General features: G+C 38.1%; 2 protein-coding genes across 8 annotated transcripts in view; both read right to left on the bottom strand.

Moving 5' to 3' along the window:
• Positions 1-16,824, bottom strand: part of LOC121877977 (enoyl-CoA delta isomerase 2-like) — a 28,666-nt gene extending 11,842 nt beyond the window's left edge. The window contains 4 exon segments of the mRNA XM_042383939.1: positions 2,765-2,866; positions 2,868-2,959; positions 4,080-4,222; positions 16,549-16,824. Of these exon segments, the coding sequence (XP_042239873.1) occupies positions 2,765-2,866; positions 2,868-2,959; positions 4,080-4,222; positions 16,549-16,592 (381 nt within the window). The 5' untranslated portion in view covers positions 16,593-16,824.
• Positions 16,825-24,965: 8,141 nt separating this feature from the next.
• On the bottom strand, positions 24,966-84,930 carry LOC121877978 (probable nuclear transport factor 2). Of its 7 annotated transcripts, none has more exons than XR_006091070.1 (5): positions 84,686-84,930; positions 74,139-74,210; positions 63,246-63,344; positions 42,975-43,166; positions 24,966-26,549 (listed from the first exon to the last, which is right to left on the bottom strand). XR_006091070.1 is itself a non-coding variant. In XM_042383940.1 (5 exons), exons 1-4 carry the CDS (start codon positions 84,794-84,796, stop codon positions 32,114-32,116), a joined length of 393 nt encoding a protein of 130 aa, XP_042239874.1. In that variant the 5' UTR covers positions 84,797-84,930; the 3' UTR covers positions 24,966-26,549; positions 32,100-32,113. The 7 variants fall into 7 exon arrangements, 3 of the variants coding, with proteins under 3 accessions (XP_042239874.1, XP_042239876.1, XP_042239875.1); XR_006091071.1 differs by having other exon boundaries at positions 42,980-43,166; XM_042383940.1 differs by lacking the exon at positions 42,975-43,166 and adding an exon at positions 32,100-32,224.
• Positions 84,931-107,650: the final 22,720 nt, after the last annotated feature.

Genomic DNA, 107,650 nt, shown 5'->3' with positions numbered 1-107,650 from the left:
GGACACAAATCCAGGGAGTTCTACTATCAAGTAGTTCAAGGCTAGCTCAGGGTGGTTTAAGCTGTTTAAGGTGAGAGTGAATCTTCATAATTTAAGCCTGACGGGTGAAGCAGCCAGTGATGACGAGGTGAGTGCTCAGGCCTTCCCAAAACTCCTTAAGGCAATGATCGAGGCAAAAGGATACACCCTCAGCAAGTCCTCAACTTTGATGAAACAAGGCTGTTCTGGAAGAAAATGCCTTCCAGAACATTTGTTGCCAAGGAGGAAAATAGGGCATCAGGGTTCAAGACAATCAAGGACCGTCTGACACTACTGGTGTGAGGCAATATGGGGGGTGATCTGAAGCTCAAGCTGACGCTTGTCTACCATGCAGAGAACCCCAGAACGCTGAAGGGTTACATTAAGAATCATCTTCCAGTCATTTGGCGCTCTAACTTCAAGGCATGGGTGACCACTGTGCTGTGCCAGGGCTAAGTGGTTGGCAGCCTCTCCAACCAGCTCAAGGAGTATGCCTACAGTAAAAACATCTCCCCAAAATTTCTGCTAATCCTGGATAATGTGCCTTTGCACCCTGTCAGCATGGAGGGTTGGGCTAACAACATTGAGGTGATGTTTCTCCAGCCTAACACCACCTCACTCATCCAACCCATGGATCAGGGTGACATCACCACCTTCAAGATATTATCTGCAATGTGTTATCAAGGAGATCGACAACATCAGTGCACTGTGGAGCGAGGTGAAAGCGTCAAAACTGAATGGTGTGTGGCATAAAATTTGGCCTGAGTGTGTGCATGGCTTCACTGGGTTCAAGAGGGTGGAGAGAATGTTCAGCACAACATTGTGGCCCTACCAAACCAGGCCGGGTTTGATGAGGTCAACCAGGATAACATGACTGAACTTCTCAACAGTCACACCGAGGAGCTTAGCCAAAAGGACTTCATGAACCTGGAACAGCAGCGAGCGATGGAAGAGGAGGAAGTTGAGTTAGAAGAACCTGTCAAGTTCCTCATTATGGACATTGTTATGTAGCACCAAATATATATTGAATTACCGGTTCAGAGGTAATTACCCTAATTGTTCAGTAGGTAGGGCTATATTCTATATTACTTTGTTCCAGTATGCAATAATTGTTTAATATGTTAAATATATTGATCTATAATATGTATGTATTAAATAAATCAGCCTATGTCTTAGTTAGGCAAAATATGTAATAGATAGGGAAAATAGTTTGATTATTGGCGATGTGATATCAGCACTGTGTTGGTTAACAGGTCCCTAGCTCAGCCGGTGAGTGGGAAGCGGCAGACGGGCCTAGTTGGTGTTAGAGTTTGGTCAAAATCTGGCACATTTGGTTTGGACTCAGGATATATGTACAGTATATGGAGATAAGTGGTTTATTCTTTTGTACTGTTCAAGAATATGGTAAGGCTGAGTTTAGAATTTAGGTTAATTTAGGCAGTGGTTTGTATTTAAATTGTTCTTTTACTTGTCTTTGTAAATACGTTCCCAATTTTATTATATTAAGAAATTTTGCAGTGTATGATTCCTCCTCAATATGAGTTAATCTGAGGCTTATTAAGAACCTGGCAGATATAATATTAATTATAGTGTTTACCCTGCTTGCTGTTGTGACCACTAGTGGCAGGGGTTTGTTTCTTTATGCTTTCATGATCAAGCTCTCTTATTTGACTAGTGGCAAATTCACGATAAAGAGGAATGATGGCATAACAATATGTTGTAGCTAAACCTTTCCCATATTGATGGAGCACCTACTAGTTTCTCTGAACATGATCCATACCCGAACTGGAGTCCGGAGGTGAAACATTTGGTGGAGAAAGATATCAAGTGCTACAGAGACCTCTACATAGAAAAGCAACAGACGACATGTCAGGTGCCCATCACCAAGTTGTTCAAGCCAAACCAAAACCCAACAATGCCACAGCACCTTCATCTTCACTCACTCCAAGCCAAAAGCTCTCACCCTGCCCCCACCTGTGACAGTGCTGACTCTCTAGCCTCACTTTCCGACCCTTAGAGTTTGTGTCGGCCCTAGCACAGTAGACCTCCAGCCTCGGGGAGGACACATGATGACTTTGCTTCTAATGTGGACTTGATGAGTGTTACTTTACTGTAGTGTACCATAGTTTATTATTATAGCAAATTATACATCTTTTCCCTCATTTCATCCATTTGGCCTCTTTTCAGTCCCCACAGGACATGAGACAGCAAACAGCTGGGAGATCCCCAGGCAGCTCCTCACGCCCCTTCTCACCGACTAACTGTGGACAACTAAGAACTGTTTATTCCATTTATGTTTTTGACATTAAGATAATTATTTTTATTATTTTGTTTGCACAACCTGCATGAACGATTGTGTGTGCATGTAATAGAGTAAAAAAAAAATAAGAAAATTACATATATCTACCTGAACTTACGAGTTAAAATATTACAGCTCACAGCCTGGCCTCACCCACTCTGAGTGCTACTGGGTGGCGAGTCAGTCAGTTGGTGACTCAGCTGCACAATTACGTCCATGGATAATATTCCACGTTACTCCTTGTTTAAGATATTATTTCTCATTTCTGTTGACTTAGCAATCAATTCACTTAGCGATCTTTTTTCAGGAGTGCATCCTGATCACTACACGATGGATACCTGTACCCTGCACTATACAGGTATATGAATAAAGTCTCATAACCCTATACATTCATCATACTAGCAAATTTCCCAAAATTGTGCACTTAATGTACAATACAGCTCATACCTCTTCTCCCACAAGAGAATGAACTAGCTCAATGTAGGCATTTTGAGCATCTTCTTGGCTCATCTTGCCAAGTGTATTCCAAGCATCCCACTTTGCACCAACCCACAAAGTCCATCATCCCTGGACGCTTAGTTGTTACTGCTCCAGATGTTGACTGCTTGAATAATGCATAGATCTTCAATTTAACATCATTACCTGCAAAGACAATATTTTGTAGAATAATAAATAATAACTAGTAAAAATAAAAAAAAAATCAAGCAACGTTAATATTTAACTGCTTTACATTTGTTATGCAAGTGTTTGCATTCAAACTATGGCCAGGGTAATAGTACTTTTCAGGCCCCCTTGGAAACAGCCAAGGAGGACCAGCACTCCACTTGCCAAATTTGAAAAACGCAGCTCACAGCTGCAGAAGTTTATTGTTGGACAAATAGACTACCCCAACGGAGATGTTTATACATATTATGGTGTAGATGTGAAAACAATAAAATAATGCTAACCTAATGATACCCTAAGGGTATAATGCACTATCAAATACAGGTACAGCATGCCCTTAAAATTCGCGGGGATTAAGTTCTCAAAATGGCCGCGAATAGCCAAATCTGCGAATAACATTTGCTGACCGAGGAGAGGTGGGTACATTTTTACCCGTGTGTAAAGAAGTGTATATTCCCTTTATGTGTTTGCCCTTATGACAAATATTTCTTTTACCCTACAGTATTGTATATATATATGTGTGTGTGTGTGTGTGTGTATGTGTGTGTGTGTGTAGACACACACACACAAAACACAAACAAAATAATAATGGAAAAGTCCTTTCACAGATAATCAGAAACAAGACAAAAATTTTTGAAAAAATTTTCGAGTCTACCCTCAAGTTAACACCGTACTTTGTTATTAAAGTTAACTTTAATAAAATAGCACGGAGTTGACTTGAGGGTGGATTCTCACATTTTTTCTACACTTTGTTGTCTTGTTTCTGATTAATTGTGAAAGGATTTTCCCATTATTATTTTTCTGTGTGTGTCTACACACACACAATACTGGCAAAAGAAATTACTGCCTCTAGAACGAATGGCTACCTGTTCCGTCCGCGAAAATGCCAGCAACTTTAAAACTACCCTTAGACATTCTTGGGTCCATCCAAGGTGTCATCCGCGAATACCGGTAATCGAGGTCCACGAATTAAAAATCCGCAAATTATCAGGGAATGCTGTACTGCATAAGAGAATCCTTCACAATACCAGTGTACAGTACCATGTATCAGAAGTTTTGTATAAATTCAACAAAGGAAAGAATGTTTTTCTGCACTTACCAGGATCTTCCTTCAGTGATCCAAGCTTAGCTTTAGCCTCTTCAAACTGTGGGCTCAAGACACTCATGAGTCGAACCTGAGTTATCCCTGTCCATGTTGGGATGTGCTGGCTTGTTGTTCCCATGAGAGTACGAATACCATGTCTGAGAAAGAATTACAACATTAAAAATTGCTTTCCTATACAGTACTGTACTTAGTAATATTATATCAGATGTGCATTAAATTCCTGTTCATCTCACTTTACCTTTAAATTATTCTTTAATTAAAATAAAATGTAAAAATGCATCAATTACAAACCAAAATTTTCATTCAACTAATTTTGACAACTGGATACTGATGTGAACTCATTTATCTTTATACAAACCTGGAGAACATAAAAATTACTGGCTGTCTGAATTTATAAACATTGTTTCAAGACAGTTGATTTCATGTTGTACAGTAACAGTAAAAAAGCCTAAATGTTGCCATCAATGCAGTACAGTCACCATCCACTTAAAGTATATCCGCAGATACATTTTATAATGGTACATCTGAAGATTTTTACATTTGGGTACTTTTCCAACTCTTACAGTCAGCGTTGTCAATCCGTGAGCTGTGAACTCCGAGTATCGACTCGTGAATCCGAAGCATTCACGAGTGAAGGGGAAAGGTGGTCCGGGGGATTACGGAGGTCGGTGTGTGAGCAGGTGGCGGGTTATGGGGATTAAAGAGGGTATTCAAGGCTAAAGAGATGGGAAAGGTTTAAGGGGTTACTTGTGCATTTACAACGTAGTATGTAGTAAGCAAGGTTATAAATATGTAGGGCAAGACACAAATTATGCTTAAAATGTTTTACTGCACAGTAGGATGGTATTCCCAGCTTGTGCTATAGGTCTGAGCAATATATGGATATCTATTTATTACATCTCCTCCCCGACTTACGACCCGCCTCAGTCGTACCAAAATTTGGTCAAATTACGTATTTTTGAGTCCCAAAGTCAGTACACAGACAAAATTTTCGTTTGAAATTCACTTTAAAATGGCTGGCAAGCTTAAAAGTGAGTGTTTTGTGGTGCTGAGAAGAAAAAGAAACCCATTTTAGATTTTCTATGTATTATTTAAGCATTTCCGACTTACAACCTGGATTTGGGTCCCTAACCCTGTCGTAATTCAGGGAGGAGCTGTATTTATTTGTCTATTTATTTATATATTAATTTATTTTCTTTTATACAACTCTCACATAATCTAGTGGTGATAGGGGGACGGGTTGGAGTCTCAATATGGTGTCCTTTTATGACAGGGAGACTTTAATGACCAAATACGTAACAGGTATACAGTATATTTGATTCAAATTACATTAGCATCAAATTATTAATATTTTGTAATTTGAAATAAAACATACCAAAGAATTTGGCAAACTACAGGTACTCCTCGACTTACGACAACCCGGACATACAACCGCCGTGGTCGTATAAAATATTTTTCAAATTACGTATTTTCTAGTACCGACGTTAATGATTGAGCTGTGTACTGACAAAATTTTTGTTTGTATTTCCCTTTAAAATGGCTGGCAAACGTAACAGTGAGAGTTCTCGTGGTGCTGAGATGCAAAAGAGACGCCCATTTTAGAATTTCTATGTATTATTTTTGCCTTTTCGACTTACGACCAATTCGACTTATGACCTGGTCATCGGGACGGAACCCCGTCATAAGTCGAGTGTCATGGGTTGCGTTAGGCTTACCCACGCAACCAACTCCAAAGTTTGTTTTACCAGAGATAAGACGCCCGGCGAGGCATAACTGGGACATGTATTTTTCAATTAGTATATGTTAGCCAGCCTTTAGGGGGGTGGGCAGTGAAACAGTGTTGTACTGTTCATCGCTTCACACCCAAAAAACCTCATTTTAAGTAGTATCCCCTGAGCCATGGGTTAGTTAAGACGTCGTCTCCATCCTCTCCCTCCTGAAAGGGGGCGGGACACGACACCACACCACACCACACAGAGTCCTCCACCGCCACTCCGTCCTGTGAACCGTCGTCGACACGAGACTAAGCGTGTTAACCTAGGTTGTTGTCCCCGTGGAAATATCACGTGTGGATGCCTGGTTGCGACAAGAGCAATCCAGGCTGGCCTATCAAACCTACAGTAAATGGTTAATCAATTCACGCTTACAGAGTTCTCCTGCACGACACCCGTCTACAGTGACCGTGATCGACATGAGACTAAGTGTGTTAAACTAGGTTTGTTATCCCCGTGGAAATATCACGTGTGGAAGCCTGGTTGCGACAAAAGCAATCCAGGCTGGTCTATTGCACCTAAATGGTTAATTCAAGTCACGCTTACCAGTTCTCCTTGCCGCGATAACCGTCTACAGTGACTGTCAGTGAAGCGAGACTATGTGTGGTAACCCAAGAGTACTTTTTGTTGTTATGGCCGTGGAAAGAAGTTCTTGTGATGAAGCCTGGTTGTAACAAAAGCAATCCAGGCTGGCAGTAAATGTATCAATTGAAGAATTAGGGCTCTGTTAAGTCATACCTACAGTAGAGTAATCACACGTGTTCCCAAGTTGATAATTACCTCTTTTAGAAGATTAATTTTAGTACAGCGTGAACGTGAGTGACTCATATATCCATGCAAATTGTAAATCATTGTATGGAAGCTTGACAAATACATGTAAGTGCAATTATCTGCCCGTATCTGTGATCCTATCTTATTATTACTAAAGGTAATGACTGATTGGTTATGACAAAGTATAACCAATAACTTAGATGGATGTTGAAAATTAAATGAATTCATTAAATCATCATTTATCAAGTATAAATCATGGAATGTCGAGTGGTGGAGTGAACTTCTACGTAGATACGCCATAATCTCCTGTAAGTAACCAGTGTGAAGGTATCGAACTCTACGGTAAGAAATAAGAAATACGACATATTATTATCTTTATATAATATAATCCACTCATACTTACCACCGATCCATACGAAAACCATGACATCGAGGAGAGACTATGTTTATTATAAATAATATTAATGTATTGAATAACAATGGTAAGTCAGTTGGCAGCAGTTCCACCTGTTGCAAGCATTTCCTGTGTGGTTATAGTTTTTTAATACAGTCATGCCATTTATTCATTGAGTGTTTACGCTTGTTCTCATTTACAGGTTGATCAGTAGTCATAGCCTCGCACAGGTCCCTCCCTTATTAGGGTTGTGTGCAGGTTAACGCTTAGCAAGGCATCATATAGATGTACTTTATCTTTATTCAACATAACCTCCCCAGAATGTTAGAGGTATTACATAAATACATATACAGTTTTGTTTTAAAGTAACTGTATTTTGAGACCTCTGCATCTCACTAAAACATGTTGGTAATTGTAGGGAGTAGCCTTCACAACTCATTAGAACTTCACCTCTCTCCCCAGGCTGTGGTAGTTGGGAAATTTTTATTCAATAATGTAGTACAATGCTCCCTCGCCCAACACGGGTTTGTCCAAATCACTTTTGAATATATGCGTTTCAATATATGTGACCAAATAATTAGCCCAACATGGAAAATTTGAATATAAGCAGGTTAACAAGGCACCGCTTCCGCCCTCCTCCCTCCGCTCCACCAGTTGGAGATGCCCGTCAAGCAGCAGCCACTCATCTTTCAGTCTTGCTTACATGCTTGCACCGCCAACATTGTAATAAAGCGGTTCCAGACTTTGTGTGTTTGCCTTTGCAAATGGCCCCCAAATGCAGAAGTGATGCTAGTGATGGGAGCATACCCAAGAAAAGTAGGAAAGTGATGACACTAGTCGAGAAAATAAAGATTTTAGATCAGCTACGTGATGGAGCGCGTGTAACAACGCTTACTAGTGAGAACTCTATAAATGAATCCACCATACGCACAATTCGTAGTTGTGAGAACATACGTTAAGTGTGATAGCATCTGCATCTCTTAGTGCTAAGGTGGCTCAAATATCAAGGAGGAATCAGTACGTAAAAAAAATTAAAACTAATAAATATTTTGATAAGTGGACAAATGAATAGGAAAGGATCTGTTGCCAACAGCGTAGCAATACGTGAGAAATCACATAGCTTGTATGCTCATGTTGTGAAAACTGAGGGGGCAGGGAGTGATGGTGTGACTGTGACTGATTTCCAAGCAAGCAAAGGTTGGTTTGAAAATATTAAACTCTGCTTTCCTTTACATATTGTGAAGCTTCAGGGAGAGGCTGTATCAGCGGATAAAGAGGCTGCCGAGCACTTCTAGTCCATGCTGCTTGAATTGATCAAGGACAAAGGATATGTCCCAGAGCAAGTGTTTAACACTGATGAGACTGGCCTCTTTTCTAAATGTATGGGTAACTGAACCTACATTACAAAGAACTCAAAAGTTGCTGCAGGGTTTAAAGCTTTTAAAGACAGGCTGACACTGTTATTTGTAGTAATGCAGCTGGTGAATTTAAGTGCAAACCCATGCTTGTGTATCGTTCGGCAAATCCCCGGGCGTTAAAAGGTAAAATAAGCTTCATTTGCCTGTTGTTTGGAAGTCTAATATAAAGGCCTGGGTGACTAGGGTGCTCTTTAATGATTGGTTGCAGCATCATTCTGTGCATTACGCCAAGGAATATCTCATGAAGAAGAATTTTGACTCAAAGGTGTTACTATTGTTGGATAATGCCCCAGACGATGGTGCAGAAACACTTCAGTCCATGCATCCCAATGTGGAAGTTATGTTCTTTCCACCCAATACCACTTAAATTTTGCAACCAAGAATGTTTTACTGCAATTAAGACATTTAAGTCAAATTACACGAAGAATGTCCATAACCAAGCAACTGAAGCAATACAGTTGTGTATTTATCATCACTTAATAGATACTATTACAGTGTATTTATCACCACTTAACCCTCTAAGCCTCAGAGTCTGAGACACATACTATACGTGCATGAAAACTTACGCTCAGCCTCGGAGGTTGTTGCCAAAAAAAATTTGAAAAATATACAGTATATATTTTTTAGGGTTAATTTCACTGCCATGTAATTGTTTTACTAATTGCATTGGGGTCTCTTCTGGTGTAAAATTGTGTGAAAAATCGTATGAAGCCATAAAATATGGAAAATTCTGGAAATTAAAGCCACTGTTTTTCAAGTATAAGTTGAAAAAGTAGGAAAATGTTTAGTAATATCTTGATTTCCATTCAAATTTTCCTTGTATTATGGTGTTCATTGATACGTACTATATACCAAAGCATGTAGAACATCGTGGTACAAATATAAGGAAAAATATGTATAACACAAAAACTCATGGAATAATTAAAGGGCCAAACAGCGCACCCTCCTCTCGTTCTAATGGCCAGAGCAACACTGGCTTCATGCTGTGCTGCCACGCACACAATGACCAAGACCATCTCGGGGAAGGTGATAAGGCCCACACAAAGAAAACAACGTCTGTCAAATGGCGTCCAAAGTTCAGTCAGTTTCACTGAAAAGTTTTGAGTTATTTGAAAATATAGCCCATTAGACACCACGTTGGCGTCACGAGGTTGAGCGTAAGTTTTTCGCCTTTTATGTTCGACACCACAATGGCATCGTGCGAGGCTGAGGGGGTTAATAAATACTATTGTAGTGTATTTATCATCACTTAATAAATACTATTGCAGTGTATTTATCACCACTTAATAAATACTATTGTAGTGTATTTATCATCACTTAAAAAGTAATATTGTAGTGTAAAGTATTATGTATCTGCATATACAGGTACTCCTCGACTTACAACCTACTCGACATACGACAACCTGGACATACGACCGCCTCAGTCGTACCAAAGTTTTTTCAAATTACATATGTATTTTCCAGTACCGAAACGTTTCCGTCCCGTACGAGAGCGTGGCGTGGGCTGGGCCACCTCGTGGTGTACAGCGCCCACGCCATAGCTCGCTTAGTTAGTGTTTGGCCGTCGTTGTTGTCGGGAGTGATCGCACTGTGCACTGACAATATTTTCGGTTCCAATTCCCTTTAAAATGACTGGCAAGCATAAAAGTGAGAGTTCTGGTGGTGCTCAGAAGAAACAAATGGCGGAGGCATTTGCTACTATTAATAGGGGGATGCAAATGTTTGACGAAATGGATCAAAATGTTGAGCGTTTTGTAAAAGTTGACAGAATGATCCAAGATGCACTTGCTTGCTACAGGGAGATTTACAATGAAAAGAAAAGGCAAACTGTGCCATCTAAATTGGACATATATTTTAAGAAGTCCCCCACTGTTGCCTCCTCACGCCCCACCAGGGCTGCCTCTTTACTCCCTAAAGATGATCCAATACCTTCAACAAGCAAGTATGTTAGCCTGTCTGAAGAAAGCGACATTGATGACCTACCCAGCCGTGTCTCCTCCTCTGCTTCATCCAATTAAAAAATTATTGGGGTCCCATGTGCATTCAGCTGACAACATTAAAGGTAAGTGCACAGTAACACTTTATTCCTATGTATTATGTTTTGCATTTTCGACTTACGACCTGGATTTGGGTGCCTAACCCAATCGTAAGTCGGGGACTGCCTGTACCCTGGTTTATTCATTAATCATTTGTCTAAGTGTACAAGTAGCCAAACTGGGTCATTATATAACACTCAAAGGTAGTAATTAACATTTTTAAGAAGGTATCTTCATATTAAATACTATACAGCGTTATAGTGACCCCGTGGTAAGCTGGTCTACTGAAAGCTGACACGAACACATTTTGAGTAAACAACCTTCCGATACAGCTTTTCCTTTTATTTTCAAGTCATATTACAAATTACATACCGCATTTTTTTTTTTACTTTGTATGTACTTTTCTGTGAGCTGGAACCAATTACCCATATCCCATTGAAACAATGGATTGGTTAACGAAATTTTTGGTTAACAAACGACTCTGTGGAACGATTTGTGCTTGTTAACCGAGGGACCATTGTATACTGTACAGGTACTGTGATAAATTTGGTTTTGCGGCTTGTTCATATTTAGAGGAACTAAAAATTTTTATATATTTCTCTGACACTTGCAAACTATTTAAGCACAGTACTTTGAAGCCTTTAAAAATGTGTACATTTATTATTTCACGCAAAATATTAAACTGTTTGAATTATATAATTTTACATGCCAGTGTAATCCCTTTTTAATTTTGTTATAATTGAAATATTGTTTCAAGTTATACTGTGATAATGTTTGGAGGAAATAAAATGTGTTATTTAAAGCCCCCCTTTTTTTTTAATAACCTTGATTATAAAATCTAGTATCTAAAACAATTATTTTACCAAACCAATAATGCTTCCATTTACCCTTACACTTGCTCTACTTTCAAACAAACTACTGTACATTATACAAATCAAAACCATGTATCAGTTACACCCCTTTCTACTCGAAGTAGTTCAGCTGTGTTCCCTCCCTGGCTTCCAATAGAGATATGAAACCCATCAATGCGGCCAAATACACCAGACATCCCTGCAATGGTGTGAAATTCATCTACAAGATTTTGTATGTTGTCTGATTCTAGAATGTGGATGTAATCTTTTGCCGTAAGGGTTAAAATAGTTGCAAAGCATCCGACAAATTTGCAAACTGATGAGACAGAAATCTTTAAGTAGACTGTCATACTAATTTGGAAGCTGCCACTGCTAAAAATCACCATACAGTTATGAGGACAGGTGTGCAGAATACTGCATCCTGTAGGTAGAATTTTTTATTATTTACTGTTTTCTCTAACATTGCTTATTCTGGTTACGGTAAACAACAGGGCTCCTATGATGATATATACTACTGTGTTACATTTTAAGTTCTTCAAAGAATCTCACTCTATAAGGTGCAACATACATGTGGTATCCCCGTTAGCCGGAATAATTGGTGCAGATCTCTTGCAGGGATGAGAGACTTTCAGATAACAAGAAGATTCTCAAACCATGAAAAATCCCACAACCCTAGAATTTTTCCTGTTCCATGTAAAAGTTCCGAGTTTAAACATTCGTTCATTTTCGGAGACCCGGGAAAAAACTTGGAGTTTCAGGAAGTTTTCATAAAAATTTCCAGAAAATGTGCCTGATATTTAAGCTTGGAATTTGCTCCAAGGCCTGGAACCGAATTGTTTTAGAGATTTTTTTAAATTATAAAAAAAAAGCTATACATATATATGTACAGTATATATAAATAGATATATTCACATACTCTCTTTTAGTGAAGACGAGCCCAGGAGGGCGCAGCGACATTCACTGAGTGACTTAAAGGCAAAGGACAGTCACAACGATCTAAACGACTCACAAAGAAAATGTGTTTTGGTCGCCATGCTGACCAAAGGTCGTATAAGAAAATGTCCCAAATACAATAAATGAGAGACATAACAAAATAAAAGTTACTCTACTTCATCACTGTGCTATTAAGTACAAATACCGTATATAATATCCTTGCGGAGGTGAGTATTTCAACAATTAGAACACAAATTCGCAGAGCTTCCCTTTGTGTGCATTATAGCTGAAGCGCCATTTGCTGACGTCGCATTCAGAGCTTGAACAAAAAAAACAACAACGGTTTTTCAACCTTGAAAACTCACTCACAAACCCGGAATGTTGAAAATTTTCCCGGAAAAACTCCAAGCCAATTTCAATTCTGAGTACGTATTGGCTAACTCTGAGTAATGAAGTTATTACTGCACTGCAATTATGGGCTGGTGGTATTATTGCATATGGGAGATTGGTTTAGGGGTTTTCATGGATGCCGAGCACTGCATATGTACAGTGATGATGTCCCTCCCCCCTTTTATGCATCACTGCATAACATTGAATAAATACCCAATACACTTCTAAACAAAGACCAAATCCAAGAGTTAGAGTTTCGGTCTACAAAGATAAATTTAGTCTAACCTAACCTAACTTTACCTAACCTAACCTGACTTTACCTAACCTAACCTGACCTAAGCTAATTTAATCCAATTATGTTGTAGACTGCACACTATAGTAACACCAGAATTTCTTGCCTTATTCTTCTTGAATTCTTGACATATGTGGTTCAATTTGTTCAAGAAGTTCATGGATGCATTCCTTGGACAGCCTATACCTCTTGATGAACTCTTCCTCAGAGATATAAGCAAAAGGATTTTGATGGTCCCTAATAACAATACCAGAATGCTATAATGCCAACCCGAAAAAATAAAACAAAATCTAATATCTATTATAACTTTTGATAATAGTTTACAAGCATGTTGCATTTCTTTAAGAAATTTGTCCAAAGTATATTTAACTTTTGTTTATTGTTGTTCCAGTGATGTAAGATAGGACCGACACTATTTAAATAGATTGATTGAAAACATCATTAATCAATTTTAGCACTTTTTTCAAACCCCGAGTTCGAACATTTCATCTAAAAAAAATATTTTACGTAACCTAATCGAAACTTACAAATATTGGTAGTACCTAAACACAACCGGAACAATAACCCAAACAATGAAATATAGCAGGAAATTTGTTTTCATTGGTAATTATCAGCGTGGGTCACAGATGACACTTGTAAACTATTACATGAGCAACCTACCTAGTATATTTGGCTCATCTTATATCTTCCCTATATATGTAACATATTGGCGAATTGGAAATGACATTACATATATCACAAAATAAGGTGCATTTTTTAACATACTTGAAGCTATAAGAGGATGATTGTAGGAATGCAATGCTTGATAAAATTGGAGAAGGGCAATGGGGAGATGAAAAATCTTTCGGAGTTGAAGGTAAAACATCACAGGGGTACACGGCGGTCTCTTAAAAATATATACATTTCCATTGGACCCGGTTATTAAGACATTTAAATATTTTTTTTGCTTTATTATCTCATCTTAACTTACATTTATTGTATTTCAGAGATGTTTTCTATTCATATATAACTAGTTTGAACATTCGGGATAAGTCTTTCGGGTGCCTACACCACACCCGAGGACTTATCCCGAACTTTCCAATAATATTGTCAGACTACCAAATGGTAACCCGACAAAATTATATTTAAAAAAATGGATTACAGCTCGGAGGGCGCTTTTGGGATATTAATACCTTTACTTTATACTTTTATCCTCTTCACCACTGATCGGCTCGTTATCCGCTTGGGCGATCGGTCACGTCTCTGTTACACACTGTTGGCAAGTACTGGGCATGCACCGGCTCCTGAATGTACCTGAACCCGCTCCAGTGTTGGTCAAGTCTTGTCTTGAAAGAGCTCACACTCGAATGTTTAAAAAAAATGGCAGTATAAATTGACCCTAGAAAGTTGTCATTTCTTTTAATACAGTGACCCCTCACTTAACGAACACCTTGGTTAACGTAATTTCGATTAACGAACTGCCTTCCATAAGGATCTTCAATTCGGTTAACGAAAAAAAATTCGGTTAACGAAGTTCTTACGAACCGACCTCAACATGTTTTCGCTTGCACTGACCGGGCAACCAGCTTTAGTATCAGTCCGCCAATACATTAATCGGTTCTAGGGCTTAAATTCCTTACAATTTTAGTAAATATCAAGAAGTTTATACTATTCAATAATTTTAAAAGTTTAATATTCAATTTTTTAGTCATTTTAACAATTATTGAACATAATTGAAGGTAAAGTGACTAGTTTAATGCGCGGCATCCAGCCTCTTAACACAGCAAACAGGCGTTAGTCTCTCTGTTTTCACTGGAGGTAACATCTTGCTTGAGACTCTCTTCAACTAAATGCTTTTTTTTCTGTTTCCAAGCAAATTATTGGTCATTTTGAAATATATTTTACATATTGACAATATATAATGCAGTGCAGTGTTGATTTAAAGAAAATAATCTTGAATTACACCAGAGCTAAAATTTTATGGGTGAAATGGCGCCATGGGGTGACTTCTCTTCCACCCCAATGCCTTCTCTTCTTCCTTCTCCTCCACCCCCATTCTAAATCCCATCATCATCATCCAGGAGCCTTCTACATACACACCTCAAAGTAAGTGAACTTTTCTACCATTTTTGTTGAATTTAGGAAATTTTCGGTGAGCTGGAACCAATTACCCAAAAACCCATTGAAACAATGGTTTTGGTTAACGAAAACCTTCTGGAAGGATTGAGTTCGTTAACCCAGGGTCACTGTATATGTGTGTGTGTATATATATATATATATATATATATATATACGTATATATAAATATACCGTACACAGTAAATAGTATCTTTGCATTTACACACCACACATTCCTACCATTAATCTATTATCATATTCGAATAAGACGTCTAATTATAAGATAATTTTCATCTATTACATTACCGGCGGAAATGTATAATAACGGGGAAAGCGTATAAAATTTTTTCTCTATTTTCTTCCATAATCTTGCGCCATTATCGCCTACCTCACCTCCCACACCGCGGGTCTTCTTCGCAAATCATCACGCACATGCGTTCCCATGCACATCACGCGGCCAATCAAAAGCGTTTTTGTAACCAATTAAAATTATTTTGGTTTTAATTCGCAGTATTGTTGGCCCAATCAAATTCGCGTTTTACTTTGGGTCTCTCTTTCGAAATTCAAATTCAGTTCCGACCATGGAAGTCTGCGATGGGTGTCACTTCAATTGTATGGAGCTGATTGCGAGTTTTGGGGAAAAAAACGAAGAAATTATAGCATTTTTTCGATCGCATGGTGTTCTTCCAACCTCAGTAAAGTGTACTAAGAGTGTACTGAATGTAAATACTGTATCGCAAAGACCAACATATGTGGCGTTGTGTAAGAATCTCAGAATCCAACGACGAACAAGAACCAGGACAATAAGGTAAGAAATAGGTGATTCCATCATATGGTGAGAGTCAGTTAGGTTAGGTTAGGTTTGGTCTTTGTTTCTCTGGTGTTTTTTGGTGTATTTTGCCATGATATTTTTTTTCGGAAAACGTCCAAAAAAAAAAAAATTCGATAAAAAACCGGGCTAATTTCCGTCAGAAATGAAGGTCACAATTGGTCTAAACACACAAATACACTAGAAAAATATATTTTTTACTTTCTAACAGTGTGGTGTGAGTGCGAATTTACTTTTTTTTTATGGGAATTAGCCCACCCAGGCACAGGTCACTGACCCACATCAGGGCCTAGGGGGCGAAAATATTATAATAATTATAATAATAATAATAATAATAATAATAATAATAATAATAAAAAATACAAAATGAAAAAAATCAAGTGAGAAACAATATATGTATGTTGTGTTGTCAATAGTAAGAGAAACAATTGAGACCCTGCAGGTGTGTGTAAATGAGGCAGGAAGTCAGATCAGCAACCTGGGACTTGGTCACAATTTTCGTGATGCCATATGGCAGCAGGGTCTACCATTAGACAACACATTATGCTTCCACTATCTTCCCAGGCGGTAGTACCTCCCTGTTTGGTAGCTGCCTAATACCTACTACTATATTTATATATGCAACCAGAAAGTTATTAGGTTTTCCCTACATCCATCATTCTCACACATATATCACTAACCTGTAAGCCCCGGCATAGTTACTGAAAGAACGTAAACCTGCCATTGTCTCCTTCTAGCAGGCTCAAAGGGTAATTGTTGATACAAAGGAAGATTACGTAGTCGGACGTGGCACAATTCGTGAATTTAGTGTGCTGTGCTGTGCTGTGCTGTACCCGGCTTATGGACCGTTATCGTGTGTTGACGAGCTATAACCAAAGACTATATATTCAAGATAGGCAAGCGGACCAAACTGTTGTGCTCGTTGGGTCCTACAGAGAGCTGAGCCAGAGCAATAGATGACGCCAGTGTCGTCTGCAAGGACTATAGTTTGATTATGTCATGCGACCGCGAAATTCATTTACTGTCAAAATGGCAGCAAAAGGACACCCGTGCGTGTTATTTTGCATAACCAAGAAAGATCACCCCTGTGAGAGGTTTGAATAATAGACCAGGTTTTTTGCAGACTTTACTATACCAGCGTCAGATGGTGACTGGCAACCGAGCGCTGCCACAGACAAGCTCCTGTGGTTTTATGAGATATTGGTTCACACTCAGGATGGGATGGAGAAAGGAAACTCACAATGTGCTCACTGTATACATATTGTATTGGATGTACAATGCAGCTTGTTGCTGGGTAGGTAACATGGTAATAAGCGTTGAGTAGAGAGAGCTGGGTGGTGAGGGTGCCCAGAATGAGGGCACCAGCTTCAGGGACTCCGAGGTCGCCGGCGGGAGCAGGAGCCGCCAGGCTGGCGCGGAGGAGGAGGTGTTGCTTGCTGGTGGCACTGGATAGAAAGAGGCTGGTCACAGCGGTGTCAAGCCTTATAAGGCGGGGGTAGATAGTTGACCCCCGCTCCGTGGGCGGCGCTGGAGGCGTAGGCTGGAGAATTCAAGAAGGTTCGGTGCTTGTAGGGGAGGAATCCACTACAATACTCCCCTTCCCCTCCGGGCGTGGCGGGAAGCTGGAGATTGGCAGGGTTGCGTGCCACATTGTGAGGCAGAACGGGCGGTGCATGCCACATGTGAGACATAACGGCGAGGGCGTGGATGAGCCGGCCGCTAGGGGGGCAACTCTGTCTAGCTACACGAGATCTGTGGGAGAAAAGAGGGAGAAGGAGGGTTGTGGGGGCGATGAATGTTGTGCTTCCCTCGCGACAGGTACAGAGTCCTCAGATGCGCCTGCTGGGGTGTGTGGGCTGCGTTAGGAAGAGTGTCCATGACAGCAGCAGGGTGCATGACAGTAGCAGGGTCCACGACAGCAGCAGGGTACAGGACAGTAGCAGGGGGTACCTGAGGGAGAAAAGAGGGGTGTGTGGGTCCGCGTCAGGAGCAGGGGCCGTGTCAGTAGGAGCAGCAGGGGGTACTGCTGGGCCGGGGGCGGCGTCTGAGGCAGGACGGGTGTGTTTGGGTCGGTAGGACGTGGTGCTTGGGGCAGGAAAAGGAGCTGGTGTCTGCTTAGAGTAGCAGAGCTGCTCTAGGGTGTCTAACCTGCGGTGTAGAGACAGTAGCTGTAGAGCCGAGGAGAGCTGCCTCTGGGTGGATAAGCCAGTCTTCCATGTTGCTTGAAGACTGGGAGAGAGATCGGATTCTCCTCCATCCTGTATGAGTGCGAATCTCTGGGGGTCACCATTTGTGGGGTTATGTGATGTTTGGGTTCACACTCAGGATGGGATGGAGAAAGGAAACTCACAATGTGCTCTCTGTATACATATTTTATTGGATGTACAATGCAGCTTGGTGCTGGGAGGAGGCAGCGTGGTTACAAGCGTGATGTAGAGAGAGCTGGTTGGTGAGGATGCTCAGAGGAGGACAAGCTTGTGGGTCGCCATGCTCGCCGGCGGGAGCGAGGGCCGCCAGGCAGAAGCGGAGGAGGAGGTGTTGCTTGCTGGTTAGTGTAGGTAGAAAGAGAGTGGTCACCACGAGGTCAGGTCTTATATAGCGGAGGTAGGCGTGGCTTAATAGTTGACCTTCGTCATGTAAGGCGGCGCTGGTTGACCTAGACCACGAGGCATACACTGGGGAATTCGCGGGGTCGGCTACTCAGCGACAAACAGCGTTTGTAGGGGAGGTATCCACTACAGTACTCCCCCCTTCCCTCCAGGCGGTGTAGGAGGCTTGTTGTCTGCAGAGTTGCATGGCACATGTGAGGCAGAACGGGCGGTGGATGCCACATGTGAGACATAACGGCGATGGCGTGGATGAGCCGGCCGCTGGGGGCAACTCTGTCTAGATACACGAGATCTGTGGGAGAAGAGAGAGAGAAAAAGGGTGTGTGGGGGCGATGAATATTGTGCTTCCCTCTCGGCAGGTACAGAGTCCTCAGGTGCGCCTGCTGGGGTATGTGGGCCTGGGTCAGGAGCAGGGGCTGCGTCAGCAGAAGCGGATGAGGGCTCGTGACAGCAGCTGGGTCCACGACAGCAGCAGGGTCTGATTCCCCAGTCCTTCACTATTCGGCTGTCAATCTCCGGACACCTACTCCAGCTACTACCGCGGCTGCCACGTCATCACTTCCTCCACGACCTAACCACCGTCCGTGACCTGGCGTCTCTCCTGTGTGGCAAGACATCGCCCACCCGGCGCCAAGTGAGGAAGCTGCCCTGGACCTTCCCCCGAGAGTGGACCACCGCGTCAACAGAACATTCCACTGGGTTGCTGCTGTAGGAAATATCTATTAAGTGTTTGACTCCCGTAATTGTTTGACTCCCGTAATTGTTGACTCCCGTAATTGTTTGACTCCTTTAATTGTTTGACTCCATTAATTGTTTGACTCCCGTAATTGTTTATTTGATATTTGTGTGAGCGGTGTCAATTACAGGGTATTGTGATTATTTTCGTAGTAAAGAGATGTCAATCTCTAACGGTTGCTTGTTACCCCTTGGAAACCCATGGTTCTTGACTTTCCTTTTATAAGATCCTGATTAGGCTGGCAAGGGATTTACATCCCAAAGTCCAAGCCTTTACAGCTGTTTAATTCTGAGTTGCAATGCTTCCCAGTCTGACCTACATAATTTCCATTACAGTTGCTACATGGAATACAGTAAACACTTCCATTTACATTCAAGGTTGGGCTATTCTTAATTAATATACAGTATTAGTAATAGTTGAGTCATACTTAAAAACAACATGGGTAATTGTCGTTCTGCTCCATTAGCATGTATTTATATGAAGTTTTTTGAGGCTAGATTATTACCCAACATTGGTGACTTTATTCCTCCATGGTATAGATATGCAGATGATGTGCTTTGTCTATGGCCTAGAAACAGTGACTCAATGGAATTTTTAGACAAGCTTAATTATCTTGTCTCCAGTATTACCTTCAAAATTGAAAGAGATCTTTTTTTTACTTTTACTTTTATCCTCTTCACCACTGATCGGCTCGTTAGCCGCTTGGGCGATTGGTCACGTCTCTGATTACTTTTCCTTTTCTTTTATCCTCTTCACCAAAAGATCGGCTCGTTAGCCGCTTGGGCGATCGGTCACGTCTCTTGTTACGCACTGTTGGCAAGTACTGGGCATGCACCGGCTCCTGAATGTACCTGAACCTGCTCCAGTGTTGGTCAAGTCTTGTCTTGAACGAGCTCACACTCTGTGCCATCACAACACTTTCTGGTAGATTGTTCCAAGAGTTCACAACTCTCACTCCAGAAGTTTGCCCTCACAGTTTTCTGGACTTGTGGCTTCTTCAATCTTGAGCTGTGACCCCTTGTGGGGCGAGCATCCACCAGCTCCAAGTAAGGACACTCGACTGAGTAGTGCCCCATGAGATGCTTATACACCTCAATTACGTCACCCCTTGCCCGTCTGTAGTATAAGCTAGGCAAGTTCAGGAGCTTCAATCTCTCAGGGTAGCTGAGGTGCCGAAGTGCAGGCACCAGTCTGGTGGCCCTCCTTTGAACATTTTCAATCAACTGACAGTCCCTAGCATATCTCGGGGACCAGACGGGGTGACAGTACTCCAGATGGGGAAGCACTTCACTCTTGAAGATCGTTACGAGGGACGGACCATCTAGATATCTGAACGACCTTCTTATAAGATCCGATAATTTATTTGCCTGATTTACCTTCTTCTCGCAATGGCCCGAGAACTTCAGCTCATTGTCAACATACACACCTAGATCCTTCTCACATTGTCTCAAATAGAGCAGTTTCTTCATCCCATTGGGACAAATGATACGCCTCCTTACCGTTGGTATGCCCCAGGTGCATCCTCTTACGCTACGTGACATTGAATCTCAGCAGCCATTTCTTCGACCATTCTTGGAGCCCACAGAGGTCCTTCTGCAGCTCTTCACAGTCCGCTTGGTTCTTGATTTCCCGAAGTAACTTGGCGTCATGGATCCCTTCCAGTTCTCGATATGCTTTATCATGAGAAATGGAACTATAAATTTAAGGTGTACAGAAAGCCTTCACACATTTTTTATCGAGTCACCATGAGTCTACTAAAATGTCGGTTTTTTCCGCTATATTTTTTTGGATGTTTGCGTATTTGTGACCCTGAAGAACTGCAACACATTCAGTCCATTGCACAAAAACTTGGGTACCCTTCATTGTTTGTTGATCGTTGTTTTAAAAGGGCTAAACAATCCTTTTATTCTACTCAAGCTAGGCAAGTTCCTACATTTAAGAATATTTTGACTTTACCTTATTGCAATGAATTTATCCCGTAGTTCAGCCCCTTAAATTATTAAACATTAATGTTGTTTTTAACATAATACGTTTTATAGTTGTCTTGAACTTATCAAGACGCTCCTCACTCCTACACCGGCCAATATTATTGCCTCCTGCACTTAGGCAGATTATGGGTTTGTTCCCATTACCAGACAAGATATTGTCCATCCTGTCAACTATATCCCCCACCCCAGCTCCTGGTAAACACACCCTCATCCTATTTTTATTTCTACCACAAAAAGCTCTATCCAGGTACCGTACCTGGGAATTACCACCAATTAAGGTTTTCGTACCTTCCCTCTCAGCCCTGTCCCTCACTATGGTAACGTCCAATTCGTCTATCAAAGGACTAAAAGAGTTTTTACACTTGGCTGTTGTCGTTTCCTTGGTGTATTTTCTCACTACCATTTTGGTCGTTCTTCTCCTTACAACCTTCCATTCGCCTGAGTTTTCGTTAGACACTGGCTTTCCTTGTATCGTGTCTTCTTCCTTCATCCTCAGTATCACTTCCTTTAATTTCAAGTTTTTTCTTTGACCTTCTCTAACTCAGCCCTCAGAAGGGCGCAGCCCTGTTCATAAGTAGCACTAGCCATTACCGACAATTTATCTCTGGGAGCTAAGTCTGCCGTGACCTTTCCTCTAGCGAGGCATATCTCGTTCTGATGAGCAGCGCCTAAATGTAGCTAGAATCATAGTAGAATGCTCTAGGCTTCTGACTAGACATGTGTAAGCAGCAGCGAGCTGCATACCGGTAGGGGAAATCAGTCGACTGTTTCTGTTCAGAATGTGAAGTACAAGACTAGTGACAGCTAAAGATATGTGTTAATTAACCAACTATCCTCCATAGAAACCGCACACATTAGAAGAACGTAACACCAAACTAACTGGTAGACAATTCCAACCTTATGACCATGGCCCACAACATTCAAAATAATATGCTTTGAAGCGACATGCTCTAAAGTTGGCTACAGCTTGGCCACACACATACACACACATCCGGAATCTTATTGACAACAGGTCTAACACTTTGCGGCTTATATTTGAAGTGATTGGTATATGTAGGAGACGAGATAAATGTGTTTAGATAAGATGTGATAAAAAATACGGTGGAACATATTTTCATCGTATTACTTTATGCGGGAAATCTGAATTGAGAGTGAGGGGCTTCAACAGGGAGGTGGTGAGAGTGAAGGATGACAGGGAGAATATCATAGTAGTATTAGTGAGAGAGGGGGGAGAAAGAGCAAGGAGATATAGGTGAGATATGGATCAGGGTAGTGGAAGGTGATGGAGTGAGGACAGTGGCGTAGCTAGAGTGTGTGCCGCCCGGGGCGGCCCTTGAGTTTGCCGCCCCTCCCCCTCCCGTGCCCCCACAAAAATTACATATTGCACAGTGACTCACTCTTATATATATATATATATATATATATATATATATATATATTAAATAGTTTGTGTACCATTATAATATTACTGTACTTTCACATACTCAAATATAGTATGCTTTAAATACACCCCAAACATACTTAAACATTATAAGTAACAGTTAAACAAAAAGCAAAAACGACATATAGGATAGGGAAAAAAGTAAAAAAAAGTTTAAAAAATTAGGACCATCTTTATTTCTGAAATGAAAACTACAACTTTCTACAAAGTAACTTTTCTTGTTTTTTTGTTGGCAAATTCTTCAATGACATTGTCAAAAACTATTTCATCTGCCAATTGTCGCTCTATAGACAGTATGGCAAGATTTCTCAACCGCAAGGTGCTCATAGTAGATCTTATGTAATTCTTGATCAGTTTTAGTTTCGAAAAACTCCTCTCACAGGTAGCAACACTAACAGCAATTGTGAGGAAAATCCTCAGCATTATTACTATATTTGGAACCGAGTTCCCAAGGTTATACTTTTGAATAAACTGCAAACGTTCAAGGGGGCCTTCTTTCCAAGTCTGTATTCTGTCTTTAATAGTTATAGCAGCAACAGCAACAAAATGCTGAAGTCTTTTTCTCTCAACGATGAACTCATCTTTATCAATGTCGTCGTGATCGTGATCTATTTGACACTCATATTTATCATCCAAAAGATTCAATGGGGTAAGGAAGGCATATTTCTCAGCAAGTTCATGAAGCTGTTGAAATCTCAAAGTTATTTCTTGGATCACTCTGTCCAGCGAAGAAAACATTTTGTCGGGTGGGCTTTTGTCTGTACCCCAGTGAGGATAGTGTCTTAGTATAAAATCGCAATGCTGTGAAACAAAATCTTAATATTTAATCTCAGTACCGTAGCAAAAGTCACATCAATATTTTTTAACCAATACTTTAATATTTCTTACCTTATAGTATTATGTCTTCCAACGAAGTAAATAACTGGATCGAAAACACAAGAGAACTTAAAAGTCGTCTAGCCTCCCCTCGTCTTGTCACGATGGAGACTTGTGCAGAACTGAAGTGAATTGCTTGTAACTGGTGGATTGGTCGGCTGTACATGAACTGATATGACCCGAGACTGCATGGTTTTGCAGCTACTGGAGACGTTAATCCTTCCCTTTGTATTGGCGGCAAGTTAATCCTCGTCGTGTCTGACCTAACACCTGACCCACACCACATGAACTCACTGGCGTACTTGTTTGAAGTTGTTTCCTTAATTATCAACAGGTTACAGGTTGTGTGTGTGGCGGGCGCATAGCAAGGGTGTAGCTCATGACGTGGCCGTGATGATGTGGGTCAGGTGTTAGGTCAGACACGACAAGGATTAACTTGCCGCCGATACAAAGGGATGGATTAACGTCTCCAGTAGCTGCAGATATGGGTGATGAGCAGACCCAAAAGTGCCGCCCGGGGCGGACCGCCCCCCCCCCTAGCTACGCTAGTGAGTGAGGAGTAGATAGAGAGGGGGTTGAAAATTCAAACAGCATAGAAAATTGGTGGTTTATTTTCTACCCATTCAATTCCCTTTTTTTTTAATACCAATCATTTCCTTCACAACAAAACCGATAAGCACAACAAACAGAAGAGAGGTCAGAACAATCTTCTGCAATACAATACTGTACTGTACACCATTCTTAACATGAAATTCATGTGAGAATTGACCATCAACATTAACACATACAATGTCATCCTGTATTTCACCCAAGGTATTGTACACTCACGCGCCATAGTTTCGATGCACCCTCTACTCGACTCGATGGAAGTCGTAGCCTTGGCTTCATACCGAACGCTGTCCCCCCATCGTTCAGTGGTGCAATGTGGTAGCTCGAAGCTTCGCTGGATTGTACAAATAGCAGCTCATGATGTAATATTTGAGAGCATATATGCACAATACAGGTTTTTTTTTAGTGACTTCTCAACACTTTATTTACCATCACTATACCAGAGGGACCATTCGGTTTTGCAGCCCTGACTACATCCCTCGGGCCAAGAGTAGGGGCAGAGGGTGCATTGAAACTATGGCACGTGAGTGTACATAGGATAAGTACAGTAGTGTAATATTGGTTCGGTGAAAAGCCCAGTTGGCAACTTTTTTTATTTGGCTGCACCCCTTTGTCCATCTGGCGTCCAGCTTGCATAAACATTATTACATAATTTTTTTTATCCAAATTTACATGAAGAAATGTAATATATATTTATGAGTAATTTATTTAAGATTACTAAATCAATGATATTATTCAACACTTGTCTGCAGTCTCACCTTCATTAAGTTTTTGCAATAGTTTGCAACTGTACTGTACTAAAATACTGAGCTAATAATTAGGTTAAATGAAAGGCAGCTTATGTAAGAATATTTTTTAATAAAACAAACAAATGATCATGTAAGGGTGATTTCACATTAGGGGAAGAAGTGAATATTACCCAGAATGCCCCTGATAAAAAGAAAAATTAAAGGAATGAAGTTGGTACCTCAAATGCCCAACAGATGCTGTGCCCAAACTCTCATGAACTGCTCAAATTATACTGTAGATACAACTGAGTACTGTTTACGAAATCAAATCAAATTAACTATATACATGCAAAGAGTATATTCCACTGCTTAGAACTTAAGTGCACTCCAAATTTTCCATTTGTCCTTCTTGAGGAGTTAATTCTGGTATCTATAGAGAACCACACCTTCATACAGTACATATAAGTTAGCACAGTAGCTTCATCAGAGCTTTATACTGATCTAGAATTTGTGAATGACTACTTTAATTAAACCAAAATTACAGTGTTTATGACCAATCATGGGCACCCCTGTACATGTGTGAATGCATTTGCAATATCACAAATACAATTTTTTTATATCTACTGTACTGTAAACACAAACATATATACAGAATTTAAATTTTACCCATCTTTGTTTTTAATAATGTTGCATAATGTGCTGATGTGTCTCAAATGTATGTGTGTGTGTGTGTGTGTGTGTGTGTGATCCATGACAAGTGGATATTCTGCTTGAACATCTAGGATCTATTCATAACCATCCTAGTGTTTCCCCATTAATCTTATATACCTATACAACTAACATTTCTTGTACAGTGCAGTATATGAATTTAGTGGGGATATTGAAGAGAAATAAGAGGCTGTGCGGCATCTTTAAAACATTACTCATAAAAAGCAAAAGTAAGACTTCCTTGTCTGTCCCCCTATAGTCTAACAAAATGACAGTGAAAGTATTTGTATGGAATTTTATTAGAGTAGAAAATGTTGTAATATAGCTTTTATAAGCTTATGAGTTGCTGGGGAGTACAGTACTTTAGATGTTGGTGTGGCATCAGTCTTCCTGTAACATCTTCCTTAAGGGCATGTAGGATAGGTATGCAGTGAGAATTCCTGGAAGAAGAATTTGTATATATAATAGTTCATTAAAAAAAAATAGCTACCCTCAGGGATTGCTGATAAAATTTTAGAATAAAGCACTAATAGTGGGGTCAGAAACACCATAGTTTGTTACACTGTTTGTGACGTGAGTTTTCAAAGTAATCCTTAGATTTTGACCCAAGGAACCCAAATCCGAAGGCACCCCCAAAATTTTACCCCAAATAAGATCACCAATTGGACTTTTAGAGATCATTCAAGACGATGTCATAAACAAAACAACGGAAGGTACTACAGAGGCCGCACAGTATTGGTATCAAATGAAAGCCGTTTTCATGATAAATCACTTTTATTTTGAGGTATAAAGTGGTGGGGTCTACCCTGTGACATTCAAGTCATTTAAGATCAACCAGGGATTAAAAAAAAATAATAATAATAAAATATATGCAGGGATTTGGAATTTCAATTTCAGTTTTGTTTGACAGGGTCCAGGAGAGAGAAACGATTGGTGACTCTAGTGGAGTCCTGGTTGAGAATTCCATCTCAATTACCCACACAGACCTGGAATATTTTTTTTTCATTAATACTGTACCAAGCTACTGATGGTTTTAAAAAATGTGTGAATACATGATGTAATGTAGTAACTCTGCTCATTTTTAGTTTATTTTGATTTCTGAACTATAATCACATGTACTGTACAGGGCACATGGTTGACCCCACAACTTTAATCCCTGAAATAAAAGTACTTTAACTTGAAAAGAGCTTTCATTTGACACCAATACTGTATTGTACGGCCTCTGTAGCACAGTCCGTTGTTGTCTGTGACATATGACATTGAATGACCAATAATGGTCCAACTGGTGACCTTATATGGGGCACCTTCATGTTCAGGTGCCTTGGATCAAAACATATTGAATCACATTGAAAAATTCCTTTTAACAAACAATGTATCAAACTATAAATTTTTACTAAGTGAACTTGTCTCCACTATAAGCATTGTAAGGATGAAAAGGGGGAATAAGGTAAATAAGATTGATAAAAGTGAGAGGTACAGGTAAACCTCGATAAACGATGTCCCATTCAGCGATATTTTCTTTTACGATGGTTATGAATTAAGACCATCTCACTAAATACCAGCAATTTTCAACCAATGTGCCGTGTCACATCAGTGTGCAGCGAAGCATCCGTAGGTGTGCCGCGGGAGTTTAAATAGCATTTGGATACGTTTTGACATAACTGGTCAATGATGCAATAAATAAACAAATGTGTTGTTCATTAAAAGCCCAAATGGCAGTTCTCTCCTTAATTCCGTAATGTAGATCCGCCGATCAAATCTATCCTTAAATACTGATGATGTGCCTCGACCATTTTAGTGCCTGGCTCACTGTGCCGCGAGATGAAAAAGGTTAAAAACCACTGCTCTATACGATCAAAAAAGTCACTTTAATGATATCCATCGGTTTGATTTTTTCTTTACCGGGTATCTCTTGTGCCAACTGTGGATTGTATATACTTTACTCAAATTAATCGTTGTCTTACAAGGATTCTAGTAATGCAAAGTATTTTTTCTGTCAAGTCAGTGACGTTTTATAAGAAAACAATATTAAACCCTATGCACCACCATCGGCTGCACTTATCAGCCACGGCAATATCCACCCGCGTGCCCCCACATGGCTAACCTACGCTTGGTTCTTTATTGATCGCATTTGTCTGTCATTGAGTAGTTCCATGATCATCGGTCAGTATCGTTGGCGATATGTATACTCAGTGTGTGTGTGTGTGTATATATATATACAGTCTGTATGTGATCTACTAAAGAATTCTTTTAGATCTCGTGACTTTACAAGTAAGAAAGCGTCATTTGCTTACCCTAGCATTTTTCTCACGACACGCCACTGATATATATATATATATATATATATATATATATATATATATATATATATATATATATATATATATATATATATATATATATATATATATATATATATATATATATATATATATATATATATATATATATATATATAAACTATACTGTACAAGTGGGGTCCGATGATTTTCCAACTGAACATTTCCGTTGTCTCGTGAAGGTTGGTAGGCCTGAATGCGAGACATTTCGTACTTAATTTGGTAGGCCGAAATTAGCTATTTCATTGACAATATTGAATTACTTTGTTACAATATGACTGGGGATTGTCAGTATATCTAGATAAGTTAAACTATGTTATATTAAATGTTTCACACACTGCAGACTACAGTAACCATGGAAGTGGATGAGTTGCCATATAGGAATGCATTATATGTTTGGCAGAATTAGTGGATATAGTAAAGGTGCAAGATTATTTTGCAACCGAATTTCGAATCTGTAATTGTATTGCTACTTCACTTTGGGCTAATGCCACATTATGTCATTCTTTATTCGCATTGGAAAATATACCATGCTGTTCCAAAACATCTGAATAGCTCCAAAGTTCATAAAAAATACACATTTTTTACGTAAGATATCAGGAAACGTTGGTAGTACTAATTACGTTATCACAACATTAGGCTGCTACAACACCGCTCACAATGTGTATTCGACACGGAGAAATGAGGCATAGAGTTCCGATCAAGTTTCAAATTGTGTTTGTGTGGCAGCACCATTAATCCGACTCGTTTCAGAGTACCGATCACTTGTGGCCGAACCCATACACGCGCAGGGCTACCAATGCGAGGAATGCCTCATGGGCAATTTTGAAACACTTCGTTTGTAATGTCAGTTAGTTTGTTTCGCGCATGAATTGTAGCGGTAGTTTTTTACCGAGTGTACATAGTACTTATCATCAGTGTTTTTTTTTCTTATAGTGAGAAGACAGCACTAGCATGTAGAGTAAACAGTTACAGTGACTGTGAAGTGATATTTTCTTTATTATTTTTTTGGGTGACTGTAAAGTGCTTTGCCTCTGTTTTTGTGAACAGGTGATCTGTGTCAGCCACTACCATTATGTTGTCATCACTTTTTTTCTTACAATTAAATGCTTTTGCTCTGTAAAGTGAAACAGAGTACACTGCAGGTAATAATATTTTCACTCTGTATTTTTGTCTGTTAAGCAAGACATACAGGTTAATAATACCTGGCGGGGGAGGTGTCAGAGTAACATCTCCACTCCACCTACAAGTCCCCTTAGCCTCGAAGGGGACATGTGATGACCAGGCTTGTTCTTCATGATGTGGCGAGTGTTGTTTAATTGTTTTCTGTTGATTTTATGAGTGTAGGAATTATTTGGTCGGTTACACATGTGTTTGGAGCCTGGCTGGAAACATATCCCATTGAACCCCATGTTATAATGATCTTGATCTATGATATTTCACTTAGCGATAGGGTTTTCAGGAACCTAATCCCATGTTTATCGAGAATTACTTGTACATATCTGTTCCCAACTCAGATAAGGCTCCAATCCTGAGGAAATACAGGCATCCCTTGCAATATGGAAACCCAGATTACAGAAATTAGAGGTAACAGAATTTTGAAAGTGGCCCCAAAAATTCACAATAAGGACAAAAACTCGCCTGTATGGAATTTTGGGTAATTTCTTCTTAATCTTCAAACATAAAAATTGCGATATAGAACAAAAAAGGTCACCGAAATTATACAATTTATTATGCGTGGATTTTGGTAGTAGCCAGCAGCCAGCTCAACAACAATGGCACTGCTCAGTTTGAATTCGTTCTCTAGCTTGCGTTCAGTTTTGCGTCAGTGTTACTGTGTACCTTATTCAAGATTAATGAGTGGAAAAACCATCAAGTTCAAGTGAAAGCAATGGCCCTAAAATATTCCATAAAGGAATTAAGTTGGACATTAAACACGATGTTTTAAGGAGATAACTTCCAGTAACTCAAATTGCACCACCTCACCTCATTCACCACTCAACATCATTTCTGGTTAATTAAATTCATGTTACATCATGAGTGAATCACACTCGGCCATTTTTTTTTAAACATCTAGGGCAGTAAGTTCGCAGAGGAATCCCGAACATCAGGTCAGTTTAAAGTGACCCAAGAAATGGATTCATCAAAGCTGTTACACTACAATATTTGAGGATTCCCCTTCGGACTTGCTGCACTGAATGTTTAAAAAAATGGGCCAGTATGTGCTTAAAACTGTTATTTTCATTCATATATGTGCTTGCATTACATTTTTGCCCCCCGCCCCAAATATATATAAAATAAAATAAAATAAAATAAAATAAAATAAAACACACACACACACATACATAATATATATATATATATATATATATATATATATATATATATATATATATATATATATATATATATATATATATATATATATATATATATATATATATATATATATATATATATATATATAATGCAAAACCATTTTTCCCATTGACTCCAATTAAAAAAGCTGAGATGCGTCACAATGATTCAAGAGACCAAACAGTCTTCATATTTGTTCTCGTCTTGTTAACTGATTACAGGTGTGGTTACCAACCCCAAGCCTTTGGACTAGGAAGAGGTTACATTTCTTATCACAAACTCAGAGACAAAAATATATTATTGAAGCAATAAATAAAATCTGCACTATGTTACACAAAAGGATAAATAAGAGTGCACCTTACTGGTACAGCAACAAATTATATGAACCTGCTTCATTTTGATGCACACACACAAAAATCTATCAAATCAATGGAAATGTATTCTCAAGAGCTGTTGTTAATGAACCAACACAAATGAAGTTAACAACAACATCCAAATCTACAGCCATCAATTCATGTTCATGTGACCACCTACCCACCCTCAGGATGACCTGGATGCATCATAATAGCAGTTTTGTCTCACATGTACATAGGAGCTAAAACACTACCCTTACATTTACAAACATTTTATGGTTTTAGCCAATTAGTAAACCGAATCACAAGTTATAACCAAGAGGCTATTCCTTAATAAAAAAAAATTATAATAAATAAAATAAAGGTGATCAACCCAATTCATATTAATTATTAACATGTGTAGCACTGCTGAAGCATTAAACCTTAAAAGTTTGATAAAACTGGCAAATGAGCAATCTGTGGGGCAGCAGTGGTACCAATTAACTGTAACATACATCCAAGGCCAAAAATTTATGTATGTAACATCTATCACGGAAAAGGACAAGCTCAAAACAATGTTTATAATCACTTTAGAGTAATAACATCCCAGCTATTCATTAGCCTGATGGACTTATCTATTACTATCAACAAGGCAAATAGGTTGTGTTGAGACATTAGTACTGATGAGATTAGCCACCTTGAACCTGTAACCATAACCATTCAGAGGTTCATACTTTTCTCTCCAACAAGAATCTGGGTACAGTACAACCTTTTCAAGTGTGGCATTTAAAAAAAAAAAAAAAAAAAAAAAAAAAAAAAAAAATCAACAATGGCAATCCTTAGCCTAGAGTGGCATTATCCCTAGTGTTACAAATTTTATGAGAACTTAGAAGCAGCATATCAAGCCAAACTAACATTATCACTGAAACAACTAAGAATATGCCACCAATATGTATCTTGGTCAGCTGTTCCCAACTTACATCTGCACCATATAACAAAAGCAATAAGTTCCCCTCTGTGGGACATTATTTAAGCGTATAAGTTCATAGTTATAATATCCACGATGTGATTTCCTTGTAGTTACTTCTTGCAACACCAGCAGCTAACCTTTGACAACAATTCATAGATCAAATACGGCTTTCGTTATTTTCCTTCATTCAATGAAAATATTGCCACATATCAACGATATTTCTCAAGTTAGCTGAGACAACAGTTACTTGAAAGTCAATTTCACACTTAAAATGCATAATTCCCTACCTCTTTCCTTATGAATACATTGAATCTTCCTCAATGTACATTCTTAAGTTTACATTGCACACCCTTAAGAGTCTTAGAGTGTGTTTTGTACATGCTAAATTATCTCATCACAAAGTAGGATCCTACACACTATAATTCTGACTCGTACTTGTGTGTCACAGATGCAGACATTGCTATAACTTAATTTGATTGAGTGGCTGTAGTTGGGGAGGATGATTCATACGCTGACACTGATGGTCGTGTGACTTACAAACAAGCAATGGTCTAGTGATTATGAATGACAAGACGGAAAGAGTCGTGTTGGATGAAGAAGGAATCACTCATGGGCTTGAGAACAAACGTCTGAGAGAATCCATGCACTGGGTCCTCATCCATCTGTAAAAATCAGATTAGGGGGAAACAATGAGACACAAATGAATGAAAATTTACTTCTGATTCACAAAAACATTTTCTCACACTTATCAATGTATACTAACTACTATTATACAAATAAAAACAAATTATGAAACTTAAGATATTTAAGTACTGAATACCCTGTATAAAACATTAGTTATCTGAAGATGACATACAGTATTCCCCTTACTATGGCTTACTGAACAGTTAATGAGGATGGGGAGAGGCACAAGAAGCACAGATAATATATGGACCAAGTAGAAACACACCTCTCAATAAAACTCAAGTACAATACACTTTAAATTTTCAAATGCACAATTTGGACCAAATCTAGGGAAGGGGAAAGAGGGTTGTGTGTGCGTGATATATACTGGAAGGTGGAATGGCAAGAGAAAGAGGTTAGTAAAGGAAAAATATGAAACAGACAGGAGCTCATTACTGAAGTAGGATCACAGCTCCAAAAAACAGAGTGAAGACGTTATATTTTTTCAAAGCAAAACACACTTCTTTACAATGAGATTATTTTTTTTTCAATTAGCAAGATAATCTAATTAGCTTTGACTTAATCTCAGGAAAAGATGTCCATCCATTTTGTAACTTGCTCTTCTTATAATGTAAATATTATTTAAAGAATAGAATCTCTTTACTATTTTTTCTCAACGTTATGATGGACTTATGGAGATACTACTTGTACAGGGCAGCCCTCTCTTATCCAACAACCTTATGATGATGATAATTATATATTGTTGGTACATTAGCCTAAGCTACACATAGCCTAATGCCCCATAATGTTAGGGAATTTTTTTTATACAAATTTGAAACATAGCATAGTGAAGAACAGTAATGTGATATTAATATTTAACAAATATATTACATGTATGAAATAATAAAAAAATAAATGAAAAACATGTAGAATTCACGCATCCTAAACCATGCTCAATCATCGTTGGTACAGTAACTTGGAATCAGAAAACTCATGATGTCCACAAATGGTTTCAATTTCATCTTAATCTAGGAACCATGCAAAAGAAAAAAGTATGTACAGTACTGTACAAAGGAAAGATGTATGCATAATCGCCATCTCAGCCAATTATCAACTGGCCTCCCACTATCACTCTGCATCAGCAAGCCAGCACATCCATCTACACCCATTATTATTACCACTCAACAATGTTATAAGCAATTAATAATGGTAAGAGTGAAAAAATAATTACCCTGTATATAAGATGTGGTAATGAACGATTTAATGACGAGCTCGCATATCGTATTCTCTCTATCATGGTTGATCCTCAACTGTTGTTCCTTAATCACTCCGTTGTTTAATAATGTCTAATTTCAACACTAAAATGACACACCTTCAATGTTTCTTGATAAACAGTGTGCGCGTTGATGCACTAGGAGGTCATTTTTGTACTCATGAACAATTCAGGGTGATTTCTAAAAAACTAATTACATACATATGTAAACAACTCTTGCTACAATTGTGTCATGTATCTAGAAGGTTCTAGCTGCATGAGTGAAACTTCAAATTTTACCTTATGTATTTTAAAATATGAAATATATTTATATTTCTTAAGGAACTTTCAATATTTCACTAAACAACCATAAAATATGGAGAAAATTTTATGCATGAAAATCGAGAAGTTTCCCTTTCTGCCTTTTCAAGTCTTTTATTGTATTTGAACCATTTCATACATTTCACATACCTATATTACATTATATGCAATGTGTTTCTTCATCTTGGGAGAACTACTCAGGATTTAATGATCACTTATAAGTTGTATTAGCCCCTGTCTTATAGGCAGAAGTATTTTTATAAATGAGTTAATTATATTAGACTTATATACTCTACCACCCCCTGTAACTTTCCACTACCGTAGCTATGAGGTAGCATGTTCAGAGCATGTGATAAGGCGTGCCCACAGGAAGTTACGTCACTTGGTGCCGAGTTAAGCATTAAGTAGTCAGCTCTCTGGCCACCTATTGCGGGCAGTAGTTTGATATCTGTGACTAGAGGAAGACATTATTGAGAGCCATCGTGGATGGTTCCGTCTTCCCTCGAGGGAGGAAGTCGGACATATTTCCATTCTTCCCTCGATGAGTGAGGTGAGTAGGGACCCAACTATCTCATCAACAAGATGTACTTAGCAGAGCTCTTTAACGTAGCCTCCGTCTTTATTTAACTCTCAATAGTTACATTGAGTAATTTACGGTAAAACCCTTTTTGAAAGTGCATACAGTAGGTATAAGAAATATTTCTATAATAAACGAAGAAGTTACATACAGCTTATCTACGGACCCATATACGAACATATATATAAAATAACAATCACAGATATTGTTTTGTGACATTTTTTTCCCAGAAGTTTATATTTTTTTTTTCAAAGTGGACGTGGATATATACCGTCGTGAGAAGTTTTCTGTTGAGTGATACTTTCTTTTATCAATAGCCATTACTGAGTTATTGATAAGTTTTACATATTGTGGCAACACCCCTGTTCACCGTCCGGGATGTGACAGGACGCAAGTCAACATTCTTTCATAAGGCTTGAGTAACCCCCAGTTACCAGCACCCCCCTTAGTGATGACACATCTCTCCGACCACGAAGGTTTTTGAGTTTTGTGTCATCATTATGCTGTACTCAGGATTTTCGTGGACATTGACCCAGTCACCGGGATCTTCGCATCAGCTGTGTCTCCTGTGAGCGACACACGCAAGTCTACGGGATATGCGGCAACATTTTCACATTTTCAAGACATTCCAGAAAGGATTCTTCGTGTCAAGCCTACAAGGAATTGGTACTTTACAGACATACACTATATTTATAAACACAAATATATATTTCTACACCATACCATCACACGTTAGCCATAGTGGTAGGTTATTTTTATTTTAAAGGTCTTACTTGTTTTAATACAGGGGCTCCCCTACTTACGAACTGGTTAGGTTCCTGAGGTCTGTTCGTAAGTCCAACTTTACTCTTGTCAATACTGAATACTGTATACAGCATTGTAAAATAAGGTTGTACAGACAGCTCAGCTATACCCCAATAATACTCGACAGTATTTCTTACCAGCCTTAAACGGTATTTTAATGTATAAATAGCATGTATAGTAATTATAGCATGTACAGTATAGTAATAATAAATAAAGGTATTTATAAGGTTACTGTACTTACTTTATTCCTGTTTAGCCTTTAAGTCTTCAAAGAGACTTATGTCATTCCACTGAATTAAGTTAAGGCTTATAAGCATGCATGCTGATGCTGGTCTTCCAGCCACACACTCAAAAGTTTTTCCATCTCTGCGATCACCGAGCCTCTTTTCTTACTGATGATCGTGGAATGCATTGGCACAAAACCTTTCACATGTTACATAATGCGCTCTTTGTCTTTCAAAATTGTTCCAACAGTCGAACGATTCATCCCAAGAGCATTTGCTATGCTTATCATTTTCTCACTTCTTTCACAATGGTTTATAATGTCCACCTCAGTTTTCAAAGTAATAGTGTGACGCTTCTTACTACCACCATCACCACTGGCATCACTCTTACGCTTCTGAGACATGTTGGGGTCAATAATATTTATCAAAACCACAAATAACACCGTGAGGCAGCAGAGAAACACAACAACAACAATGGCGCTAGGGATACAGGGTGACGCCGAACAGCCAACGCCATCTATCGCGCGGCGGTTGAACTTACGGCCTGGCGCGGTTTTCAAACAGGCAATTGGACATACAGACAGGGTTGTTCTTATCTCTGAAAGTTTGTAACTTGAATGTTCGTAAGTAGGAGAGCTCCTGTAATTGATTTTTGAAGTTGGTGGGCAGGCATTTTTCCAAGTCATGCTCCTAGCCATTCTCTCTCTACATTTTGTTTATGTATATAATCATATTTTTATTAAGTATGCTTATTTTCAGTTATATATACATGTACAGGGGTATATGAATTTGTAAATAAATTTATAAGTACTGTACCTTTTATATTATATAAACATACTGTATAGGCCAATAAACCATCAACAGTACACTGTATATGGCAACAAGCTGCTTGCCATTCTTGTTATTTTCCAATTTGTTTCCTTGCAACCATCACTTTCATTATCACTTTCATTGTAACTGCTTGATAATCCTTTGAGGTAGGAAGCAGTTTCCTCGTTTCCCAGATAATTCCCATGATAATGAACCTTGTGAGGCATGTTTTGCTATCACTGTATTTGGATGAACTTGAAATTATCAAATATTTTCTGTGAACAACAAAAACATATTACAGACACTTGTAAAACTATTTCACTATAAAACATCACTGTATTCCAAATGTGTACAGCAGGTGTAATGGGAAGGGTATGACATAGAGGTGTGTCAAAGTATCGGTTATTTCTGGAGGTATCGATATAGGTGAAAAATGGGCCGATACCAGCCAATATTTTTGCCAAAATTCTAAATGTGCAATATAAAATTGCAATGAAAAGAAAATTAAACATATTAACAATTATACATTACCTATTGCAGTAACTATACAGACCAACATGGAGATGTTAATAAAATCAATACTTTTAGTATTTGTAAAAATCACAATTTTAATAATTTCCTTTTTTCAGAGTAGAACTAGAAAATTGATATAAGAATTAGAGAAACATGTTAGTGTGTTCAAGATAATTTAATTTTTAAGTCCAGTAAAGCCTCGAATAACTACGGTAATGTGTCCTCCAATATTGCAGTGCAAGGTGAAACATCGTATCGTGAATCATTAATTACCATTAAAATAAAGCAATAATATTGAGATGCATTCCCAAGTGTGACCTTTTCATAACTTTTGTGTGGCTTTTTACCCTCTTTTCCCCCAAAACAATATAATTAATAAAAAATGCAAACTATATTCTTTAAATAATGTTTATGAGTGTACCTTATGCAATATAATCAATAATAATAAGATCACACATGAGGAGATGGGATGCAATTATTGTTGTCAATGTTTACACCCATAATATCAGTTACAGTGATCCCTCGGTTAACGAGTTACCTTCCATAAGATTCTTAACTTCGGTTAACGAGCAATCCCTCGATTAACGAGTTTTTTACGAGCCGACCTCAACATGTTTTCGCTTGCATTTGGCGGTCCACCAGTTGTAGTATTAGTCCGCCAATACAGTAATCGGTTTTAGGGCTTAAATTCCTTACTATTTTAGTAAATATCAAAAAGTTTATACTATTCAATAATTTTAAAAGTTTTATATTAAATTTTTTAGTCATTTTAACAATTATTGAACATAATTGAATGTAAGGTCACTAGTTTCATGAGAGCCATCCAGCCTGGCAACACACCAAACAGGCGCCACTCTCTCTGTCTTTTCAGTGGAAGTAAGACCTTGCTTGAGACTCTCTTCAACTCAATGCTTTTTTTTCTGTGTTTGCAAGCAAATTATTGGTCATTTTGAAATTTATTTTACATATTGACAATATATAATGCAGTGCAGTGTTGATTTAAAGAAAATAATCTTGAACTACACCAAGATAACTAAAATTTTATGGGTGAAATGGCGCTATGAGGTGACTTCTCTTCCACCCCAATGCCTTCTCTTCTCCCTTTTCCACCCCCATTCTAATTCCCATCATCATCATTCTTTTGTTTCTTTATTTTTCATTGTTTGTCCATTTTATCATGTTGTATCAAAGTAATATTACTAAAAGTAGTGTAGTTGTATCGTAGTGTAGTATTACTGGAAAATAATGCTGATTATGTTACAAATGTGTTTATTTGTGGAATTATTATTCTGATAATTACTTGCTCTCCAAAACACAGAGAGCCAGACAGCCTTGCGACAAACTGCGTGTGTCACCGAACACTTTTTATGAAAAGTAATGCAAATAAAATAAATTCTACATGAAAGCAGAAAAATGACCGCTAAGTGCGAAAAGTGACCAAGAGCGCTCGCCGTCAAAACAAAGCTTTCCCTTATTTCCCTCGTCACTGAGGTGCCACAGAAGTTTCTAGAGGGACTATATATTGGTTTTCTTACTTCTTATTTATTGTTTTATCATTTATAAAGGTTAAAAATAATATTTGGAAAAGTTGACTTTACTCGTTTTACCCCGCGTTGGGGATACGACCAGCGACACCCTAGCCCAGGGCGTAAGGTTTAACATACCTACTATAAACCTTAATTTTTATGTGAGGTTACATTCCTAAATGGATTGCATAACCAGAAAATTGTGGAATTGCAAATGAAAAATAGGTGCTAAAGTCCAGGAATCACCAAGACTATCCATTGTTGGAATTTTTACACTACTGTATTATACAGCAGCTACACTAACATGCATAATTAAAACACTAAAAGTTTTACTAATTTATAAATTCACAAGTCTTTATTGTCTATCAGTTATATAAATACAGTATATATAGTATAAATAGCTATTGCACATATATAACAATATTATGTACACATATCCCTTAACCCTTAAACCCCGGGTTTGGGTGCTGCTGGCAGTACCCCCCACGAGGGATTAAATCGAGAAAGAAAATCAACATTTCCAAAAAAAAATTAAAAAAAAGGAAAATAGGTGGACGTTCTGGAACGTCACCCGAGGCCTAAGGGTTAAACTACTAGGGTTTAAACAACGCGGCACTGACCCCTCCACGGATTGCACTATGGGTTGAATGGGGAGCAAGGGAGGTTGTGTACTGTGTCTGACAACTTCACTACTGGCCGCGAGGGTCTCTATGGTCTTTACCGTTCCTTTCCCTGCTTTTGGGAGTGAGGGAGGGATTGGGTTATGCATGGTGCCATTGTTACATGTAATGAAATTATAAAAGTTGTGGAAAAAATCATTTCAATACTTTAATGCGACTTAGAAATAACGAAAATATGCTGTAATATAAAACTATAAGATAAGAAATAGGAAGAAGTGATCGTCAATGTGGAAGCAGTGAGAAGTTTGTCAATAGAGTATCTGGCGACTCAGCTGGTTAGGTCTATTTCAGTTTAGGGAGACTGTGACCAGTTCACTCTATGTATATTTATTGCTATGTCATAAAAAGTAGAATAAAGTTTTAAACAGAAAATAGAACTATCATTAATGCTGCCAGAAATAATTTGTATTTTCATGCTGCTGTTGAAACATATGTACATGTACAGTAACTCAAAACAACACACAAGGCAACCAGCTGTGGCCTACAAGAGATGGTAAAGCATACTGCCATTGTTACTGGTACTGAAACTATAACAGTTGTGGTAAAAATCTTTTCAATGCTCTAATGTGACTTAAAAAAATAAAGAAAATACATGATAAAACTATAAAATAAGAAATATGAAGAGCATGGGTGTGTATTCTGTATGGGAGGTAATCGTCATTGTGAAAGCAGTGAGAAGTTTGTCAATGAGAATCTGGCGCCGGTTGGTTAGGCTTATTTCAGTTTAAATAACACCACACAACCACCTGTGCTGTATGAATATCTGAACTCACCATTCATCCTGGATTGTCTTACTATGATGACAATGATCCCATATAATGAATATGATGGGCGTAAGACAATATTATAAATATGAGATATCATAATTAAATAAACCTAAAATAACAAATACAGTACTCTGTACTGCACTTAGGTGATGACTTCTCTTGATCCCTTGAAGTTGATGATGAAGATGATGCTCGGTGATGATGTTCACTGCCCCTCACCCTCTTCTGCCTCAACAGGGGAGAGTTGTGGGGAGGAGAGAACTTGGGGTCGTCCTCATCTTCAGAGGACAAGTTGAAGAGTGGAGGGCATTGGCATGATACAATAGCAGTGGCTGGAGTAATTGGAGTGGCAAAAGATTGAGTTGAAGCTGGCATTTTGGGAACTCTGGAGAAGAATAGAGTGATGGGAAGTTGAGATCTCTGGCACTTTAAATCTTTGTAGATTTTGTTGAGTGATGCTAGTGCTTGGTCCACACATCTGTTTATCTTCAGTGCTCGGTCTAGAGACGGGTCTAATTCCCGAAGTACTTTTTTCCTTGCTTGAAGAATGTCAAAATTCTGTTCATTTTCTCAAATGCCCAGATGTTTTCCTCTAAATTAACAGGACCAAGATCTCGTTCCTGATCATCTTCTCTTAGTAAAGCAGCCAGTCTTCATTTGTTAACTCTTCTCCAGTGTTTCCAAGCTGCTCTTCTCTGATTTCTTCTGGTTGCATATCACCAAATCCCTCCCCACCAACCTGTCTTGCCACTAGCACCATGCGTGTGATCTGGGGCTCCACTGAGGGGAAGCCATTGAAATCATTCACTGCTTCAGGCCATAGGGCCTTCCAACAGGAGTTCACACATTGCTAGTGATTTTATCAAGGCTCAGCTTTACATTTGCTATGCAGTCAGCAATGGTGCAATTTTTCCACATCATCTTCACCCCTGTCTGGCCATCTTCTTCCAGTGTCTCGTGGATCTTAGAAAAACTGTGATTGAGGTAATATGACTTGAAGACGCCAATTATTCCTTGGTCATGAGGCTGAATAATAGAAGTTGTGTTCCTTGGGAGGAAGACCACTTCTATGCTAGGGTTGGCATATTTGATGGTTTCTGGGTGCCCTGGACAGTTGTCAATGCAGAGAAGGGCCTTAAACTCCATGTTCTTGCTGCACAGATACTTTTCCACTTCTCATGTGAAACAGTTGTGGAACCAATCTGTAAAAGGTTCAGCAGTCATCCATGCTTTCTCGTTATGCCTATAAAAAACAGGAAGGAGATGCATATCTTCCTTCTTAAGAGAAAGCGGCTTCTTTGAACGGTACAGCAGCATGGGCTTGATAAGGTGCCCTGCAGCATTACAGCACATAAGGATGGTGAAACAGTCCTTGGCTGCTTTGAAGCCAGGTGCAACTTTCTCAGACTGACTGATGAAGGTGTGACTGGGCATCTTCTCTCACCAATGGCCTGTCTCACCAGGATTAAACACTTGTTCAGTTTTATAGCCTTTCTCACGAATGAGTGCAGCAAACTCTGGAGGGTAGGCTTTTGTAGCTTTGTGGTCGGCAGATGCCGGTTCCCCTTGAATCTTCATGTTATGAAAGCCTACCTCCTCTTAAAATTTTCCAACCAGTCTTTACTGGCATTAAAAGTCTGCTCACATTCACCACAATAGAAATTGTACAAACACTTGGCCTTCTCCTGGAGAGTGCGTGAGTCAGCAAGATACTTTGGCTGTTGTGCATCTCTAACCACAGACCACAGGATTAAACTCCTCTTTATCTTGACAATGTTGATATCTCTGAAAGAACTGATCTTCTTTGCAAGTGCACATAGGGAAACAGCTTTACAAATATTATATTTCTTTGCCTTGATAGATCTCACTGCTGATACCAAACAGACATCCAGTAGCAGCATAACTCATCCCTTCTTGCAACTTGTCTAACACATTCTTCTCCTCTAATGTCATCACTTTCACTTCCCTCTTCTTCTTAGGTGGGGTTACATTGCTAGAACCACTTGCAGGGCATTTGGGAGGCGTGGTGAAACACAGAATGCTGCAAAGAAGTCAGCAGTGGGAGGACAGCAGACTATAAACAACACTAGGCAAGGGGAAATGTGTTCGTCACCTCGTGGCTGTAAGCTCATTCCGACTGCTGACGCTCGCCCTGCGCACCGCCCCTCAAACTTTTTTTTTTCATGGCAGTCTATGAGTTTCCGAGGGAAGCAAGCCTTAGACCCAGGAGCTTTAAAGGAATACTGTACTGTACTGGATGTTTTATTTTTTTAAAAAACATAATTTAGTAAGACAAGACTTTAATAAAGAGTATACAATAAACCCTCGATAACTCGGCATTTGATAACTCAAAATTTCACATAACTCGCCATGGATATGGTCTCGGAATGTATTAGTATAACTAGGGAAAGGCCGAGATATATAAAATTATCTGGGAAAATCTTGGAATATCTGGCCACCTGCATCACCTACCATGCCTCTGTGTCACCTACCATACCTGTGTCACCTACTATGATGCTTCACTCTTCACCTGCAATGCTCGTGTTACCTTTTTTACATTTAGTAATTGTATGTACAGTTCACATATATGGGTCAATAATGTTTTATTGTATTTTTGTAGGGTGGGGTGGGTGCCTTGATAACTCGGCAAGGCCAGAGCCCCAAATGTGCAGAGTTATCGAGGACTTACTATATATTTTCTTTAATTCACGAATAATGAATTCGTTCAGAATAGAGGTACTACTGAAATTTGAGGAGCGATTCGGTAGAGGTAAAACTGTCTTTGGTCTAAACTAGCAAGTGGCTGAGCATAATACAAATTACAAGTACAAACTTTGTGTATTACCACATATGACAATAATTCAATAAATATGAGTATTGTTGGTGTTATTCCCCATATTCGTTTTTTTTTATGAGATCGGGTGCATTGTTTCCAGCTAATTGTGAAAGGTCATATGTGGGAGTTCTGCTGTATTTGATCCCATGGGTATATCTTCATCTACAACTAATCTAAATTAAATTTAATAAATCATTCCATTAAGTTCAACAAAAACCAACAGTGACACTCAAAAAGCTTTGGCAAATGTAATCAAGCACAGTTAAAATGTACAAGTTCAGGCAAAACCAACACTTGCAGGTCAAAAAGCTGGGGCCAAATAATTAGGGACGGTAAATAAATATACACGTGCATGGAGAGGGGAATATGCTATGACAAAACAAACGAGACACGCACGAAATAAACACATCCAAGCACCCACAGGAATATTCGTGAGTACCTTACAATAAGGTGGTGAAGCAGACTTGATAATGAGAGCTGTGCCCCCTCTGAGCTTGACCCCTGCGGACTCCACTCATACGACAATATGGTGGAGTGCCAAGCGAAACATGTCGTGTTGAACGAAGAAACTGTCACCGAGTGGCTTGAGCATAAACGTTTGATTGAACCCATGTGGAGGGTCGTCATCCATCTGGTGCAGCCACGCCACCAGTCAGGTTTGTCAGTGTTGCAAAAGATAGACAAGAAAATCATTTAGCTTGAAAAGAGATAAGGAGATGAAAAACAATGTTTGTCAGGGTTGCAAAAGATAGAAAAGAAAATTATTTAGATTAAAAAGAAATAAGGAGTTGAAAAACAATGTACAGCAAGTTATTTACTTCTGACAAGTACTATTTAATGTTACAGTAATGCATGTAGCTATTCTAAATACTGCCAACCTAATGATGTGCTTGGTTACTAAACTTTCTTTACAATTAATATAATTTTTTTTAACTCAATGACTAATCTCAAGCTATAACCCAAAAGTCTAATTTACTAATGATTATAGATGGTTTCACCCAATATTCTCCTTTAATGAGAGCAGTAAAGATTCCTTTCTCATCCACTGACTTGCCTGGTTGTAAAAAATCTATTAATATCAACTATTGTATACAATGACTCAAGTAATACAGTATTCAGTTACATATAAAATGTCTCTAGGTATCCACAAATACAGTGTTAAACGTTTTGACTAAAAATCATCAATAGTGTTTACTTAGATGTTGACTTTAATGTATATATTTTTTGTATATGACCAGTGGCTCTACCTTTCATGAACTACAGTAGGGTACAACAGTTTAAAAAAGATGAATCAAAACAAACCCATAATGTATTCACAAATTAGAAATATGGCTACATGGGTTATTGATTAAAATGAACATTTGGGGAAATAAAGGAGTATGACTAATTCACCTGTGATCATACCACCTCACACTAAATCAATAAAAGGAATTGTTTTAGCAGACTGATCTAGACATGTTCCTAAAACAGTGGCATAGTTATCCCCTAGTGCTGTATATGCTCTTAAAATATCATCAATCACAAGACAGCTTTGCAAAATGATTTACAAAGATGAAAAGTATGGGCTTTATCTCATCAACATTTTATGGCCTTTTTGCTATGCTTGGGTGAGTGAGCTGTGGTTACCCGATGGCAGCTCTCCACACTGCAGCGTCTGTTGCATCCTCTCATGAGGCTTCAACTCAAATACTGTAATATCATTTCTTACCTCTCTCCGTATCATTCTTGACCTACCCCTAACTCTCCTCCCCCCCCACATTTAGTCATGTATCCTCTTGACCCAACCTGCCTCATCCATGTTGAGAAATGTGTAGTGCTAGACTTTGTGCTTATAGTTTTCAATACTGAGGAGCTGCAAGAGGTAGAAGAGAGAAGGAAATAATAGAGGTGAAGATATGAATCAATAATATAAAATTGGCACTTATGCCTTCAATTATATGGAAAATGAACAGTTTTCCAGTAAGGAAATCCTTGTGTAGTCCATAAAAATCACAAATACATGTAGCATCAATTGATATGAGCCATATCAACTTGAAATACAGAAACCTCTAAACAATGATCAGCAACCCAAATCAAAAACCAAGCATAAAAGAAAATATAAACAATACCAAAAACATCTACTGTACTCTGTAAGTTACAAAGTTAAGAATAAGTTTAAGACTAGTGTATATCTCAGCCGAACCTAGCCCGTCACTCGAAGTTGAAGAATGAAACTGGAGGGATTTTTTTTGGGGGGGTGGGTGGGTGGGTGGGGGGGGAGAGAGAGAGATAGAAAGGATGGATGGAAAACTAAAATCTAAAACCTAATAAGTAAATATGTTAATACAGTATTAGTAAAATCCCACTTGACCCTTTCAGCTATTAAAAAAAACAAAAAAAAACTGAGTAATGCAATTCAAATGAGAGGAGGAAACAGATAATTGACCCACTTGTTCCAGATTCAGGAAGAAGTATCCACATCAGCCAAACCCTCCAATGGCATCGACCAGGGGTACACAATTGGCGGTCCATGGTTAGCTTTGGTGTGGACCCCAGCATTTCCCTCTCTCACATTCTGGACACAATGTGTCTCAAGCTAGTTCCCTCATCTTCACAAAGTTGTATTACATATCCTCACAATGTTTGGCTCTACTTACCAGTGTGAGTCTGTTTTCTCCGCCATGAATTTAATGAAGAACAAGTACCACTCCAACATCACCAATGAACACCTTCATCATTGTTTTAGACTAGCTATCACATCATTTGTACCAAAGTTCAGGGAATTGGCAAGCACAAGTGTCACTTTTCACAATAATGATGATTATTCACTCAAAGGCCCACAGTCACAACTACATGTACACTCGTCATTTGTTTGTTATTGCCTCATATTAAATGAAGTCTCAACCGGACCTTGGCCAACTAGAAAATTTGTGTGACTGAACCTTCACATATAATAACTAAGTACCCCTGGTATAGACAGTAACAACGTTAGAGGCAGCAATCACCCAATATCTAAATTGAGTACTCTGTACGGTAAATTCTCCAAGAACCTAGGGAAATAAATTCAGAGCCTACATCCATATGAATTTTAATATCACATTCCCTAGCGGCCAGCAGCCCTAATTTTAGTATCCCAGAAATATGTGTCTGTCATGGAACTAAAGAGATTTGATGTAAGAGAACAAAACTTAAAACATGATCACAGGGGTAGAGATCAAGAGGAATCTTCAGTTGTGATGCATGCCGCTGGTGACATGAGAACTGGAAGCAAGGATCAGACATTATATTACTCCCTACTCACTTCAGGCCTGCCAGAACTTGAGATTATTGGAGAAGCATAGGGCAAACTCTTACCACCACACTAAGTACGTCTAATTAGGATGTTAACATATAACACTCACAAATTCAAGTTAGCAAACTCGTACTCTGTATAAAACACCCAAGGTGGTGATGCCCAGCACAAAATTTCACCATTGTTTACTATGAAAAGGTCAAGCACTTAGCTTCTTTTGAAACTAGGTAGTCAAGAACAAATGTTATACCCAGGAGGTACTGGTTGAAGGTGATGTTGGTTCTGCTTCCTGCACTGTATCCAAATTTGATATGTTAAGAAGGGGTATTTTGTGCAATATGCAACCTTACAATTTATTAGTTGCAGGCCTTTGGACAAATACATTCTTTAAGAGAGAGGCTATTATGGGAGAGACAATTATTTGTTTATTAGCCTTAGCCATTTACATCTAGGATTTTCCTTGGTTCTAAAACCTGAAACATTTGCAGACATATTCACAGTGTTCTTGAGAGGCTTAGTTACAAAAGTACTTAGATGTCTGGATTGAAAAACCCAAAGGAATGTGAATTTTTTTTTTATATATGATATACAGGCTATACAGATAGTCTAAGATACAGTCTCATGACTGACAGAGCCACCATATCATTCTTCATGTGTACAATAGCAACTATAGTCTTGTCCATCAATCTCAAGAGGAAAAGAGGTCTCCTAATGCTTTTTATGTTGCCATTCATGATAAAAAAAACACCAAAGGGATTTTAAAATAGTCATCCAGGCTTACCAATTTTCATCTCCAATTGATTACAGCAAAACCATTGCTTTTCATGGGTTTGTGATTCACGATTTTGACTATTCACGGAAAGCAGATGGTGGCTAGCTTACGAGTCTCTCCTGCAGTGCAACGAGTCACCCCCATGTGCCCGCAGCATCTCCTCTCCGATTGTTAGCGCACAACCATTGCCTGCGATGCAGCATCTATTGCGTTGTACTCAAAACTTTAGTGTTTCTGTGTGAAATGGCCCCTAAAAGACTGCCTAGTGTCAGTGCTGGGAATGCAAGTGGAGTGAAATATTTAGAAACCTTGAAACCAAGAGGAAGCAACTACCAATCACGATGTTTTTCAAGAAAGATCCAGCTGCTAGCCCAGATGATTCATCTCCTTCACCTACTCAGTCAGCTGATACCACTCGTCCACCACCCACCTCCCCGCACCTCTCCACCAACCACCAGTGCATTACCCTTCTATTGTCTAAGTACAGTGATCCCTCGGTTAACGAATTTCCTTCCATAAGATTCTTCACTTCGGTTAACGAATTCCTTACGAATTTTTCTCAACATGTTTTCGCCTGCTCACCAGCTGTAGTATTAGTCCGCCAATACAGTAATCGGTTTTAGGGCTTAAATTCGTTACCATTTGAGTAACTATCAAGAAGGTTGTACTATTTAATAATTTTCCAAGTCTTATATTAAAGTTTTTAGTCATTTTAACAATTATTTAACATAACTGAAGTACAGGGTCTATGTTTGTCTTTGGTACCCCCAAAATGTTCTACACTACTGAGGGTATACACAAACACTTATCATCTTGAAAATAGGTTCTTATTCTCGTACGGGAGATGAATACAGAGGAACAAAGAAACTGGCTTCCACACCATAAGGACTAGTGATCTCAACTCTCTGTATCACTCTGCGCTGGCATGTACAGATGCCAGCATTTACAAGCTGAATACATAATATGTAAATATGATAATTCACATACATAACATGGTGCATGATAAATGGAAATATTACATAGGATTAATACATGTTCTGTAATACTTTCCTATACATAATTAATAGAGCAATATAAGAATACACAGCTTAAGGTACTACTTCGTGTCCATATTATACACCTCCCTCCCCCCTATATGCTCATAGTTTCATCTTAAGCGGACCTTTTGTTTCTGAGTCGCTCGGACCTGTGGAGTACTGGGGCAGAAACACAAGGTGGGGATGGATTTACTGTAAAGACATCAACATTAGGGGACTCTACAAGTACTGGGGAAGGGTCAACACTAGGCAGCTCCACAGGTCGGAGGAAACGACGGTTCCTCCACCATACAGTACCACTAGGAAGACGCACTTGGTAGTCCCTGGACCGGCCAATACCCATGACAATCCCAACCTTGTCCCAGCGGTGAGATACCGGATCTTGAATCCTGACCTGCTGGCTGATACTCAACCTGGGAAGGGGGCGGCCATGACAGTCGTACCGAGCAGCGACATCTGTGGCTCGTTCTGCTGTACGGCGGTCACATTCTTCAGTCTTGGCTTGCCATTCTTGAGAAAAAGACTTCGGGTGGGCAGGAACACAAGACCTGAGATGATGTCCATATAGAACCTGGGCTGGGGAGCGTCCGGTGATGTTCGGGGTGTTGCGTAACTCTAACAAACCTCGATCGAAATCCTCGCAGTCGATATTTCCTGAGGGTGGCACCTAAAGGATCAGGTGTTTAACAGTCTTGACTGCGGCTTCAGCGTGTCCATTCGCCTGGGGGTAGTGGGGCGAGGTCACGGCATGACGGACTCCCCAACGGTCCATGAAGTCCCGGAACTCGTGGCTGGTGAACTGGGGTCCTCCATCAGTCCTGAGGCGGAGGGGAACACCAAGTTCTCTGAAGTAATGCCTGAAATTCCAGATGGTAGCAGTAGCCGTTGTATCACTACCACAGGCCATCCAGACAATTGGTCGGCAAGGACGAGGAAGGACTTCCCTGCCACTGCAAAGAAGTCGGCTGACAGAGACTCGAAGGGTCTTGAAGGGTTATCATCGCACATTAAAGGTTCCTGTTGCTGGCTGGGTTGCAGAATCTGGCACGGCTCACAGGCACGGACGGTACTTACAATGTCCGCGTCGATTCCGGGCCAAAATACAGTCTGCTTCGCCCGTCCCTTGGTGGCCTCCACTCCTCAATGGCTGTCGTGGTCAAGAGTCTGGCGTGGGGCAAGAATGACTACTAAGTGAGACCATACAGAGCGAGGTCTCGTCTAATAGAGATCACGTATCTTCAATGCGAATGCTGATTCATGAAGGTCGTGTCGGTCAAAGATGGACATTTTTGGTCGGCAGGCCAGATGTAAGAAGAGTCGGCCCGGAGCTGCGGTGCGGAGATCTTCAAAGAACATCTGCATCCGGTGCTATGAACTCTTCTGATCTGGCCTTCAATAGAATTACTGACTTGAGATGCGGCAGCTGTAAATTTTACTTATCTGAATCCTCTGGGGTGGGGCGACTGACAGAGGCGGCGGACAAGACATCGGGATGCACAGCAGCTGCATACACAGCACGTGAAGATAAAGCGAAACTTCTCCAGCTTCAAGCGTTGGCGAGGTTCTCTGCATCAAGAGTAGTGATTGATAATAGGTATAAGAGGCGATGATCCGTGAAGAGGTGAAGTGCTGAAGTCCTATCAGGTAAAGCGGCACTCCTATCGCCCAGACAACGTATATCTCCAGCTCAATTGTGGCATGTCGGGTCTCAAGTCAAATCAAGAACAGGATCCACTGAATGTGAGTTGTCCACATGCAGTCCTGCAGAAAACAACCAGCGCCGTAAGTCTCTGGAGGGGCGGTGGGTAGGCATTCGTGGCATGGCGGAACCGTGATGGACAGAGGCCTGCTTGACTGGCTGGAAGGCCTCTTGATGATCTGAGGTCCACAGGAATGTCCTCCTGGGGCTCAGCAGAAATAACGGCTGGGCTGCGGCGGAGATGTCAGGTGAAATTCAGCCAACTGATTGATCAGACCCAAAAAAAGAAGCAGAGTCTGTCCGGGTTGGCAGGGGTTGGAAAATCACCGATTCCGCCAATTTCCGGGTGCTTCACGATACCTGTTCTTTGAAGGTGTACCTGAAGTTCACTAATGATGCTGGCGACTACAAACTTATCGGCGTTGAGGTAATCCGTACTTTCGACATCTGGTGAGCTTCATATATTCGGGAGAGGTGGGGTTTATTAGTCGCCGTCATAGATAAAATATCATCATTACCTTAAGCACAATTCGTAGAGCTCTCGCTTGAAGGGCGTCACCCACGTTGACGAATGCACGTAAGCCACGTGGCGGCAAATCCCATGGGGCCTCTGCAGCTGATATCTTCCATATGGTGTGATGAATGTAGTCAAATGCTGGTCTTCTTGGCCAACTCCTCTGCCAATAACCATAAAGTAACGTTTGTAAAAAATTTAGCCTTGTGGGTCCCACATTTGAACAACTGCGAAGGGTGTGGGTGAAGGTGGGCGGGCGAAACTTGCAGTTTGATTTTGACAGATCGTTGTTGATCCGTACTCCACCACGAGGTTTGGCGATGGGGATAGAGGTGGCACCAAGGTGAGGATTCGTCTCGGCCAACGGTGATTCCCTGAGCAACCATGAGTCAAGCTCCTTGTCTAACTAGCTCCTTGTAAGCGTGAGGAATCAAAGCGAAGTGTGGATGGCAAAGGTGTGGCACCATCCTTGGATGAATCTTCATAGAGTGGACCCACCGCCGAAGCAGGTGGTGTGGATCAAAAGATTTCTTCCGTAATAACCGTCAGCAAACTTCTTGAGAAGGTAAGCTCTTGCATCAGAAGGGGACGTGTTAGTAGAGATAGGGAGTTCCTTCAACCTGTTGACATGGGTGACCTTTAAAATAGGTTTGGGGAATTCCTTGGAAATAATGGCCAACTCTTGACACTGGCCATATGATAAAAGCGGAGTCGGGATCCCATCATGAACATCAATCCGGGCTGAGCAAGACTGCTTACCAAAGGTAAGAGTAGCCCAGAAAGATCCCAAAGCTGGAGCCATCTTGGAACCATCAGCTGTCAGTTTCGTTGTCTGAGGAAGGGGCTGTAGGTTGCTCCGGGGTATTCCCAAACTTGCTAAGTGTTGTGGACCAATTACTGAGACGTCAGCACCGGTGTCAGGTAACATCTGAAGACTGGATGACAAGTTACCGTGAGAAATGACGACACTGATGTGCTGGGGCGTCGTGTCTGTGGAACAATGTACACGACGGGAACAATGTACATGACAGCAGGAACGACTGGGCACAGCGTCTTGATGCTTGTCAGAAGGAGGGGGCGCGCCAGCACTACCTGAGGATGACTTCTTGGATCCTTGGTGGTGTCCTTTCTGTGTCTTCTTACGACAACATTTGTCATAATGGCCCACACGACCACAAAATCTGCACTGAACTTTGTTAGCAGGGCACTTGACTGTGTAAGCCCAGTGACCCTGGCGGTCGCAACTTCTGCACACGCTTTGAGCAGCTGGGCACTGGGAGGCATTATGCTGTCTCGCGCAGCTGTTACACAAAGCTGCTGCTGAAGGTGTAGCTGGAGGGTGAGGGGTGGGGTTACCTTGCTGCTTCTTACCCTTTCTGTAGGAAGACACCGCCCTCACCTGGTCAGGTTGTGAACGTAAAGCTGAAGTCACACACCTGGCGGCCTCGTACGCTCGACATTTTGTCACTACCTCTTGAAGGGAGGAAGTGGGGTCAAGTGAAATGAGACACTGAACTAGCCCTTCATCTCGAATACCCGTTAAAATAATTGTCTTGAGTTATGTCTCTTCACAGACTTGAGAATTTCCAGGACAAACATCAACTTCCTCTGAACATCTTTTCAGTCTTACAAAAAATGCATCAAAAGATTCTCCATCAAGCTGCTTACATTGGAGGAGTTCTCTTCTTCTAAGTGCTTCGTTGCGCTGTCCCTTAACATGTTCCTGTAACTTGTCAAGCACGGCCTCTACAGTCAGAGTTGTCGTAGGAGGCACTTGAAGTGTGTGCTCGAGAGTACGTTGTGTCTCTAAGGACAAGCACATACGAAGCTGTATCATCTGTTTAGGTTGTGGTAAACTTGACAGGTCAACCATTGTTGCATAGTCTTGCCAACGTCGACGCCATTCCCGAAATATCTGATAAGAAGCGTCAGACTTCAGAGAGGGAGGCGTTTGTGCTGCAGCCTTTTGAGGAATTGTTGAACCGACTCTGGGAATTGAGGTACCAGTACCTCTAGTCGTATCAGTATTAGTAGTAGCAGAAGAATCTTGTAGAGTAGATCGTTGTGGGGAGGCTAACAGGGAAATCAAGGCTTCAAATCTGGCTTGATCCTTTCTTCTTCTCAGGTCATCCTCACTTCTACGTATATCTTCTAGTTCTCTGCGTCTTTGTTCATCCTCGTGGCGTCGTCTTTCAGACTCTCTGTACCGAATTTCTTCCTCTTCTCTCCTTGCAACATAGTCCTGGCGTCGAGAAGTTTCCATCCAATTAATCAGTTGAAGGAGATCTGTGGACGCAGGCACCGCAGGAGAGCTTGCTCGCGACGAACGAAGAGATTCTGTGGGTGATTGGGCGTTGTCACTGTGGGGAGCGCGGGGCCCGAGTGTGGGTAGGGAGAGATCTCCCAAACTTAAACTCATAACCCCATCGTCCAGGGTATCATTTTGATCCCTGTGAGACATGCCAACAGCTTCTGTACTCTATCTGTGCAAGAGACCGGGTCAACCCCTCGGAATCTATGCACAGAATTACAGAAGTCTAAAGTAATACACAAGAATTTAATATAAAGTGGGCCTGTGAGTGTGTGTGTGTGTGTATGGCTCGTTGCCGGGAAGCTTGGCGCGCTGCCAGACATAGAGGCAGCTGGGCAAAGTCGCGTAACTGAACCGAAGTTGTGCTCAGTTACCCAATGACCGTAGGCGGGAGGGGATGTACTGCTGGGCCGCTCCCTCAGTCATCTGACTGCAGTTTGCACGGACAATTCTGATTAAAATACACAACACAGCACTTCACAGAACACTTCACTTCACAGCACAACACTGTACACAGCATAGCACTTCACAACACTGTAAGTCCTGAGGCTTGTAGTCTGGCTCTAAATCCTTGGCGAAGCTGAAGACGAGACGCCATTAACACAGTCCGGCGGGAAGGCTTAGTCCACTCTGAATCTCACTGAAAAATCTCACTGTGCAATCTATGTTTGTCTTTGGTACCCCAAAAATGTTCTACACTACTGAGGGTATACACAAACACTTGTTATCTTGAAAATAGGTTCTTATTCTCGTACGGGAGATGAATACAAAGGAACAAAGAAACTGGCTTCCACGCCATAAGGACTAGTGATCTCAACTCTCTGTATCACTCTGCGCTGGCATGTACAGATGCCAGCATTTACAAGCTGAATACATAATATGTAAATATGATAATTCACATACATAACATGGTGCATGATAAATGGAAATATTACATAGGATTAATACATGTTCTGTAACACTTTACTATACATAATTAATAGAGTAATATAAGAATACACAGCTTAAGGTACTACTTCGTGTCTATATTATACACAAGGAACTAGTTTTTAGCGCACCAAACAGCCACTCAACACACCCAAAATGGCGTCAGTGAGTGTCCCTGCTCAGTGGAGGAAGCTTCTTGCTTGAGACTCATGAAAGTTGAACATAAACTATTTTTACATTTTTACAGTACAATTATTGGTCATTCTGAAGTTTATTTTACATATTGACAATAGATAATACAGTGCAGTATTGATTTAAAGAAAATAATCTTGAATTACACCAAGTGAACTAAAATTTTATGGGTGAACTGGCAGCATGGGGTGACTTCTCTTCCACCCCAATGCCTTCTCTTCTCCCTTCTCTTCCACCCCCATTCTAATTCTCATCATCAACCAGGAGCCTTCTACATGCACACCTCACAGTAAGTGTACTTTACTGCATTTATTTTTAGTTTGTATGTAATTTTCGGTGAGCTGGAACCAATTACCCAAAATCCCACTGAAAAAATGGTTTTGGTTAACAAAATTTTCAGTTAACGAACGACCTTCTGGTACGAATTGTGTTTGTTAACTGAGGGACCACTGTATTGATATTTCTTGTAATACCTACTATCTATCTATCTATCTATCTATCTATATATATATATATATATATATATATATATATATATATATATATATATATATATATATATATATATATATATATATATATATATATATATATATATATAGTAAAACCTCGATTAACCGACCACATATGGGGGGAAGGGGCCGACGGATAATCCGAAAGGTAGGTTAAGTAAAAAAGTCTACGGAAATATAACATACATTTTCAAAGTACGTTTCCCGAACCTAACTCATTTAATTCCCCCTATTTATTTTTTTTCATTTGCCATTCATATTTCAATAGAATTTGCTTTAAAACATTAACCACTTTAGTAAATGAATATGAACCAACACAGAAACCGTGAATAAAAAAATGGAAAAGTCATCAAAAAAATTGTGACCAAGTCCCAGGTTGCTGATCTGACTTTCTACCTCATTTACACACAATTGCAGGGTCTCAATTGCTTCTCTTACTATTGACAACACAACATACATACAGTATATGGTTTCTCACTCTTGAATTTTTGTTTACATTTTTGCATTTGTTCATGGTTCTTTATTACTATTATTATTATTACTATCATTATTAATATTATTACATTATCGCCCCCCAGGCCCCGATGTGGGTTAGTGACCTGTGCCCGGGTGGGCTAATCCCTGTAAAAAAAAAATTTTTTTTAAGGAGTTCGGGATTGACGGTTAATCCGAAAGTCGGTTAATCGAGGTTTTACTATATATATATATATATATATATATATATATATATATATATATATATATATATATATATATATATATATATATATATATATATATATATATATATACACACACACACCTAGACCCCGACTTACGACCGTCGGGACTTACGACCGCCGCAGAATTTTTTTTTTCTTTCAAAATGACACACGCATTTTCTATACCAAAAAGTTTCCAGTTAATGTAGTCTCCATGTATAATTAGAAAATTATGGGGGCCCCATGTGCATTCAGCTGACTACATTAAAGGTTAAGTGCTCAGTCACACTGTATCCATTCCTTATTATTTATTACTTTCACTGTACTGTATCCATTCATCATTATTCATTACTTTTACTGTACTGTATTTCATTGTAGATTTTCTATTAATTTTTTTTTTTATCTATGTCGGACTTACGACCATATCGGACTTACGACCTGGATTTGGGTCCCTAACCCCGTCGTAAGTCGGGTTTTAGTAAGACACACAGTATTACCCGCCTAGCGGTTTCATAGCAGTTATAAGCCAAACTAGAACTTTTCACTAACACGGATTTTTTTTTTTTCCACATATACGCGGTGAGTGTCCAGGCTCGAGACGCTATTTTTAGATTTGCCCACCGCCACCCTGCCTGTTTTTAGCTCATAAAATTCATACAAATTACCCGGCCAGAATATAATTTACATTGCTGGAATTCTTATAATTTGGTGATCATTTTGAATATAAACATCATATATTTTGCATTAAACATACAATTTTTAGATAAAATTTTTTCTCTAGGTAACTATGTTATCTTTTGTGCAAAATATATGACATTTATATTCAAAATATTCCTGGTCTTACAAGGAATCCAGCAATGTCAATTATATTATCCTAACTTTAGTTTGAGGTATTATTTATTAAAATTTAGTGGTTATCCCACACATCTCCTTGGGACGGTTGGTGGGGGGTGGGGGGGAGGGAGGGACTGACCAACCATCTGTTACCCAGTGAAGAATTATTATTTTTTGTATTAACTGAAGATATTTGTTTTAGCTCATAAAATTCATACAAATTACCCAGTCAGAATATAATTTACATTGCTGGAATTCTTATAATTTGGTGATCATTTTGAATATAAACATCATATATTTTGCATTAAACATACAATTTTTAGATAAAAATTTTTCTCTAGGTAACTATGTTATCTTTTGTGCAAAATATATGACATTTATATTCAAAATATTCCTGGTCTTACAAGGAATCCAGCAATGTCAATTATATTATCCTAACTTTAATCTGAGGTATTATTTAATACTAAATGTTAAAAACTCTGGAAGGGAGGATTGGTGGGGGGTGGGGGGGAGGGTTGGGACTGACCGCGCGGTTGGAAGAGGGGGGGAGGCAAGGTGGGGTACTTTGATTGACAGATAGTGTCGTGAAGATTATTTTTTTTTTTATTAACTGAAGATATTTGTTTTAGCTCATAAAATTCATACAAATTACCCGGTCAGAATATAATTTACATTGCTGGAATTCTTATAATTTGGTGATCATTTTGAATATAAACATCATATATTTTGCATTAAACATACAAATTTTAGATAAAATTTTTTCTCTAGGTAACTGTTATCTTTTGTGCAAAATATATGACATTTATATTCAAAATATTCCTGGTCTTACAAGGAATCCAGCAATGTCAATTGTATTATCCTAACTTTAGTTTGAGGTATTATTTATTAAAATTTAGTGGTTTTCCCCCAAAAATTTCTCTGAGAGGGAAGAGCCGGCAGTGTAGTGTGAGAGGGGGAGGGAGTTGAGTCCATTATTTGAATGGACATTAACTTGGCGACTGTATTTCTCTATTTCTCTTAAGTATTAATTGTGTGCATGTACCATCATAAAATTAAGATGTTATTTTTACTACAACATAGGTATGTGCCTTCAAAAAGTGGAGTTTGGGGGTCGGGCCGGTTTCTATTGGAATTAATCCCATATGTTCTGTTGTTCACTTAACGCGGATTTCACTTAACGCGGGACCCTCTGGGTTCAATTGACGCGTTAAGTGGGGTACAACTTATATATAATATATATATATATATATATATATATATATATATATATATATATATATATATATATATATATATATATATATATATATATATATATATATATATATATATATATATACAGTGGGGTATGCTATAACGAACGTAATTGGTTCCAGAACCTCGTTCGTTATAGGATTAATCCGTTCCAGGCCCCCAAATACAACCACTTGACACTGAAAAAATTCTGTGGAAAATGTAAAAAATACGATACTTTATCTTACCTTAGTGTTATTCAGCATGCAGGTACCCCTAAACACTGGCACATCACTATCACTTCCACTGGGAGTCTTGGCTTTAAGGTCCTCAAACAATTGTTTAACCTTCTCACAAATTATAGCTTCACTAATGTTACCACCTGCCATTTCTTTCTCCTTTATCCACACTAAGAGTAAATTTTCCATCTCTTCAATCACATTACACTTTGCTTTGCTAAGTCTAAAGATTCCCTTAGCCACTTGCACAGTTTTTAACTCCTCTTTATTCTTCAAAATCGTACATATACAGTATTACCCCGCCTAACGCGGTTTCACTTAACGCGTTTTATCATATACGCGGTGCCTCGCCAGAGCTGAACTTTCACTTAACACGGATTTTTTCCACATATACGCGGTGAGTGTTTGGCTCGAGATGCTATTTTTAGATTTGCCCCACCCGCCACCCTGCCTGACTGCCTGTTTTAGCTCATAAAATTCATACAAATTGCCCGGTCAGAATATAATTTACATTGCTGGAATTCTTATAATTTGGTGATCATTTTGAATATAAACATCATATATTTTGCATTAGACATACAAATTTTAGATAAAAATTTGTCTCAGAGTAACTATGTTATCTTTTGTGCAAAATATATGACATTTCTATTCAAAATATTCCTGGTCTTACAAGGAATCCAGCAATGTCAATTATATTATCCTAACTTTAGTTTGAGGTATTATTTATTACAAATAAGTTAAGTATTCTGGTTTTCCCACACATCTCCTTGGGACGGTTGGTGGGGGGTGGGGGGGAGGGAGGGACCGACCGACCATCTGTTACCCGTGAAGAATTTTTTTATTTTTTTATTAACTGAAGATATTTGTTTTAGCTCATAAAATTCATACAAATTACCCGGTCTGAATATAATTTACATTGCTGGAATTCTTATAATTTGATGATCATTTTGAATATAAACATCATATATTTTGCATTAGACATACAAATTTTAGATAAAATTTTTTCTCAGAGTAACTATGTTATCTTTTGTGCAAAATATATGCCATTTATATTCAAAATATTCCTGGTCTTACAAGGAATCCAGCAATGTCAATTATATTATCCTAACTTTAATCTGAGGTATTATTTAATACTAAATGTTAAAAACTCTTGTAGGGATGATTGGTGGGGGGTGGGGGGGAGGGTTGGGACTGACCGCGTGGTTGGAAGAGGGGGGGAGGCAAGGTGGGGTACTTTGATTGACAGATAGTGTCCTGAAGATTATTTTTTTTTATTAACTGAAGATATTTGTTTTAGCTCATAAAATTCATACAAATTACCCGGTCAGAATATAATTTACATTGCTGGAATTCTTATAATTTGGTGATCATTTTGAATATAAACATCATATATTTTGCATTAAACATACAAATTTTAGATAAAAATTTTTCTCTAGGTAACTATGTTATCTTTTGTGCAAAATATATGACATTTATATTCAAAATATTCCTGGTCTTACAAGGAATCCAGCAATGTCAATTGTATTATCCTAACTTTAGTTTGAGGTATTATTTATTAAAATTTAGTGGTTTTCCCCCAAAAATTTCTCAGAGAGGGAAGAGCCGGCAGTGTAGTGTGAGAGGGGGAGGGAGTCGAGTCCATTATTTGAATGGACATTAACTTGGCGACTGTATTTCTCTATTTCTCTTAAGTATTAATTGTGTGCATGTACCATCATAAAATTAAGATGTTATTTTTACTACAACATAGGTATGTGCCTTCAAAAAGTGGAGTTTGGGGGTCGGGCCGGTTTCTATTGGAATTAATCCCATATGTTCTGTTGTTCACTTAACGCGGATTTCACTTAACACGGGACCCTCTGGGTTCTATTGACCGCGTTAAGTGGGGTACAACTGTAGCCGATTTAGCCATCCCATATTCATCACTAAGTTTCGCAATGCTTCTTCCATTCTCACGTTTCTTTACAATTTCTTTCTTAGTTTCAAGGGTTATTAGCTTTCTCACTCGCTTTGGACGACTCATTGTTACAATTGTATACTTGTATAACAAAATAGTTATACAAATAACGTGAATTTCCACATCAAAAGACGAAATTTCAACAATAACAGTGGTGCACTGGCTACACAATGAGACAAAGATGGCGCCTGACGCTCTTGTTGTGGGTCGCGGTACAACAATATTCATGCGCCAGGCGAAATAGTCCCGTATTCATCCGCGTTCGTTGTAGGAGTTGCGTTCGTTATAGCATTCTCAATTTTATAGGTAAAACCGTTCGTTATAGGAATATTCGTAGTAGGATCCGTTCGTTATAGCATACCCCACTGTATATATATATATATATATATATATATATATATATATATATATATATATATATATATATATATATATATATATATATATATATATATATATATATATATATATATATATATATATATATACACCTGCTCTTATTGTACCATCAAAACCGTTTTATCGGAAATTATCATGTAAATAGATAAGAAATTACCATTGCAATAAATATATTTGCCAACTAGACAATCCTGACAGCTCTGTCCTCTTGTTTAACCTTAATACTGTACAACCCATCTTGTACTGCTTCCCCATTATTTTATGTTTTTCAATTCCACTGTAACTTGTGTATAATACTTATAATATAAATGTAAAAAAAAAAACTAAATAAAAACTAAAAAAATAAATAAATAAATAAAATAAATATTGAAGTGACAACTGTAGTAACATTCTGAGATGTTCTTATTACCACCATGCTATGTGTACTATTCCAGGTGATACTAAATGTCACATAATACTTCCTTGAGATAAATGTACAGTGGTCCCTCGGTTAACGAGCAAAATCCGTTCTAGAAGGTTGCTCGTTAACCGAAACCATTGTTTCAATGGGTTTTGGGTAATTGGTTCCAGCTCACCGAAAATTGCCTAAATTCAACAAAAAAGGTAAAAAAGTGCACTTACTTTGAGGTGTGTATGTAGAAGGCTCCTGGATGATGATGATGATGGAAATTAGAATGGGGGTGGAGGAGAAGGGAGAAGAAAAGGCATTGGGGTGGAAGAGAAGTCACCCCATGCTGCCATTTCACCCATAAAATTTTAGTTCTCTTGGTGTAAGTCAAAATTATTTTCTTTAAATCAACACTGCACTGCATTATATATTGTCAATATTTAAAATAAATTTCAAAATGACCAATAATTTGCTTGCAAACACAGAAAAAAAGCATTTATAGTTGAAGAGAGTCTCAAGCAAGATGTTACCTCCACTGAAGACACAAAGACTGACGCCTGTATGGTGTGTTGAGAGGCTGGATGGCGCGCATAAAACTAGTTTCATTACCTTCAATAATGTTCAATAATTGTTAAAATGACTAAAAAATTTAATATTAAACTTTTAAAATTATTGAATAGTATAAATTTCTTGATATTTGCTAAAATGGTAAGGAATTTAAGCCCTAGAACCGATTACTGTATTGGCGGAGTAATACTATAGCTGGTGGACCGCCAAATGCAAGCGAAAACAATTTCAGGTCGGCTCGTAAGAAACTCATTAATCGAGGGACTGCTCGTTAACCGAAGTTAAGAATCTTATGGAAGGTAACTCGTTAACCGAGGGACCACTGTATAGTATATATCAGGTGCCTACAGGAGAACTCAGGCTCAGCCTAGTTAATATTGTTATTATTAACCAGTCTGTATCTGTGTTTTTCTGGCTAAATAAACTGTTTTAATTCAATTCAATTCAAACAGTTATCTTGATGATCTCCCTATACTTCAGTAACTAGATTTTATCCTATTGAACGTTACACTTTATCAAGCTCCAAGCTTCCACATATGATGGAGAGTAATACTGGTGACTTTCGTTTCCCATACACATTATAGGTAAACAATAGTGCACTAACATAGTATAAGTTGCTATTCGCGGTTTTGCCAATTAGCGTCATTCCTTGGAATCTAACCTGCACGAATAGCAAGGGTTTACTTTATTAAAAACTGCATTCTACATAGGGAGGTTGTCACTTAAAAAAAAAAAAAAAATATTAAGAGATATTTCATCTCACATTGTAGTGGTGTTTTTAGGGTTAACACGTGGCAACCACAGTTACTAATTCTTTTCAGATACTAACACACACTCTTACACTGTCTGTCCAGACAGCAAAATAATTTTCATATCCATTCCACCATGATTTCTAACACACCTTTAATCATTTCCTTTACCTTGCCATCCATATTTCATGATTTAAATCTTTTAAAATACTTTACCACCTGCCTTTCTTTCTCTCTCGCACTGTCTTTCTCACTATCTTACCTATTATCTCTTAATTTCTAGTTCTATTGTACCTATACTGTACTGAACCTACTTCTCTTTTCTCTTCGAAACCAAAATCTCTATGAGCACTAACCTTCTTTACAATAACAAATACAGGTATCCAACCACAAAACCACTATTCAAGAAACCGTTTATCTCAATTGTTTTTCTAAAAAAAAAAAATTTAATTTGAGATTGAAAGCTCCCACCTCCCAAATAGTTCTTCGGCCATGCCAGGAGTAGCAGGATACAGTTTTTGCTGTACATTCCAATATTGTCATAAAATGAAGCCAAGAAATAGGATGAAGAAGGCATGAAAGACTGATGGAACATAGACAATGATGTTCCAGTGTTTAAAGAAGGCGTGAAAGACTGATGGAACATAGACAATGATGTTCCAGTGTTGCTTTAACTCAGACACAGAAATAATAAACATAGTGATGAAGCCAGCAGAGGTGTAAACAAAGGCATGTGATGAAGATGATGGGAATATAGAGGAATGAGTGTCCATAGATCAGTGTATCACCCTTACAGATTAGTTTACTCAGGGATTAGAACAAAAGAGCTTTGTCAATGAAGGATAGGTAATGTCGGTGTAGCTATAAGATTCAAGAACTGTTATAAAAGAGATGACAAAGCACATTCATCAAACAACAATGAATAACATTTTCAAGAAATAATCAGCTGGCTGTCTCCCCCATCAACATTTACTGCAGGATGAACTCACTAAACATTTTTTTGAGTGTCTTATTTTTTACTGTGGTTTATAATCAGCCATTAAAATATTATACAAAGCTGATTTCTTGCTACTTGACACAGCCACAAACCAACCAGTGACCAAATGACAGTTCTGTATTATGTAAGGTATGCAGAACAATATATCCTGTCCCCTAAAATGAGGCATTTGGGTTTGTTTTGATGTATTTTTAGGCATAATGTCTTAATTTGTGCAGTAGTGCATGCCAGTCAATAAAATAATAAAGGTATCATATACATATACAGTAGTTTCCCAATAAATGATGCTTGTTTCCTTTGAAGCAAAATATAGGGGAGATAATTATTTTAAGAAGTTTCTTTTTCAGAGATATGCTTGTACAGTCAGTGCTTGGCCTTTCATCCTAAAATCAGAAAAACCTTTGGTTCCAAGGATTTTGGTTTTATGGATGAGCACCTATACTTCTTCATCTAATGCCCTCCAAAAACTGTTCATTTCATCCTTCCTATTATTACATGGGGTATAATAAAAATCACACACATCACTAGCTCAACCCATTCTGAATTAAGAATGAACTAATAACACATATAACTAACAACCCATTTCAATCTAAGAATGATTTTCAATAATTTACAAACTTCCATCTAAACATTCTTTCACACCATTCTTTCATTGTTACAATCCTTCACCCACCTCTCTAACCATTCACCTAATTCCAAGTAAAAACCTCACAACCCTACTTTCTTATTTAACATATCACATTCACGCCTCTTACATCCCAAACTCCTATATTTATCACAGGCTGAGACTTCTAAAGGTGGGGCCGAGATTCAATCATGTCTGAGCATCTTGATCCCTACTATGCAGATATACATGTTGAGGAAGAGAACCTCAACCTCCCCCTTTGGATGGCTCTCGAAACCCTCAAAGCTACCAGTTTATGCAGAACCAATTCACAAATAGCCCAAGCTTATGTTACATCCCAACATAGCTAGGGTTTCAAGGCCAATAAAAACAGTGGGAAGCAGAGATTGGAAACTATATTAAAAGGTAAAGAAAAAATAAAATAAAATAGAAAGAAAAAGATTTCAGCATACCAATCCTGCCATGTGGGCAGGAATCTTGAATGTGCTGCATCAACAGTTTTAGAACTTTTTGGTTTTATAAGCATAGATTCCAACATTCTACTGCACTTGAAGAAAATAAAATGTCAACTACACTACAAAATCTGCACTAAAAGGTATGTGGACTCATTCAAGATGCTTAATTCTTCATTTTTGAACATATCACATTTCCATGATTTGTACAGTAGAAAATTCCAAAACTTTCCAGAAAAGGAATTCTTATCCTGTTTACCATTAGAATATTTCAATAATGTAGTCATAATACAGTACTGGAACGAACAAGTTAATTTTATTAATCAAGTCTCACCTTAAGTTGCCCAAGAATGTTAATTAAAACACCTCCATCAAAGGTGGGCTGGCAATCCACAGTTGTGATAGCTCGAGCAATTTTGGTGAATGTCAAATTCTGCAACAGAAATTTTAGGAAATGTTACCATGTAGATAATGAGTACAGTACCTGCATAACAAACTTCATAGTAATGCAATTTAGGATACATGCATGCATGCATGTATGTATGTATATATGTATGTATGTATATATGTATATATGTATATATATATATATATATATATATATATATATATATATATATATATATATATATATATATATATATATATATGTATATATATATATATATATATATATATATATATATATATATATATATATATATATATATATATATATATATATATATATATATATATATATATATATATATATATATATATATATATATATATATATATATATATATATACACAGTCGGCCCTTAACATACGCGGGTTTAGCATACACGGATTTGCAAATACGCAGATTGCCCCGCCTAGGAATATTCGGTACATTGAAGTAATTGAAGTACATTCAAATCGCGCACCATTCAACTCGGGCGCGGTACCTCTCACGGGACACCGCCCGCTCCCGCAACCTCACACACACACACATAGCTCTCCCTCACTCAGTCAGTCAGTCTCGCTGTAACCACGCTTGTGTTGACACCAGCATTGTAGTTGCAAAAATATTACATTTCCGTGAATGTATTATATCAAGCACAGTATGAATAGAATATCACTAATATAAGAGTATTTTAACCGAAAACTACTAAAAAAAACGAGTAACATATCTTGAACATCGGAAGGTTAGGTAAAGTCTTTTGTTTTCATGTAGTTTATCCTAATTTACATTGAAATGCATTACGTTTCAGCAAAACTACTATTTATTTCTGAGAAGATGGAAATGTAATATTTTGCTGAAATGACGTACGTATTACAGTGGAAAGTGACGAAAGCAATGACTCGCTTTCTTTCGTTCAAAAGATGTTACCGTAATCGCTTTTCGAATGGTTTTCAGTTAAAAAACTGTTGTATTACAATAATATTATCCTAATTCACTTGTGATGCAACATTTTTAACTGAACACCATTCGAAAAGCGATTACGGTAACATCTTTTGAACGAAAGAAAGCGAGTCATTGTTTTCGTCACGATTTTATCCCACTTTCCACTGTAATACGTACGTCATTTCAGCAAAAATATTACATTTCCGTGAATGTAGTATATCAAGCACAGTATGAATAGAATATCATTGTAATATAACAGTATTTTAACCGAAAACTATTAAAAAAACGAGTAACATCTCTTGAACATTGGAAGGTTAGGTAAAGTCTTTTGTTTTCGTCATGTATTTTATCCTATTTTACATTGAAATACATCACGTTTCAGCAAAACTACTATTTATTTCTGAGAATATATTCATTCAGGCACAGTTTGGGTAAAATATACATGTGCTGTAACATTTTTTTAATTGAAAACGATTCGAAAAACACGTACCCTCTAGCCCTGTTCAAGGAGAAGACTGGGAGGAGCTGTTTGGTGCTTAAGACGATGACAAGGAAAATGATTTGGATGGATTTTAATGAAAATATTCAGAAAAACCCTGGCACTGTCAAGGAAAGTGGCTGCTGAAGGCTTCCAGGACATGGCAGAGGACGAGATTAGGGAGCTAATTCAAGAGCACGACAGTGAGCTGACTGAGGAGGATCTACAGGAGTTAGTAGACTCAGGCAATGAAGAGGAAGCGAAAGGGAAAGAGGATGAGGAAGAGGAAGAGCACCAAGAAATAACATTGGAGAAGTTGGGGGAGATGACCAGGAATATTGAGGCACTGAAAAACCTGGCCTATAGTATGGACCCCTCCATGGTGATTGCCCTGAAATTCATGCGAGGGATGGAAGACGTTTTTGCTCCATACAAAAACATCATGGAAGAAATGAAAAGAAAGAGACGACAACTCCCCATCACCATGTTCTTTGATCACCGAAGGAGAGATTTAACACCATCAATCACTGGTGGCAGTGAGGAAGCAGCTGAATTCACCGTCGCCCCCACTTCACCACCCGTTATAGAATTGAGTGACGATGAGCCCGATGACCCCCGTCCTGTCGCCGAGGATAGGTAATGTACAGTAAAGCGAAATTTTTATCTCTTTTTTTTAATAGCTTTTCTTGCCATGTTTATTGTTTGTAAAAATGCACAGCACAGTACAGTTCAGTACTGTACATAGGAAGTGGAGGTGCAGTTATTCACAAAACATTTGTGTTTGTTGTCGGCAGTAGTGACGGTGAGGAGGCGGAGGAGGGAGCGAGCTGGGAGGAGTGGTGACCTTGGACGCAGGAGCAGGGACAAGTGGAGATGCCAGCCAGTACATTACGGGGCAGGGCGGGGCAGGGATGGGAGGAAGGGTAATGAGGGTGAGGTGAGGATTAGGACAGGGAGGAGGATGTAGGTTAAAAAACATGTTAAGTTATAACAGTTAGTACAGACACCGCTTTCATAACTGAAACAATTTCTACGTTCAACACTGACCAACAATCAAACTGCACTTGGGCTACTGAGAATGTCACAGATCGCGGGGGACACTGAGAAATCACGTTAAGCACTGAACATATTTCTAGAAAAAATTCGCGCATACCACGACGAGAGACATTTACTTGAGCTGTAATGGTGACACACTAGGACACTTTTCACGCTACGACACAGGAATTACTTATTACACAATTGTAGACAATACTTAGACTGAATCAAATGAAGGATGAGACGAGCCAGGTGTTATGGCTAACCGAGGGCAGGCGTGAGTTTACGTTAAGTTCGCTGCTACCATTATAATAACTAAGCGAGGAAGGCGTGGATTAACGTATATAGTTCGCTGTCACCTATAACAAGACGAATCTTGCAAGAAGAATATTTATATATATAGGTTGAATATTTAGTAAGAGAGTAATAGAGAGGAAGATTTTGGTAGCGTGGCCGTGATAGTTATTTACACTTATCGTATCTTATACGTCAATACACTTCTATTACGTCTTAAGGGCGACTTCTCAAACACCGCTTTGTTACAACTCTCTATTAATTACGAACATGACATGGACACATTAATAACACCTTCTATTGAAGTTACTAGGACATTATATTTACGTTACTAAGACATCATATTACGTTACTAGACACTCTGATTCTCGGACACGAACATGAAATGAATACACTTCCCACGTAAGTAACTCATCCCACGGAAAGCTCTGACAAACACTCACGTGACCTAGGGGAGGCCTAGCAGGTAGTCCTGGGTTGTCTCTATGGGAGACTGCTTAGCTGGGCGCCGGAGGAAAGTCTCGGTCCTGACCGGAGGCGACTGGAGGAGGCTTGCCTCCGGCCCCTGACTTCTCTCGAGCAGGACTCGGTGGTGTAGTAGCTGGCCCTTCCTCCTTACAAGACACACTGTCTCTCTCTGACTCTCTGTCTATGTCTCCGGGTATCTCTCTCGTCTCTCTCTGAGGGAGGACTAGGGCATCCTATATATTGGGCGGCGAGCCGTCAGGTTGAGCTGGTCGGGGGGGGGAGGGTCTCCTTACATTTGACCTGGCCAATGTGAGGTCAGGTCTGGACTTTTTCAGAGACTATAAGTTGTATCTTCTGGAGAAGTCATCAGGTGGGGCCGTGTGTATATTGGGAGAGAGCCGGCCGGTGCCCCCTTACATGTGTGACATGGGAGGGGAGCCTGGCTGATTTATAACCCTTGGTCAGCCGTGTGAGTTACCCTACACTTGACCTCCCTAATGTCGGGTCAAGAGGACTGTTTCTGAGATGTAAGCTGTGGTCTGACAACCCATCACTACAAGACCCTTGATATACCACAAGAAAACTCAAAATTACTTGGAAATAGGAAATCGTGATAACATATTCTATGCATTTCAATAAGATATATAGGATACGGATCAGCAGCCCCCCACCCCCCAAAAAATATATGTTAGTTTAGGTGTGAAAATGGATGTGTTAAGGTATTTTGAAAAGGGTGAACAAGCTGTGTACAGTATATAAATAGAGCCCAAGATTTTGTTTCACATCATTTCTAAAGTTCTCCTTTTTACTTTTTAAGAGTAACTAATTTATTCAAGGTAAATCTCAATGTTCAGCATAATTTCTGACATTTTCATATTATAATTTGTTTTGTTGAAGAAAATTTTTCAAAATGCTTCATCTGCACTAATTCTCAATGTTTCAGAGCTGACCCGAGGCAGTGAGGATAACTAGTAAAGAATTGTTATCACTCTTATTTTTTCAATCAAATAGCAAATTTAAAATACCTGGTACTGTACTTTGTTTGAAGTTATGTCTGAATTGAAGTACATGATTATTTATGTTAGAAATATGCCATAAAAATTCCCCTTAGTAACATTATCTCAATTAATAACATTAAACTTATGGTATTTTTGGTGTGGTAGCAGTGTGATTTCTTTCCAACATCACATGCTAATTCTGATTCTTGAATGATTCCTGCCAGCACTACAGTTACAATATTCAGATAATTTCTCATTTTCTTACCTTAAATTATTGTATCCTCTTGTAAACAGGACTTGAGGAATAGTTACAGGTGAGAAGTGAAATTATTGCTTGGTGGTAGCAAGGCAGCTCTCAGGATTTTGAAGGGGTATATTTAACTTTCTCATCAAAATTATAGCATGCCTTTTCTTCTTAACACCACCAGATGCAGCAGCATCTATTTTACTTTCCTGTTTCTTTTTGATCATAGTACTGTAGGATATAACAAAAAAGCCAGTCACAATACAAAATACCCTGTAATGTACACTGTAAACATAGCCAGCTTTGACTGTGTCCTGAGAGAAAGAGTGTGTGTGGGCTTACACCATGAAATAAAGGAGTTTGACAGCGCAACAGCAAAAAATTGGGAGTAATTTCGGGTACTGCAAAAGCAGCAAAATAAGGAAAGCAAAATAGTGAACTGTGAAATAATGCGGGTCTACTGTATTAAGGTTTTGCAAATACTGCTACTCTTTCCATTCCATCCAGTTGTGGATAGTTGAATGATTACAAAATACTGCAGTGATATATATAGGGATGATTATGTACAAACTCATTATAAAAACTACAGTATAAATGAATATCATCAATACTAACCTAGCCTCACCTGACTTAATTAGTACAGCATAATGCTATACTGTGTGTATATATGTATGTATGTATGTATGTATATATATATATATATATATATATATATATATATATATATATATATATATATATATATATATATATATATATATATATATATATATATATATATATATATTATATATATATATATATTATATATATATATATATTATATATATATATATATTATATATATATATATACACACACACATACAATATGCAAGTAAATCAATGTAGGTGCGTGTGATCCAAGTATATGCTGATAACCACAAGGAAACAAGAAAACACGAGGTTCCCAAGCGCTTTCGTGTAATTCACATCATCAGGGGTGAGTACAGACTAAGGAGAAATACTTGAGACGGCTAATATATACAGTAGAGGAGAGTGAGATCAGGTCCCTAGAGGAATGCAGGGGTCCACAATGATCAGGTCATAAGGCAGTGGCCCTTATTAATCTTCTTAATCCAAAGAAAACGACCATGTCATCTCTAAGCACAGCAGCAGTCAGTAGTCAGGTAATAGGGTAAGATGACCCAACCTACTCACCTGGTTACAAATCTTCTTAATCACAAAATTATCCAGTTTGTACATGCCATTACTCAAATTCATGTTGACAGATTCGGTATGTTTAATGAGACTGGATTCTATAATGTTCCTACTGACAATTGAATTACAAGGTAATAATGAGGAGGAATTATCCCAATCAATGCAATGCTTATTATCTCTCATATGAATGAACAGAGCATTGGATTCCTGGCCTGTTCTAACACTATATTTATGCTGTTTAAGTCTAGTTATAAGATCTTGACCCGTCTGGCCTAAGTAGAACATATTACATTCCTTGCAAGGAACCTTGTAAATGCAGCTGCCTGCATTGTTGGGGGAAGTTCTTAATTAACATTTGTTTTACAGTGCATGAGTTTATAAATGCCACATTAACGTTCCAGGCTTTCAGTTGTATAGGAATTTGAGAGAAATTTTTGTTAAATGGTAATACTAAGAGATTCTTATTGTCATGGGTGGGCTTAGGATTAGTTCTATAAAAAGATTTCTTAGTAATGTTAAGGCATTTGTCTATAAAAGACCTAGGGTACTTAAGGTTCAAACCAATATTATAGATATACAAGTATTTATATTCCTCATCAATGAATTCTGGACTGCCTATTCTTAGAGCACGTAAAAACATTGATGAAAATACTGACTGTTTGACTCTATTATGGTGGGCAGAATAATAATGAATGTATGAACACAAATAAGTAGATTTCCTATAAATACTGAACTTAAAGGTGTTACCTATTCTGTGGATCAGACAGTCTAGGAATGGTAATTTGCTGTCATTCTCTAATTCCACAGTGAATTTGATCAAGGGGGCTAAGTTGTTAAGTTGTGGTAGAAAAGCTCTTAGGTCCTCATTACATGGCCAAAGACATATTACATCATATACATATCTCAACCAGACTGCTGAAGGTGGTAAAATATTACTTAATAGTTTCTTCTCAAAGAATTCCATATACAGTATTACCCCGCTTTACGCGGTTTCACTTTCCGCGGTGCATCTACTCATATACGTGGGAAGCGGCACGGGCAGGATGCACACAAGGTCGCCCAGTCATCAAAACATTACCGAGTTCTTCACCCGCCACCCACCACAGCCGGCCTAAGTCAGTGATAGTGAGGATATGGACTTATATGGACTTTGAGGGGTTTGACAAAGAGGCCCTGCAACCCTCTGTGGTGGATAGTGATGCAATTGATACATGTGAGGGCCAATAATCTGCCCTCTGTCTTGGAACCAACCCCCCATCCCCGTGTGCCCAGCCATCTTTTCTACTTATGTAAGTGTTAAAAAAACTAATATTATTAATATTTCTCTTAATTATTAATTGTGAGTGCATACCATCATAAAATTAAGATGTAATTTTTACTACAACGTAGGTATTGTGTCTCAAAAAGTGGAGTTTGGGGATCGGGCCAGTCTCTATTGGAATTAATCCCATATGTTCTGTTGTTCCATTTACGCGGATTTCACTTTCCGCGGTACCCTGTGGGTTCAATTGACCACGTAAATCGGGGTACTACTGTAGTATAAGTTGCTTAATACTGGTGAAAGCGGATTACCCATTGCCATACCAAATTTGTTAGCATAGTATTCTCCATTGAATTCAAATTTACAATCCTTAATACATAGTTTGATGAGTTCGATGAAGTTATCTTTCGAGACGGGCAATGAAATATTATCCAGGGAATCTGTGAGGAACTCCAGTATATCATCAACTGGAACCTTTGTAAAGAGTGATGTTACATCAAAAATGACCAGTTTTAAATTATAACCAATGTTTAAGTTATTGAGTTTATCAACCAGATCCATATTATTCTTAATATTACTTAGAAATGTTGCCAACGAGGGGATTTAGTAAAGAAACTAACCATTTAGATAACTTATAAGAGATTGACCCAACTGATCTAATGATGGGTCTTGCTGGGTTATTAGGCTTGTGAGTCTTGATTAGACCGTACATGTATGGCAGTGGAGGGGACGTTGAAGTAAAATGTTTAATGAGATTAGCTTTACCTCTCAATAGAGACTTAAGTTTTTTGTTAAACTGAGTGTTAACTGTGTTGAGAGGATTATTTATGAGCTTAGAATATGTTGCAACATCACATAAAAGGTCATTCATTTTAGAAAAATAATCATCTTTGTTTAAAATCACTACTGGGTTGGCTTTATCTGCTTTAGTAACATGTAGATCTTATTTTTCTCATTAAACATACCAAATCTGTGAACATGAATTTGAGAAATGGCATGTACAAACTGGATAATTTTGTGATTAAGAAGATTTGTAACCAGGTGAGGGAGTTAGGTCATCTTACCCCATGACCTGGCTACAGACTGCTGCTGTGCTTAGAGATGGCATGGTCGATTTCTTTGGATTAAGAAGATTAGTAAGGGTCACTGCCTTATGACCAGAACATTGTGGACCCCTGCATTCCTCTAGGGACTTGATCTCACTCTCCTCTCCTGTATATATTAGCCTTCTCAAGTATTTCTCCTTAGTTTGTGTGTATATATATATATATATATATATATATATATATATATATATATATATATATATACAGGTGTCTCCAGTTTCAAACATAACACTAACGCCATTACAAGCATAACTCCAGCTGTGCTTGAACGTGTTCTTCAGCAGTGGAGGACACACAAAGAGTAACAGAATGGTAGTTGTAGAGCATATTATATAAATAAAAATGGATTTTCATATAAAATTTTCCTATGTATGGAAATTTATATATATATATATATATATATATATATATATATATATATATATATATATATATATATATATATATATATGTAATAGTATAACTCGGGAAATGCCGAGATATATAAAATCATCTGGGAAAATCTCAGCTTATCTGGCTACCTGCATCACCTACCACGCCTCTGTCACCTACAGAGCATGCAGTATGGTACAAATTATGGACTGGTACAGTTATGAGGGTGATAAAAGTTTGGTTCGATATTTTTTTCAAAGTTCGGTAAGGTACGAAGGTACGATTAATTTTTCGTACCTTTATTGAACCATTTCAAACCAAGCCACTCCCTTGAAATGTTGGATGGCCACGTGGCCAGGACAATTGCTTGGGCGATGCAGGTGTGCTCCAACCTTCAGGTCAGGTCAGATCCGGCGACACTTAGTGAGCCAGTGAGACCCACAAAATTACACTGCCCCAGGGGGGGATGCCCCTGCCAGCTGACACACGCATAATGACACATTCTCATTCCCGAGTCTGACGTCATACGATGCACAGTCAGTCAGGCTGACTCCTGCAGTGTTCAAGGCTTCTGTTTTTAAAGGTAAGAGCCACAAAAGTTTTCCTTTATTTATATATTCTGATCAGTGTAATAATGTCATAAACAGCAATAACAATAATAATAATGCTAATGAATAATAATAATACTTATCATGATCATTATTCTCATTAAGTTAAATGTGTAATTTAGCATTAGTATGTAAGAATATTAAATATTATTATGTTAAGAATAAAATACTAAAGTTAATAGTATAATTATTTTGTGTTTTGTTACACCTTAAATTGGCTACATTTTGTTTGGAGGTACGAAATCAGGTACGAAATAATGGTACAATATATTATCGTACCAGTACAGTACGAAGATATAATTGAGGTACAGTACAAAATTACGGTACTGTATTTTTCCTTTGGTACGAATTATGATAAATCAATCATACCATACCGAACTGCATGCTCTGCCTACCATGCCTCTGTGTCACCTACCATGCATCTGTCTCCTACTATGATGCTTTATTCATAGCCTGCAGTGCTGGTAAGTGTTACTTTTTTACATTTAGTAATTACTTGTACACATACAGTACATGGGTCAATAATTTTTATTGTTTTTTTTTTTGAAGGAGAGGGAAGTGCCTTGATAAGATAGAATTTGGGATAACTCTGCAAGGACAGTGACCCCTCGGTTAACGAACTCAATCCGTTCCAGAAGGTCGTTCGTTAACCGAAACCATTGTTTCAATGGGTTTTTGGGTAATTGGTTCCAGCTCACCGAAAATTTCCTAGATTCAACAAAAATGGTAGAAAAGTTCACTTACTTTGAGGTGTGTATGTAGAAGGCTCCTGGATGATGATGATGATGATGATGGGATTTAGAATGGGGGTGGAGGAGAAGGAAGAAGAGAAGGCATTGGGATGGAAGAGAAGTCACCCCATGGCGCCATTTCACCCATAAAATTTTAGCTCTCTTGGTGTAATTCAAGATTATTTTCTTTAAATCAACACTGCACTGCATTATATATTGTCAATATGTAAAATATATTTCAAAATGACCAATAATTTGCTTGGAAACACAGAAAAAAATCATTTAGTTGAAGAGGCTCAAGCAAGATGTTACTTCCAGTGAAAACAGAGAGACTAATGCCTGTTTGCTGTGTTAAGAGGCTGGATGCCGCGCATTAAACTAGTCACTTTACCTTCAATTATGTTCAATAATTGTTAAAATGACTAAAAAATTGAATATTAAACTTTTAAAATTATTGAATAGTATAAACTTCTTGATATTTACTAATATAGTAAGGAATTTAAGCCCTAGAACCGATTAATGTATTGGCGGACAAGCTGATTTGGATATTCAGAATCGATTAACCCGAATTTTGTTGTGAACAAAAATTTCGTTAACTTGGCGTTAGATAAGCGGTCACTGTGTATATATATATATATATATATATATATATATATATATATATATATATATATATATATATATATATATATATATATATATATACCTGTAGAGAGAGAGAGAGAGAGAGAGAGAGACTAATAATAAAAACACCACTTTCATCACCTTGGGTTTTTAATACCGTACACCTTTAATACTTGCCAATATTATTCATTCCCTTTATTTGTAATTCCTGCATTATCCCTCTAATATTTTTTACCCTTTTACTGCATCCATGACTCACAAATTTTACGTTTCTCTCAAACCTACTAATTATTTACAAATCATTCTGCTGTTGCTGCCCCAAAACATCTTAACTGTCAACCTTCCATACAGCATTTACTTCAGATCTACTGCTTCATAAACTTAAAGCAGATTGATGTACTGTGCAGTATATTCCTGAAACATTTTGATTATTTTCTCACCTTAATTTTTTCCAAAATCTGAGCTGCTCCTTGTACCTGAACTCCCTCAAATGACATTAACGAGAGCTCCGCCTGAAAAATGTTCACAATGTAAGTCTGGGGGTTGAAATCATAATGAGGTTCTCAATATAAAATTGGGAGAATAGGAATAAATCAGTAGATTACTAACTGGTATTGTACTTCTTTTAGAAAAAAAAAAGTAAGAAATTTCAATTTATGACTAGGAGGAAGAAACAATTGATCTGAGAGACCCTTACGTGTAAAATACCATCTGGCTTAGCTTGAGTTTGCCAAACAGCTTGGCATTTTAAAAGTATGAACTATACATGCATATACAGTTTTTGCTACAAGCATGTTTTTACTCACCAAATAAAAATTTCAATCTTACTTTCTCTAGAACCAGTGAGGCTTCAAGTCATTAGACCAAAATTCTGCACGAGATTCACACATTTGGAACCCCTTTGACCATAAACAAAAATTCTAAATTTCTAAAGACTTTTCATTTAATTTTCTGTCAATTAAAATTATCATCTAAGAGAGGAACAAAGAAAACCAGGTCACCCTCACTTATAAGAGAAAGACTGTAGTTTGATACAGTACAGTATTGTTTTCCATTTTATGACTGAGAGAACGAATTAAGAGACCATGATATGCTGACCATTAAAAGGCAGAGAGGGCACATTGTTTGCTGATTGGTAAATTATCTAAGCTACTAAGCAGCCAGAAAATGTTTTTGCTACAAAAGCCTTTATCAACAAATTGATTTGGGGTTGTAGAAATCCCAATTTGGACAACTGCTTGATTCAGGATCAGCAATAAACTTGGGGTTATGGAGTCAAGTACAGTACATACTCAATTTTTGTCAGCTCACACACTGAATACCCTCATTTGGCCAGAAATGAGGGACTGATTCTGAATACGTACTAAATTCACAATGGAGCTAATGAGGAGAAAAACTGAGACTATGCAAACTTAAGGCTTACAGGGTTTCCCCAGTAAAGTGAAACCAGACAGCTACAGCACAAAATGAGAGATCAGAGGCCACAGCTGTACAGAAAGCTTTGGAATACAATGACTTCTGATGCCCCACGATTCATATTTAAGCCACTGCCCAAATCACACCTCATTTCACAGGCATAAACCAGGTTTGCGATACCCACTAACTCCAGCCAACCTAAAAGGATATCCCAGGAAGTGAATGGAATCCAGTCCAAACTGCCTACAGGTATGCTGGAAAGTGGTTTTTACAATCAAGCTCTCGTATAGAACTTGGCATCCGTTCAGAAAGACCCATGAATTGGAAGCCCAATGTCAAATATGGAGGTGGAAAGGAGCTTCAAGTGTCATGCAACAAGCACCCCACTGGAAGTTTGCTTTCCTTATTAGAAGGAAGCACCTTGCAATCCCCTTTTGTCTAAGTAAAATTCTGGAAGCTACTGTCTAGAATTGAATTTCAGGAGCCAAACCCCCTACCAGGAAGATTCCTAACAAAATAGGAATGGTCAATAATTAATCCATTATTTGGAGTTTTGGTAAGCATAAATGACAGGGGTGTCATTACACTTGACCTATGAAAGAATACAGGGTACTTATGATTAACAAATTAACAAAAACCATTAATAAACTAAACTACCGGTACATCTGATTTTACCAGCAACTGGTTTGTTTCTGCTAAAATCTGATATACAGGTACAGTAGTTCATTGACAGTTTGTCAGTGTTCAGGCACCAATGGCATGAAGGCCATGGCATACTTGCCGCTTCTAAAGTATATAAAAAAAATACAATTCTTTTGCAGTTTTGAATCAGATACACTAAAATGCAAGTCCAGTAAAAGCAAAGAAATTTAAAGAACGTTTTGAGGCAAATGGGAATTCATTAACGTGCTTCATTTTAAGTTAGGTTAGGAGGTTAGGCACACTTTTGGTGTGAATACCATTAGTATGTTTGTTTTGTGGCGTACTGCACACATTAGTACTGGTCTATAATCTCTTATGATGCACATTACAGCTGTATAACAAACAAACTGACAGTTCTAAGGGAGTAGCGTCTAAGTTTCCTATGGTGTAGCACCACAGTAAATGGTAAGCACTTTGAAGGGGTAATTTGTATGCTGTATGTTGTTTTGTATGAATTATACCAGCGCCACGCACATATCTTAAGGGTGCTACTATAGTATGTGGTCTACTGAGCTGGAGTTGTGTCTACCATGATATTTTACACTGTATATACACCTAACCTAACGTAGGTTAAGCTAAGTCAGGTTAGGTTAAGATATACTGTATTAGATTAAATTAGGTTAGATAGTAGGCAGCTATCAAACAGGGAGGTACTGTACTACCACTTGGGAAGATATTGGAAGCGTAATGTATTGTCTAATGGTAAACCCTGCTGCCATTTGGCATCACAAGAATTGTGACCAAGTCCCAGGTTGCTGATCTGACTTTTTGCCTCATTTAAACACAATTGCAGGGTTTCAATTGTTTTTCTTGCTATTGACAACAGAACATACATACTGTATATCGTTTCTCACTCTTGACTTTTTTTTTAATTTTTGTATTTACAGTATTTATGGTCACTATTGTTTTTATATGTGGGTCAGTGACCTGTGCCTAGGTGGGCAAACTCTCTGTAAAAAAAAAAAAAAATTATTTGGGGTTAATAAACGCTACAGTGTAAATATCCCGGTACACCAACTCCAGCTCGGTAGATCGCATCGACTCGGTAGACCACATACTAGAGTAGCACCATCTTAAGTCTGTATATAGATAGTACAGTATGAAGGGAGGATTCAAGGTACCTATACAGTATGATGGCTGGGAAGGCCCAATTGGTACAGTACATAATAGTGTAATACCTGTACTGTGAATAAGTGTAACCGTGTCTGATGGTTCTGGTATTTACATCTGTGTAAGATTAATAAACACAGCTACAGTATCTCATGGGACAGATGAACATATACAAAGTACAATGAACTGAGAAAATTATAAGAATATCAGACCTTTGTGAAGTGTTGGGGTTGACCAATAAACTATGGTATTGTAAGGGGAAAATATCTAATTTTCGTATGGGTGAGGTTAATACACATAGTTACCTCATTTGACAGATAGCCATGGATCACGACATGATTTGAGAATCGTATAAAAGAGGGAAACAATTGCAAGGTGTTGGGGGATGGCGCATACAAGGGAATAAAGTGAAGTGGATACACCATACCAAGCCAAAAGCCGAAGGCTTCTGTCCATTCTGGCACCTAAAACCACATGTCCTTCAGTTTTGAGGTAATGAGGTGTGCAAAGGAATCTACCAGAGCCTTACAACTCATACACTGATTGTTTTATGTAATTTAGAATTAAGATATGTAATTATAAGGCATGAGATCACAATACCTAAGAAACTGTATGTGTGGGTGCCAGAATAAAGACTGATTTGTAAGCATTGGCACCCGTAGGCCTAGGTCAAGGCACTGACATGGGCGTACGGTCTCAGTAACACAGGATTCTTCGTACAGACAGGTCAGTGCCAGTCGGGGTTAGGCCAGAGTACTTAAAGAGGCATATTTAGTTTTATATACAGTTCAAAGACTTGCATAATGTTATAGCTGACATAGTAAGTTATTAAATATTTTTTTTATTTTTGTGGGATTGTACAAAGGCCAATAGGGCCAGTAAACATAATTGTACTGTACTGCATTTGTTTATGCTCGGTAATGCGGAACTCTTCATATGGACAGGTACAAGCCGTGTGAGCCTGTGTAAATGGGTGAGCAGTAAAGACCATGGAGGGAGATGTGATATCAGAGGGAATGCCAGGCTCAGAAACCACTGTTGTGTGTGAGGAGCCCAGCGGGTGTCGTGGGTAATGCCCGTGGCCACTTTGCAACCTCCCCTAAGGATTTCTGGGTATCTCACATTTTCAGTACCCTGGGTGTGAAGATGTGTTGCTGTCGCTACTTTTAGTGACCTAATGATAAAGGATGCAGGTATAGTCCTGGTATGATTGACTGTTAAGTATCTCATCTACCTTGCAAAAGTAGAAAGTGAGAAAGGTACCTGCTGTGTTTTAGCATGATGCTGAGTAAGCTACATTACCTGTATATATTATTTATTGTTCCTTTTATTTGGGTTAGGTTATATTGTGATTGAGTGACCTAAGTTGAGATGGTCAGTTATTTTTGTAAGATGAAGAAGGGACCTTGAGGATTTGAGGTCGGTGATTTTGGATGGTGAAATGGCCTTAATTGCTTGGGAACGTCAAATATTTTTGTATTGCGACTGAGAGTAGTAACATTAATATATCTAAATAAAGACCATTTATATTAATAAGCTCAGTCACAACTGCTAGATTTCTTTGCCAGCTACCAAAAGAAAAAAAAATTCTTGTTCTACACCATATATATACCAGGGGCAACTGTCTGGAGGACTGGTATCAGCAACCAAAGTTTAAGGAGTAGATTAAGTAAAAATTAGAAAGTAAGTAAAGTTAATTAAGTGACCAAAGGAAACCGCAGTATAGTGGCAGTCCATCCTGGTGGGATGTAGGCCTAGTCACATGGGTTTAAGATGTCATTCTCCGATAACAATATCAACATCTGACACTTAGTGTTTTAATCTCGTCCTTTCTCTCATCTTCAAAGCCCTGCCCACTTCTTTTTATTTAATCATTTCACCGCTTACCAGCTTACTCGCCATTTGGGCCAACAATAAAGGTCTTATTCTTTTAAATTACCTTCATAAACATAAGTAAAACATTTTTGAGTACAGTATTTTCCGATTGGGTACTCCACTAAATTTTTACCGACAGTAATTAAAGGCATTCTTACTTTGAGAAAATGACAAAAAGTGCATTTTATATAATACAGGTATCAAACCTTTTTCACCCAAGCAGAGGAAGACACCCAAACACAACTATACCATGCTTAGACTCTAAGAAAGGTTCGTTTTGCAAAAAGGCATTTTATTTTAGAAGAATAAAATACAAAATAACAGTACAGTACCTAGTAAAAAGTATATAAATTGCATTCCTCCAGCATATTTGTCTGTTTCTTAAGGCAAGAAAATGGTAAATATTTAGAAGTTGCCAACACCTACTTATATATGAGTCTTACATAGGAAAAGAGAAAAAAATAAAAAATAATGGTAGACCCTGCTGTCATATGGCATCACAAAAATTGTGACAAAGTCCCAGGTTGCTGATCTGACTTTCTGCCTCATTTACACACAATTGCAGGGTCTCAATTGTTTCTCTTACTATTGACAACACAACATACATATATTTTTTCTCACTTTTGATCCTTTTTTTAATTTTTGCATTTCTTTATTATTTTTATTATTATTATTATTATTATTATTATTAGTGCTGTTATTATCATTATTAATTTATTATTTTATTTTAAATTTTGTAGTTATTATAAATTTTAATTACTGTGAATTAATATTATTATTACCATATTTTCGCCCCCAGGCCCTGATGTGGGTCAGTGACCTGTGCCCGGATGGGCGAATCCCAGTAAAAAAAAAAAATAAAAAAAAAAATAACAATATTACTTGTTCAAAGAGGGCAGGGCCTTGAAGTAGAAGGAAAATGTAGGGTAAAATACTAAAAAAAACCCACTAAACAAACTTTTGAAAACCTGACCTAACGTTTGCCAACCCTTAAAATTCTAAAACTATAAAAAGTTGGGTTATTGTCATCTCGTACCCAAGACAACTCATACCCAAGGTAAATCATACTCAAAAAAGTTAACTTGTACCCATGCCAACTCGTACCCAAGATAACTCGCACCCAACTCAAAAGGTAACTTGCACCCAAATCAAGAGATAATCCATACCTATTAGTATATATACCATGCATAGGTAGCTGCTGTCACAGCGTTATTACAGCTTATTACGAACTATTCGGTGCAGCGAAGAATGACAAAAATGATTCCGGGACTTAGAAACCTTCCATATCAGGATAGGTTAAAGAAACTTAACTTGCATTCCCTAGAAAGACGAAGAGTGCAGGGAGATATGATAGAAGTATTTAAGTGGGTGAAAGGAATCAATAAAGGGGATATAGATAAAGTTCTTATAATATCCGAGCAGGATAGGACTCGGAGCAACGGATTCAAGCTGGATAAGTTTAGGTTTAGGAGGGAGATAGGAAGAAACTGGTTCACAAATAAGGTGGTGGACGAGTGGAACAAGCTTAGCAACTTTGTAGTAAGTGCGGGAACTCTGGAAAGTTTCAAAAGGAGGCTAGATAGATTCATGGATGATAGAGAGTGGTAGTAACTCTCGACAGGAGCTGCCATGCACAGGCCAACCGGCCTATTGCAGACTCCTTCTTTTCTTATGTTCTTAAGTGCCCCCCCCCCTCTCTAGTGATGGTCAGTACAAACTAATATGTTACACAAATTTACTTGTCAGTGGCCCAAGGTTAAAAATGCTTTGAAAGTATTTGAAGTAGATGTAGGATAGATGATTAGTGGGTCTCATATTATTGACCTGACTAGTTACGTCGCCCTTTCTTTTAAGCTCCTCTTATGTTTGCTGTGGTGGTGGCGTGTGGATTAGTGGATGTCATGTTTTTTACCTAACCTCATGATTTGTAAAGTCACCCTGTGTACATAAGCCTCTCTCAGTCCTTGTAATTCAGTTGTCTCGGAAGATGGCTTGAATAAAGACAAAATTTAAGGTGCTCCATTGTTTCCCTTTTTCCTGTGTGATTTCATCAAGATTTATCTTATCCACATTTTCAATATATATATATATATATATATATATATATATATATATATATATATATATATATATATATATATATATATATATATATATATATATATATATATATATATATATATATATATATATATATATATATATATATATATATGATAGTTCGTGTAATTCACATCTTCAGGGGTGAGTACAGACTAGAGAGAGTAATACAAATCAAGGTGTATATATACAGAGGAGGGTGAGACCAGGTCCACAATGGTCAGGTATTAGGTAATGACCCTACTAATCTTTAAATAGCACACAACGGTTGGTGGTCAGGTCAGATGGTCAAGTGACCCGGCCTTCTCACCTGATCACAAATCTTCTTAATTACAAAATTGTCCAGCTTGTACATGCCGTTACTCAAATTCATGTTGAATGCTTCGGTATGTTTAATAAGACTAGATTCTATGATGTTCCTACTATCAATTGAATTACATGGTAATATTGAGGAGGCATTATCCCAGTCAATGCAATGCTTGTTATCCCTCAAATGAACAAACAGAGCATTGGATTCCTGGCCTGTCCTAACACTGTATTTGTGTTGTTTAATTCTAGTTGCAAGATCTTTACCTGTCTGGCCTAAGTAAAACATATTACATTCCTTGCAAGGAACTTTATAAATGCACCCAATTGTGTTGTTGGGGGAATTCTTGATTAACATTTGTTTAACAGTGCATGAGTTTTTAAATGCCACATTGACGTTCCAGGTTTTTAGCTGTGCAGGAATGTGTGAGAAATTTTTGTGAAATGGTAATATTAAGATATTCTTATGGTCATGGGTGGGCTTGGGATCAGTTCTATAAAAAGTTTTCTTAGTAATGTTTAAGCATTTGTCTATGAAAGATCTAGGGTATTTAAGGTTTGAGCCAATATTATATATATATTTGTATTCCTCATCGATGAATTCCGGACTGCAAATTCTCAAGGCACGTAAAAACATTGTTGAAAATACTGACTGTTTGACTTTATTATGGTGGGCAGAATAATAATGAATGTATGAACACACATTAGTTGGTTTTCTATAAATACTGAACTTAAAAGTGTTACCTATTCTGTGTATCAGACAGTCTAGGAATGGCAATTTACAGTCTTGCTCTAATTCCACAGTGAATTTGATCGAGGGGGCTAAGTTGTTAAGTTGTGGCAGGAAAGCTTTTAGGTCCTCATTACATGGCCAGAGACATAATACATCATCAACATATCTAAACCAGACTGCTGAGGGTGGTAAAATATTACTTAATAGTTTCTTTTCAAAGAATTCCATATATAGGTTGCTTAATACAGGTGAGAGTGGATTACCCATTGCCATACCAAATTTTTGAGCATAATATTCCCCATTGAATTCGAATTTGCAATCCTTAATACATAGTTTGATGAGTTCGATGAAGTCGTCTTTCGAGACGGGCAGTGAAATGTTATCCAGGGAATCTATGAGGAACTCTAGTAAATCATCAACTGGGACCTTTGTAAAGAGTGACGTTACATCAAAGCTGACCAGTTTAAAATCATGATTAATGTGAAAGTTATTGAGTTTATCAACCAGATCCATATTATTCTTGATATTGGACAACAAGCATTGCATTGACTGGGATAATGCCTCCTCAATATTACCATGTAATTCAATTGATAGTAGGAACATCATAGAATCTAGTCTTATTAAACATACCGAAGCATTCAACATGAATTTGAGTAACGGCATGTACAAGCTGGACAATTTTGTAATTAAGAAGATTTGTGATCAGGTGAAAAGGCCGGGTCACTTGACCATCTGACCTGACCACCAACCGTTGTGTGCTATTTAAAGATTAGTAGGGTCATTACCTAATACCTGACCATTGTGGACCTGGTCTCACCCTCCTCTGTATATATACACCTTGATTTGTATTACTCTCTCTAGTCTGTACTCACCCCTGAAGATGTGAATTACACGAAAGCGCTTGGGAACTTCGCGTTTTCTTCTTTCCTTGTGGTACGATTTGCTTGAGTACGAGTTGTCCAGCACCGTAAAATGTTTACCTTACATTCAGGAGCCAGTGCATGCCTAGTACTTGCCAACAGTGTGTAACAGCGACGTGGCTGACGGCTCGAGCGGCCAACGAACCAATCAGAGGTGATGAGGATAAAAGTAAAAAAGTAAAAGTATTCATGTTTTTGGGGGTCCGACTAATTACCCAAATATACCCAAATGTAGCCGCAATGAAGTCAAATAATGGTCCTACATGAATAAATCGGACTGCCAATCACTTCTCGACTAGTATTTGGTGTCACAAAGTAAAAAAAAAATTGGAAAACTTTATTTAATCTGAGTTAATAGATCGCGTGCATGTACGGTACCTAACCTAACCTAACCTCGACTAGTATTTGGTGTCACGAAGTCACAAAATATTGGTTAACTTAATTTAATCTGAGTTAATAGATCGAGTGCATGTACCTAACCTACCCTAACACAACTCAGATTAAATTAAGTTTACCAATTTTTTGTGACTGTGACACCAAATAATAATCGAGAAGTGATTCACAGCCTGATTTACGCTTATAGGACCATCATTTTACTTCATTGCGACTACATTTGGGTAATTACTCGCTCCCTTGGTACAAGCACGCGATCTATTAACTCAGTTTAAATTAAGTTTTCCAATTTTTTGTGACTTTGTGACACCCAAATACTAGTCGAGAAGTGGTTGGCAGTCCGATTTATTCATGTAGGACCATTATTTGACTTAATGCGGCTACATTTGGGTAATTAATCGGACCGTGTTTTTGGTGTTTAGTAGATGATGACATTATTTTCGGTTTTTAGTATGTGTTGATGGTGTTTACAGTGCAGAGATGGGGAGGGATCCATAAACTCAAGAGATTCTTAACATTTTTATAAGTTATGAAACATTAGGTAAGGTTTTCAAAGGCTTGTTTGGTGTTCTTTTCAAGTATTTTACACTACATTTTCTCACTACTTCAAAACCCTGTCCACTTTGAACAACTAATATTGTGGGTTATTTTATCAGTTAATATATCTTGCTCCATATACAAGATTCAATATATAAGTAGGTGTTGGCAACTTCTAAATATTAACCAAGAAAGCTTCTACTTTAGCTATATGGAATAATTTCCTCATGCTGGTGCTAAGTATTACCAAAATACATACCGGACAATTCCAGAATCACCCAGGACAATTACAGAATTGGTGCATATTTTAGTTCTTATTTTGTCTGGGGTGATTCCAGAGTTGGTCAGATTCTCACATCGAGTGGTACATATACTGTGTATACAGTATACCAGAATATATTCTAACACATAATTTATATTAGAAGTTATGACATTTTGTTGCGGTCTTAAGTTTGCCACTTATTAAAAATTAGTTAAGCACGTGCTTCTACCTCCAATAATGCACATTTAAAACTCATGAGAGCCTGACCTTATAATTATTACAACCTCTACTGGACACAAAGATAAATGTAACAAATAAACCAAATTTACGATTATAGCATAAAGAATACAATTGTCCTTCCCAGCCTCAGTGTAGAGGACAGCCTGTTCCTCCACCTACCAGTCACCAAGTAAAAAAAACTCAGTTACTTGACCCCACAAACCAAACTTTGTAAGTTTTTTCAACAACTTATAATTTTTTGTGGTTTTCCGTCACGACGGAGACGCACACCTTCCCTAAATTGTTTGGAACTGACGTACCCTCACGCTGAAAAGCAGATCTACCTATCATGCTGTACAATGTGCACACGAGAATGATAGTTGACATTTGAAAAATTTCCTTCATTACACTCACGTGATAAAAGTTGACCAGCTTTTCCCTCCCATCTCTCTCGCCATCAAAGATAGCATAGTACTGCTTGACGAAGGTCTCTCCGATCTGCTGGAACTGCGGGTTCAAACTCATTTTTTTGGTGTGTTGCTGCCACGGTACTTGTGTGAAGGAAGAGTAAGAAAAAGAGAAGATGGGTGCAAGGAACAGGAGCCCGGGCGTTATGCCTGTCCTACAAGGTCTCGCTGGGGACTGTTTTGAACTTGTCCTGCGCATGCGCTAAACCTACACCACTTAGTATTATTTATATAGTTTTTCTGTGGTTCACACAACGTTCTGTACCACAAAATATTTTTTTAATGTTTTAGTATATACCAAAAATATCAAAAGATTATCCAAACTTGGGATCAGATACACGTATTTATCTAGAATCGAAGTTTCTATTTATAGTAATTTAAAATGGCGTTAACCGCTCACGCCGCCAAATTTGAATATACACAGCACACGTGTTCATGATTTTCAAAACTAAAAGTATATAATTGTATTATTAATTACTAGATAGATGCCAGTTCTTACTCAGTAACGTTAGCAAGAACATTTCGCAACATAGACCCACATTCATGGAGTACTGGTGTACAATAATGTTATTAATAATAATGGTGAATTACAGTAATTATGAAACAAATTCAAGTATTGTTATACCGAGCCATAATTTCGTATTATAATTTTGTAAACTAGGTGTTTTGGTTGTTTTCTGTCCCAAGCAGCAGTTATTTGGGCAAATTTAGGGAGATTTTTTTTGTATGTATTGATGTATTACTCATGTAAGATTATTCTAGAATGTATTGCATCATTTTTGTTATGTCTTACTTATTATTGAAATCTCGATCAGAGTAGAACGTTTCAGAATCTCCCAGGCGTCTCTGGGTGATCAAAAATGTTCGAGAGGCGTCTGACAGGCGTATATAAACACCCGGAGCAGGCAAGAAAAAAAAAAAAAAAATCTAAATATTTAACTATACAGTCTACCCAAAAAACAGTCAAAACCTACTACATGATGGAATTGCCATAGTCATCAAACGGAATATTAGTTTGACGAAGGGGCGTTCCTAGAGTATTTGGCATCCGGGGCGGACCTATCCACTGGCACCCCCTTCCTTCCAGAGACGAATAAATATACTGTAAAAGTAAAATACGCAATCGTCCCTAGAGTACTGGGCACCCAGGGCTGGGCATTCCTTTGTCCCCTTACTCTTCCTCTAGTGAGACGAATGATAAAAAAATAATACTTTTAAGGAATTTTGGATTATACGTAGTAAATATTATAAATGTTTTAGTTTCCTTCTATTAATATGGAAAATTATTTTTTTTTTACTGAAGTATAATGTAGCCTACATCAAGTGTAATATTCGTAAATACAAAGCAGGTTTGTAAATGTGGATGATATTTAGGAAATCTACAGTATATATAAACAAATGTATTTCCTAATTTCAACTCAATTTACACGATACAACAAAGCACATACAAGTAATTCAAATATACAAAGTACAGAAACCATAATGTATATAACTACAAGTTACACATTAAATAAAGTATTACACACTGAGAAGGGCGCAGCCTTCTTCAACTCACTTTTATCAGAAACTTGACCAATAGCACTAAATTGTTCTAAAAACATAGGAAACCACGAGAAACAAGGGGTATACTTTTGTTGTGGATCTCTCCCCTACAATCTACATCGGCATTCCAATGCAACAGTATCCTAGCAACCAAGAGAGCTGTTCAGGGGGGAGGGGGGTCACCAGCTGCCACAGTATCCTAGCAACACGGGGGATCGCCACCTGCTACGTCTTCCCTAGCAACGGAGTCAAGAAACCGGCGAGTTCCCACGCCCTTTATAATATTTATACTGTATATACTTGTCACACTTGCCAGATGTTTCTGGTGTCATTGTACAGGGGTACCTAGTGACAGCACTAGGATCCCGCTTCCTCTATCAAGGAATAAACAATTGAAATTGAAATTGAATTGAGTTCCCACGGGTTTACTTCCGGCTGCTGTGTATATAAGCTCGCAGTCTCTCCTTTGAGATTTTCGGATTCAGGGCACATCACTCAACTCAAGACGCACTCAACATAATGACAAACTACCTCCACATGAACAAAGGAGCATACAAGACAGCACTCATTACAAAAGACGTACAAAAAGCCTTCGACACAGTTTGGCACGACTGACTAAAGTATAAGATATGCACCAAGTTTAACCTTCCTCAAAAATCACAACAATTACTATGCAACTTCCTAACAGACAGAAAAATTAAGATAAAATTCACACCTGCCTACTCTGACCACTTCACACTGCAAGCAGGAGTCCCACAAGGATCAGTCCTGTCCCCAACACTATACATTCTTTACACAAATGACTTACCCGACCCCTTACACATCGACTCAAATCTGACAATACAGTACGCCGACGATGTAACCCAACTAGTCAGACACTACACTAGTCTTGATCACCTAACAGACAAAGCACACAAGGAGCTAGAACAAGTTACACAATGGGAACTCTGATGGCGAATACAAACCAACCCGAACAAAGCACAAATCACCTACTTCGGCACCAAAAGACGCCAACCACGTCATATTTACCTAAACCCCTACATCGACAACCCTTCACCCATAACTGTCAAACGAACAAACACAATCCAAGGAGTCACATTTAACGACACCCTCACCATGACACTCCACACGAAGACGAAGGCATTGATCACAAACAAAACACTCGGAAATATACACAGATTCAGAACCGCATCAATCAAAACCAAAACACACCTATTCAAAGCCCTCATACGCCCACTATTGACTTATGCACCTAACACACTCCAGCTAGCAGCACCATCAAACGCCAAGAAACTTCAAGTCATACAAAACAAAGCACTAAGATTCATCCATAACACACACTGGTCATCCTTCACCCCAAATAGTCATCTACATGAACTCAGCTCCCTCCCTCCACTCAACATCTACTGGAGACAACTAGGAGACAAACAAATAGAATCACTCCTCACTACTTACCCTCAATGGCAGGAATATTTCGATATCATACTCCCACGCAGATTCAGAAACAGGGATCCCTCCATACTAAACAGACCAAACACACCCCTCCCACCTCCCTTATATTAATAACTCCCATATCAAACCCCAACACCTTTCCTCAACCCACACCCAACCACTCCCCCCCTAACCTAACCTAACCTTACCTGACTTACCCAACCTCTTAAAAAAAAAAAAAAAAAAATATATATATATATATATATATATATATATATATATATATATATATATATATATATATATATATATATATATATATATATATATATATATATATATATATATATATATATATATATATATATATATATATATATCTTAATAAAATGTGATTTTATAAGATTTATCTTATCCACGTTTTCATTGTGATTTACATGATATATATATATATATATATATATATATATATATATATATATATATATATATATATATATATATATATATATATATACATGCAAGTAAATCACTGTAGGTGCGCGTGATCTAGGTATATGCTGATAACCACAAGGAAAAAGAAAACACGAAGTTCCCAAGCGCTTTCGTGTAATTCGCATCTTCAGGAGTGAGTACAGACTAAGGAGAAGTAAGTACAAAACAAGGTGTATAGAGTCAAACAATCCTCCCAAAACAAAAACTTAATATACCCGACCTTTCAAACAACTCCCTTCCACCCCCCTTTATAAAAAAAAAAACATGTACATTTACCTCATTACAACTATTCATTAACCACACAAATCATATCACCCCTAAGAAATCCTACTATACTATAAATCAACCTAACTAACTCCAAAAGCCCCCCCTCTCCCCCCCCAAAAAAAATCCCAACAACTCACCATACCTGACCTTACTAACAATTATCCTCCTTCCCCCTCACCCCTTACTATATTGACACACACACACACACACAACAACCCCCCTTAAGCAATCCTAATTCAGCACACATCAACATACTGTGGGGTATGGGTTGTTTGGGTTCACACTCAGGATGGGATGGAGAAAGGAAACTCACAATGTGCTCTCTGTATACATGTTGTATTGGATGTACAATGCAGCTTGGTGCTGGGAAGTGGCAGCGTGGTTACAAGCGTGATGTAGAGAGAGCTGGTTGGTGAGGATGCTCAGAGGAGGACAGCTTGTGGGTCGCCATGCTCGCCGGCGGGAGCGAGGGCCGCCAGGCAGCGGCGGAGGAGGTGGTGTTGCTTGCTGTGACTGTAGCTAGAAGAAGAGAGAGGTCACCACGAGGTCAGGTCTTAAATAGCGGGGGTAGGCGTGGCTTAGTAGTTGACCTCCGTGATGTATGGCAGCGCTAGTTGACCCAGACCACGAGGCATACACTGGGGAATTCGCAGGGTCGGCTACTCAGCGACAAACAGCGTTTGTAGGGGAGAAATCCACTACACCTCCACCCCCAACCAATCCCCAAATACAAACTCCCCCCCACAACCAATCTCCAAACACAACCCCCCCCCAGACAAAGCCTTACATAAATACTACAACTCTCCAGAACCAAATCAAACATACCCAACCTCTGTGACAGCCACTCTCAATAAAATCGACCTAACTCAAGACTGAAACCAACCAACCTATATCTCATTCTCATCTCCAATCATAATTTGACAAAAAAGCTCAAATCTGTTTCCTGCTATTACTAAAAACTCTCCTACGATACGCTCATCCTTCCTTACTACGAATACTTTGACATTTCAAGCTCAAAGATTCAAAACTCTTCCTCCAACTCGCTCCGTTCCTCAAAGACTTTACCTTCATCTTTCTCCAAACTAGCTACATTTCCATTTTCACCTTCCCTGTTACTTTGACCATGTGTGCCTGTGCGTCCGTCCACCTGCGCTTCTCGGCTTGCGCCGCCGCCGTGGCGGGGCGGTTCTTCCTCCGCTTTGCCAACACTGCCTGAGCTAAGACGACAACCAGATCACCCGTGTTGGCCCTTTGCCTGCCCGGTCCTGCTCCCGCCCTCCCTCTGCCTCGTCCTGATTGTGATTGTTACACCATCCGGGCACATTGCCTACCCCCTCACGTAAGCGGTGTTTAGCCACTGCACCTATTCTCTCCTTCTAAAAATTCACTTCTATCCTCCCTTTATCTTTCCCCTGAACCTCTTTCCCCCCTGTCACTAGCTTTTATGTATATACAGTATGTATGTTTGAGATTCATTCTGGCCTACATTCCTAAACACGCAACACCTCCTCCAAGCAAGCTCCTCGCTGTCCAGCCCTCATTCAACCTGGGTTTACAAAGGGAAAATCTTGTCTAACAAATCTGCGAACGTTTTTTAGGAAAGTCTTCGAGGTAGTAGATAATGACGAAAATTACGATGTTATTTACTTAGACTTTAGCAAAGCATTTGACTGAGTACCGCATCAGAGGCTTCTGAGAAAAATTAAGGCTCATGGTATCGAGGGGAAGTTTTAAATTGGATAAAATCATGGCTCACCGATAGAACGCAGAGGGTAAGTGTAGATGGTGTTAAATCTGAGTGGGGCCGTGTAACCAGTGGGGTTCCCCAGGGGTCAGTACTAGGCCCACTCTTGTTTATAATCTACATAAACGATCTAGATACTGGGATCAGCAGTGACATAAGCAAGTTTGCGGATGACACCAAAATAGGGCGGCAAATTAATTTGGGGCAGGATGCTAATGCATTACAGGAGGATCTAAATAAACTGCAGGGGTGGTCTGAAAAATGGCAAATGAAATTCAACACCAGCAAGTGCAGCATACTTAATATTGGAAGAACAAATACTTATAATGTATACAGCCTTAACAACATCAACCTAGAGAAGTTGACTTGTGAAAGAGACCTGGGGGTATTTGTAAGCCCGGACCTACGGCCTAGAAAACAGTGCGTTAATGTTCGAAATAAGGCAAACAGAGTATTGGGTTTTATATCTAGAAGTGTAAGTAACAAGAGTGCAGAGATCTTATTGCAACTATATCTTGCGCTAGTCAGGCCGCACCTCGATTATGCGGTTCAGTTCTGGTGCCCCTATTATAGAATGGATATAAATTCACTAGTCGGTGCAGCGAAGAATGACAAAAAATGATTCCGGGGCTTAGTAACCTTCCATATCAGGATAGGTTAAAGAAACTTAACTTGCATTCCCTAGAAAGACAAAGAGTGCGAGGAGATATGATAGAAGTATTTAAGTGGGTGAAAGGAATCAATAAAGGGGATATAGATAAAGTTCTTATAATATGCGAGCAGGATAGGACTCGGAGCAACGGATTCAGGTTGGATAAGTTTAGGTTTAGGAGGGAGATAGGAAGAAACTGGTTCACAAATAGGGTGGTGGACGAGTGGAACAAGCTTAGCAACTTTGTAGTAAGTGCGGGAACTCTGGAAAGTTTCAAAAGGAGGCTAGATAGATTCATGGATGATAGAGAGTGGTAGTAACTCTCGACAGGAGCTGCCATGCACAGGCCAACCGGCCTATTGCAGACTCCCTCTTTTCTTATGTTCTTAAGTGCCCCCCCCCCTCTCTAGTGATGGTCAGTACAAACTAATATGTTACACAAATTTATTTGTCAGTGGCCCAAGGTTAAAAATGCTTTGAAAGTATTTGAAGTAGATGTAGGATAGATGATTAGTGGGTCTCATATTATTGACCTGACTAGTTACGTTGCCCTTTCTTTTAAGCTCCTCTTATGTTTGCTGTGGTGGCGGCGTTTGGATTAGTGGATGTCATGTTTTTTACCTAACCTCATGATTTGTAAAGTCACCCTGTGTACATAAGCCTCTCTCAGTCCTTGTAATTCAGTTGTCTCGGAAGATGGCTTGAATAAAGACGAAATTTAAGGTGCTCCATTGTTTCCCTTTTTCCTGTGTGATTTCATCAAGATTTATCTTATCCACATTTTCATTGTGGATATATATATATATATATATATATATATATATATATATATATATATATATATATATATATATATATATATATATATATATATATATATATATATATATATATATATATATATATATATATATATATATATATATATATATATATATATATATATATATATATATATATATATATATATATATATATATATATATATATATATATATATATATATGGGTACGAACTGTCTCGTAAATTGGGTACGAGTTACCTTGAAAATGGGTACAACTTGACATGTTCTGATGGGTACGATTTGCTTGAGTACGAGTTGTCCAGCACCGTAAAATGTTTACACGCAACATCTCCTCTAACTAAGCTCCTGCACAGATACCTCCTCAAGCACACTACTCACTGAACGTGTCTTCTGAACAAGCTTTTCGCCACACGGCATCTCCAGCACCAGACTGTCTTTCATATAAAATATTTTATATAAGAAAACCATCACCTAGAGTTTCCATCCATCACATCCTGAGTGCTAGACACATTATATCACGTAACCCTACACTTTCATCTAACGCAAAAAAAAAAAAAAAAAAAAAAAAAAAAATATATATATATATATATATATATATAGTGTATATATATATACTGTGTATATATATATACTGTATCATGATACTGTATATTAGTTTCTGTTCTTTAGGGAAACATCATATTTATAATAATGGCCACTGTTAAGGGTTAAAGTAGTATCACCTTTTCTTTCCATGATGTAGACACCTCCTCAGCCCATTGCACCAACTTGTTACAAGTACCTGTACATTGCTTTTGGTCACTCTGTACAGATACACTCATGCGCCATAGTTTCAATGCACCCTCTACCCCTACTCCTGACTCGATGGAAGTCGTAGCCTTGGCTTCATACCAAACGTATTACCCCCACTCACTTCCCCCCACCCATAGTTCAGTGGTGCAATGTGGTAGCTCGAAGTTTCGCTGGATTGTACAAATAGCAGCTCATGATGTAATATTTGAGAGAATACATGCACGATACAGGTTTTTTAGTGACTCGCAACACTTTATTTACCATCATTATACAAGAGGGACCGTTTAGTTTGCAGCCCTGACTACGACTTCCCTCGAGTCAAGAGTAGGGGTAGAGGGTGCATCGAAACTATGGTGCGTGAGTGTACGGTACATTATTTCCTCTCCACCCTTTTCAATAAAATATATTTCACCCTCCTCATATATCTAGATATGTAGTAAGGAAAAGAAAATGGTTTTGCTTATATTTCAATGTACTTCAACAATGAGATCTCTTAATCAAATGATACTTGTATGATGTGTTGAAATTTCCTCGACTATAACCCTTCCTTATTTATTTACACATTAAAAAAGGTGATTAAAAAAATAAGCCCTTACCATGTTTTACCATCTAGTCATGCATACTCCACCAAGAGTACAATATCTATTTCACTGATAATAGTCATAGGTAATTAATAACAACTCATAAAGATTTCGATTTTATAATGTTCAAAACAAATAACATTAGCTCTGGTAGGCTTCTACAGCTTCTCAAATATTCACAGAATATTCCAAAGCATAAAAATACAACATTCCAGCCTTCTGGAATTCATATCTTGTGACACTCCGAGACATTTAAAGTATTGTACAACTTGTCAAATTGCAAACCATCTTGTGAAAAATCCTGTTTTCACTGGTTAAAGTCTATGAGAATAAGCTCTCCATTTACTGCAGCTGTGTATGGGATGACTTTTTAAGTACACCAACTAACAGGTAGTGAGTGAGTTTACTTTGAACTGACTATTGACACTATATCACTTATTGGGAAGATGTCAAACTTTGAATTGACTATTGACACTGCATTACTTATTGGGAAGATATCAACATCTTACCTAACTGGAGATAATGAATACTATAAGTAGTGGCTGAGGACATGCCAGTAGATATCTCCATAACACAGCTGAAGATCTTCGGCAGAGACACTTATCAGAGTGTGTACTACATATATCTTCTAAGTAAAACACTTGTTGGGGTGAATTTTACTTTAGGTCATTCCTAAATAAACGAGTGTACAGCATCTGTAGACACCCTAACAAAAGGCTTGCTGTTGTGTACAGCAGCAAGTTATAATACATTCATAATCTATATATAACAACTGACATAGAGCTGCACAACTTCACACTCCCTATAAATAGCCAGAAAAAATGTATCTTATTACCACAGATGTATGCCTCTGACTCAAAAGTAAAACTGATTACCATAATTTCTACAGAAACAAATTCATACACTAGAATAAGAAAGTGAAAATAAAATGAGCATGAAATGTCACCAGAAGCCTTGATCATAACTGATATGCATTTATTGCTGAGTTTATCCAAATATTTGCACTAGATTTGTGTACAATAAAAAGATAAGAAAAAATCATGAGTACAATAATAAACTTTAAAAACTTCTTATGAACAAGCAAATGCTTTGTATCACAACCATTTTTGGCCAAATCTAAGTATCCTAGTTTTTAATAATTATCCAAAAGTTTCATGTCTTAAACTTTCACCAGCAGTCTAAGGACTGTATACATTTTGTCTCTGCATACATGGAGAACTAATCTTGGATATCAGGATCTCAGGGTCTAGGTCCAGACAAGGCTGAATCCTTATAGGCAGGGAATTGATCACATGTCATTTGACTCGTTCACTCCAACCATGAAAGTGTACGGATTTGTCTAAACTAATAATAAAAAAGTCCCCATATTGCAAAGGCTTTTTTTTCCACAGCACAAACTTATAAACTACATATACACAGACGAGCCAGGGAAATAGAGATTGTCACTGTGTTGAAAGCTGTACCAGCAACTGCATGTTACCCCCTTCTTTGGATTTTCTTTAATTCATAATGCAGGACATTTTGTAAATGTCCCTTTCCTATGCAGCAATGCCTTTACATGATTTTTATAGGCAGCAGTACACAAAAGAGTATCAATTGTCTAACTAAATAGAAATCTAAATGGTTCTACTTGAATTAGTAAACACCAAGTAGGGACCCTCCTCTAAACTGTTAAAATGATCTTCTCTACACTTTTATAACACTTGTACTGTACAGTACAGTACCACATGATAACTGAATCTATGAACTTTTACATCAGGGCTGATTAGAGCACCATACAATTCATTCTGAATTTCCATTGGAATAACCTTTCCATTAAATAATTTTGACATTACAGTACACTAAACAGTTTTAGAATTAAATTCAAACATACGTCACATACAGAAACAAACTGCTGCTCACAAATGATGGATAACTGCAAGAAAAACTATGAAACTTATCAAGTGATAATTCAAGTTATCATTCAACCATTAATTGTCAACAATCACAAAAACCTACAGAAATTTGCAACTGTATGTAATTACATGATACACTCACATACAGAGACTATTATAAATTCATTTTGATACATAATATTGTAAAGATGCAATTAATATTTTTTTTACAATTAAAGTTTTAAATGTGAGCTTTGTTAAATATCCTACCAGTTTATACACATTAGGGACAATAAAAAGAATAAGAAAAGTTTAAAAACTTTTTGCATACATTAATATGTACAGCAGTACTGTACTTGCATTGCCTGACTCTCCTCTCCTAATAGTGAATGAAAATTTGGTGGCTAATATGTCATGCTGCTTTCAGTGTTCTCTAAGAGTACTGTACATTTTTTCATCACACTTCTTAGATTACTGACATGTTCAACAAATAAACTGATGCCAACTTATGATATCTGCCTGGGGCTTTAACCATTGTACTGTGACTATGATAAATCTACATAACTTAACTTATCTATGTACAGTACTTCAATGACTGGTATGTAACATGTATCCTGACCTACAGTGACCCAACCTTCCTTTAATACATATAATTTCATAACGAGCCCAAATTTTCATACAAATGTCACTCAAAGGCACGAAACAATAAACTCTACACCGATTTACTCATATTTTCTGATGATCAATATATTAGATTGTGTCTGAGTAAACAAAATACTATATGTCCAAAACATAAGCAGGTGAACTGGATGCAAGACAGGAATGAACTAAATTTATTCTGGAGACAGGTGAACAGTACAGCACATGTCAAACAGATTGACCAGCAGTGTAGGCTTTTAAACATATGGCTAGACTTAAGTAAAATTAGACGGCTAGGTTGCAAATTTGCCAATAAAGAATTAATAAAATATTGATGAAGGTATATCAAGTGTCAAGGCCACACCTATGGGTATAAAACATTAAACCTTGATCTTTTTAATGGAACTTTGCAAATGGGCTGGGTGCTGACAAGAAAAAAAATATTTGATTTGGGAACCAGTAGATTCCATGTGGACCATTTTGCACAGGCTGCCAGTAAGATCCTCTTGCTAGTTAATAACAAAACCAATAAAATCCTTCAAAACATCATACAGTAAATTCCTTAACACAAGTCACTTCATGAGTTATGTGCTCAATATTAAAAAATTAAGTATGTACCCTTAGTTTATGCAGCCATCTATAAACCAAGTCAAGAATCAACACATAGAGCCTACTCATAATTACTGAAAGATATATAAACTAAGTAGAGATGATTCTCTTGAAATTTCCAATGCAAGAAGCTTCAGGATGGTATTTACATTTAACAATATTTTTGTTCTCTCTCTGATCTTTGAGCACTGACCAAATTAAAGTTTCCACTAAAATTTTAAACTCCATCCCATCATCAATTGAGTGCTGCCCACAAACTTCAAATACTGCCAAAATTTAATGTATACAAGTACAGTAATACGTACAACTATCTTCATCACTAATCACCAACCCTCTTACTCGGTTTCCTCATAAATGGTAAAGGGCTAATTCTCTCATTTCTGAAAGACATCTTACAACATGGATTTGAAAAAATATACAATAAATATATAGATTGAAAACAACACTGTTTAACCACCGAATCAACTCAGCATTTGTAAGATAAGCCTTTTTTTTTTTAGGGATGGAAGCACCTTTACAAGTTTAATAAAATTCAAAAGAATTTCAAGTTGTTCTTTTCCATACTGTCCAAAAGTAAGAATACCATCAATGAACTTTCTGCTTAGCTTTAGATAATGCAACACATGCTCAGAATCTTTGTATTGTATTGTATTCAAAATTAAAATACTATATATTTGATCACATGGTCAAAGCACAGGATCAAAAAATAAAATTTTATAGCATCAGATACTTCAGGTAATTGTCAATACAGGTACAGTAAATTATATTTTTGGCTACCTGACAACCTGCATAATTTGCTTTCTTTTATTTTGTACTGCTCTTAAGAATTTACTCCTCACAGTCAAATAAAATATTCAAGACCTCCAAAACAACAAAGTAACCCAGTACATACAGCATATTACAACTCGTGCATCTTGTTTGTTGAACATGTTGTAAGAAACAATTATGACAATGAACACCACAAGAACTTAACAATAATCTTTCACAGGGAGAAATTTTAAGCTCTGAAATCTGATTATCAATCTTACAACCAATTATATGATGCCCTGCCAGGACACCCAAAAATTGTTGAGTGAAGAAATTATTTCAATACCAGTTTAATAATCTAGGAGGCATTGCATTACCAGCTCACTACTAATTTATTTACTGGTACTTATTACCTTTGTCAACCTCAACAGTACAATTCTCTCCCAAGGGTTCTTATGTCTGAAAGTGGCAAGACATGGCAAAAATGATGCTATGCTACCAAAGCTAATACAATGTGATCATTTGTATTAGTAGAGAGAGGTTTAAGATATTTCCATACACTGACATGAAGGTGGCCCACAGTGCATGAGAGAGACAAAGCTCACATTCTAAAAGAAAAAGTACCTGTACTTTCAAAGCGATGCACAGAAGTATTAAGCCTCTTATTAATAACATATTTTCACACAAAAAATACCATGAATGACAAAAACTCCTTTTCAAAATTAAATTCAGATATGAAACTCCCACAAATATATATGCTAAACTTTTCCAAGTGCAGTATGTGATGATGTCACTTGAGAAATAGAGGGAGGGACAGACTGTCAGTCCACATTTTATGTACAGTTGCCTCCACATGAACATACCACTACCTGGGAGTGAATTAGGGCTTGGGTAAGATGTGGCAATGCAGTGCCATAGTCAGGGCTAAGTGAATGAGCCTGAAACAGTGAAATTACCATGTTTGTGATAAGACACAAACAATAAAGGAGGAAAATGAATGAGTGATAGAGGACTGAACTACGGGGAACCAGCAAACGGTAATTCATGGTTTCCTGCCCATGACTATGGCACTGCTTTGCCACATCTTATAAATGTGGTCCCATACACACCTAGGCCGTGGTAAATTCATGTGGAGGCAACTGTACTTAATTTCATGCTTAAATTGTTTAAATTAAGAACTCAAAATAATGTTAACAAAGCACAGTAACAAATTCATCATTTTCATAATACATGTTTTACAAAATAGATTTGTTGGCAACCGTCATAGTATGCTGTGGGGAGTCATGCCCAGTCAGTTATTGTTCAGCTATAACAGAGAGCACCCATATGAGGTTAACACTAATTAATTTGTCTTTGGCTTTTATTTTTTTGGATGTCATATTTACTTAAAACTCAATACAGTACAATTAAATTTCCATTCTATAAACTTGCTAAAATAATTTCACCTCAAGCCCAGTACAAGAGTTTTTTATTGCTTTGTAAATGCATTTTAGCCTAAAATTCTGGAGTGAAATTTTTTTCTTCAAGGTTTTATTCATTCTACGGGACGTACCAACAATAGCAATGAAACAAAAAGTAACAGGAGGTGACCTTTAAGTTACAGCACTACGACAACCGAGGCCTTCATCCACATACAAGGTATTCACCAATGCTGCAAATTGCCACAAAAAAGTTTAAGATGTTTATGTTTCCATAATAGTGGTCATTGGCAACATTTATGTGAAAAAAATCAAGCAATATGATCCACTATGGTTTTCAATCAAGCAGTAAATTCTCAAAGAAATACATACAGTAAAATCCTGCATTTTGTTTTTGGGGTCTACAGTATACCTGAATATTCTTTCATTAAAAGAGTATTCCTACATCCATGATGCCTACATAAAATGTGATCTATGATATTAAAAACAAAAACCTGGTAACCACAAATAGACTGCATGCTGAGGCACTTTCTTGGTTGTATGATAACACGGCCAAAAAATATCTAACTTTCAGTGTCTAATAATTTTGAGTCCTCACTTATTTTGATAACTAGCATATGTAAGAATTAGCACTAACCTGCCACCATCATCTAAAATGAGCTGTTTAACAGCTCAAAATTTACCTGTATCTTATTGAACACCTACTGGGTACTGGTAAATTTTCTAATAATGTAATAACATGTAAAGGTATAAGCCAGTCAAGTACTGGAGGTGTAGAGACCAGATTATAATCAATGAGAGGATCAAGACAATCACAAATGATGTATATAAAGTTATGAAAAAAACAAAATACAATACTGCAGCTTCTTTAAAGAATATAGGAGCTACAATTACTTGCTTATTCTTAAACCATGCATTACTAATGTTTCTTTATTAATAGTAACACATAATATGCGTTATCATGCTAAAATACTGCATTTCTATTATATCTGGGAAGGGAACATATATTTAAGTGTCTTCAAGAACACAAACATAATTATTTTCATATGCCGCATTTAACCCTTAAAGCCTGGGTGACATTCCTCATATGTTCACTGAGGCATCCCCAGGTGACGTTCCTCAACATTCTTAATTTTTGTAATATATTTTGAATGTCAGGCAGAACAGAATACTTGGTATTTGATACTGTATTTGTTTAATTGGTAACTCAACTCACGTGTAATCTTTGTCTCAAGACTCATGCCTTGTAGTTCGTTACCCATCAACTATCGTGATGGATGCATGTCCTTCGACCTCTGTTCAGTAATTTATAGCTGTCATATTTATTGCTATGATAAGCAATAAAATCAATACATAGCATATCATAAAATACAAGAACACATACAGTATTTTATGTACAAAAAATAGTTCCTTCCACACTCAAACCAACCTCTGAGTGACAGACACAGTTTAGCTGACTTACAGAAGTATGGCTGCAGCGCTAGCGTGTTTACCGTGACATTACATCAGGAGAGATCGCAGCCATGTAGTTATAGCCTAGTAACCTACCTCAACACACTCACTTCCTATATACAGTATGCTATTCATATTTCTTATTTTATAGTTTTATATTATACAGTGGTCCCTCGGTTAACAAATTACCTCCCATAAGGATCTTCAATTATTAGTCATTTTAAAATTTAGTTAGCATATTGATAATATATGCAGTACAGGGAACTAGTTTTTTGTGCGCCCATCAGCCACTTGACTCAGCCACCAGGTGTCAGTGTGGCTTTGTTGGCAGTGGAGTGAACATCTATTTTGTTGGTGTCTTGAATATTTTTGCATTTTTACATTGAAATTATTGGTCATTCTGAAATTTAGTTAACATATTGATAATATATAGCGCAGTGCAGTGTTGATTTAAATAAAATAATCTTGAATTACACCTAGTGAACTTAAAATCTTATTGGTGAAATGATGGCATCAGGCATGGGTCCCCTGAAAGGCGATTTCTCCTCCATCCCCACTTCCTTCTCTTCTCCCTTCTTCTCCACCCCCACTTCTAATTCCCATCATCATCATCAACCAGGAACCTTCTACATACACACCTCAAAATAAGTGTACTTTACTGCATTTTATTTTACTTTGTACGGTATGTACTTTTCAGTGAGCTGGAACCAATTACCCAATATCCCATTGAAACAATGGATTCGATTAACGAACGACTCTGTGGAACGAATTGTGTTCGTTAACCAAGGGACCACTGTAATTCCTTATTTCTAAGCCACATTAAAGTATTGTAATGACTTTTCCACAACTTTTATAGCTTCATTACAAGTAACAATACAGTATACATTAGAATGGAATACAAGTTTTTTCTTCTGAAATATACCAGCGTGGGGGGTCCGGCGGGTCTTATGTTGCCCAGGCTTTAAGGGTTAAGTGTTCTTGTGATGCAACTTCCAGCAATACGTATAAGATTTGTCTAGAAACATAAATAATGCATTATACAGCTTCAACTGTACCTGGCAAAGAAAGCAGAGTGAACTTATGTATGCAATATGGTTTGATTGACAGAACATGGGAGATGTTGAAAGAATATTAATGTATTGTACAACTTTTAGCAACAATGCAACAATCTCAGATATAAATAAACTACATAAGCTCATGAAGGGAAAAAAACGTGTCCCACTAGATATGTTGAGATTTGGCAGAAACTTTAGGTTATTTTGAAAAAGGATAATGCAATATATATTGACTGACAGAAAAATACATCTAATATTGTGAAAGTAGCTGAGATGAATTTAATGAAAAGATTATGAAGTGTTCAAATGATGGCGGAGGGATAAGGATATTAAGAATTATGGTACGTACTGTTAAATGATTGACAAAATAAAATTCTGAGTACAGTGAACTCTCAAGATCGGGACTAAAAGGGGGGACTAATGGTCCGAAAAAGCCGATTGTCCGAATCTTCCGATGAATGTACTAAATGTATAAAAATGATAATTATATAAAAAACACCCAAAACACAGTACATATTATCCTGACCACTGGGGTTAGTTATACAGACTTTTTCCTGTGAAAAAGCCATAATTTTGAGCAACATATTACTGGACTCATTTTGTCCTCAAATGTACTACACGAAAGGACTAAAATATTATTTTTGTCTTGTGCAAACAATGTGATGTTTATACACAAATTAATTGCTATCTTGCAAGGATTCCAGCAATACAAGTTACATTCTGCTAAGTCTAGTCTGTGACATTTTATAATATAAAAACTTTAAGCCTAACACTGCCTTCACCCTGGCTGGGAGGAGGGGGTAGGTGAGGTGTTGACAGCCGGCGGGAAGATTACCAAGTGAGTAGTTATCAAATAGTGGTAATTCAAGTTTTCACTTATAAAATGTCACTGAACTGACTTAGCAGAATATAACTTACATTGATGGAATTCTTGAAAGATAGTGATTAATTTCAGTACAAACATCCCATAGTTTGCACTAGACATAAAACTTTTAATAATTAACTTCGTACATTTGAGTACAGCTTTGCTCTTAGGACAATTATTTCTTTAACTTTTTTCACAATATATATTTAGGAAGGTGTGTACAAGTAAATGAGTAAAAATAAAAGAAGAAAATTATGCGTATCTACCCAAAAATACAAGTTGAAAATCAACCATAACACCTCATAGCTTGGCCCAGTAGCCAGGTGGTTACAGTGACGAGTTTAACCTGGCTACAATGCCATGATTAATCACTATGAAGTATTATTATATCAGTAAAAACTAATATTAACAGTAAATCCATTGAAATATGGCAGGGAGGGAGGACGACACTCAACTAGCAGTAACTCGACTCACTCACTCACTTCCCTTACCCGCACCCGCTGCCAGGTGTACAATCGAAATACGTATGAGAGAAATACATATCTTGTACTGTAGTCTAATTTGAAAACGGTGATGGACATAGTGATAAACAAATTATACACAGTATAGTCTCGTTTTAACGGTCAATTAAACCCATGGAGGTCCGCGTATAATGCGAAACGAAATAACAGAACATATGGGATTAATTGAAATAGAGACTGGGCCGACCGCCAGACTACATTTTTTCCGACACAATACGTACGTTGTAGTAAAAATAACATCTTAATTTTATGATGGTATGCACACACAATTAATATTTAAGAGAAATATCAATAATATTAGGTTTTTTAACACTTACGTTAGTAGAAGAAATGGCTGGGCACACGAGGATGGGGGGTTGGTTCTGAGGCAGAGGGCAGATTATTGGCCCTCACCTGTATCACTTGTATCACCTGTATCACTATCCACCACAGAGGCTAGCAGGGCCTCCTTGTCAAACCCCTCAAAGTCCATATCCTCACTATCACTATCACTGACTTGGGCTAGCTGTGGTGGGTGGCGGGTGAAGAACTCGGTAATGTTTTGTTGACTGGGCAAGCAAGGTTAAATAGACCAATCACAGCTCGTGGCTGAGGGGATGCGTGGGTGATAAGGATGCGTGGCCCAATCACAGTCCGAAACGTCATCTGACGTCAGCGGTGACATAAGAGCGACTTAGCGCACAGCTTGTTCGCGCCGCTTCCCGCATAAATTCTGGAATGTACCGCGTAACTAATAATTGGCGCGTCTGGACAGGTACCGCGTAAACCGAGACTATACTATAGACTATGCATTTATCTACAATAACATAATAAGAAACATTGTATCATTACTACAGTGAATGAAATATTCCCACAAATAACAATTGACAACTGTTTATGTTTCCCACCTCCTCGGGCACCTGTGTCCAGCGTGACCGACTGGTCAACCATCGCTCACGGGCCTAAAATGTTCTTTGCTCTGTTTTTGGAATGCTTCTTTGGGAGGCTTCTTAGCTCAGAACTAGCAAATTTTTTGTCCGAATCTTCCGAAATCCGGACCTTTAGGGGTTCACTGTATTAAGATGTTACATACATGAGGTTAGGTGACTAACAGAGTGCAGAATGCCAAAGTAGATATTGTACAGTAAGGCAGTTAATGAATAAGACAAATGCAGTAATGGGGAGCCCTATGGAGCTGTGTTGTCATGTCAGGGAGTTATTCACCTCTTCACTACAGGATGCCACTTTTAATATTTTATTTAGCTTATACCAGATGATCTTACTCAGCATAGAAAGACAGATAATGTTGTGATGCTGTACTGAAACAGGATTGTTTGGAAGAAACATTATATGAACCTCCCTGCTATTAGGTGGGGAAAGTCTACTGGATAAAATGAATTAACAGCATTCAGAAGATTGAGAGAAATTACCTTGGATGTCAGTAGAAAATAAGCATGACTAGCTTTTATCTACACCATCTTTAATAGTATTCCCCAACCAAAGCCTACTGTATATAAATGCTTCACCTAAAATTGCCCAAAGAAAAGATAAACCGAATAATTTAAATTTTTTCTAAAAAATACAGTACCGTACTATTATTTTTGGTTTATACAAAATGTATTCCATTTCCTCTAGAATATAAACAATGCATCTATAATTCTAAACTGGAATTTTTATAAAAATATAACACTTGTAGGTCACAATGTTATATCTTCTCAATAAATTGGTTATAAACCATTCCTTCCACAATTCAGAGAACTGAATGGCATTAAATTTATTAACAAGGAGAAAGTGACCTCAGTTATAGCCATGTTCAGTGGCAAAGGATTTTTGCCCAAAATATGAAAATTTATACGAAAGACCATCTAACACCGACAATTACTCTACGAGAAAAGTCAGCACTCTTCCTGACAAAATTTTCTCATGAAGTCATACACTGCACAACACTTAAATGATCACCGACATCATCACTCGGTAGTTTACTAACCTATTGCATGGTTGCTCACTTCTCAGATGAACAACAGAAGCTACCAAGGCATTTTTTTCTCAAGAATTATGTTAAAATACATCATTAATTATTCTTTGATTAAGAGCTTGAATATGAGTGAAAATTTTTATATAATTACAGTATCCTCAAAAAAAAAAAAAAAAAAAAAAAAAAAGAGAGAGAGAGAGAGAGAGAGAGAGAGGATCCTAGTACAGTATTGTAATATAATAAAAAAAAAATCTGTCAACAGGAGAAACATATCAATGCAACCAGAAAATAATTTAATGTTATCAGAAACTTAATATCAAGGTAACATTTCCAGAAAAAATAAGCACAACGTTAAAATTATAGAATGTAACATAAGGGTCTAGCAGCACAGAGGTCATCTTTATGATTGCTTTCTTTCTCATGTATGTGCAGAGCTTACAGTTTTGTGTTGTGTTAAATGGTATTGCGCCAATTTGTGTTCTGCTACGGTGTGTTGTTTCATAAGTAGAATAATGTAATGTATTGTGTTGAGCCAAGTTCAGCTGTTATGTTACACTTTTGTTCTGTCTTGTGATAAGCTATGTTTAAATGTGCTGTTTTTAGCTTGGTTATGTTTGGAGTGATGTACCGGGTATATATTTTTGTAAAAGTGTTACATAATAATCATACTGTGAAACACTTTTCTGAGTACAGTACAGTACAGGTGCTCCCCGACTAAAGACTGCTTGGACTTACGTCCATCGATACTTACGACCTGCTCTGACCTTACGGCCGTCGGGACATACGACCGCTGCAGTCGTGACCAAAAATATTTTCAAATGACGTGCGCATTTTCTATACCGAAACGTTTCTGTCCCGGGCGAGAGCGTGGCGTGGGTCGCCGCATGGGTACACTCACTCAGTGGAGCGCTTAGTTGGTGTTTGGCTATCGTATCCTATACTGATAGCGCTGTGAACTTTTGTTATTATCATATTTAATTGACTTCATAATGACTGGAAAGCGTAAAAGTGAGAGTGCTGGTGGTGCTCCAAAGAAAAGGAGACAGGCAATTACTTTTGAGATGAAAATGAAGATAATAACACAGCATGAGAATGGAAAAACTTTAGCAACAATCTCACGTGACCTACTGTAGGTTTCTCACACTCGACTATATCCACTATTCTGAAGGACAAGGAACGTATTCGTGATGTAGTGAAAGGAACAACACCTATAAAGGGAACTATAATATCAAAGAAAAGACAAGGTCCTATTCACGATATGGAAAAATTATTGGTGATATGGATAGAAGACCAGATACAGAAGCGTGTACCCTTAAGCCTTCTAACCATACAGGCTAAAGCAAGAAGCCTGTTCCAAAGCCTGAAGGAGCAGGCAGGAGATGAATGTGATCAAACCTTTACAGGAAGTCATGGGTGGTTTGATAGATTTAAAAAACGCTACAGTCTACACAATGTTAAGGTGAGTGGAGAGGCAGCTAGTGCCGATGTTGGTGCTGCCGAAGCTTTTAAGGAGGAGTTAGATGAAGTGATTGTGGAAGGGAATTATTTGCCTGAGCAAATATTCAATGTGGATGAGACTGGATTATTGTGGAAGCGCATGCCTGAGCGGACATACATCCACAAAGAGGCGAAAACAATGCCAGGATTCAAGGCATTCAAGGACAGAATTACACTTCTGTTGGGGGGGAATGTTGCTGGTTTCAAGCTAAAGCCCTTCATGATCTATCATTCAGAGAACCCCAGGGCTTTTAAACATGTCAGCAAGCACACACTGCCAGTGTTTTATCGCAGTAATAAGAAAGCCTGGATGACCTTAGCACTGTTTGAGGATTGGTTCATTCCACGAGCCAAGGAGTATTGTCTGCAACAACGGATTCCATTCAAGATTTTGCTGATTTTGGATAATGCTCCGGGACACCCACCACACCTGGACGACATGCACCCTGATGTTAAGGTAATCTACATTCCACCTAACACTACCTCTATCATCCAACCCATGGATCAAGGTGCTATTGCTGCCTTTAAAGCGTATTACTTACGCACGACCTTCGCTCAGGCTGTTGCTGCTACTGAAGGTGAGAAAACGCTCAGAGAGTTTTGGAAGGAGTACAACGTTTTGTCATGTATAAAGAACATTAGTGCAGCATGGGAGCAGGTTACAAAACATTGCATGAATGGAATATGGAAGAAAATCATGAAAAGATATGTGAACAGTTTCAAAGGATTTAATGAAAATGAAGTTATTTCGGATATTAGTAACAAGATAGTGGAGTTAGGTAAACAGCTGGAGTTAGAAAGTGATAATGAAGATGTTGGACAGTTGGTTGAAAGTGTAGCAGAAGAGCTCAGTAACGAGGATCTTATTGAACTAGATGCACAGAAAATTGCAGAACAACAAGAGAGACAAAATGTAGAAGAACCTGCACCCCCCAAAAAGTTTCAGTGAAACAAATGGCAGAGGCATTTGCTACAATTAATAAAGGAATGCAAATGTTTGATGGCATGAATCAAAATTATGAGCGTTATGTCAAAGTTGACAGAATGATCCAAGATGCACTTGCTTGCTACAGAGAAATTTATAATGAAAAGAAAAAACAAACTGTGCAGTCTAAATTGGACATCTATTTTAAGAAGTCCCCCCAGTGTTGTCTCCTCACGCCCTCTTCACTCCCTCAAGATGATCCAATACCTTCAACCAGCAAGTTTCCAGTCCATAAACCTGTCTGAAGAAAGCGACATTGATGACCCACCCAGCCCTGTCTCCTCCTCTGCTTCTTCCAGTTAATGTAGTCTCCGTGTATAATTAGAAAATTATGGGGGCCCTGTGTGCATTCAGCTGACTACATTAAAGGTAAGTGCTCAGTCACACTGTATCCATTCCTCATTATTTATTACTTTTACTGTACTGTATTTCATTGTAGATTTTTTATTTATTTTTTTACTTTTTGTTTTTTAATTCTTTACTGTATTAATTTAATTTTTATTTTTTTAAATTTTGAATTTTTTTTTTATCTATGTCGGACTTACGTCGTAAGTCGGGGAGCACCTGTACATGAATACAAATAATGTAATACAGTATGTCAGATGTGTGTTCATAACATATGCGAAGCCTTATAAAAATATAATCTGGCCAAATTGTTTCTACAGTACAGAATAGCTCTGAATATGAAATTGTAACACCTAAAATTTACAGTAATAGTACTGGAGTTATATATTAAAAAAGATAATAATGTTTCAGATATCTTACTTACTTTTACATTCAAAATAAAATTTTAACTATAACCAATACAACTAGCTGCTCATGAAATAGAAATGTAATACAGTAAACCCTTGCCAACTTGGACCCCTGCGATTCTCGGACAGAGGGTTGGCTTCGGACATGTTTCCATTCATCTTGGACACTATTCAAAATGGACGGGCAAACTCTGACAGCCACAAGTCTCTCCAAAGGTTCTAGAAACTTCCCAAA

This window comes from Homarus americanus, unplaced genomic scaffold, assembly GCF_018991925.1.
Source record: "Homarus americanus isolate GMGI-L3 unplaced genomic scaffold, GMGI_Hamer_2.0 scaffold13464, whole genome shotgun sequence".
In the NCBI taxonomy this organism is placed as follows: Eukaryota; Metazoa; Arthropoda; class Malacostraca; order Decapoda; family Nephropidae; genus Homarus; species Homarus americanus.
The sequence above is the reverse complement of the archived record's forward strand: the minus strand, read 5'-3'. Positions and strand labels throughout refer to the sequence as shown.

Bases quoted from the DNA above. Each gene is read 5' to 3' on its own strand.
- LOC121877978 (XM_042383940.1), bottom strand. From the start codon at position 84,796: ATGAGTTTGAACCCGCAGTTCCAGCAGATCGGAGAGACCTTCGTCAAG. The intron at 74,211-84,685 runs GTGAGTGTAATG...AACATTTTTCAG, and splicing joins AGCTGGTCAACTTTTATCAC to GCGGAGCTCTCGTTAATGTC. The intron at 32,225-63,245 runs GTGAGACTTGAT...TGATTTTTACAG, and splicing joins ACATTCTTGGGCAACTTAAG to ATGGATGAGGACCCAGTGCA.